Here is a 142,150-nt window from a genome sequence, read left to right on the forward strand (position 1 = left end):
TTCCAGGCGTTTATAGCTAGAGCAAGAAACAGAGTCTTGGATGTACAACACACAACATGATCAGAACCAGCTGTGTTATAACATGGTCTACCGTCTATCTATCTATCTATCTATCTATCTATCTATCTATCATGTGTGTGAAAGGGGAAAGGAGAGGGTTGGAGAGAAATAACTGTTTAATGACAGTTAATGTTTTATAACAACAATCTGATTAACGGCTCTTAAAAAAACGGTTTCGTAACTGTAGTTTCGGCTTTCTCAATCGTTTTGGTTCAGTTCTTTAATTCACATTATTTCTTTTTAAATTCAAATCTCTAAACAGTGAGTTTTGATTTGAGCATATTGCATGTTTTGGTGAACGTGTGTGAAAGAGTAATTACAACTGTGTTTAATTTGCATAGTGGCCTGCTGATTAAAACGGATGAGTTGATTCTTAGAGAAATTTTCCTACTCTTCACAACTTCTTGGTCATTCATCATGAGAGCCATCACATGGAAAATTATCCAGTCAAATATCGAAATCTGTAAGACATGCATGTATAGTCCATCAGGGGCGTTTCTACACGGGGGCCCACAGGGGCCAGTGCCCCTGTAGAAATGTCCCTGGCCCCCCCTGTGGCCCCCTGACCTGACTGAAAAAAAACTAAAATACATTTGGTCTCAACAGATACAAATCATTTATATAGCTGCGTCTCTTCTGACCATGTTAAACCTCTTTGCGCAAATGTTTATCCAGAAATCCCTCCTCATGCATGCATAACAGGTAGCCTACACCCTGCAATGCGCCTTGTAAGGAGATGTTTTCCTCACTGCGTTGACGCATCCAGTGCAGCTGCTGATAGCATGTGGTTGGAATGACAAGAAGGAACGGAGCCATCGACCAAAACATACATCCAACATAAAAACATACATCAAACATCAAAACATACAACTTTGTGTGTATTGGATTTGAATGAGTTACATTACATTTTTTATTATTTTGGGAAACCACAAAGCCTCGAGATACCGCAAAGACTGCAGCCTGTGTTCAGAAGGGTTTTATTACTTTTATTACTTATAATATTGGGTTTATGGATTTTATGTAAAGCACTTTGAGCTGCAAATCTTGTATGAAATGTGCTATATAAATAAAGTCCATAAAATCCATACATAAAATGACGTTTTCAAATAATGAATCAGTACACAACAGCCCAACAAATACTACCAACCAATCACAGCAATACACCCTGAAATAGTTCCCCCTCTTTTATCTGTCTGAGCTATTTATTGATACAATAAGTTCAGCTTATCCCCTAAAAGAATGTCATACATTAGGCTGTATTGTTTCCCAAAATGACAGTATTTTACAACAGCCGTATAACTGCTAATCAAAAGCAGGAAAAAAGGCTCGGGATATATACAGTTTATACCTTCTTTATTTACACACAAGTAAATACAAACAACTGTAAAGAACAATGAGCTACAAGCAATGTACAAAAGCAGTCCCACCGTGAACAGGCAGTCATATGTCTGTCTCAACTTACTAATGCTGGCTGTTTCCATAACAACTTCTTGTCTCTTTTTCCAGATTTTATTTGAAGCCATTGATCTGTATCTTATTGTTACAGCATTAACAGTTATTAAACTGTTCTTTGAAGCTGTTGATAAGCTTGTTATTATTGATAACATTTGTTAAACAGTTGTTTGAAGGAGCTGATGAGCTTGTCAGCTCAATCGCTTTGTCCGTGTTTCGGTTTACACATCCATTGTTTTATATTTCATACATATTAAGCCAAAGCCAAAGAGTAAACAGAAAATCTGTCATAAACGACAGATTGATTTAAATAGAAATCCACAATGAAAAAACCTGAGGTAGTCCATGTAATTTTATGTCTTAAACATTAAAGTACCTCAGCGATGAAGAAAAACAATTTAATTATAGTAGACAATTAGGCACAAAACTGTTCAAGAGGATAAACTATTTCAATAGCTGTATGTACTTATTGGCCAATGCATAAGGATTGATGGAAAAACCATGATGGTTTGATGAAAATCATTGACTTTGTGTTAGGTTTGTGTTTTGTGACCCTGGGTTTCAGTTCGGGTCTGCATGTGCAAACTTTCATGGTGAATAAATCCCATTCTGATTCTGATTCTGATCTCCTCTAGAACAGTGTAAATATCAGTTTAAAAAATCGCTTATTAGACAAGCAGCTAACGTGAGAGTTCCCCCAGCGATACCAATAAAGTTTCTCTGAGCCCAGTTAACGGAATTCATAGTGAATGGATCCAGCAATAATAACAGACAGCCAACAGGTATTCAGGGGAATACAACATCATGGAGCAGGCAGCCATGGTATGATGGGAAGGATGAGCACATCAGGTCCACTAGAAACTAGGCCTGACTAACTGGTCAACTGTTCTGACAACTGTTCTATACAGGACTGTCACAAACACACATGATAGATTACAGCAGATACACATAACAAATGGAATACATGAACAGAGACAGTATGAGGTAATAGCTAATCAACCGATGATGAACATAAGAACATCAAAGATTTATTTTCACATATTCATTGTGATGAAGTGAATTCTGTTTGGAACAATGTGCTAAAGCAGTCGTTAAAGGCTGAAAGAGAGAGATAGTGTCCTGGTGTTTCAAACAGGGTCCAAGCTTCACAGAATCCTCTCCAACTAGGGAAGACACCTGCTGGAATCAACACTCAGAATGAGCTAGTGTCTGGTCAGAAAGAATCATGCAGTGTTCCAAGCTAAACCTTTTGCAGAGCTGAAACAATGTAGGAGAACATTCTGTCTGGATTATTTTGGTCCAAATTTAGTTATTTACTTAGACATGAACATTGTCGTTACGTTTGATGACGTTAGCAGACAATCTCATCCAAAGCAACATACAAATAGTGCATAGTGCACTGTATACCAGACTCAGTGCAGAGGAACAGTCTGTGTTTACCAGGCACAGCAACATTTTAGGTACTACGCACGAGATTAGTTGTTGTTGTGTATTCCTGCCTTCTGAGCCCGGGACATTAAAAGGAAACTGACAGTTAAGAAATAATGGCTGGCACCTCTATCCCCACAGCTGTGGCCCTGAGACAATACATAGCATTACGCTATCACACAAACTTAATTAGCTCTATTCAATGTAATTTCCTGCAGGAGACATTGTGTGGGTTTAACAGTGTGTGCATATGACTGTGTGTGTGAGAGTGCAAACCAGTGTAAGCAAGAACTTGTGTGTGGGTGAGCAGCTTTCTTGCTGAGGTTTGGACAATCTTTCCATCAGTGTAACAAAGCAGGTTTGTTTAATGAAGCGTTTGAGTTAATCTGGTGCCCAGACAAAGGTCCAGACACACAACTGATGGAACAGTGTACAGTCCCTTGGTGAGAACCACCAGGGACACACCTCCCTCCCTCACACTACCTGCTACAGCCCTCCCTCACACACTACACCTCCCTCCCTCACACTACACCTCCCTCACACTACCTGCTACACCTCCCTCCCTCACACTACCTGCTACAGCCCTCCCTCACAAACTACACCTCCCTCCCTCACACTACCTGCTACAGCCCCCTCCCTCACACACTACACCTCCCTCCCTCACACAACACCTCCCTCACACTACCTGCTACACCTCCCTCCCTCACACTACCTGCTACAGCCCCTCCCTCACACACTACACCTCCCTCCCTCACACTACCTGCTACACCCCCCTCCCTCACACACTACACCTCCCTCCCTCACACTACACCCCCTCCCTTACACTACCTGCTACAGCCCCCTCCCTCACACACTACACCTCCCTCCCTCACACTACCTGCTACAGCCCCTCCCTCACACACTACACCTCCCTCCCTCACACTACCTGCTACACCCCCCTCCCTGACACACTACACCTCCCTCCCTCACACTACACCCCCTCCCTCACACTACCTGCTACACCCCCCTCCCTCACACACTACACCTCCCTCCCTCACACTACCTGCTACAGCCCCTCCCTCACACACTACACCCCCCTCCCTCACACACTACACCTCCCTCCCTCACACTACCTGCTACATCCCCCCTCCCTCACACTACACCCCCTCCCTCACACTACCTGCTACACCCCCTCTCTCACACTACCTGCTACACCCCTCCCTCACACTACACCTCCCTCACACTACCTGCTACACCTCCCTCCCTCACACTACCTGCTACACCCCCTCCCTCACACTACCTGCTACACCCCCTCTCTCACACTACACCTCACACTACCTGCTACACCCCCCTCTCTCTCACACTACACCTCCCTCACACTACCTGCTACACCCACCTCTCTCTCACACTACACCTCCCTCTCTCACACTACCTGCTACACCCACCTCTCTCTCACACTACACCTCCCTCTCTCACACTACCTGCTACACCCCCCTCTCTCTCACACTACACCTCCTTCTCTCACACTACACCTCCTTCTCTCACACTAAACCCCCCTCTCTCGCACTACACCTCCCTCACACTACCTGCTACACCCCCCCTCCCTCACACTACCTGGTCATACATGTTTGTAATTTAGGAAGGAATGAATAATCAATGGAAGAAAAGGTAGGGGACGAAGGATCCCAGAAGGGAAGAAAGCAACAAGGACCAAGGGAAGGGAAGAAGGAATGAAGGAAGGAAGAAAGAAAGGAAGACAAAGTTAAGCAGGAAGGAAGGGCAATTACATACTCAGGGCCTCATTTACTAACAGGATTGCGCCCATTTCAGGCGTAAAATAGTGATTTCTCCCGTCTTTTAACGGTGCGCTAAAGGGTGGAGTAAGGCGCTGATTACCCAATAAGGATCTGGTTTGATAAATACCACACAAAATGCGTAAAAACACCCTGCGCTATTTGCGGCTGGGCAAAGGCGCAGATTAAGCTGCAGTCGCAATGTTTGTAAATGAGGCCCTCAGTCTCTTTAGCAACACAAGTATGTGAGGTAGTTAGGGTAATGTGGTTGTTTAAGTATGTGAGGTAGTTAGGGTAATGTGGTTGTGTAAGTATGTGAGGTAGTTAGGGTAACGTGGTTGTGTAAGTATGTGAGGTAGTTAGGGTAATGTGGTTGTGTAAGTATGTGAGGTAGTTAGGGTAATGTGGTTGTGTAAGTATGTGAATAGCTAAGGGATGTGGCTGGTGGTTTCTTCTCATAAGTGTCTTCTTAGATGTTGGGCCCGAGAGGTTATCTAAGCTGCTGTGAATTGATTTCCTGTTCTCAGTCATGATACATGGACCCTGCTGGGCATAGGACAGGGAGGGGCCATTGTGTAACTTTGTTTAGTGTCCACCCCAACACGTACCACACACTCTGACCACAAACACACACGCCAACGCACATACGCTCCCACGCAAACACACCCTCTCCCAACACACCCTGTTCATAGACACACACAAACAACGGGCCAACCAACACACGCTCGCGCGCAAACCGAAACGACCTGCCCTGTGGTCACATGATGTTGCCGCTGCCCGGAGGAGAGATGATTTCAGCCGACTGGCGTGTCACTTCCTCCTGAGGGTAGGCAATGATTGAGGCACGGTGATAAAGCATCTTTATTCAGCTGTGAGTAGATCATCCCAGACAGTGTGTTCCTGCAGACCGTCACACACCCTACCCACCACACTGCTGCCTGTGTCAGCCGTGAGAAGAGCCTTGTGGCATGACCAACCAGTACTGAGAAGAAGTGACTGTAAGTAATGTGGCTGGGATGAGAGAGAACACAGTCAATCTTCTTGATAAGAACACGGTAAATCAAGACGCTGTCAAACCATAACTCTATATTGAGAGATTCAGAAAGAAAACAAGAATGGAGGAAAGGAGGAAAGGAGAGAGAGGGAAGGAGAAAGGGATGAGGGAGGAAAGAAGCGCTATGTTACAATCTACAGGTCTCCACACTTCCAGACCTGTAGCCCTCCAGACCTCCAGACCCCCAGTTCTCCAGACCCCCAAACCTTCAGTCATCCAGACCTTCAGTCCTCCAAACCTCCAGTCCTTCAGACCTCCAGTCCTCCAAATCTCCACTCCCCAAATCCTACAGAACATCAAACTTCCTGACCTCTAGCCCTCCAGTCCTGCAAGCCTCCAGGACAGCCCTTCATGCCCCTGCTCAGATCCAGATGAAGAGGATGTAATGATGGGGTCACCACCTTTGTAGTGTTGCTCCAGCTGTGATTCCCAGTGCATGCTTCTGTTTAGCTTCACACTATGTTTATGTGATCTGTATGTTGTGTTAGGTGTGTGTTTATGTACTCTGTAGGTTAGGTTAAATCCCTTCCTGTACAGTAGCTATAGTAGCTGATCTCCATCCTGTGAAAAACAGCTTGTCAGCAGAACAGCCAGTCAACTAATGGCTGCTAAATCGAACTGGGGCAGACAGTTCTAGTCTTGCTGACTGTTGCAGGTTTGCTCACTGTTCCATTATTGCTGACTGTTGCAATCTTGCTGACTGTTCCATTATTGCTGACTGGTGCAATCTTGCTGACTATTCCAGTTTTGCTGACTGTTGAAGACTTGCAGACTGTTGACAGTGGAGGTAAGACATACGAGACTAGAGCACAGCCCTGCTCAGAGAGAACGACAGACAGACACAGACAGGCAGGCAGGCAGGCAGGCAGGCAGACAAGCAGACAGGCTGGCAGGCCCCCATCCTCTCCCTACCTTTCCTCTACCTCTCTCTGTCTCTCGATACTTTTCTCTCTACCGCTCCTCTTTCTTAGCCTGGTCTTTACCAGACTCTCGTACATTTAATTTGTACAGAGAGTCTGGCCTCGCTCCATTGACAAGCGTTGACTTCCTTGTTGGCGGGTACTCTGTTGAAGTTTAAAACTATTGGATCTGCATAGAGCCACTCTGATCTGCCATAACCAAATGCCAGCGTTCGCCTTAGTCAATTCCTTCACTACTGTTATAGAGCCAGCTGCCGTAGCTGGAAAATCCAACTGTTCCCGAACCCCGTGGGGAGGAGGGCCACAACATCATGGCCACCTACAAAACTCAGCAAAACTTGTTCTTCTCCGTCTTTAGTTTATGGATATTCGGCAGTGTTGCCACAACGGACCGAATGGCTTCACTCGCATCTTTCCCCGCCGTCATTACGGAACTACAACACAAACTAGCGCACAACATCAACGTCATCGCTCTCAGCCACTCCCTCTGTTTGCTGATTCGCCGGTAGAAAATCAACCGTAGACATTTGACTTACGTACCTCATGGCCAGACCTAGTACAGAAGCAAAATCAAAATTGAGGGGAAGTACGTAGGAGGGCAAAGCCAGGCTACCTCTTTCTACCTCTCATTTCTCTGCACCCTATCTCCTCTCTCTGCCTTTTTCACCATCATTTTCTCTCTCTCTTGCGAGGTCAGTATGTGCTTTCCCGTAGCTGGATAGAAAATAGAAAATCCTGGTCTGATTAGTCTTCTACTTCGGATTCCTGGAGAAAAAAGAAGCTACGAGCAGAAAACATCATCATCTCTCTCTCTCTATCCAGTTCTCATCTTCTCATTTAACTCTCATTCTCTCTTTCTCCCTGTTTCTCCATCTCCTTTTCTCTTTGAGCCCATGGTGGCCAAGGAGGAACAACCGTTAATAGAATATCCTGGTGACCTCGGGCGACTAGAAAGACCACACGTTCGTGTGTGTTAAAGGGCGACTAGAAAAGCTTGAGTGAAACGCTTGTGACTGTATTCTCTCTCATGTCTTTTCACGTTTTACATACAGACAGAGGAGGGCATCCCGACTTGGCTGTGTGACCTCGCACCTCGCAACCCAAGCAGATTCCGAAGCATCCAATCCAGTGTCTGTCCTGGAGGAAGCTGCCATTTGCAGTGGGGAGATTGTTGATTGGTTTCCTGACACAATCAACGAAGAGGAGTGGACAGGAGAAGGGAGAAGGGACAGGAGAAGGGAGGACAGATGAGGGGAGGAGGGCAGGCTTGAGGATAAATAGTTGATGTTGTAAGGCTGTTTTGTCAGCCACTTTGTCAATGGTCACTCAGACACTCGTCTGGGACAGTCGTTGATTTGCAGGAATGCTAAAATGACAATCACACCTTAATGACCCACCTCTGGAGAGGTGATCTCAACAGTTGAAGAGGAAGGTGGACAGAGGAAGACTCTGAAATTATCATTAAAAGTTGTGTTCTTGTAAATATCGTTCTAAACAGCTTTTAATGTCATGTTTGATATGCTTTTGTTTCTTATTTTATGTAGTACATTTTAGTAATAATTTTAACACTGTAACATGTACATGTACAGGGTTTACAGAGTTTGTGCCTGCAGCTGACTAACATGTGTTTAACATATTCCCTTGTCTTGCAAGGGCACCACTTTGTCTACTGCAGCCTTGATTAATGATCCAATTTGAATTTGTATGCGTTCGACAACTTTTCAGTCATATGACCGGTGTCCCCATTTTAGTCAGGTTGGGTGTATATAGGAAGAAGTTTTTACCAATCACTTCGAGTTCTGTTTACGATACAGCTCCGGTGCGTTAGGCGCCTACCATTGTGAATACCATGGCTCTGAAGGTATGTTTTGTATTTGACGATATTTCATTATCATTGCATTGATGATCTTACTATTTAGATAATAAACTATTAATGTATGCATTTTGAAGTTACTTGTTCTCCTTAAAACGTATCTATCAAGCGACGGCGGTGAAAACTTAGACCTGGTCTGGTTGATGCGGCTAACTGATTCTAAACATAGACTTTTAGAGAAGGTTTTAACTTAAGGCCTCTGAGTCACTTACAGTGGATCTCCACGCTCCGAAAGAATTTACCGGAGCCTCTGAGTGATCGATTACATATCCAACTAGGTCTACTACGGTTAAATCCATATTATAGTAGAGATAAACGACTGATTAGTGAACACGAATACTTTAGGGTCGGTGCTCTGATCAAGCAGACAATTTTACCTACGTCAGAGTTTCATGTCATTAGCTGTTTAGTGCTCAAGGTTACAGGTAACGCACTTGTGCACATTGTCTAAAATTGGAGTCAGATATTAACAAGTCAATTATCTCCCTGAGAATCTAACCAAAAGTGAATTGTGGTTCCCAAGCCAGGGAAAACACCAAGCGTCTCTGGCCTTTCGATTCACCGCCTACAATGTGTGGCCTTGGGAGTCTGTTTAGTCTATACAGGTTGGGAGATTCAAATGTACTAAACAAATGATCCATTAGAATTATACATGGAACATAAGATGTTTTATTTTAACACCTGCAAACCTAGAGCCAGTCAATGCCTCTTCTATCTGAAAGTGTATATCCTTTAATTGCATTTTTATAAAAATGAAGAAAAAACACAGTATAAAACTTCTTGTTTTTACAAATGGTTAAATTGGAGAAAACATAAATAGTTCAAGTTCAAGTCTTTTAATGTCCGATGCACAGAACAACACAGGGTCAGACTGGGCACTGAAATTCTTAGGGCAAGACAACACAAAGCAACATGGCATAACATAACATATAAGTACACAGAACCTACACGCAGCAACAATAAGAATAAAGTATTTTTAAAACTGAGTGGAGTAGCCTTGAGTAGAATACAATTTAACAGTAGAGCAGAGAAAAGTAGAAGACACCTAGTAAGAACAGAGTAGAGCAGATCATTCTATTCCCATTGGGAATGGATTTTATATTACCAAACTAGCAATTTAGCATGATTACTAAAGGATAAGGTGTAATGGCGGCTGGAAATGGTGCCTGTCTAGATTAGATCAAAAACGTTTTTCTATTAGTGGTGGTGGCGTTTACCTTAGATTATGTCAGTAGTGTTCTGACTATAATTTGTGATCAATCTAATAACAGTACCAATTTATCTCCTCAAGAGCAAAATCTGTACACAACTTTTGCACCCCAGTGTACATATTGTTATTCAATTGTCAGATGTTAGGTGAATTATGCAGTGTTATTCCAAAGTCTTACTTTTTAAATTGTCTAGGAGATTGCTGGTTAGGACAGTATTTAGTATAGGTTTAGATTTATTTTTATAGGTTTATACAGGCTGCTAGGAAACTCTCAAGAGGGGCAGGACCAATGAATTCCAATGTACCTGTACTTACATATGGCAAACAAAGTAGAAAACCCAGCTTTGCAGTAACTCACCACATCGAGTAGTTATTTGTTTTTGTACATTGATTCTAAGAAAGAAGGAGACAGGGAGAGAAAAATGCAACAGTGACCACTGTTCTCAAGGGAGACAGATATTTCCAGATCTTATCTGTAATCCAATTAAATATCCCAGGAACATCTTCAGAGCCACTGCTCTGAGTGTGAGACGGTTCCGGTGGTGACCAGCATGAGGGGGTGACTCACAGTATTCAGCATGCCCAAGCCAGTGCTCTCAGACAAAACAACAACATTAACCCCCCAGTAGATAAAAGTTCTTTAATTTGATGAACCAGCGCTTATTTTACTACCACTGGGCTTCCACCCAGCAGGGTGGGTAGATACAGGAGCTGCTCATCAGCTGATTAACTTGTTCGTTTCCCTCTTCTCTCCTCCCCCTTTAGTCCCCTTCTCCTCATCCGGCCCCCTCCTTCTCCTCCCAGGCCTCTCTCTCTCTCTCTCTCTCTCTGTCTCTGTAGAAGTGTTTATGGTAATGGCTGATTCAGGTGAGCCCTAGGGGATATTGATTTACAATGTGTGCTTTCAGTCCACTGCTGAGCGCCAAGACACAGCCAGATGAAAGCGGCATTGATTTAGTGTTCAGGGAGGCGTGGAGGAGACAGACAGGGAGTGTGTGCCGATCGCGTGATGCGTGTTTAGCAGCAAATCACTTACAGAACCTTGAGAGATATGCGGAGGAACCCTCGGTGAGGTCCTCATCTCACAGCAGGTGTAAGCCCTGCAATAGGTCCATGCACACAAGCCCTTCCATGCACGTGGACTCTACACACACACACACACCAGTATACGTCTCTACACACACACGTCTACGTCTATCTCTTTCTACACACCCCCACACCAGTCTACCATTATGTCTCTACACACCCACACAACTAGCAGCTCCCCTGAATTGAAGAGAGAGAGAGGATAATAGACTTGTCTGAATCAACGCTGTCGCACACTGTCGATCACTGGGCAGGATCACCGGCAGTAAACACCCTTCAGCTGGAATCTCACAGACGTCGCAGCTACAAGGGTCGTGGGGGGGGGAGGTTGAGAAGGAGGGCTACAGCTTGGTGGTAGAGCATTTGACTGCAGATCTAGAGGTCTCAGGTTCATATCTCCCCCTTTATGACACTGTAGATTAAAGTGTAAAACTGCAAAAATATGGAATTAGTTATTCTGCGGTCACCGTCTAGTGAATCCATGAAGACCTCTCTGGGTTGGTGCCAATGTCAGAAAGGACAGCGCTTGTGTGGACAAGGGAACCTTGTTCACACACACCTAACAGTTCTGGATGTACACTCAAGCGAGCACAAAACAAGTCCCCACTGCAGGTATGAAGGTGGGTCGACGTCAAAATGAGGCTCTGTCCAAACACATTTACACAACTTTTAAGTTATTTATTCATGTCCACGATTTTCCCGGACAGGAAATCTCTTATTGTTATTATTCCTGGTTTTCCCTCATTAACCAGGGTTACAGTCCCAGCTGGAACAGAGCTTTGTCCTGAATCCAGCACAGTCAAACAACAGGAAATAAACAAACAAAACACAAGTTGTTGTCAATGTTGATGCCACTGCCAGGTTAGCAGCTGGTTACTTCCCAGACATCCACACACTCGCCCCCCTCAACCACACACTAATTCCCCTCGCCCACTAACATGCACACACACCCTAACCCCACACAAACACACACACACAGAAGACTGGAGGGAGACTGCAGTCCAGAGGTCATTCTACAGCGCCGGATGCTGTGGTGAAACATCAGGACTTCGGCTCCATCTTCTCAAACACAAACACCATGTATATACCTGAGGGAGGAGGGGAGGGAGGAAAAGGACAGAAACTCCATTTAGTGACCTTTTGATGTGGCCCAAGCAGTCCCGCGCACTGGCCCAGGGCAGTGGGAGTTGAGCTGGGGTCAGGACCACACCAAAGCATCAAGCCATTTCTGATCCCCCTTATCACATACGGACTTCAGCCTCGCTGCTTGGCCCCAATGACGAGTCAAGGAGGTAGTGACTATAGGGGCTAACCTAGAAGGTAGGAACATGGGAGTTAAAAGGTAGGGGAGCTAGGAGGTTGAGGCTAGGGGGGGGCTTGGAGTTAGGGGCTAGAAGTAGGAGCTAGGGGACGAGGGGGTAGGGACGAGGAGGTAGAGAACACCCTCCAGTGTCCTTCAGCAAACGGAGGGAGGATGGTGATGGTGTGTTTGTGCCGAGTCGTGATGGCGAACTGGCAAAAAGAAGGAGAACATACTTACTTGTGGCCTCCCACTCGGACTTGCTCAGCGTCCCCTGTGGACCGAGACGCAGTGCGTTAGAGAGGACACGCACACAGACACACAGTCCTATAGAAAGGAGAATTGAGGAGTGTGCTGCGGTGTTTTGTATGACTGGGTCTGTGGCTGCTTCGTAAACCAGTCAATTGAGGTCCAGGAACATTCAGGTCTTTGTCTCGGGGCCTATTGTGAGGAGTCCTTCAGTCTGCCGCCTCCTCCTCCTCCTCCTCCTCCTCCTCCTCCTTCTTCTTTTCCTGCCTCCCTCCCTTCTTCTCCCTCCTACTTCTCCTCCTCTCTCCCTTCGCACCCTCCCCCTCCCTTCTCCCCTCTCCCTCAGGTAGGGGTACACACCAGGGGCATGCGAACTCCCGGGGTTTCAGAGTGAGTCCTGGCGTGTTCGTACTGCTCAGGGCTGTCTGGACACGAGGACTTGGTCCTGCTGTCTGCGGGGTACGGCTGGGGAGGACACACACACACACACACACAATTGTACATCACAGCTGGAGATGCCTGAGGACCTGTGCTCCTGGTGTGGGCAAGACTATCCCGTGACTATGACAACGCGCGGCAGCGGCCATCTGCAAAAACTGGAACATCTCGTAAACCGTGCAATGAACCTCACACACAACAGTAGCAACGCAACAGGGAGCGAGACAGCATTTCATGTCTATGTGGTGTAAATCCTGAGGGATGAGTAGCGGTGGCTTTAGTTAAGTATTATGATTTATTATGTGAGATAATACCAGCAAGGCACTACCGTTTATATTAGTTTAGCCCACTAATATTGCGCATCTAACACATTTAGAAACACACACAAGCCCTCACCCTAAACACACGTCGAATAAGACTAAAACGGTTCAAACTACGACTGACAAGCACAGTACTCAAGCAGGTAGTGCAGAGCCTGTCGTAATTCGTTCAGGGTGGTGATGGCGGAGGGAAATGAAAGAGTCGGTGGAGCGATTTGCTCCAGAACAGGGCACATCCATCTGACGGCCGCAGCTGACGGCCGCAGATTGGTGGAAGAGCTGCCTAGTTACTGACAGGGTGTGCAGCTCAGAGAGGAGGGGGGGCTTTACTGCTGACCTGATGAACTAGAGGAGATGGTACACAAGTTCTTATTGAAATGATATAATCCCACGGAAGGGCTCTCTTTCCTCCTCTCCACCTCCACCTCTCACCCTGGTGTGCCATGCCTGCTGCCGTGGGAAGAGGCCTCACCTCATTACACCTCATTGGACCAGGGTTGCAAATGATAGTTCATGTAATGATTCATATAGGCTAATCGGAAGGTGTTAGAGGTGTGTGTCATACCACTATGCTGCACCAGTGTGTGCGTGTGTTAGTGTGTGTGTGTAAGGCATTACAACGTCACCAGAATGACTCATTCCAGAGGCTGGGGGAAAAAAAAAAACATACCGATGTTCAGACTAACAAGATGAATAACTACCGTTTCTGATGTTGAGACCCATTGACCCCCATTATAAACTTGACAGATTAGTAACCTGTTACATAAACCGACATTATCCCCCGACAGACTCATGTTAACCTTCATTATAACCCCTGACAGACTATGAATTTAAACCATTATAATATGACATGAACAAAATCATATTTATTAACCTGACACATTATTGACAGTTTACATTTTTAGTACTATAGCACAGCCGAGTCGGTAATACCTTCAGTACCTGCCTCCTCTGAATCAGGATTAGTATTCAGTATAGTATTAGTCAGTTTCATATTTGTTCAGGATTAGTATACTTTCTGTATAAGTATAGTAGCCTAGAAATAGTAGTATAGTATTTATACAAGTACAGCAGACCCTACCTCCAGGGCCTGCATGCACTGCATCAGGTTAAGCATACAGTACTCCAGTACAGTACTAGTCAGTAGAGCCTACCTCCAGGGCCTGCATGCACTGCATCAGGTTAAGCATACAGTACTCCAGTACAGTACTAGTCAGTAGAGCCTACCTCCTGGGCCTGCATGCGCTGCATCAGGTTAAGCATACAGTACTCCAGTACAATACTAGTCAGTAGAGCCTACCTCCAGGGCCTGCATGCGTTGCATCAGGTTAAGCATACAGTACTCCAGTACAGTACTAGTCAGTAGAGCCTACCTCCAGGGCCTGCATGCGCTGCATGAGGCTGCGGTGCTGCTCATCGCTGACGTGCTCCTGGAAGAACTGGGAGAAGGTCTTCTTGTACACCAGACGCATGTTGTACCGCTTCGCCATCCTGCCAACACCACGACACACACAAGCCGCCAGACAAATAATCCAGTCAATCACTCGACCAGGGATTCGCAGTGATTGCATCTGTAACTACCAAGTCAATGTCACGGGAATTTAGACACACAAATCAGAAAATGTATCAATTGTATCATGCATGAACATGTCAGTTGCCATAGCCCTCCTCGTTTTAGAATTGTCTGCAAAGTGAAAAAAAGGGAACATGTATCTATGTTAGCTGCATGTCGGATCTACTCCAGCCCTTGATCGCCATCTAGTAGTGAAGACTGGAACTGCACGGGGGAAACATTTCCACAGCACAAGGACCAGGGGCCTTCACCACAAAGCAGGATTTGGGGGTTACCGAGGGGACTTCGGGTTTAAACCTGACGTGGGGTTCCCTTTTCACCATGGTAACTTAAACTGCACATCTAACATGCTCTGGAGCAGGATACGTTTGAGAAAACAGATCGACACGTATGAAAGCACCGCCTACTGGCCAATCAGTTTGCTTGGAAAATGGCATCATCGTTCCTAGAAGATCATGTGACCCCAGTGAACGAATGGGCGGCTCTCTTAGGAAGACGAGAGTAGTGAAGAGACTCTTTTCCTGAAGAGTATCTATCTGAGACCGGATTCTCAGGCGGTGGGAAGGGCTTCCTGATCCGTACGTTGCTAGCGTGACACGTGAACAATGGGTCGAGAAATTCTGTACGCCGCTCAGACTCACTCCTCGAGCAGGGGGAAGTAGACCAGGAACTCGGGGACGTTGACCACGCCCTCCAGGTTGAAGTCGTACTTGCAGCCGAACAGCGGGTAGTCTCCCTTGTTCTGGAACGTCACGCTGAACACCTCGTTACCAAACGAGCAGGAGGAGGACGCCTCCACACGCTTCCTGGAGGGAGGGAGGGAGGGATTGAGTAGGTGAGGTTTCAATGCTCCAGCGGAAGCTGACCCAATTCTCTTTCATAGTCTCTCTCTCTCTCTCTCGAACTTAAAAAGCATGCCCCCATACACACACACACACAGAGAGACAGACGCCCGTACACCAGCTCGTATGCGTCCGGCGTTGTGCCGATGAAGAAGCCGCCGGGCCGGAGCCTCTCGCAGGCGTTCCTCAGCATCATGTCCGCCTGCCGCTGCGTCTCAAACGAGTAGTGGTACACAAACTGACAGCTGCACACGTCGAAGCTCATGTCTGGGTCCTGCAGCTTGTCTGACAGCAGCTCCTGGAGGGGGGAAGGAGGGGGGGGGGTTAAGCGAGGAGGAATTCTGGGAGAGGAGAAAGGACGGTAGAGCAAAGGAGGGTAGAGGAGGAGAGGAGAAGGATGGAGGAGAAGTGGAGGACGGAGAAAGCGAGGGTACCTTGGTACAGTCTGCTGCTATGAACTCAGCAGAGAAGATGCGGTCGTGGGGGTTCCCCCTTTTCTTCATGTCGTCATAGCGACTCCGACACTGGTCCACCGACACCTCTGCTATGTCTGTTGGTCACAAACACAAGCCAGGGATGTCACACTTCTTTGACCCCAGTCCTATCGCAGTGATGTGCCTACACACCAGTAGGATGCTGGGTATTGTCGTACGGCAGTACTGTACCAATATACACCAAGTGGCTGCTGGGTATTGTAGTCTAGAAGTACTGTACCAGTATACACAAGGTTGCTGCTGGGAAACGTAGCTCAGCAGTACTGTACCAGGATACACCAGGTGGCTGCTGGGTATTGTAGTCTAGCAGAGTACTGTACCTGCACAGACCAGGTGATCGATGTGGCCCTTCCTCCACTTGAGCAGGTCTCCTCCCTTCCCACAGCCCAGGTCCAGCACAGACACCTGCCTCCTGTTCTGACGCACCTTGTCCATGATCTCACCTGGGGGAGGGGGGCAGAAGGTTTAAGGTCTCAACCCTAAGCGAGGCCACTCACAGCCAAGCCAGACCGCTCAAACAGCCGACATCCCTGCAAGGCGGTTGAGCTCGGCGGGTTGGACGACAACTGACCAATGAGGACGCTCTTCAGCCAGTTGTTGAAGTTGCGCATGAAGAAGATCCTGCTCTGGCTCCTGGCCCCCAGCCCCGTCTCCTTCAGAGCATTGTAGTGGCTCGCTACCTTGATGCTGTGCTGCTCACCCACTCCCTGGGGGGGGGGGGGGAGAGAGAGAGAGAGAGAGAGAGAGAGAACAACAAGCCCCACCATTCAACTGATCCTCCATCACAGCCAAGAAATCCTTCTGTTGGAACTAAAGAACAGGCAAACCCTCCAAGCTGTGCTCTGTCCCCTGGCTCACCTGCTTCTTGGTGGGAGAACCCTCCTCGTCCTCCTCTGCGTGGCTCCTCTTGGTGACCTGCTCAGATATCATCTGGGATGGAGTGAGAGGGAGGAGAGATGGAGAAAAGGTTATGGGAAGATGGGAGGGAGGACAGATAGAGAGGGAGGGGGATAATGAGTAGGGAGACCAAGAGAGGGAGATGAGGGAGAGATATAGGGGGGAGATGGGGAAGGCAGAGAGAGAGGACCAGAGATGCAGACAAGAAGCCCACCATTCAACCGTTCAATTACGACATGCGAATGTTTACCCGCTGTTCCAACATCCTCCCCTGCTAGCCTCATAGCCTACAAATCATATAGCCTAAAATGACCGAAAGCTCTCATCTGTCCATACCTGCTTCTTGGTGGGGGAGCCATCCTCGTCTTCCTCGTCATGCTTCCTCTTGGTGACCCGCTTTTGCCCTGGACTGTCAGCCACAGAGCTCCGAGGAAACTCTGCCTCCACCGGTCGTCCGCCTTGCTCTGTCCCGGACGGGTCCTCCGCGTGAGTTGCCTCCATCTTCAGTTAGTTAGCTACTTAGCTTCGCCAAATAGAGTTCCGTAGCAAATCTTTACGTGGATAACGGTAAGTTACTCGTCAACTTCAGGACCTCACTAGAGAAAAACAATAGAGTATGTTTAGGATCTTCTTTAAACTTTCGGTGTAAACTAACATTAGGGAAATGTGTCCTCTTATTTCACCCGGCTTGGTTAAGAAGGTAGCTACCAGTCTACTGTAGAGCTAGTCAGTAGGTACAACGGCATTGAACAGTCCGCCGTGCATTACGCTAGATGGCCACAATGAAACGCACACACTCTGCGTCTGGTTCACAAGTACAGTACATTAAAAGAAAATGTCAATGTCGTTGAATTAAACGTTAAAACGTAATCCCTACGAGAGAGACGCCATGGTACGCCATGGTACACCATGCACAAATCACACACAACTCACTTAAGTTTTCCGCCATTAGCAAACCAGCTACCCCAGTGCTTCCTTAGTCCAATTTTGCTACTAAACAAAGGGTACGCTGGTTTAGCACCCCCTGCTGGCGCGGAGTGTTAGAGGAACCTCATAAATAATTAAAATGAGCGTGCACGTTCTATGAATTCAATTTCTAGACGAGCGAAGCCCCGCTAGCACCTCCCACACACCGATGTTGACGTCCCGTCAAAAAGCACTGTGGCCACATCAGATCGACCCCGTATAGCTGCTCCGGCAGAACGACGTTCACCGACACCTGAGACTGACAAACGTCCCGCGCAATGTCAACCAGGTAAAAATCTGTGTCTAACGCAAACGCGATGGGCGACAAAAGCACGAGTCGGGGCCCGGTAACTCGTCTCAGGCGAACAACTATATCCTGTGCTGCGGCCGCGGGGGCGACTTACGCCAACGGGAGCAAGAAACACTCAAGCCCGGGAGCAAAACCTTCTCCGGTACCCGTCGGACACAGAAACGGGAAGGTGAAGGATAAAAAGACGGATGAGACATCCGTCTCGGCGCGGAAGGAGAGCAGCAAACACGAAACGGCGGTGGATGACAGACTCAGGTACGGTTAGCTCGTTGGCATCACCGCACTACAGCGGGGGTAAACCGGTGGTCAAAAACGCTCGCGTGCCCTCAAGTTTAATTGTGGGCACCCTTTATTGAAGACCTTAGACATAATGCCAACTGAATGTGTCTATATTTCTATGTATATTAAAGGCCAATGAATACTATAGAATATAAGATAGGTTAATGGGCGTTCAGAAGTTTCTTTTGGTAGCTCGTAAAAAAAAAAAGTATTAGTGTTAAGTATAGCCTAGAATTAAGAATGTGCAGGAGGATAAACTTAGGGGGACTTGAACATGTGGTCAGCTCAGGGTCTGACCCTGTGCCCTTCTAGAGTTCACCATGGAGTGTGTTTGATTCACACACACCCACATCCCACATGTGAGCTGCATCCTCCCCTGTGTGTCGTTCTGTGTCCTGTCTGTCCCGCGACACAGGATGGTGAAACCATGTGACTCTGTCCTGGGTTCCATGCCAACGGGAGCCATGAGTCACGGAGGTGCAGCTTCCTGGCCTTCTGATTTCTCTGGAGTTCTAGGACTCTCGAGGGTTCTCGGATCACTATTCATCCTGTTCTGTTGGAGTGCTAGAATACATGGTATTCTAATACAGATCTAGAACCCTGGGCTGGGGGCAGAGTCGGTCCTTCCTATAGGCGACCACGATTTGCACTTCCAGGGTGGGGGGGGGTGGTTGGTGATAAATCTTGCCGAGGGCGCCAAATGTGCTAGGACCGGTACTGCCGGGGGGTATTGGTTCTGCTGAGTTCTAGAATGCATCTAGGGGTGAATTGTTGGAGGAGAGGAGCCAGTCTGTGTTTGTGTGTTGGTGTGATACTGTGTCTCTTTAGTTCTTACAGTTATTGTGTCAGATAGTTGTGAAACCCCAGCCCCCTCCTCTGACTTTCTCAACAGTGACCTTGGCCTTGGATTGTCTCCACTGTTTCTCCACTGGCCCCTTGCTCTACAACCGTGCCATCCCACACACACACATCCACACCCTGCACCCTTCTACACACACACCCTCTATACAAGACACACACATCCACACACCCTGCACCCGTCTACACACACACCCTCTATACAAGACACACATCCACACACCCTGCATCCTTCTACACACACACCCTCTATACAAGACACACACATCCACACACCCTGCACCCTTCTACACACACACCCTCTATACAAGACACACACATCCACACACCCTGCACCCGTCTACACACACACCCTCTATACAAGACACACACATCCACACACCCTGCATCCTTCTACACACACACCCTCTATACAAGACACACACATCCACACACCCTGCACCCTTCTACACACACACCCTCTATACAAGACACACACATCCACACACCCTGCACCCTTCTACACACACACCCTCTATACAAGACACACTCCACACACCCTTTACCCCTTTACAGAAACACAACTTCCACACACACACACACACACACTGTAGCCCTGTACATACACAATCTCCACACAACACACACTCCACACCACACTCACATGTTTATGTTCAACCCTGTACACACCCAGATAGAGAGGAGAGGGAAAATGGAACAGGAAGGAGGAGAGAGGAACCACGCACAGAGGAGTAGACAGACACACAGACAGACAAACTGGTGGATAGACAGGCAGATGGAAAAACTATTAGAAGGACTGTCAGAGACAGGGAGGCAGGCAGGGACACAGACAGGGAGACAGACAGGGAGACAGACAGGGAGACAGACAGGGAGACAGACAGGGAGACACAGGGAGACACACAGGGAGACACACAGGGAGACACACAGGGAGACACACAGGGAGACACACAGGGAGACACAGGGAGACAGACAGGGAGACAGACAGGGAGACAGACAGGGAGACAGACAGGGAGACTCCACTTCTAGAAAAGTTGACAAGTTATACGTACTGATATATTTCCCTCTCTTCTCCCTCTCATCCCTCCTCTCTCCCCCAGTTGCCATATCACCCAGGAGTCTCTCCTGAGCTCTGCCAGTGGCTACAGCAACTACAGAGGCGTCCTCAACTGGTGTGTGGTCATGCTGGTGAGTTACACACCGGCCACATACTGCTCCTTCTGCATACATTGGTGCTGAGTAGACTATGCATATCTGCCATATTCTGTTTCTACTGGATGGACTGGTGCAGTATAGACCTGCCACATACTGCTCCTATTGGATAGACTGGTGTTGTGCAGACCTGTTATTTGAGTCCGAGAACCTGCTAGCCATAGTCACCAGTCTGGTAGCCACAGTCACCAGTCTGCTAGCCATAGTCACCAGTCTGCTAGCCACAGTCACCAGTCTGCTAGCCACAGTCACCAGTCTGCTAGCCACAGTCACCAGTCTGCTTGCCACAGTCACCAGTCTGCTTGCCACAGTCACCAGTCTGCTATCCACAGTCACCAGTCTGCTTGCCACAGTCACCAGTCTGCTAGCCACAGTCACCAGCCTGCTAGCCTGGGGGTGGAATGGGGGTGGAGTTGTTGTCCCTCATTATCAAACAGGATCAGAGGACTCTGGACCAGGAAACACAGGCATCTTGGCAGTCTCTCTCTCTCTCTCTCTCTCTCTCTCTCTCTCTCTCTCTCTCTCTCTCTCTGTGTGGATGTCAGGGCCAAAGGTAGTTGGTGTTAATAGAGCAAAGGTCTTTAGCAGACAGGCATACAGACAAACATTCAGACAGGCAGGCAGGCAGACAGATCTGTAACAACACACTAATCGGATGTATGTCTGGAAGCCAGTGGTCCACTACACATTCAGCTGTCAATCACAGTCTCTCATTAGATTAGTGACTGCTCAGTGGACAGACAGATGGGAGGGTGATAAGGAAGGAAGGAAGTCAGGCAGGCAGGCAGGCCGGAAGGAAGGAGGTAGGTAGGGAAGGAAGTAGGGATGGAAGGGTAGTAGAAATAAAAGAAGGAAGCATAATAGTATTGAAAAGCAGAGGATGCTAGGCCAGGGCTAACCTGGGGCTAGGCTAGGGCGGATCTAGGCTGGGCTGACCTGGTGCTTAGCTAAGGATGAGCTGAGCTGGGCTAAAAGGGCTGGCCTGGGCAGAACTGGGCTAAGCTATAGTAGAGCTGACTTGGGACAAGGCTAGGCTATGCTTGGACTAGCGATGGGCTAGGCTGGGATTCTGTCTATCTGGTTATCAGAGAGTAAATGGTGATGTTTTTTTCTCTGAGATCATAAACCTGCCTGGATCACTGGGAGATTAATTTACAAACTTCCACCTTCAACCTGTTGGGGGGGGGGGGGGGGTAAGAGATAGAGAGAGAGAGAATGACAGATAGAGGTATTTATAGAGAGAAAAGTAAAGCATATTATTGCACCACACTCAGCCTCCCTCTCTGCTGCAGGTGTTGAGCAACGCACGGCTCTTCCTGGAGAACTTGATCAAGTAAGTGTCTTCTCTCCTCCTCAACGCTGCTGCCAACTCTGGCACCCCTGAGATGCCTTCACCTTTGATTCAGTGGGCTCTCATCCAAACGGACATGCTGTACCACACTGCACCGTCTTGAAGGACCTGCTCGTGCTCCTCTGTGACACAGAACCCTCTCCACTCCTCCTCCTGTCCTCTGGCTCCCCCTCCATCCCTCCTCACCTCTCTTCCTCCTCACCTCTCCCCTTCTCTCCCTCTCCTCCCGCACCTCTACTCCCCCCCCCCTCTCCTCCTCCCCTCCCCTCCATCCTCTCCTACCCCTCCTCCCCTCTTCCTCCTCCCAGGTATGGTATACTGGTGGATCCTATCCAGGTCGTCTCTCTGTTCCTCAAGGACCCCTACAGGTGGCCAGCATCCTGCCTGATCATTGGTACGGATTAGACACACATACACACACACACACACACACCCTTGCAGCTCTAGGGATCATGGTGTTGTACTCTGTTCCAGCCTCCAACGTGTTCATCCTGACGGCCCTGTACACAGAGCGCAAGCTGGCAGTGGTGAGTCGCATGCTATAACAGGTGTTGTAAAGGTGTTATAACAGGTGTTGTAAAGGTGTTATAACAGGTGTTTTAAAGATGTTATAACGGATGTTCTAAAGGTGCTATGACAGGTGTGTCAAAGGTATTATGATGAGTGTGGTTGGAGCTGTTATAACAGGTGTATTAAAGGTGCAATGTTGTTGTGGACCTCAGGGCGCTATCTCAGAGAGAACAGGCAGATTCATCCACTACACCAACCTGGCAACCATGCTGTTCTTTCCCTCTGCTACTGTGCTCTCCATCTCCTCCATAACCCCCGGTGAGGACAACACACACACACACACACACACCAGATACTCTATATTGCCAAAAGTATTCGCTCGTCTGCCTTCAGACGCACATGAACGTGAGTGACATCCCATTCTTAAACCATAGGATTTAATATGATGTCCGCCCACCCTTTGCAGCTAGAACAGCTTCATCTCTTCATCTCTCTCTAGGAAGGCTTTCCACAAGGTTTAGGAGTGTGTTCATGGGAATGTTTGACCATTCTTCCAGAAGTGCATTTATGAGGTCAGACAGATGTTGGACGAGAAGGCCTGGCTGGCAGTCTCCGCTCTAATTCATCCCAAAGGTGTTCTGTCAGGTCAGGACTCTGTGCAGGCCAGTCAAGTTCTTCCACACCCAACTCGAACACTCCATGTCTTTATGGCCCTTTGGCTTTGTGCACCTGAATTCAATGATTTGGATAGCTGTGTGAATACGTTTGGCAATATAGTGTAAGTAAAAATACACACACATACATACATACACCTACATGTTTGAGACATTTTCTTTGATTGCTTTTCTTAAAGGTTGTGTCATACACACTCACAAATCGATTTAGATACACACACACATCCACACTCACCCCAAAACTATGGGTTTCTGCTGGTTTTTGTGGTGCCTGGACAACCTATGCTTATATGTATGTGTGTGTGTGTGTGTGTGTGTGTGTGTCAGTTGGAGGTGTGTTTGCTCTGGGTGTGTACTCTGTGCTCTTCTTGAAGCTCTTCTCCTACAAGGATGTGAACCGGTGGTGCAGAGAGATAAGACAGGCCAAGGCCCGCACCCTGTCCCGCTCACACTCCTGTAAGTGCACTACACACAGCATACTAAACGCAGCATACTACACTCTGCATACTACACACTAAGCCCTACACTCTACACACTGCCTACTCCAACCTACACCATAAGTACTAACCTGCACCCTACCCTGCTCCCTTCACCCTACCCTCCTCCCTTCCACCTACCCTGCTCCCTTCACCCTACCCTCTTCCCTTCACCCTACCCTCCTCCGTTCACCCTACCCTCCTCCCTTCACCCTACCCTCCTCCCTTCACCCTACCCTCCTCCCTTCACCCTACCCTGCTCCCTTCACCCTACCCTGCTCCCTTCACCCTACCCTCCTCCCTTCACCCTACCCTCCTCCCTTCACCCTACCCTCCTCCCTTCACCCTACCCTGCTCCCTTCACCCTACCCTGCTCCCTTCACCCTACCCTGCTCCCTTCACCCTACCCTCCTCCCTTCACCCTACCCTCTTCCCTTCACCCTACCCTCCTCCGTTCACCCTACCCTCCTCCCTTCACCCTACCCTCCTCCCTTCACCCTACCCTCTTCCCTTCACCCTACCCTCCTCCCTTCACCATACCCTCCTCCCTTCACCCTACCCTGCTCCCTTCACCCTACCCTCCTCCCTTCACCCTACCCTCCTCCCTTCACCCTGCCCTCCTCCCTTCACCCTACCCTGCTCCCTTCACCCTACCCTCCTCCCTTCACCCTACCCTCCTCCCTTCACCCTACCCTGCTCCCTTCACCCTACCCTCTTCCCTTCACCCTACCCTGCTCCCTTCACCCTACCCTCCTCCCTTCACCCTACCCTGCTCCCTTCACCCTACCCTGCTCCCTTCACCCTACCCTCCTCCCTTCACCCTACCCTCCTCCCTTCACCCTACCCTCCTCCCTTCACCCTACCCTCCTCCCTTCACCCTACCCTGCTCCCTTCACCCTACCCTCCTCCCTTCAACCTACCCTGCTCCCTTCACCCTACCCTCTTCCCTTCACCCTACCCTCCTCCTTTCACCCTACCCTGCTCCCTTCACCCTACCCTCCTCCCTTCACCCTACCCTCCTCCCTTCACCCTACCCTGCTCCCTTCACCCTACCCTCCTCCCTTCACCCTACCCTGCTCCCTTCACCCTACCCTGCTCCCTTCACCCTACCCTCTTCCCTTCACCCTACCCTGCTCCCTTCACCCTACCCTCCTCCCTTCACCCTACCCTGCTCCCTTCACCCTACCCTCTTCCCTTCACCCTACCCTGCTCCCTTCACCCTACCCTCTTCCCTTCACCCTACCCTCCTCCCTTCACCCTACCCTGCTCCCTTCACCCTACCCTCCTCCCTTCACCCTACCCTGCTCCCTGCATCCTACCCTCCTCCCTTCACCCTACCCTGCTCCCTTCACCCTACCCTCCTCCCTTCACCCTACCCTGCTCCCTTCACCCTACCCTGCTCCCTTCACCCTACCCTCCTCCCTTCACCCTACATGCTGCTTCTCTCCCACAGGCCCCTCGGTGGCTCAGTTAAACGGTTCTGCCGTGCATGCTCACGTGACCTACCCTGGCAACCTGCGGCACAGAGGTATGCATGACGACAGACCATAATACTCCCCGCCCAAGCTTCAGTACACAACACGTAGCCGCACTCTCTGCGAGCCCTACAGTAGATGGGACTCTGTGGGCCCTACAGTAGATGTGACTCTGTGGGCCCTACAGTAGATGTGACTCTGTGGGCCCTACAGTAGATGTGACTCTGTGGGCCCCACCGTAGATGTGACTCTGTGGGCCCTACTGTAGATGTGACTCTGTGGGCCCTACAGTAGATGTGACTCTGTGGGCCCTACAGTAGATGTGACTCTGTGGGCCCTACAGTAGATGGGACTCTGTGGGCCCTACAGTAGATGTGACTCTGTGGGCCCTACAGTAGATGTGACTCTGTGGGCCCTACAGTAGATGTGACTCTGTGGGCCCTACAGTAGATGTGACTCTGTGGGCCCTACAGTAGATGTGACTCTGTGGGCCCTACAGTAGATGTGACTCTGTGGGCCCTACAGTAGATGGGACTCTGTGGGCCCTACAGTAGATGGGACTCTGTGGGCCCTACAGTAGATGTGACTATGTTGTTTTCTTCCAGACATGTACTACTTTGTGTTCGCTCCAACTCTCTGCTACGAGCTGAACTTCCCCCGGTCGCCACGGATACGCAAGAGCTTCCTGCTGAGAAGGCTGTTTGAGATGGTGAGTCTTTATTGCTACCACACACACACACACAGTTACACTTGTATTCCCTAATCTACAAACAAACACACACACAGATGCCAGGAGACCAAAATATGTTGTTACATTTACATTCCCTTATCTACACAGTACACACACACACAGATACCGGGAGACCAAAATACAGTATGTTGTAACATTTGTCTTCCTTTATCTACACACACACACACACACACACACACACACACACACACACACACACACACACACACACACACACACACACACACACACACAAACAGATGCTGGGAGACCAAAATATGTTGTTACACTTGTATTCCCTAATCCACACACACACACACACACTCAGAGACATTGCTAACCCTTAACCCTTTGTATTCCTCTTCCAGTTGTTTCTTATTCAGTTACTGGTGGGGTTGATACAGCAGGTGAGTTATTACTTACCGAGCTGATCCGACTAATGACACCTAATCCAACACCTGTTAATACAACCTAATTTGTATTCCTAAAACACATATTCATGACCTACTATCTATACATTTAATAACACCCAATGACTACCGGCTACCTGACTACTATACCTAATAACACCTACAACGTGACTAAAACACCACAATAACTCTTATTAACAACCAAATACTGAATTCTAAGTTGTATACCAAGAACATGCCCTACTAACCTTTATTAAACACCCAAACACTGCATCCATTACTTATGTTTATTTTACTGTGACCCAACCACGAAATAATGAATACCAGGCTCCATAGCAAGAACTGCCTTAAATCGGTGTGTGTGTGTGTGTGTGTTGTTTGCAGTGGATGGTTCCCACCATACAGAACTCCATGAAGCCCTTCCGGGTCAGTATCCTTCTAGAACATGCAAATCATTAATACTCTGGGAAGGTTCTAGAGCCTGTGTGTTCTGCTGGAAGTTCCACTTCTCTCTGCTGGTGGAAGGTGACCATGTGTCCTTGTCTCTCCCCCCCATGACAGGAAATGGACTTCTCCAGAATGATGGAGCGCATGCTGAAGCTGGCTGTAAGTTCTCAGACATCCGACAGACCATAATACCCAAGGCCCGTCTCCATAGCAACCTGATGCTGCGTCACTGCCACAGCCCCCCTCTCTCCAGCATGTCCTTGTGTTCTACTAGCTTAACCCTTATTGACTAAAAGCCCAAGTCTTTCCCTTCTTACTCTCCTTCTCCCTCCATCCTTCTCCCTCTTCTCCCTTCCTCCCCTTCTCTCTCCTCCCTCCTTTCCTCCTCCCTCTTCCTTTCTTCCTCCTCCATTCTATCCCTCCCATCCCCTCCCCCCTTCCTTCATCCTCCACCCTCCGTCTCCTCACTTCCCTGCCCCCTGGCTCTTCCTCTCCCCCCCTCCTCCTCACCTCCACTGCAGGTTCCTAACCATCTAATATGGCTCCTGTTTTTCTATTGGTTCTTCCACTCCTCTCTGAACTTCGTAGCTGAGCTCATGCAGTTTGGAGACCGGGAGTTCTACAGGGACTGGTGGTGAGTAGATCAATCACAGCCCACATGTAGGGGGTTGCTCTGGTGATTAAACAGAATGTGTCCCATTGGAACCACTAAGTTTTGGAAAGTCTGAATATTGACCAATACCAGGCTGACCAGTATAAACAGGCTGACCAGTACCAGGCTGACCAGTACCAGGCTGACATTATACAGGCTGACCAGTATACAGGCTGACCAGTATAAGTAGGTTGACCAGTAGACAGTCTGACCAGTTCAGTCTCTCTCCTCTGCTACAGGAACTCTGAGACGGTCACTTACTTCTGGGCTAACTGGAACATTCCGGTCCACAAGTGGTGCCTACGGTGAGAACCAACTCTGGAAAAACAACAAAACAACCAGCAGCCTTTCTGCCTGCATAGCTCTTTCTGTGGAGAGCCTAGTATCAATACACATCGCATATTTTGTGGAAGGAAATTGGTCATGGACATTGACCTGGGCCCAGATACTAAATGTTTTACTATGCAAGATTAGCTTAATTTGGCCTCTTAAATCTACACTAGATAATATTATATATAATTTAAATATGAGAAACCGCAACCCCAATTCTTGTCTTAACTTCCTTCAGCCCAAGTTTGATTGACAGTGGTTCCACATAATAAGCCCATTTCGCCAAATCCGATTGGCTGGCCTGGAACAGGATTGCTGAAACGTAATTGGCTGGAAAGAAGCGGGCTGCTCCAAAATGAGAGATTGACATTCCACTGGCACTGAGCTGTCTGTGTTACTAAACAACTGTCAGAGGTCCTCATTAGCTTACACACAAAAACATGTTTTATATGGGACGAAACTTGTATTTTTCTTCTTTATTGTAGTCTACCTTTAAGTTGATTTACGTAAACAAACAGTAGTTGGTGATCATCATATATAATTTCACTAGATTCAAGATATTTTGATAACATATTTTACAATAACTTGTTTTCACGATCGCTCGCATGAGAAACTGAACCTAGCTTGGTGCTTGTGATGAAGATGTGTGTGTTCTGTGTCTGTAGTCATTTCTACAAGCCCATGATGAAGAGGGGGGCCAACAAGCTGTTGGCTCAGACCGCTGTGTTCCTGCTCTCGGCCTTCTTTCACGAGGTACACACACACACACACACGTATGCACACACACACACGCTTTACCCCACATGCTCTCTCACCTGTCTCTGATTGTGTGCGTGTGTTTATTTCAGTATCTGGTGAGCGTTCCCCTGAAGATGTTCAGGCCGTGGGCCTTTATGGGCATGATGGCTCAGGTGAGATCCCACACACACCACAAATACACAACACCAGGCTTAGGTCTCAATCAAGTCTCTCTCCCCTCTGAAGGACAGAGGACCATCTTTTATAGGGCACAAGAATGTAAACATAGATAGTGACAGTCAGGCAGTAATGACGTTACAACAGTCTCAGAGAAAGAGATTCACAGCTCCCAACACATGACCACTCAAACTACAGAGTTCATAGTTGGAGCTCTCCTTGTAGTCATGACAAGGACCATTTAGCCAGTACTTTCTCCTGATCTCAAACATCTATTAACCCTGACACATAGACACAATCTACTCTTATTAATAACAAGCTTACATGAGAACATACTAACTAGTATCCGATGACTAGTTCTCTTGATTAGTGAATAATGTAAGCACACAGGAAATCTACATTTCTTCCACACTGTCCACTCCACGCACTGTCCACACTTCACACACACTCTCTCCACATTACATAAATATTAGTGTGTATACTATACTGTCACAACTGTTAGTTCCAACCAAGTAATTTGATTGGACACGAGGCATTCCATAAGTGCTTATGTAGGGTGTAACAGCTGTCGGACTTTTAACTGTACATGTATCACTGTGCTTTACAGGTGTACTTATAACTGTTAACTACACTAAGCATCATTATCCACCACCAAAGCAACTGTCTACAGACAGTTTTTATCTGGCTACACAATAAATTGGAAAAGTACAGATAAACATGGGTGACACAAAGTAGCTGACCTGTGGTAAAGTTGCAGGCTCGTGTGCAGGAAAGTGTTTGTATCGCTTGGCAACAGTTCAGTCTCAGTCCAGTTGGAGAGCTATTTGTGTGGGCAGAGCCACATAAATGAAGTAAACAAATCCTAACCGGTTGTCATTTATTACTGTTAACTAAAATGGTGTGTGTAAGACTGTTGCATAAAAGCAATATTACACCCAAGGTCAAGCTGAAGATAATCCCAGCCGAACTGTATTCAGTATATATATTTATATAGACATTATATCGAACTAACCTCCTCTTCTCCTTGGTTCAGATCCCTCTGGCCGTGTTCGTGGGCAAATTCCTGCGTGGTAACTATGGCAATGCGGCGGTGTGGATGTCTCTGATCATTGGACAGCCAGTTGCCGTGCTGATGTATTTCCATGACTACTATGTCCTTCATTACGTGCCGTCCACATGAAGACAAACACTCCAGAAACAGAGGAAGGGACTATGTGTGTGTGCGTGTGTGTGTGTGTGTGTGTGTGTGAGAGAGAGTGGGACACGATACTGTGTGATATGACATGTGATGGTTCCAGGTGATATATCTGTGATATTCTGCTCGTATTTGTTGATGCACTTGAACACTGTAGAGAGCAGCTGTCTCCAATCTGCTGTCTGTCACTGCCAAAGCTACAGGACAGGGTCACCTTCTCTCTCTCTTCCTCCCACATCCCCCCCAAAACCCCCATAGAGAACTGTCTGTTCTCTCCCTCCCCCCTCCCTCTCTCCCTGTAAAGATCAATGCAAGGCCCTGTTCTGTCTATGTTAACTAGACGCAGACTGTACAGGTGTCTGATAGTTTGAAGTCTCAATCTGACCAATGATTGGTTGCCTGAGTTCTACAAATTGCAATCCGACCGATGATTGGTCATGTGACTTTTAGAATTCCCATGCTCACCGATGATTGGATAAAGAGTTCAGTCGTAGCTGAGGTCACACATTTACTACACTCCATATGTTTATGTCATATTTTGTTTGACCAAATATTGTATAATCATAGTAAATTTAATATTGAACTTGCTAATTATTTTTCACTTTAAAATGCATTGCCATTTGCCAAGCAATATATATATATATATATTTATTGTCTGCTCATTTCCAAAGTTGTGAAACGAGTTTAGTTGCCATATCAGATCAGTAAATGTACTGTGGTACCTGGCTGCAGTCAGCAGTCTGCATGCAGTATGTGTATGATTAGACACACAGCTTCTCTTCTGTAAAACCGTTTATGCCTGCATGTCTGTGCCTTGAGACTACATTACCCACAAAGCATGCCTGTGTGGATGGAGACTCCAAATGACAGTACGCAGACGGCCTCCATCTGAACCCCTCTTGCATTTAATTCCTCCAATGTTCTTGGTGTGTTCCGTTCCAATGTTCGCCGTCAGAAGAGTTCCGTGTTCTGCAGCTTTCTCCTGTGTGACCTCTGGCGATAAAGACAACCACCTCGGAAGGCTCCAGAAGCTGTTGTTCTCCTACGAGCTCAGAGACGTTTACGAGCCGCCATCTTGACTTTTGATAAAGATGTTTCTACAAGTCACCAGCTCCAGATCTATTTTTCCAGAAGCTGTGAGGGTCAGTGTGCAGCTGGACCTGAAGGGGGCGCTGTCTGTGTTGCTCCCTGTTGCACTGATCTCAGAGAACTTTGTGTGTTTGACAGGGACCCAGTGTCTGTCTGTCTACCTGTCTGTCTCTGTCAGCCAATCCAGCTGGCCTGGGAGTTCCTCTCCAAAGGCAGCTGGGGAACCAGCCAAATAAAGCTGCCTGTCTGTGGACGCCAACCCTTCCATCTCTCGTCTCCTGTTGTCACCTCCCTCTGCCAACAAGTGGCGCCACTCCAGCACTCAGTCCCCTGGACCAATCACTACCCTCCATTCAGTCACCTGCACCAATCACTACTCTCCACTCGGTCACCTGCACCAATCACTTATCCTTGTACCATGACACTGATCACAAGGTGTGTATAAAATGTTTTATTGAGCAGAATAAACAGAAATATAGATTTGGGAGAAAAAAAAACACATGGTTCCAAAATAACAAAGAAAAGCAACAACAACACATCCAACAAATGCATCATATTTTTTAATTGATAGAATCTGCAACACAATTTCACATCTGGAATAGAGTGGTAAGGGTCTGCATTGCTATTGCTGTGGAGAGAGAGAGAGAGAGAGAGAGAGAGGAGGGAGGGAGGGAGGGAGGGAGGGAGGGAGGGAGGGAGGGAGGGAGGGAGGGAGGGAGGGAGGGAGGGAGGGAGGGAGGGAGGGAGGGAGGGAGGGAGGGAGGGAGGGAGGGAGGGAGGGAGGGAGGGAGGGAGGGAGGGAGGGAGGGAGGGAGGGAGGGAGGGAGGGAGAATGAGATTACCAACGAGGCTGTAGCTCTTAGTGTTGTCTTGGTTTGGTGAGAGGTGTGTGTACGTCTCGGAGGTGTGTGCGCAGGGGAGGTGTGTGTGTGGGTGTGTGTGTGTGCGGCTCACCTTGGCCTTGTTCTGAACAGGCAGGTACAGCTTGAACTCTGCAGGCAGCTCATCCTCCGAGTACAGTCTGTCCGAGAAATACACCCTCCTGATGCGGCAGTTAGCATGGATCTGAGGAAAGGAGACAGACACGAACCACTCCTATCTTCCCATCTGGTGTGTGGCAGTGTGCGTGAGAGGGTGAAGGGGTGTGCGTGTGTGCGTATAAGAGAGAGGCCGAGTGCGTGAGCGGTAGAGAGAGTGTGTGCGCGAGAGAGGGAGTGAGTGTGGGGTGTGAGAAGGAGAGAGACTGCGTGGAAGTGTCACAGAGAGACAGTGTGCGTGTGTGTGAGAGAGAGAGAGAGAGAGAGAGAGAGAGAGAGTGTGTGGTTAAGCCTGTCTGTCTGACCTGCACACGGAGGGTCTCTATGTAGTTGGTTCCGTAGGCGCGGCGGGTGAAGTCAGACAGGTTGAACTGGATCTGGTTCCAGCCGTCATCCAGCCTCATGGGCATGGTGCAGATGAAGGGCTTGACCCGGGTGGTGCTCTGGTAGTTGCTGGCTCGGAAGCGCCGCCGCACGTTCTTATCATCCAGGACCTGGGGAGAAGGAACCGGAGAATGTTCATCCGGGAGGGAACCGGTTCCGGACAGCCGGATGAGCATTATTGTATGGCTGCAAGCTCAGAGATCCATGTTATTGGCTGGTGTCTCAAAACAGTGTCACTCGCGTGTGATAAAGAGCTTGAATGCTGACAGGAAGGTTTGGATCTGTTTGAGGAGGTTTCCAGGCCTGTCGGGTGGAGTGTCCAGGGGAGGGGCGGGGGGACACATACCTGGACCTCGAAGGTGAAGTACTTCTTCAGGTTCTTGATGATCATGACTAAGAACGGCAGCTTGATGCCCAGGGTCTTCTTGGGGTCGGCTGGACAGGTGATGTAGGTGGTGCTGAGAGAGGAGAAGGGAGGGGAAAAGGGGAGAGGGGTGGAGAAGAGGAGGGGTGGAGGAGAGAAGGGGAGGCGTGGAGGAGATAGGGGTGGAGGAGAGAAGGGGAGATGGGTGGAGGGGAGAAGGGTGGAGGAGAGAAGGGGAGAGGGGTGGAGGAGAGAAGGGGAGAAGGGTGGAGGAGAGAAGGGGAGAGGGGTGGAGGACGGAGGGGTGGAGGACGGAGGAGAGGTGGCATGGTTAGATGATGTGAGGGGGGACTAGCCTGAAATCGCTAGTTGTAGTCGACTAGCCTTGAAATCGCTAGTTATAGTCAAGTTCATTTCAAATGATACTCCACCATGTCATTATACACAAGATCAAATGCCATCAAAGTATCAGTCAAAACGCCCTGGAATCCAGAAGGATCTGCAGGTCAACACCAGCTCGAGACGAGCAGCCTACCTCACATTGGTTCCCTCCACTTCCAGCACAAGCGACTGGATGTCGTTGTCTGTGATGCGTTTGATGTGGCCGTTTCTGACCTGTTGAAATGTAACATAATACACTGTTTGCCAGCTGGCTAGCTAACCAAAGGCTTTGCATTAAGCTAGTCAAACCGATTTGTATGTTAGCTAAAGTTAGCTAACGCTAGCTATCCTGTGTGGGGGTGTCAGTAACACATACATGTTCGCAATGTATGAGGAGCACATACTATACTATTTTCAACATCGTAGCAAACCTAAGCTGATTCGTACTAGCTACAGTACTAGCTAACAAGCTCGTGTTGAATCCAGCAGATTACTGTGTAACATTGCTAAAGATGTAGCGTTATCTTACCTTTTTATCCCATATCTGAAGAGGTTTGCTTCCAATGCTATATAATATGGATAAAAACCCACTTTGAAACGTGTTTTTAAACATAGTCTGCGCGTCTGTAAGACAGACTAATGCACATGTGTTATTGTCTTCCTGTTGCTAACGTTACGCTTGTTTGGATATAGATTTTGCTCTTGGGTCTCACAAATTCCGTGTGATACAAAATGAAAGATCTTTTCGTTCCGACACTAAAAGCAGGCACGATGAGTGACATCCGCTATTAGCACGCAAAGCAATTTCAGTGAAAACAAAAATGCCAGCTGAGTTGCTGTGTGATCCCTCTGACTGTCAACTAAAAAAGAATCACTTGGTTGAAGTTGCTATGAAACACAATGCAGACCTGCCTTCATCACCTCGGACTTCATTGTTGACACAAATCAGTTTCCATAGAAACAGAAAGCTAACTCGTTGAAGGATGCTGTCGAGTCAAATACCTTCTCTTCTTCAAACATTTTCCTAATTTGGTTAAGTATTAATTATGTTATCTTTGTATTAAATTATATTATACTAAATAAATTGCCATCATGGTGAATACGTGCGTTTGATTTTGGTATATTTTACTCCCAAAAATGCACTGATGCACAAACATTAGCCTATCAAACTGGTAAAAAATATGAAGACAGGAAATTAACTGAATACTGTATGCCCAACTACGCATTGGAATAATGGTCCGTGGAAAGAATTTGCGTTTCTAAAATGCTAAAATCTAGTTTACAACTTCCATGTCAGGAGGACAGGGTATAGGTAAATAAGCCTATCAATAAAATGCATTATTATTGTCATGTGTAAAAACATGTTGATGATGTTGATGAGGAGGAAATGTTTATCTCACACATCAAAAATGTAGCTATCAACAAACTGGCACACTAATTTCCTCGATCGTCATGAACAACATGCACCAGCAGTTGGTTACAGAGTCTAATGACATTTTGGAGAATAGAGGACTCCAACGCATCAAGACCACAAAGGCGGAGTTAGAAAAGTTTAACTAGCGTGGTGGGCGAGCGCAGTTAACGGTGCGCTTTCCTTACTGTTCTAAACCCTAAAGTTTAAGATATATCGTAACGCTTGCAATGCTGCTTGCGCAATTCCACCTGCCACGGGGATAGGGTTTCGTCTTTTCACGGACTTTGAGAAAACGATCATGATTTATCCTCATCAAACATGGGCAATCTGTAAATAAAGTGTACGGAGCTTTTTGAGGGGTTGGATAAGATGCTGCTGCAGCTGTGCATGCGGGGAGAGTGGCTCGCTCTGGAGCAGAGCATCAAAGGTCTGGACCGTGGAGACCCGGAGCTGAGCGCCGTAGATGAGGTAGGGTACGGTGGGACACATCAGGCGGAGGGGAATGAAATACATGCAGTATGAAATGTTTTGTAAATATATTAGCACTCTGCGATATCAAAGACCCACTTGAGTTGTGGAAATCATTAATAAATACATGGACAGACTCAACAATCATTTTGTATAAAACATTATAGGCAATGGTTGGTTGGTGGGTGGGTGGTGGTTAAGAACCCTGAGGGCCATGTGTGGGTGGAGGGTTGGGGCTAGGGCTCCTCCGAGCAGGCGTGAGGGTGTTGTCTCTGCATCAGGAGTCAGGGCTGACGGTGCTCATGGTGGCGGTGAGAGAGAACCGTCTGGCGGTGGTGGAGAAACTGCTGGAGCTGGGAGTCAACCCTGCAGACAGGAGCAAGGTGAGGAGATAAGGAGGTAGGAGATAAGACTGGAAGGTAAACCAGTAAACCAGCCTGCCAGTGATTTCTCAGTGTTGGGAGATTCTCTGTCCAGGTTGCTCAAACCCAAACCAATGTTAATGACCTGTCAGGAAACTATGATTCACACACCTCACGCTCCCTCACCCAGCCACTGTATCAGAACCCTCCGTGTGTGTGTGTGTGTCTGCGTGTGTATGTGTGTCTGCGTGTGTACGTGGACCGTTTTTTCTGTCGGTGTGCCAGTGGTTGTCCAAATTTCGGTGTGTATTTTGGAGTGTGTGAGTGTGTGTGTGTGCGATATGAGCTCATGCTTCCCTCTCGGTTTGGGTGTGTGTCTCCCTGTGCTGAATCTGCAGTCTATTGTTGTCTCTCTTTGTGTATGTGTGTGTGTGCATGTGTGTGTGTCTTTCATCATCTCACTCTGACGTTTCATGGAAACCCATGGCGTGACTTACAGTTAGTTCTCCTTGCGGTTCGGGTGTGTGTGTGTTGAGGTCTCTTGTCGCTCACCACACAGCATCCCCAGACCGTGTAGGGTTGCATCTGCTGGGTCAGAGCCTGTGGGGCTGATTCATGTGTCCAGATGAGGACACCACACACACACACTCACTCTCTCTCTCTCTCTCTCTCTCTCTCTCTCTCTCTCTCTCTCTCTCTCTCTCTCTCTCTCTCTCTCTCTCTCTCTCTCTCTCTCTCTCTCTCTCTCTCTCTCTCTCTCTCTCTCTCTCTCTCTCTCTCTCTCTCTCTCTCTCTCTCTCTCTCTCTCTCTCTCTCTCTCTCTCTCTCTCTCTCACACACACACCACACAAACAGGAGCCCCATGCCAGAAACTCCAGCTTTCAGTCGATCTATAACCCAACAGGTCAGTCAGCCAGACATATAAGACAGGTGTTCAGTCAGTCAACCAACTACATGTCAAGGAGCTAGACAGACATCTTGTCAACAAGCCAACAACCAGTCAGTAAGTCAGACAGACAGACAGTCAGACAGCCAGTCAACAAGCAAGACAGTCAGCAATTCAGTCAGCCAGTCAACAAGCCAACAAGCCAGCAAGTCAACCTGTCAGCCAGCCAGGGAGTCAGCTTGTCTAGGTTCAGTGCAGACCATTCTCTCGCCAGGGAGAGCTGCTCAAGTTTCCCCCAAAGAGCTGCCCCTGATCTTGAGGATGGCTGGGAGCAGCCAGGGAATGTGGTTCCAGTCTGGGCTGAGAGCTCCACCCCCCACCCACCTCCATCCATCACCCCTCACCTCCACCTCCCAGCCCTCTCCTCCACCCTGAGCCCTCACCTCCACCCCAAGCCTTCACTTCCACCCCTCACCCCTCACTTCCACCCTCGAGCTCTCACCTCCGCCCCCCTCCCCTCACCTCCACCCTGAGCCCTCACCTCCACCCCAAGCCCTCACTTCCACCCCTCACCCCTCACTTCCACCCCTCACCCCTCACTTCCACCCCTGAGCCCTCACCTCCACCCCCCAGGACTCACCTCTCACCTCCACCTCCGTGACAGCCTGCTTTTCTGGGATCTGCACAGCTCAGGCCCAGCAGAACTTAGCCTCTTGTTGTAATAACTTCTGACTGCACTGGTCAGATGGCTGAGTGGTTAGGGAGTCGGACTACTATCAGAGGGGTGAGGGGTGGTTGCTGGTTCAATTCCCGGCCGTGCTAAATGACGTTGTGTCACTCTGGATAAGAGCGTCTGCTAAATTACTAAATGTAAATGTAATAAATATACCACTGAGAGGTGGTATTTCCAGTAGTGTGTGTGCATGCCTGTGTGTGTCTGTATGAGATATCAATATCCTGTTCTAACTCTTTCCAGATGTGATAGTTTAGCCCAGTAAGACAAAGACCGTGCCACTGTATACCAAACCTATCACTCTCTCTTTCCATTTCTGTCCCTTTCTTCCTCTGCTCTCCTTTTCTTTCTCTCTCTCTCAAAAGAGAAGAGAGAGGAAGAGAGGGGAAGACAAGGGAAGAGAAGGGAGGAGAAAGTTGGAGGGTAAGAGCTCCTTCTAATGGAGGTTTGATGGCTTGGGTTACCCTTGGTGACACAGCAAGAATGTGGCATTGTCTGTGTGTCTGCGGTGTGTGTATCTGCTTGTGTGTGTGTATGTGTGTGTGCTCTCTTAGGGATTTGTCCTTGTTGGATTCTTGGCTCTGACACAATCAGTTTCTGTCCAATAGGATGGCAGGACAGCCCTTCATGTTGCCGCCGCCCACGCCAAGGATGACATCATCAAACTTCTGGTCAGGAAGTCAGATCCCAACACACCTGGAGGGGTAATACCTCTCTGTCTCGCCCTCCCTCTCTCCCCCTATTTCTCTCTCGCTTACTGTCTCTCGCTCTCACTGTCTCTCCATCTCACCTAACTCTCTCTCCCTCTCTCTATCACTCTCTCTTTCTTCCTCCCTTTCTCTTTCTCCCTCCTTCTCTGTCTCTCTCATCCTGTCTTTCTCTCTTTCTGAGTGTGAGTTTTTCTTGTGAAGAAGAGAGACCCCCCTGCCTGCTGTTTGATTGGAAGTTACCACCAGAGGGGCGGGGCTTGGCTAGCCTGTCACCAAGAGCTGTGAGATCTCCCACGGCAACCAGTGGCGGGAAAACTGGCGCCAGAGTGCCATAAGAATACCGTCCAACATTAGCCTTGGAAAAGTATCCATCATTATCCCCCCTCTTTTTTCTCTCCATCTCCCTCACACGCTCTCTCTTTCTTGATCGCATTCCCTCTCTCATCCCCTTCACCCCCCCTCTTTTCCTTCTCTCTCTGTATGTCCCTTGCCCTCTCTCTCTTTTCTATTCCCTTCTCTCTTTACATCTCCTTCACTCCCCACCCCCATCTCTCTCTTTCTCCCCCCTCCTCTCTCCCTCTCTCCCTTCCTCTCTCTCTCTCTCTCTCTCTCTCTCTCTCTCTCTCTCTCTCTCTCTCTCTCTCTCTCTCTCTCCCAGCCCGGGCATCAGCTCCCTCTCCACTACGCTGCATCCAGGTGCCCCCCCTCCAGACCCCCCCTCCAGACCCTCCTCCGAGCCTCCAACAGAGACGCACGTCTGACCCCTGACAAGGTACACTCTCCTCCTCCGCTCCCCTTCTCCTCCTTCACCCCTCTGCTCCTCCCTCCTCTCCTGCTCTCCCCCTCTCCTCCTTCACCCCTCTGCTCCTCCCTCCTCTCCTGCTCTCCCCCTCTCCTCCTTCACCCCTCTGCTCCTCCCTCCTCTCCTGCTCTCCCCCTCTCCTCCTTCACCCCTCTGCTCCTCCCTCCTCTCCTCCTCTCCCCGTCTCCTCCTTCACCCCTCTGCTCCTCCCTCCTCTCCTGCTCTCCCCGTCTCCTCCTTCACCCCTCTGCTCCTCCCTCCTCTCCTCCACCTCCACTCTCCTCCTTCACCCCTCTCCTCTACTCCTCTCCTCTTTCACCTCTCTGTGTGTGTATATATGTGTATGTTTATATGTGTCTCTGTGTGTATGTGTGTGCATGTGTGTGTATACGTATTCATGTGTATGTGTGTTGGTGTGTGTGTGTTCGTGTGTGTGTGTGTGTGTCTGATTCCAGGATGGCAGCATTGCTCTCCTCCTAGCGGTGGAGGCAGGGAATGTGGGAGGAGTCAAGGAGCTGCTTGGAACCCTGCCAGAGGCCCAGCTTGGATCTCAGACACGGGTAAGATACACACACACAAACATACATACGTACACATAATACATACAGCTTCAGAAAAATTAAAAGAACACCCCACCAAAACGTTGAGAAGGAAAATTGAGAGTGAGGAACAGAAGGGTTCAATTTAAGAGGCCAGTGCAAGTTGAACCCATTTGTTCCTCACTCAAAACTTTCCTTATCTAATTATTTGTAAAGGAAAGAAAAAGGTGCAGTGGTCTCTCAACCTTTTCTGGAGCTGTATACACACACACACACACACACACACAGACACACACACACACACACAGGCACAGTTAACTACAGACTTGACATCACTTCATGAGTGGGTGTGATTCTATGCCTGAAGGAAGCCATCTCAATATACATGCATCCCATGATGCCCTTGTGTATATCCCATCAAATATCCCATATAATGCCTCCCTCTATGTACCCTAATGCATCAGGGTATATCCAATAATGCCTCAATAATGCCCATCATGCATCAGTGTATACAGATGTGTGTATATGATGTGTGTGTGTGTGTGGTGTGTATGTGTCTATGCTGTGTGTGTGTGTGTGTGTGCAGGTCGGTGGAGATTCTGCTCTTCATGTGTGTATTAGGAGAAAGGACTTAGAGATGGCCAAGGTTCTACTGGACCATGGAGCGCAAGTCAACACACAGAACGTAAGAGCATGTGTGTGTGTGTACTGACCTCTCCCTCTCCCCCAGATGTGTGTGTGCAGATCTTACCCTCTTAATCTGACTGCCGTGTTGAAACAGATTAATAATAATAAGAAGACTTTATTTATATAGCACATTTCATACAAGAATTGCAGCTCAAGGTGCTTTACATAAAATCAATTAAAACAATAATACAAGTGATAAAAGTAATAATTAAAATAGCAAATCTATAAAAACAACAATATAACTAATAAAAGTAGTAAAACCCTTCTGAGATAAAATTAGTTAAATGCTTTGGTAAAAAGGTAGGTTTTAAGCTGTCTTTTAAAAATGTCTAGAGGGTTTGCTTCCCTAATATTTATGGGTAATTTGTTCCATAGTTTTGGGGCGTAAATGACAAAGGCTGCATCACCAATCTTCTTATGACTGCTTCTGGTGACCTCTAATAGGCCTGCATTTGATGATCGCAGTGTTCTAGCTGGTGTGTAGTTTATAAGAGAGTTAGCAATGTAGCTAGGTCCTTGTCCGTGTAGAGCTTTGTATGTGAGGAATAGGACCTTAAAGTCAATTCTGAAGGTAACAGGGAGCCAGTGTAAAGTACCTAGGACAGGACTAATGTGTTCTCTCCTTTTAGTTTTGGTTAATAATCTAGTAGTAATCTAATGCAACATTTTGAATGAGCTGTAGTCTTTCAGTGGTTTAGATTATATTGCTTTTTTCCCTACTCATTTTGTAGTTAGGTGTCATTTGTTTACAGGATCAGTATTTATTTTTACACAAAAGCCGAATATCTGGCGACAGGACAGTACAAACCTCCTGAATAGTTTTGCTTATTGCAGGTCACATAACGTACTGACACATTTCTAACGCGAATCAAATGGTTCCATCTAACATTATTCAATCATGTCAACTTGAATATTACCATTACAAATGGCTCAGCTAAATCAAAGTCCAAATAATCCGAATCATAAAAAGAGTGGACATTGAACACCAATCCGATTGTCATAGTAAACCAAACCATAGATCATTTCTGTTGTTCGCAGTCTTCAAAACGTCCGCATTCTAAGCATTCTACCTCCCCCAATGTTAGCTCGGCTAACATTTGTAGCAACACCATCACGCATTGCAGGACAGCCAAGTTCAGTGTGTAACATGTGTGTGTACGTGTTTGTGTATGTGTACGTCTATGTGTGTGTGGGGCAGGGTGAAGGTCAGACTCCTCTCCATATCGCTGCGTTTGAGGGTGATGAGATACTGCTGAAGCTTCTGTACCACCACAAGGCCAACCCCAATATCACTGACCAGGTACACACATACACATATGAACGCACACTCTCCCACACAAACCTATACACACAGCCTACACGCATATACACACAGAGGCAGTACACTCGCAAACACTCGCACTCTCCGCAGACACCTTCCCTTGGAACTAGGGTCTAAATTGAGTTCAGGGGGGGTAAAACGCAGGAACCATTGTAAGTCCCTTCTCCGTGGGCGGGCCTCTCTGGAACTTTTCACAATACACCCCCTGGAATAGCTTTCTGGGGAAGCTTCTTGGGTTGGAAACACGGAAATGCTGCTATACACATACATTCATTCACACACACTTACCACCCTCCCACACACACATTCCATACTCACATATCTCCATTCAATACACCTACACACCTGAGCCCCCCTTCCCCCCCCCCCCCCCAGATGGAGCGCTCCCCTCTGCACATTGCCGTAGAGAGAGGACACGCCCACGTGGTGGAGATCCTCACGGAGAAGTTCAAGTCCAACGTACTGGCCAGGACCAAGGTACCACACACACATTCATCCACATCCACACACACATCCACATAAACACACACACACACTGCCTGAAGCTCTCCCTCTCTTCTCCTCCTGGTTCAGGATGGCAGCACGCTCCTCCACATCGCCTCCCAGTGGGGTCACCCTGACACTGCACTAGCCCTGCTCAGGAAGGGGGTGCCACTGCACATGCCCAACAAGGTACTGCTGTCGCTACTGCACATGCTCAGTAAGGTACTGCTGTTGCTACTGCACATGCTCAGTATGTCCCTACTCCCTCTGAAGATCATCAAAACAAGTTTAAGCAGTCTGCTTCTCATTGGTCAGTGTAGTTGTCACTGGCATGGGTCTTTCTTTCTTTCTCTCTGTCTCCCCACCCTCTCTTTCCCTATCCCTCCCTCCCTCTTTTCTCTTTATCTCCCTTTTTGTCTCTTCTTTCCCTTTCTCCCTTTCCCTGTCCCTCTCCCCTTCTCTCCCCCCTCATTCCAAACCCCCTGGCCCCTCCAGTCAGGGGAAGTGTGTCTCCATGCGGCCTCCCGGCGTGGCCACGCGGCTGTGGTGCGTGCTCTCCTCCAGAAGGGGGCGATGTTGGACAGCCGTACTCGTCGGGGCCTCTCGGCGCTGCACTTGGCTGTGCAGAGCTGCAGGCCCCAGGTGGTGCAAGTGCTGCTGGGACACGGAGCCTGCGTCCAGCTGCATGGAGGACAGGTCAGAGGCCGTACTGGGATCTGTACTCGGGTCTGTACCGTGGTGGGGTTTGTACTAGGGTCTGTTCTGGTGATCTGTCTTTTTACTTCTGTGCTCTACTTGGTTGTCACCCCCCCCACCCCCACACACACCAGTCTGGGGAGAGTCCTCTCCACATGGCGGCGCGGGTGAGAGAGGGCGAGAGGGTGGCAGAGATGCTGCTGAAGAGCGGGGCAGAGGTCAACGCTGAGCAGCAGGTCAGGACACACTCACACACACACACACACACACATTCACTCTTAAACACACACATGCACAATATGAATCCCACTCACATGCCCCCCTTCTCCAGGACGGAGAGACAGCGGTGCATGTGGCAGCTCGACACGGAGGTGTGAAGATGCTGAGAGCCCTGCTAGAGGAGGGGGGAGACCCCACCTGGAGGTCAAAGGTAACAGCCTGACAGAGGAGGGGGGAGGAGGGAACAGCACAGCACGGCGGAAGGAAGATAATGACGCTTTATCATTTACGGTGTGTGTGTGTGTGTGTGCAGGCAGGGGAGAGTCCTCTCCATGTGGCGGTGCGTCACCGGCACGCCCACGTGGTGGAGGAGCTGCTCCTCCATCTGACCAATCAGAGGAGCCGAGAGGAGGCGTGTCGCTGCGTTCGCCAGGAGAACACGGTGGGCAGGAAACACTGATGCATGATGGAATATACACTGATGCATGATGGCATTACTGAGGCATTTTTGGATATACCCTGATGCATTATGGTATATATAGTGAGGCATCATATGAGATGTATAATAATAGGGATATACACAAAGGCATCATGGGATACACGTATAATGAGATGGCTTCCTTCAGGCATACAATCACACCCACTCTGGAAGTGGTGTCGAGTACGTAGTTAGTTGTTAAAGTGACTCTGTGTGTGTATGTATACGTGTGCGAGTGTGTCGTGTGTGTGAATGTGTGAGTGTGTGAGTATGTGTGTAAGGTTTTCTCCTCATGGATAATCACTATTTAACAGAAAGAGAAGAACGGTCTGATCAGGACATTATTATTTCTGTGCTCTGTTTGTCCCTCCTGTCTCCCTGTCCTGCCAGAGAGGAGAGGCATGTCTGCACCTGGCTGTGGCTTCGGGGCTCAGGGATCAGGCAGGAGAGGAGGAGGAGGGAGAGGAGGAAAGGCAGGATGTACGCATCATCAGAACCCTGATGGAGTATGAGGCTGACATCACGGCTGTCACTACAGAGGTGAGTGTACATGGGAGGCATGTATGGGTGTGTGTGTTTCTGTATGTTTGTATGCGTGTGCTGTGTCCCCTGAACCAAGGAGTGTGTGTGTGTGTGTGTCTCAGACCGAGGAGACTCCGCTCCACTACTGTGCTCGACAGGGCGACACCGCCACCCTGCTGGTGATGCTGAGCCTTGTCCCACCCTCCCTCCAGCAGGGGGCCGTCAACAAACACTACAAGGTACGCAGGACCTTTATCCATCTATTTACACCTTTATTCAACCAGAGAAGTCCATTTAGTAGTCTATTTAATTCTCATTTACAATGTCCTGGCCAAGGGACAGCGATAGGATCAAGTCCACACGAGACATTAAAACAAAGATACAGTTAGTGCAAGAAAACAATATTAGACTCAAGTAAAATCACAATATATACAGGTTATACAACTCTCAACTGTGTGTGTGTCCAGAAGGGCTGGTCTCCCCTGCTATTGGCTGCAGAACAAGGTCACCTGACGGTGGTGAAGACCCTGCTGCAACACCAGGCCAGAGTGGACGTCTTCGACCAGGTCCTGACAAACCCCTGCTGCTCTCTCACTGGACCGTGTTAGGATGTGTGTCAGTTATTGAATGTGTGACACAATGTGTATACGATTAGGTGATGATTAGCTGGCGTTGTGTGTATGTGCTTGTGTGTGTGGTGTGTATGTGTGTGTAGGAGGGGAGGTCTGCATTGCACTTGGCGTCTCAGCGAGGTCATGTGGACATCGTAGACGTCCTGCTATCCCACAATGCATTTGTGAACGCCAAGACCAAGCTGGGCCTCACCCCCCTTCACCTGGGCGCTCAGAGCGGCTCCGCCCACCTTGTCTCCCTATTGGTCACAAAGCACCAGGCCAGCATCGACGCGCTGTCATTGGTCAGTGTAGTTGTCACTGGCATGGGTCTTTCTCTCTCCCTCCCTCCCTCTCTCTTTTCCACCCTCTCTCTTTCTCCCCCCTCTCTGATGTCTCCCTCCCTATTCCAGAGCAAGCAGACCCCCCTTCACCTAGCAGCAGTGTGTGGTCATCTGGAAGTGTGTTCCAGGCTGCTGCAGCTGGGAGCGGACATCACAGCCTCGGACATAGTGAGTCTCCTCCGTTAAGCTGTGTGTGTGTGTTCTCATCCGACATAGTGAGTCTCTGACATCATGAGGCCGTGAGTCTCCCGCGTTTGGTTGTGTGTGTATGTTCATCCACCTGTGTATATGTTTTTGGCGGTCGTGTGTGTTCATGTGCCTGTGTGCGATCATGCGTGCGTGTGTGCAGCTAGGTCAGACCCCCCTCCACCTGGCAGCCGAGAGTGACCACTCAGAGGTGGTGCAGCTGTTCCTACGGCAACGGCCCGAGCTAGCGACGCTGGCTAACTTGGAGGGCGCCACCTGCACGCACATCGCCGCGGCCAAGGGCAGCCTGGCCGTCACCAGGGAGCTGCTCAGCTTCAGCCTGGGAGGAGCGGCACTCTGCAGCAAGGTCAGGGGTCAACCTGGGAGGTCAGCTGTTACCCTGGGAAGTCATGGGGTCAGTCTGGAAGGTCAGGGGGTCAGACTGGGAGGTCAGGGGCCAGACGCGAAGGTCAGGGGTCGATCTGTGCTTCAGTTACTGTAGCTAGTCATTAACCTGATCCAGTTAAAGTATCACTTAAAGAACAGACTATATTTTCATATCACGACCCTTATCACAGATAGGAAGATTGTAATATAAAATGTCCTGTAATCATACATACTTATTATTATTAGTGTGTTTAATATATGCAAAAAGAGATTTTGAAACCATTGACACCGCATCAATGATGATTATCTCTGTGTTTGAGTGTTGCCCTCACTTCATCTCAGCAATTTCCAAGTCCCTGGTACGGAGGCTTTAGAGATCTCGGTAGTGTGAGGATAGAATGCAGAGTTTTGCCTGAAATGTTGAAGGCTGCGGTGCCAGTAAAAGCAGCCAACAGAACATGTCACTCTCCAACAGAACATGTCACTGCCCCTCACAGACTCGGGGGATGTTTGCAGAGTATCTTTGACGTGTCTGTGTGGATGCACTTGATAAGGTGTGATTTGCCGCCAGTTACAAAGTAGAAAAACTGATCGGGACTTTAGCCACAAACGTGTTTTGTGCACCTGTCTCGGACTGTATAGAATACACAGGCTTGTGTCTGGTTCAGGCTTTGGTACATCTTTCTAATTTGTGCTGGGCCTATTTTGGGAGCTTCCATTGCAGCTGTAATACCTCCTCAATCTGTGGCGTTGGTGCTACATTCAGGAACATCATGTTGTTCGTTATGTTCATCAGGGTGTACTTCCTCCCGTTCTGCAATGCTTTCCAAACAACTCTTTTTCTGGAGCCAGCAGCCATTTTGTTCAAACTCCTCAATGGCCTTGTCTATTGCCATCTGGGCCTTTCATACTCAACCCTGTTTTTGTTGACTAAGACAAACAGACTGTAGAAGAGGAGAGTAGAGAGAGGGGAGATCGGTGGAGAAGACATGAGAAAGAGAAGATGGGGAGGGGGGGTTGACCTTTCAGCATCGTGTCCCACATTGTCCCATACTATCATACTCTTTGTCCCACATGTATTTTTTTGAGATCTCTATAATTAGCATTTCTTTATTTGTTTAAACATTCTATAAAATTATAGTTTAAATAAATTGGATATGGAAGACAAACTCAATTCAGATTCTATTGTGCAGCCACATTTGGCTTGTTCAGTGTCAACTTTTGCCAGTGTCCAGGGATCAGGCCGACCAACACCACAGGGGCCCCATTATCGTCCACTCTCGAGATGAGAACATTTTCACCGTATATTTTCTGAAGACGGTTTGCTGCAGCAACAAAAGTAAGTAACTCTCCAATATTGATACATCTTATATCGCCTCTATACCAAATTAGATCCTCCTATGTGAACATATTCATATTTAAATACACCCTTAAAGAGATATGCAGATAGCTAAGCTTGTTTTGGGACAATAGAGCTGGACGAAGGTCGAAAGAGATTTGTCTAGCTAGTCTAGCGGGTAATCAAACTGTCAGTTGTCAACCTCGAGCTAATTTTATCTGCTGGGTATCTGACAACTTCCCACTTCAATATGAGAACCAGATTTGCCATTTATATGACTATCTTGCTCTAGTGAATATGGACAAACGTTCTGCTCTCATGTAATCACAAGGGACAGTTCCAAGCGTCAACAAATGCAAAACTGAACTTTTGTTCACTGAGCATTTTTTAGTTTTAGTTTTAGAAAGCAACTACTATTGAAGCTGATCATAGATATTCATATTATACTGTTATGAACTCCATTAGCAAAGGAACGGGGGGGGGGGGGGGGTGATGCTGCATGTGTCCCACCCGAAAATGTGCCTATTTGTAGTTTTCATGTGATGTCACGTTCGAAGGGGCAAGCCCCCTTGGAGGGCAAAAAAAACATTTTTCATACATCATACATTTTCTTTGAGTTTGTTGTTTTTGTGTTGCCAAAATGCTGATAGTTGTTGTTGTATTGGATGCAGTAATCAAAGAGGACACAAGCTTGGGCTGTATTTCTTTAGAATTTCGTCTGATAAAGAAAACCCAGAGAAGAGGAGATTGTGGATTTGTGCCTGTTGTCACAACAAATCAAAGACCTAACTGATCGGAGCTAGAAAGCTGACAAAAGTATAAGAATTTTTATATGAAAGATCTGAAATATTTGTGTGTGGAATTTCATAAAACTGAAATATTTTGCTGTTGAATATATAATATCTGAATTATTTGTATGCCAGATTTAATAAAACTGAATTATTTTGATCCAAAAATACAAATTTTTACAATTCAGATTGCAGGAATTCAGATTCTTTAAATTCAGATTGCTGAAATTCATATCGCGGAAATTAAGATTTTGTCTGAACTAGGCCAAAGATGAAACAGCTTGCTTTCACAGGGAAAAGTAGACGATTTCAGAACGACCGAAGCTAGACATGTGACAATCTAGTGCTTAAAAACTTGTAAAAACTTGTGTCTTCTCCTCTGCCAAAATCTGTAACCAAGTGAGTTGAGACAGAGTTGGAGGGCGGCGGAGACCGATGGAAGACGTGGAACAACTGGCAAAGCCTATATATCTATGTTCCGTTGTTTTCTTTTCTGTGTTGGAGTTCTTTTAAGAGCTTGATGGCATCAACATCCAGCCTGATATAAAATCATGAACTTCAATTGTGTCTCTTAATTATAATACCCACACAGAAAATCCAGGTTGAATCAAGTCACGCAAGCTAGCTACTGTATTGCTAATAGCCAATTTTGGATGGTCAAGCATAAGCAATTCGGCATACAAATAATTCAGATATTATATATTCAACAGCAAAATATTTCAGTTTTATAAAATTCGACACACAAATATTCCAGATCTTTCATATTCAAATACTTTTGTCAGCTTTCTAGCTCCATATAACTGTCCCATCAACAGCTTTACATAACTCTAATTAAAGGCTTGAAACTGTCTTGCTTCTTGTAGTTCAATACTATTACTAGCACAATATTTACTGCTGGTGATTTGTACATGCAAGTCTGCATGTGTACATCATCATCACCTCTGCTGACCAGTGCCCTCTCAGAAGCTTCCCTGTCCCTCTCAGTCAAATCTGCTGGCCACAAACCTGGGTGAACATCCTTTTTATGACTTATGACTTCTTCCACCATGCATCTCTCCTCCTCGTCATAACTGTAACTTTCTTTCCCTTCTTCCTGTGCTTCCACACTTCCTCCTTCTACCCGAGACGGCCCTGGCTCTGTAGGATGTACACAATGGATGTGATATATACGTATATACTGTGATATATACAGTATATATAAAAATATGCCATATACCAATAAATAACACGAACACTACAGAACATTGACCCAAATTACATACAGTTCTGTATCACCACCAATTGATAACATACATTAAATCCAATAGATTTGTTGGTGTGTGTGTAAGTTTCTCTTCAGGGGTGAACTTTGTCTCCTCTCTTCCTTCATACAGGCATCTTCGAGTAGTTGTTCGCCGTCTCTGTTTAGGGAGTGTCATCTCAACTTTTAATTCCTCTGCCATCTCCCTGGCATCTATCTGCGCTGGTTTCTCTGTACTCTTGCAGACTTTCTCCGAGTCCATCTGTTTCTCTTTTCAGGGTCTCTATTGACATTTTTGGACTCTGAAAGAGTTTGCTGATGTGATTTATTTGGTACAGAACGTTATACCAAACAACAACACTTAAAAGAAAACTCCAGGTCTGCATGTCTTTCAAAAGTGCTTCACACTTGGACACAGTCTCAGAATCTGTAGGTCTTTTGGCCACGGCATGGTCAACGAGTGCCTCCAAGGCTTCCACATCTGAGGCATTTGGTACCGGAGAGCTTTCACACTGTCCACTCTGCACTCCCATCTGGTTGACAGTCATCATCTGTACATGTTCCGGCATAATCTTCCACCGTCGCACAGAGGAGCTGAACAAGTTGTACAATCTCTGGAGGACACAAAAAAAAGTTCACAGACTATTTAGATGACTGTGCCGCATCACAAATAACCAAATTTAAACTGCGACTCCCACATGGCACATACAGGGCCTTCTTGTTTGTGTCTAGCACTCTCCTCTGTACACCCTGGTGCTTACCCTGCATGTTGCTCTCATTGTCGTATGCCTGCCCACGACAGTCAGAGATGTTAAGATCCGAAATCCACTGTCAGTTTGTCTGCTGGTCTATTGCAGCGCTCCCACATTAACAATATTGTATTGATGTCAGCAAATTGTGATTGCTGATGAAGGTGGCACTGAAAATCTACAACCTTCCAAAATATGCAGACAATGCATTCCTAGTGTGGTGACTCTGGTTTGCCTGATTTTGATTCTCTAGCTCAGTGTCTTCATCTTCTTCATCATCTGCAACATATCCAGGTTCTTCATCTCCCTCAAGTTCTACATTGAATTGTTTGCTGTGGATTTCACAAACAAAAATGTGTAGAACACAACATGCAGAGATAATGTAGGGGACCAGAGAAATGTGTGCGTCACATCTTTAAGAAGACATCTCCATCTGCCTTTTAAGCACCGTCATTCTTGCTTGACTAAGCCGAAAGTTTGTCTGCTCAGGTGTTATGCCTCTGCCCTCGGGAAATGGCTTCATAAGCCACGGCAGTAGTGGGTAAGCAGCATCACCAAGAATGACCAGAGGCACATCCACTTCTTCAAAAATCTCAGTCCATCCCGGTAACAATGTGCCATTTTGTCCTTGTTGATACAGAGAGGAGTTGGCCAAAACTCGGGCATCATGGACTTCGCCTGGCCAGCCCACATTGATGTCCCAAAAATTTCACCTTGTGGTCCACTTCACCTTGCAGGATAACTGAATAGAAACCTTTCCGGTTATAGTAGTCAGCAGGATCATCAGCTGGAGCCAGGGTGCCAATGTGTGTCCCATCTATTGCCCCGGCCACCTGCGGGAACCCCCATCTATCGCGGTATCCCTGCACTATTATCCTAAACTCCGCAGCAGATGGTGTTTTGATGTATTGTGGTTTCATTACTTTATTTATGGCTGTCACAACCTCTTGTGTAATGATGCAGGCAGTGGATAGGCTGACACGAAACAAGTGAGAGAGGGATCTGAATTCCAAGGTAGTTGCCAACCTCCAGAGACATATAGCTACTCTTAGCTCCACGGGGACAGGGTGTCTGTATCGGGTGTTCTGGTGAGTTAGGCTGGGCCGCAGGATGTGACACAGGTGCAAGAAGGTGCCTCTTTTCATTCATAAATTGACTAACCAATCTCTGTCAGTCCAGGTGTCGCTAATGTGTTGCCACCAACTACAGGGACGGGGATAGATCCACATGCTTCTGTAGAGACGCATTTTCATAAAATATTTGATTAATAAATTAAATGATTAATAATTGATTAATAAAATAAGTGGCTAGTAGGGATGGGTATCATTAGGAGTTTATTGATACTATGACTCTTATGAGAGTGTATCTGTTCATTGCTAAACAATTATTTTTTTAAATATTTTTTTTATTTATTATGAATTATTTACTCATCCTGTAGCCTACATCTACTGCTGATGTGCTGCTAGTAGAGAAACGGGACGGAGTGTGTGTAGGCCTATGTAAACATGTGTGTCTGTGTGTTGAGGAGCTCTGCCCCAAACAGAACGTCAGTCATATTCCACTACTGTAATATCCATCCCTACCGGCTCATTTACTTTTTTGCAGTTAAATACACGAAATGTTGAATAAAAATACCTTACTTGTCTTCTGTGTAATAAGTACACCGAGAACGTTTCGTAGGCGTCCACAAGCCCCGCCTTCTCCTCCGGGACTCTCTTGGATTTCTCCAAATTTTGAGAAGGTATCGTCTTGAGATGCACTCATGTTCGTACTCCGTTCTTATTAGGTTGCAACACCATATCAAAATAATTGACGATACTATCAGAGTCGTAATACGGTGCTGATGCTCCATTGTCCGTGACAATATGATTAGGAAGTGAATTTCCCTCTGACATTTTCTGTCCAATAGATTACCAACCTGTACGACCTCGTGTCGTCGTTTTTTACAAACGTCATTGGTTTTTTTTCTAACGTTGGTTCGCTTCAAAAAGGACCATGTAAACACTAACCGGACTCAAAATGCAAGAAAGTAGAAACTCATCCACTGACTTGGACCAAGCAAACGGACTAAAAGGTGTGAAAGCGCCCTTAGAGGACTTCAAACATGAGGTTCATCAAACCAAGCAGCTTCTTGATAGGAGAGAGTGATGAAGAAAGTGTTTTTCCGTCTCTTCATAAACGGAGTGACTAAGTTCAGTTGAGTTCTGGATTTTAATAAGTATTTATCAATCTGCAGATTGGGAGAGAAAAAAAGACCTCTGACAATAAATGACAACAAAACACCAGGCTTAGGTCTCAATCAAGTCTCTCTCCGCTCTGAAGGACAGAGGACCATCTTTTATAGGGCACAAGAATGTAAACATAGATAGTGACAGTCAGGCAGAAATGACGTCTCAGAGAAAGAGATTCACAGCTCCCAACACATAGTTGGAGCTCTCCTTGTAGTCATGACAAGGACCATTTAGCCAGTACTTTCTCCTGATCTCAAACATCTATTAACCCTGACACATAGACACAATCTACTCTTATTAATAGCAAGCTTACATGAGAACATACTAACTAGTATCCAATGACTAGTTCTCTTGATTAGTGAATAATGTAAGCACACAGGAAATCAAAATTTCTTTCACAAGAGAAACGTGGCAGGGACAGACCGTCTACTCTCCTTGAGTTCATTGTGTTTTTAGAACCGTATAAAGAGGTCTTCCATGAGCTGTTTCGACTTTTCTGTAAGATTTCTGTTGTTACACCAGTCAGCAGTACTTCCTGCAAAAGAAGCTTCTCAGCTTTAAAACTGATTAAAACCCACCTTAGGACAACAATGGCTGATGACAGGTTAGGTCACCTTGGAATTCTCAATGTTGAGTCAAAGAGTACACGTTCCATCAACATGGATGTGTTTGTGAAACATTTTGCCAGTTCTCACCAGAACCCCCCCCCCCCCCCCAAAAAAAAATGTTTAAGCATGATATAACAAGCCCGCAGTGAAAGAACTATGGCAATTAAAATAAAAACGATTTCCTATGTGGTGGTGTAGCCTGACGTTGTCATACTCATAATTCTCGTCAGAATATGAGTCTGAGAACTCTCCGTTGGGCTTTGACTACGGGGCATGTTTCAAACGAGCCTGGAAAACAAATGCCTCTTCGCTCAATTGGATAGACCTACAACCAATCAGAGCAACGTAATATGTTGTTTGTTCAAAACAAATTCAACTTAAGCGCTCTTTTGTGACGTGGGTGATTACGTTACTGTTGATCATCTGTCCATCATCGTATAAAGCCTGCCCTGGCAATTTCATTGGTACGCCCAGATTCTGGTTTTCTGTAGTTGTTTCCCAATACGAGACCCTCCAGACCCAACTTCCCGACCACATTTTTTTGTGGGCTGGGAGAAGTTGGGCTGGCAGCCAGGCTAGTGGTGGTGAGGTTATAGTATAGAAAACAGAGGAAGGAAAATGTTGCTTGCAAGATTTGTTCACCACCTGTTATCCTTGCTGACTGTTGGGCTACCATTAGACCAGTGATTCTCACTCCAAATGTTATTAGACCAAATTATATTTTCAGATGAGAAACCACTGGCTTAATTAGCCTCAGACCAAGAGGATGTACAGTATTTGATGCCTCCATATCTTCCCTGCCACTGACTTTCTTCATGGCCCCTGTTTGACCCAAACATGATCCCAGTCACCCTGGCTGGGAAGACGACTATGGAGGCTTTGACACTGCTCAGACGACACATAGCTTAATATCATCTATAGAACCCACATTATTTGCATCTTTACTTATATGTATGCCATGGCAGTACAATAAAAACCAAGATGGTCAGGATTGAAAGGATTTTACAATTTGGATATGTTAAATCCCCAAAAGAGGGCGACTGTTTGGTTGTTGTTGTGTCTTGCTGTCTGAGCCTGAGAAGATGTCCTCCCAGAGTTAGGACTCCAGAGAGAATCTATCCCTGGTAGATACCTGGAACACCCCAGATTTCAATAGGACCAGGCACTATACTGAACTTCTGCAGATATTTCAGACATCTCTGTCATGAAGACTTTTCTCATTCTGTAATGACCACTACATGTACACACACACAGTAACTAGTGGAGGTAAGTGGTTGGTCTATTGGTATGTTTGGCTTAGCAATTAGGAGACCGAAGTTCAATCCCCAACATGTTGCACTGATACTGAGGCATTCTTCTCTTTACAGACCCTGGAGGAGGTCGTGCTGAAAATCAGCATTGTCATGGACAATCGGACCCAGCTGTGGTGGTAGAGACGTCTCCTCTGTGACATCCTGACCCCCCGAGCAAGAGAATATGGAGCAGGCCAATCACCAGAGGTTGATCCTACTGTTCCTGGATGAAACTGAATGTATTCATGTGTCTTCAGGGTTTGGTAGCTGTTTCTACAATCAAACAGGAGGTCACAGGAGTGCAGCTCAGTCAAGCAATGTTCACAAGCTAAGATAAACACAACTTCAGTGAAACTCAGTTTTACCCTCATAATGAGCTGGTTTGTCCTCCCTGGTTACATGGTGGAAGACAGATGAGCCATGTCACGTCCAACTGTGTCAACACAAGGAAAAAGAACAAACAACAAAAAACGGTTTCACTGTAGCCTGATTGAGCTAGTACCCTAAGGACTCTTGGTAAGTTGAAGAACATTAGCTATATCAGTGGTTCCCAGACTTTCTGTGCTGGGGCCCCCTTTGGTACATAAGAACATTTTCGTGCCCGGATGGCCTTCAAAGCCAATTAAACGGATGGTCCGAGGAGAATGAGTGGAGAGTTGGTGAAGTGTCTTGGCGAGGTGCTATCATTTAGCATCACAGCAACAAGCGCTGGAGCATGTCTATGAACAGCAGTGCACATATACAAAACATTTTTACTGTCAGTGAATAGCACCAATTAAAAGTCAACATTTTCTTTATATCTATTGACAGTGATCATTCAGTGCCTGACATTAACTTTTTGAGGCACTTATCCTTTGAACAAGTGGCCTACTTAACGTTTCACTTTTCCACTCACTAAAATCACATCCGGGTAAAGACTGTGCCTTTGACCAATGAAGATGTGTTGTAATATTATACAAATGATAACAATTGAGTTGTTATAAAAAATGTTATTTGTTACATAAAACATTTACACAATTTCAGTTTTGTACTGTATTGCATCTTCATCCCAAGATCTCTAAAGACAGTGCAGCTAATTTAATGCTCAACACTTTAACACGGGGCTTCCTACTTGAAAGAGGAATTAATTACTGCGTTGTCTCAGTTACACCATCAGGGCTTGGAAATACTTTGACTTGCTTAAGTAGGCAAATGGATAGTAGAACATAACATTTCATAATAATTTCAGTCAATCAAACAGCTCCAAGACCCAGTGAAATTTTATATACAGGTAGCAAACTAACGTTAGGTAGCAGTGCTAACGACATTGGTAGTAACTCAACTTTGGTAGGCTATCCTCAGTATTTGCAAGCTGGCCCGTTCAAGTAACATGACTTTTTATTTAGTTTGAGTTTTAAATTGTCCAGTGGGGCAAGTAGATTTCTCTTCCACTTGCCGTTCAAAAAAAACTTGAGTTAAAATAAGTAGACTAGTACTACCGGTTAACTTATCTAGATCTAGAAATGGAAGACATTATGCTATTGCTACCTATGGGGGCTAGCTATGGGCTAACTTGCCAGTCCCACTTGTAAGATCCCCCCAAGATCATCCCTAATTAGATATTTTCCCCGATGTTGTAAACACATTTCCTGGATCTCCCACGTTTTAGTGGTACTAGTAGAGCCTGTATAAGACATTCTCTGGTACTAGCCAAGTGTTTAATTCTCATCGATTTTAAGGGTCTCAAAGTGGCTTAGGTCTGTCGTCTCCCCAACGTAACGTCATGCAATGAATTGTGGGGGAAAGAAGAATCATTGCAAACAAAATTGCTACTTTATCGTATTATATACCGTTTTGTGACACCCAACAACATAAAATACAATGGATAACAGTTTACATTTTTATTACCAACAAACAAATTGCGCAAATTTGTTGGAAAAATAAACCTTCAATATGGCCTTTAAGAAAGACAACACACAAGAAACAAAATCTGCGGATTGTTTTTCAAATTTTCTGCAGTTATTCAGACTGAAAATTTGCGGAATTCCGTTAGCCTTCCTGTTTTTGTTGGAGCGACCAAAGATGTTCCACAATAGTTTGGTCGATTGAACGTTGATAGACTTTTGCAAAATGTATTGATCCATCCTCAGAAAGTTAGACTGAAAAATCCCTGACCCTGTCTATTGCGGTAATGTTGGAAGATAAATGTTTCCTTGTCAGTTCTTCAGGGCTGAATCTCTGCATTTTTGGCTAACGTTTAAATATTGGCTACAGTAGCTAGTCAAATGTGAACTTTACTGTATCAGTTTCATGGTTGACAGACTTCCTTTGATTGCTATCACAGACCAACCTACGCTGGTAGCTATTGGCTGTTTATAGGTCAAATATTTCGAAAGAATAGAGACATAATATGAGGTTACAAGTTTATTTAAATGTTGCGTCAAGCTAATACATTGAATTATTTGAATTCTTCACTTGCAAATTAATTTTGGGCCTGCTAATTACCCACTGTTTAAGGCTACAGTTAAAGTCAAAAAAAATATTTTCTAAGGAAATTGCTTTGGAAGCACATTTGGCGATTCTTCATCCTCTGCTTTGTCTTAACATAACATTTACATTTAGTCATTCAGCACACGCTTCCGAGCAACCTACAGTAAGTACAGGGACATTCCCCAGAGGCAAGTAGGGTGAAGTGCCTTGCCCAAGGACACAACGTCATTTGGCACGGACGGGAATCGGTACGGCAACCTTCTGATGACTAGCCCGATTCCCTAACCGCTCAGCCACCTGCCTCCCATTTACATGGGAACCCTGTCAAAAACTTGTCCACATTGAGGTTAAGTGGAACCCTTGCAATAACTTTGAACCTACGAACAGTAGGTACAATCACTTATGTACTCTTTCTAAACATTATATTCATCTCAGCCACAAAGTGTAGGGTCACCCTCGGGGCTCGACAAATTATTTCGACCTGTCGCTATCGCAACCTTGGTGCTTCTGGAACAGCGGAGTCTTTTTTGAACCAAACATTAACCTAATGGGAACAGTGTTACCAACTTAGCAACTTTTTCGGTAGATCTGGCGACTTTTGTCAAAAGCAACTTGCGACAAATTAAGCAACTTTTTGCGGTGTTGTTGGAGACTTGTTGTTTTGGAGACTGCACACATCGTATTTACTCTCTCTTTGCACCTCAGCTTCCCTCAAGCAATAAAAAATGTAGTGGTCATTCAACATTACATCACATATCTAAGAGCAATTCAAATTTGACCAGAAAACATTTAACAAATTAATGTTACCATCACGAAAAACTATCTAAAGATAACAGTGCCACCTAGAGCAGGGGTTCTCAAACCTTTCGGCCCATGACAGGGCCGGAGTGGGGCCACTTTTTAGCTCGGGAGTGTCAGGCTCAAGACTGGCCCACATTTTTTGCATACTAAACAGGGCCAGATGCAGCTTGCTTTAACTGGGGGTGCAGTGAATTTTTCTGGGGGGTATCATGATTACAGAAAGGGATCGTATATATACTTTTATATTGATACAATTTTTGAGACTGCTAAAAATCTGAGTGTTAATCAGGCTCAGAGCCAAACTTAGTAAACATTCTGGCCTCAGCCTAAACCTAGGATGTATGGGTTGCAAGATAGGGACTTCCACTCTTAATGCGAGCGCTCAAAGTGAGCATTACGCTAAATAGTTTAATTGCGTTTAATTGACTCTAAGTGGTAAAACCTTGTCTCGTGATGCCATCACCCCAGCCCTGCTCCCATCCGTCCTCGCTGACGCGCATAGTTACGGTAGGGCCCCCCCGCCCACCTATCGGTAGCCGCCTTTCTGAGAAAACTTTTTGGAAAAGACAAGGATGTAGTATTTTCTCCATCCACTACTTCCTCATATGGTACAACCCATGCAGAGGTTGAGGTGTCAGAATCCGGAACATGTGTGGCGTACTTATAGAGAAGATAATAGAAGAAGAAATGGCGCACACTCACGGCTAGCGTAACTCGCTATCTTGCCAAAGAGATTAAGCCATAAAACACGGTAAAAAAAACAGCATTTACAAATATTCTGCAAACTTTGGACAAACACAAGGCTGCCAACTCGGTCGCATTGGCCGTGAGACACACGCATTCCAACCATTTCACACGCTCTCACGCCACACCTTGTATATCTCAAGCTGAAAAGGTAACACCAACCAAGTAGCCCTGTAAACTTTGAAAACAATAAGGGATGATGGAGTGAAGGGACATAGACACGCAAATAGCCGTGGAAACTCGCTTGGGGGGTCATTATGTAATCAGTGGCATAAATTGGACTGAAAGTTACAATTGACGTGTGTGCGATAATTTCGTTTATTGCAATTAATTCATGTGCAATATAAATCGTTCAAGAAAAAGTAGTTATCGTGACAGCCCTAGTGACAAATGTTAACTAAAAATACTCAAACCGGCTCAAAAGTGAAGCGGCCCACTGGGAACTCTCCCGATTCTCCCGCCACGACCCCTAAAATAATGGTGCCAGTGACTCGCGCATCCACAGAGGTGGTTTACGTATACATGGGAGTAAAAATATACCCTGAATCAGCCCCGGTCTACGCCACCACAGCTGCCCTGCTAATGCATACACATTCTGAGTTAGATGTGATGCTAATTTGGAAGATCAATAGTCCATGCGAGCACGTGCAATCCAATTCTTTTAGACTTTATTTGAGCGCAAAATATTTTTAGAGCTTTGTGTAAAATAAACTAAGCCGTTTTTCAATTGGTAAAACTTTGTGCGTACCAACCCACCTTTTTACTTCAAGTTTCAATGACATTCCGTTACGTTAAATGACTGGACTACTTGCGGAATGACATGAAAGATGTGACAAAACTCGTTGCCAGCAGTCATAAACCTTTCACAGCGATGAATATCAAGAAATTACAGACCTGCGAACGCAGACATTTAACATTACAAACCCATACAAATCAACAGAACTGTTTGGAACATTCTGAAGAGCCGTATAATAACTTAAAATACAATTTTTGAATGGATGCTAATCTTTAAAAATCTTACGTACCCCCTGGACTGCCTTCACGTATCCCCAGGTGTGGTTGAGAACCACTGTGCTAAGCCACTGTTGTTCCCGCCTAGGCTTACAGAGGAAAATGAATACTGTACATAAGTATAAATGTAAACGTTTTTTCACTGTCACACTGAAATAAATCAAAACATTTAGCCTCACACAGCCTCGGTCACTTATTTACCTCATGGTGAAACCCTTACTAGCCAGCTATGTCGTCGAAGTCAAAACTATATTCGCTAAAATGCAGAAAAGAGTGGGAATCAAACTAAGAGTTTAAAGGCTGGTTGAAAACGTTTTTTGGTGATGATACACGGGCATATTGTCTGTTTTGTAAGGGTGAGTTAAAAGTCAAACTTTAAGACATTTACAAAGCACTTGTCAACTATTTTAAATATATCCATATCTGAATAATCAAATTCCCCAGAGTTTTCCTTGTTTCTTGCCTCTCAAACCATTCAAATAGCCAATCTTGTTGCAATTTGTATTAGTGTTTGGAAAAGTGATTTTTTATTCGGTGTCAAAAGTTCCTACAAGAAAAGTATTCAGTTTTATAATGTATCCTGGTAGGTGACACTTCCAAGCAACGGTTAAGAGTGTCGACCGTGACGTCATTTCTGTCGGCGATCTTTTCACATATGTATGTAAGTATAAATTGGAATGCTATAGTAACAGAAAGTCGCTAGATTTGTCGTTACCCGGCTAGCATCTGACCTACGGGCTATAATCTAGCTGCTGGTCTTTCAAAGAGGGGAAACCTAATTTTCGGCCTACATTATAAAATGTTTCTATTTATTTGGCTAGTTCACTAGCTAGTTCACCCCTACATCTCTAGCATAGCCTACTGTATGAATGAATGAACAAACAATCTAACAAAACTATTAATCTTGAAAGAGGAAATGTAGGAATTAGGTTAAACTGAAACAAGGAATGTGGTGAATGAAATGTATGATGAAAATTGGCTAGCACTTTTGCCAAGCAAATAGCAAGAAATAGTATTTTTATAGTACAAAATCATGTGGAAGCCCAGCGTCCAGGCCAGCCCACTCCTCGATTCACCCCCAGAGACGGCAAGCGTCCAGGGCGGGACATAATAGCAGCATTTATCCAATGACCGTAAAGTTTCGAAGCACTGAAAAAAACTGTTCAAAGCAACCCCATTTAAAGTCCATGGTAGCTGAGCTTCAACAGGGAAATGACTGTGGCACTTCAGGAATGAATGAGAAGGAAATCAGTCAATTGAGCTGCTAATATATATATATTTCTGTATATATAAATCTATGTAATCTTTATAAATAATAAGTAGGCTATGCATTTTTATATAAAATATACAGAAATCAGTTGTAAAAATGTCATTAAAAAACGGACCCCGACGCAAGCAAGCACACCCTACAATTTCCCCAGAAATTGTACCCTCTCTAGTTCTTCTATACTCTTTGGTTTAAGAAATCCAAGTTTATTATTAAGATGTGCAACACATCTCTGATTAATTTATAAACCAGTTTAAACCTAGATTTACTAACCCTAGTTAATTTATAGGGTTAATTTAATCCATGTTGGTGCAACCCAGCCTAAAAAAGGCAAAAGTGTTGTCATACTCAAATCAGTGAAAGGTTTATCAAAGTGGAGATTTCCATAGTAACAGAAAGTCGCAAGATTTGTCGCTACCCAGTTATCATCAGACAAACAGGCCTTAATCTGATTTACAAATTTATTTTGAAACAACACTTTTTTCTTCAGCACCCATAACTACCTCTTTTTTTGCTACACATGTTAAATTTTAGGGCAAAGTACCCATATTTGTCTACTACAAATGGCAACAATTTAAATTTCGTAACTATATCGCAGACTTATGACAAATACAAGGTGGTCCTTTCTTACAACCAACCCCACTACTGGGGTAGGTTGTAACACATACTGGGATAAGTTGTAACAGGTAGACAAAATGCACAAAAACCAAGTGATATGCCACAACAATTTATTTTAAATGAATAGGTGCTACAATAAAATATGTGTGAATATGGGGAGTGTATGTGCATATTGTGTGTGCATGTCTGTACGTGCACAAATATGTGGGTGTGTGTGTTAGTGTATGTGTGTGCGTGTAAGGGCAAATAAACAAAGATTTACCCCCATTCCACAAAACAAACAAATGAAATTCATTTGCACAGTAGTAGGAAAATATACTGTATCTCTGCCATTTGGGAGAGCTCCCATCTTTATTGTTGTCATCCGCTGTCTGGCTGGTCCTGTCCTCCTGGGCTTCTGACCTCTCCTAAACTCTTTAAGTCTTTATGAAGAAGAATCATTACATAAACGCTAAAATCAAATGAGCGAATCTGAGAATAAAGACCGTGTCCATTTTTCACGTGGTACCAGACAGATGATTATCATGCAACGTCCTGCTTGGTATATTGGAAGACAAGCAACCATTGTCCATGCACTAAACTGCCTTTCGCAATCCTATGTTAGCCACTTCCACAACACCAGATACAATTGAATGTGTAATTTGGCCTGTGCTTAGCTTCATAACGACCCATTAATTTCAACCAAGGAGCAAACTGTGTGAGTGGAATAACAGTTGTCAGAATTTTGACATTTTTCCATCTACCTATTACTCTTTCAATGTGTATTCTCACATTTGACAAACGCTTTGATATGTCCACTTATTGAGCAGAGAGCTGCTTTTTACCTTTGGTAAAGTGAGGGATCCTAAGGGTGGCACCACACGTGGCAAGCTCATCTCTGATGGTAAAACCATGATCTGCTAGTATCTCATCATTATGCTCTAGATTTGGTCATACAATCCAGACTCAGCTGTAATTTGAATGTCTCCAGGGTGATGAGATTTGCCCTGGTCATGTTGCATTTAACATCGGCCATCTTTCTGGCTGATTGGGCCGCCCAGATTTCAGCTCTGAGGCCAGAGAGCTTCGTCTGGAACTCTCCCCCAAGCTAAGCTAGTTTGGGGGCTGTGTTTCCTGCCTCCAGCAGCTTGGCTGTGGCCAAAGTGAGGTCCTGCTCGAACAACTTCAAGGCTGATCTCAGCTCCTGCCTCTCCTTCTCCCAGGCTCTGAGGTGAGGGGTCAAACCATCCTCCAGATCCTGTTGTGATTACACGATTACAATCCTGATTACAATTTTTAACAGGTAATCTGTAATTGTATCGGATTACATTTTAAAAGTAATCCTCCCAACCCTGCATAAGTATGGATCATGAAATTGACAGATATTCCTTAGATGTGATAGAGAGGGAACTAATACACAACCATGGTAAAATCAAACATCTTTATTTTATGTTGATGCCAACATGCTTTTACTATTCAGTCAAAAGTATGTCATTGTGTAACATATTATTTGCTTCATTAAAGTCAGGTAATAAACGTAATGGCACAAGTTATTGGTGTCCACCAGTGCAGGCGGATGGTATCAGGGCTGGGTCGTAGGGCGGGGCAGGAAGCACAGTGTTATCTAGCAGCAGGGTGGTCAGGTCTAGATATCTTGTCTTGTTCTCTGGGTCCAGAGAGGCTAACTTGTCCTGCTCATTGGTGCTGTGCTCCAGTTCAAATATGTTTCCTTGTTGCATGAAAAAAGGGTGGGGATGGAGGGTGAGAGGAGATGGAACGGTCCCGGCTGGACCTATTCTAGCATGAACCTACGTTGATAGAAGGCACCGGCCGGCCCAGGCTGGATGTCTGGGCTTTCTTCGCCTTCTTCCGCTTCTTAGCCTTGACCAGGGACACGTTTCCCTTGGCAATGGCAGGAAATAGGCAGGGAGGTGCTGGTTCAGGGACAGGAACCACCTTGGGCTTGTTCATCTCAGCCCTCCTGGCCAGCAGGGGGACTCGGTGCACTAAGGGATTGGGGTTCTTGGGACCGGGTTTCACCTCTCTGGCAGGCGCTCCAGCCAGGTCCAGCTCCTTCTGAACCAGGTGAGGTTTGCTGGGCTGGCACCCAGGCTGAAAGGGCCACACAGCACTGCTTTCTGGCTGAGAGATGCCAACTGGGTGGCAAGGTCTTGGTCGAACAGGACATGCTGGGTTGCTAGGTCGATCTTTAGAAGTAGGCCACAAAGGGCTGTTTAGCGGCATAACCGGCTTAGAAGTAGGCACTGGGTTGCCAGGTCTTGGAGGTATATTTCCAGGGTTGTTGGGATGAGAATCAGACAGGAGAGTAGGACGTCTAGTCTGGATCGGGGCCAGGAGGTGCCGCATAGGCTTTGCTTGACGGGTTGCCATGATGATCTTGTCTGTGTCAACATCAGAAAGTGGGGTAGCCCGGGGGACAACTGTCAGCTTTGGGAGGGCAGAGTGCCTTGAGAAGAAGACTGGAGCACCACCGTCTTCTTCGCTCTCTTGGGGCAGTCTTCCAGAGCGCCGTGGAGCACAGTTGGACATTGGATCAGCCCTTTTCAGGCCGAGTTGTCTCATGATCTTCAGTTAGGCACGGACGATGTTGGTTTCATGCACTTATCTGTGAAAAAAATGTCGTCCAGTTGAAATGAAAGTTTTAGAAGTCTGTTGAAGAATGAGACAATTGCACTTATGGCTTCAACTAATCATCCATACCTTTTGTATCTTATCCTTTTTGATTCAAGAAAATGATATTTTATTTAATTGAGCCAAGAACCGGGTTTACAATTTTTAGAAAGTAGCTATTTTTCTTACATTTTAAAACGCTGAATGTTAAATCGCAAATGATATGATTTCTCTGATGACATCTATGTATTGGAGTGTTGTACATTGTGACGCAACAACACACCAATCCCGTTTGATGTCGGCAGAGTTCACGAAAGCCCCACAACAACCACCAGATAGCAGTTTTAAGGAATTGACACATAGGCCCTTTGTAATTAAATACATTTGTGTTTGTATTTTTTGTTATTGTAACTTTATTTACAAAGACCTTGCTATCACCCATGTTACCCGCATTTTGTGGGTAATTTATTATTCCATGTTTATTAGTGATTCTCCTTTGACTTTGCTTTCAAGCTGAGAAGCTGGCAGGGGTGCTTGGGTAATTTTTTAAATTCTGTGTAGATATTTAAAGTCGGCATATAAATTGTGTACCACAACAATGCTTCTTACGGGAAACTTGCTTACTTCAATAATTTTCCGGTTTTATATTTTATTGATTCTCAACAATCAAAATCAAATGTACAAAATGTTGTACATTCATATTTTGATAATATTTTTTATAAATAAGTAATGTCTTCTCCTTTGCAACTGTGATAATAAATGTATACGCAATAACAATGGATTGTGTGCCCAGCGGCGTAACAATGACTTGGCGGGCCCGAGTGCAGATCTCACCAACAGGCCCCTTAACCGACCTATCCTCAGGCGAAAGTATTGAGTGTTGAGCTTAGCGATGCGCATGGAAATGTACTTATTATCAGTGTTGCGTCTGAACACGTTCATAATTTTGGTGAACTGAACGTAGCCTACTGTATTACTGCCTGATGAACGATACTGTGCAGTAGACGCATTCACTCTGGTGTCTGTGAATGGCACGTTCACTCTTTTTTATTTCGTTTAATAAGGTGCCAGATTTCTACATTTACATTTAGTCATTTAGCAAACGCTCTTATCCAGAGCGACTTACAGTAAGTACAGGGACATTCCCCTGAGGCAAGTAGGGTGAAGTGCCTTGCCCAAGGACACAACGTCATTTGGCTCGGCCGGGATTCGAACTGGCGACCTTCAGATTACGCAACTGTGAGGTGCGCGAATGGACAGAGTGGCCACTGAACTGTCACTGTCAGATTACTAGCCCGATTCCCTAACCGCTCAGCCACCTGACTCCCCATTTCTAGAGACTTCCAGGCTAAAAACACACCGTTAACAGTCTTGTGTCCAGGGTTGCCCAAACTGTCAATCGCTGTGTGTGGTTTCTTTCTTTCTTCTACTGTCTATGCCTGGCAAGTGTGAGAACGCCGAATTGCATAGAGGCAGAGAGCGTTATTGCAGACGGCAGCCACCTATTGAAAAAATGAACTGAACTAACCTAGTTCATTATTTGGAGCTTTGAACTAAGGGTTTTTCCTGGGTCAAAATGGGTCTTCGGTGCCCAAAATATATATATATATACACCTTTTTTCTCCCCCAACCCCGCATATTTTTGTCCTATTTCCGCAAAGCAATAAAGTTAGACTACTTAAAGACACCTTACACTCATAAAGCATGTTCTAAATGGTATAAATGCTGCCAATTAATAATTGACTTAACAACTTATTGTAAATGGTCAGTAGCCTAGCCTATCGATTAAGGTTGGCCACTCTGAAGCATGTACACTGCCTGCTTCATTTGATCTTGATAGGCTTAGCATTCTGCAGCAAACATAAAAAAATAAACCCACTTTTTATTCATTAAAACTACTTCAGCATAATAATGCACCTTAAATACAAACCTGAGGAAGGGCAGAAATCGCTACCGAATCAACAGACATGTGCAATTTAGCTAGCAGGGGAAGAATACATACAACGAAAATCACCAGTTAACTTGATTTAAACTTGCAAGAACTATAGAGTTATACAATAACAGGCTCACATAAACTGACAACATAAGTTATACTTACAGTTTTTTTACAGTTTTACTTACAGTTCTTAAAGACGCACACACGCAATCCCAATTGCGGTGTGAAGCGCGTTTCCTTGCAATTCTCCCGACATGCACACTAACTATCACTCCTGATAAAACGGGCAAAAATGTTGGACAGCATGATTTCTGATACCGTGGCGGTAGAAATGTTGCCATAGAGGAAATTAACACTGCACTATATATTATCATTCCAGGTTAAGCATACCAATGGAGGCTGCGTTTGAAATCATAAATCAAACTTTTGTCAGCATTTTGAGTGGAAATTCTATTTGCATTTCTACAGGTGTGTTTGTGCACGTCGGGCTGGCCCTCGCAGCGGAATGACAGTTCAGTGGCCACTCTGTCCATTCGCGCACCTCACAGTTGTGTATTGTTCAGAAGAAGACACGCTTCAACTCGATATTGATCAAAACAGAACGAGGGTTCGGTTGTAGCCTGCTTGAAACACACTGTTGAGAACATATTCGCAGACATGCATTGCAGGCGTTTTTTTTCTTTTCATTGCAGACTTTGTTTGCCTTTGGCGCTCGGGATTTGTCATTGGCGCTCAGGAAAACGGCTTTGGCGCTTGCCAAAATGTTCTCTATGCAGGAAAAACCCTGGAACTTAGTTTAAAATTTTGAATTATGAACTATGAACTGAACTAGTTCATGTAGAAAGTGAACTTTCCCAACACTGCTTATTACAATACACATTATGAATTGATTGGTTAATGTTTGATTTTATTTTTGTTAGCTAGATATGCTAGCTTAATCTTTAGCCTATATCTAGCTTTAGCTATTTTCCAACAACATCCTGCACATTGTTTTCAATATCTAGCGTTAACCTTGTTGCTGCCTTATGCCTATACGTGCATTTAATTATGTTTAATAGCCATGTCTAAATGCATTCAATAGGCTATACCAGACAGTAAACGTTAGCCTACCCTGGTGGCTGAGTTTCACTCATTGCTGTTGGGCTGGGGGTCAGACGTAGCGTCCTCTTGAACACCTCGCCACAAATCCAAATGAATAATTTTTTTCCAGCTTTGCCACCATTTCATCCTGCTCTTTGCTTTCGTGTCGCTTCCTGCAGCCACTTTTGTGTTTTTGAATGAAGGGTATGGGGTACCCTACTTACCGCAATTACTCAACACGCAATACAATACAACCATGATGGCAAACGATCACAACGTGTGGGTGGGCTACAGAATCTTTGACAACATATTACCCAGACAATATTACTTAATAAAAAGAGATTTGTTTCATTCAGCAAAAGGCAAATGAATTATTTGCTGTTATTAAGACTGACTATTGTTAAAATGTTTTTGGGCAGGTGAGAATAACTGACACCATAATTGAGAAATGTTTGCGAATTGATCGGACTGGATCATATGTTAACCTTTCTGTGATTTACGCGGAGCGAGGGGCCCGGTCAGTTCTTCAGGTAGAGTTCTCACTTGAGATCGAGGACGGGCCCCCTTTCGCCACGGGCCCTAGTGCAGCTGCACTCCCTACACTCCCTAAAGTTACGCCACTGATGACTGGACAGTTCAGAAATGGTCAAATGTATGTTCAAACCTGTAGTCTTTTTCACAGATCACATCCTTAGGATGTAAGCTTTCAGAAAATACATGGTTTAGGTGGTTGAATCCGTTTCCCTAAATGGCACAGCCCAAAAAAGTATCAGCCATATACTCCATTTACCAATACCGAATTATTATGATGAATTTATTATGCATGGGCAGCATACTAATATGGAAAGAAGGACGTGTCTTTTGTATCATTCGATAACATCCTGAGGCTATAAGCTTTCGGAGAATATATGGTTTTAATGGTTGAATCAGTTTTGCATTGATGTTACAAATAAACATGTAGCAATGAAATTCTGCAAATTGCCAAAATACTAAAAGTTGAGCTTGAATTTGGAAGAAAAAACAAAATCGGTTGTTATGGCAAGAAAAATGAACACCCCAACAATTTCTTTTGTAGCTACTTGGAAAAAACATCCCTGTCATCTCTTTCTGCCAGAAACAAACACCTAGGTCTGAACACGGCTGCATGCATGCAACATATTTCAGACCCAGATTAAGAAATCAACAAATGCTGTTCCACTTGTAATGGGTAAATAAAGTATGGTATTGCCCAGTGCTACATGTAAGTAAAAAGTTTGCTTATCTAGCTAGCTATAATTATAATGTTTGCAGAAGGATCTTTATGACTTAACAAATAGTTTTATAGTCAGATGCCTCATAAGGGTGCTTTGGCCACTGAAGGGAAAACTTGGGCAACTCTAACTTACTTTACTCTTCCAAGAAAAGAACCTCCTTATGTTCATCTTGTCTGTGGAACAGTCGATGTCTGAAGTGCTAGCTGCTAGCGTGATGCGTCGATCATGAGTATGGGAACATGGTTTGGCAACAGCACTGCCCAGGACAGGAAGACACTACAAAGAGTGGTCAAATCTGCACAGCGTATTACAAGGACTGCATTGCCATCCATTCAGGACCTTTACAGCCAGGACTGCAGGAGGAAGGCCAAGCCGATCATTTCTGACCCTAGTCATCCCTGCCACAGTCTTTTCTCCCTCCTGCCTTCTGGAAGGCGATACAAGAATATAAGATCCCGTACCAGCAGATACAGGGATAGTTTTTATCCACATGCCATCAGGATGCTGAACTGTCCTTAAAAAATCTGTTTTGCGCTACAATTCTTTTCTCTTACCCTTTTTCTCCATTCTCCAGTATTTAATTTACATTACATTTTACATTACATTTAGTCTTATCCAGAGCGACTTACAGCAAGTACAGGGACATTCCCCCTGAGGCAAGTAGGGTGAAGTGCCTTGCCCAAGGACACAACGTCATGTGGCACAGCCGGAATCGAACTGGCCACCTTCTGATAACTAGCCCGACTCCCTCACCGTTCAGCCACCTGACTCCCAATTTATTTGTTCTTTAAATTGAACGGACATTGAGCACAAAGAATTTCATTAATGATAAACGCTGTTTATGAGTAAATGATAATAAACTTGAACTTGGGAGTTGAATCTGTGTGCGTGATGCTGTTTGTCTAGCACGCGGGGTGGAATTCTATTGCTATGGGTATTCACTCCACAGATAAGTGGAACGGATTTGATTGTGAAGCAATGGAAAGATCGCTGGACTGGTAGACCAGTCATGCACTAATATTTTGATCGCAAATGTGGGGGGGGGGGGGTCCAAGCGACTTTTCTTTTTAAGTGAGGGAGACGTGACATGCATATGTAAATAGATAGACAGATAGATAGAAAGATAAATAGATCGATAGATACTTTATTAGTCCCGTGACGAACATGCTAGCACAAGGAAGGAACGGAAGAGACTTTATGCAGACCTCGTAATTAAGAACGGGGAGTTCGAGATTCGGTCGCAGTACTTTGTGCTTTAACTGGACTGATGCGTATGAGTTGATTGGAGTGAAGGAGGAGTCTTGGTGCACTATCTTCCTCCCGAACTTCAGTTAATCTAACTCCATTTAGTCTCACTCCTCACTAAAATCCTCTGAAGAAAAAGTACATTAAGATGACTACACTCAAATAAGGTGTTTCATTGCCTAACAAAGATCCAGTGCTGTCAGGTTTATACCTGGGCACTGTACTGGAATAAACAGAAATAGTTTTCTGCATCAGTAGATTTAGGATGAATCTTGTTTTGAATTTCCATAGTCTTTCAAACCTTTTCATAAGGGCTTTTCATAAATGGTGTGTCCCCAGACCAGTGGCTCTGGGCCCCTCCACCTAGCCTCCTCTGGGGGCCATGCAGAGGTGGTGAAGGTCCTGCTGGAGGCTGGGGCCCCCCCACTCCTGGAGGATGCTGTGAGTCATACACACACATTGAATTAAACACACATACACCATGCACACACAGACATTTACCAGCACGTTCCCGTGTTTGCAGGAGGGGATGACTGCAGTTCATCTGGCAGCCAGAAGGGGGCACACTCACCTCCTGGAGGTCCTTAAACACAGCCTCTCTCTCAGCATCAGCAGCACCAAGGTACAGACCCCCGTCTCACCGACAACCTGTGTGTGTCTGCGTGCTCACAGACTACCACCGCTATGTCACATCTCTGTAAGTGTAAGCAGTGTGCGTGTGGTGTTGGTGTGTGTGCGCAGACAGGGCTGAGTGCGCTGCATGTGGCAGCGTGTCACGGGCAGGTGGAGGTGGTGAGGGAGCTGCTGACCCAGGTTCCTGCCACCGTGCGCAGTGATGCCCCTGGGGCAGGCCCCAGGGGTGGCCCCCCGGCGGAGGTAAGCACAGGGGGTTGGGACGGGTATACCTCAGCGATTGGGCATCTGACTGCATATCATCAGATTGCGGGTTTGAATCCCCCCTGCGTGCATGGTGTTCAAAGCATCTGTCAATATGTGTGAGTGTGAGTAAGTAAGAGGGAAGAAAAGCTAACAGGTTGCTTTGATGTGTGTAGTCAGGATACACTCCCCTCCACCTGGCCGCCCAGTCAGGTCACGAGGGAGTGGTCAGACTGCTGCTCAACTCTCCAGGTGTTAAGGCTGACGCACAGACAGATGTCCAGGTACCCCCCGCGCCCGTGTGTGTGTATTAGTGCATGCTCTTGCCTACGCGTCCAAGTGGGTGCTCTCGCTGACCCCTCCCCTTCCCCCCAGGGCTCCTCCCCCCTGCACCTGGCAGCCCAGCGTGGTCATGTGACCGTGGTGGGCCTGCTGCTGAGCCGCTCCGCCCCTCTGCTGCACCTGAGGGATGAGGCGGGGCGCACCTGTCTTCACCTGGCCGCCGCCAGCGGACACGTCGCCATGGTGAGGCAGCTGCTGGGCCAGGGGGCCGACATCAACATCACTGACCAGGTGAGACATAGACAGGTGTGACAGACAGGTGTGACATAGACAGGTGTGACATAGACAGGTGTGACATAGACAGGTGAGTCCAGGAAGACAGACAGGTAGACATACAGCTCCAAGATAATATGATTATCCAACTTTCTAATCTAGCTAACCCAGTTAATCAAGTTCGTTGCTCTTAAGTAACTGAGCTAACCCAGTTAATCAAGTTCATAGCTCTTAACTAACCTAGCTAACCCAGTTAATCAAGTTCATAGCTCTTAACTAACTTAGCTAACCCATGTCCTAGCTAACCTAGCACTTAGTTAACCAAGATCTTAGCTAACCAAGATCTGAGCTAACCTATCCCTTCTCCTGTGCAGGCTGGCTGGACGGCGCAGCACTGTGCTGCCCAGGCCGGCTGTCTGGACGTGGTGCGCCACCTGGTGGAGAGTGGCGGAAACACGGGCGTGGAGTGCCAGGCGGGCAAGACGCCACTCCAGTACGCCGCCATGGAAACACACCTGCACACCCTCAGCTTCCTGCTGAGGCGAGCAGACAACAACACACTCCGACTGCTGGAGGACAGGAAGGTCTGGACACACACACATACAAACACACACACACATCCATACCGAACAAACAAATCTATATATATGCGTGTGTGTGTGTGTGTGGATCTGCTCCCCAGTTTGTGTTTGACCTGATGGTGTGTGGCCGTTTGAACTCTGACCTCTCCCTGGACGAGTTCATCCTGTCGTCCCCCGCCCCCCTGGACACCGCCGTCCGCCTCTCCCGGGCGCTGGGATTGGCCGCCCTGCGCGAGAAGGAACGCTCCGCCGACCTATGCGCCGCGGCCGGCCACTGCGAGGGCGTGGCCTCAGACCTGCTCAGTATGGCGTCCGTGGGCGTGGCCGGGCCAGGACCGGGGTCAGTGCCAGGGTCAGGACTGGGCACCGGGGCGGTGCTGTGCTCGGTGGACCACAGGGGGCTGAGCCAGCTGGACCTGCTGCTGGAGGCTGGCCTGCAGGGGGTGGTGGCCCAGCCAGCCGTCCAGGCCTACCTGTCTGAGCTGTGGCTGGGCTGCCTGGCTCACTGGGACCCCTGGAGACTCCTGCTGCTCTTCATGGCCATGCTGCTCTGCCCCCCGCTCTGGGTGGCGCTCTCCCTCCCGCTCACACACAGGTCGAGTGAGACACACACACTCCCACAGTGTATCAAGTATCAAGTGTATTCCTCATCTATCAGCTGACACTGTGTCGTCGTCCCCCCCCCCCCCTCCCCTCACCCCTCCCAGGTACAACGCTGTGCCCATCGTGAAGTTCATGTCCCACCTGGTGTCCCACCTCTTCCTCCTGCTCCTCCTCATCCTCACCACGGTGTACCCCCCCCTCAGCCCCCCCCACCTCGGCCGGCTCACGCCCAGCTGGTCTGACTGGCTGCTGTTGTCCTGGATGGCTGGGATGCTGGTGTGTGTGTGTGTGGGGGGGGGGGATATCCTCCTCCAAATACAACAAACAAACTTCTCTTTACTTCTCACAACACAGAGACGTATGTGGCTGTAACGGTGTCTTCTGTGTGTGCCCAGGTGTCAGAGCTGAGCCAACCGGGAGAGAGGGCGGGGCTAGCGTGGGTCCGCGTCCTCGTCCTGCTCTTCGCCGGCTCCGCCCTCCTGTGTCACATCCTGGCCGTGGTCCTGCAGGGCTTCAGCCCCGCCCACCTCCACTGCCTGTTCGCCCGGAACGCACTGCTGGCGGTCGCCATGGCGCTGGGCTTTGTGCAGCTTCTGGACTTCCTGTCGTTCCACCACCTGTTCGGGCCCTGGGCCGTCATCATCCGAGACCTCCTGAGGGACCTGGGGCGGTTCGCTGTGATCCTGGCTCTGTTCCACACCGCCTTCACCCTCAGCCTGACCGCGCTCTGCCAGCCTGTGTACCCCTACAGACACCCTGACCCCGCCGTCACCCCCAGCCCTGGCCGTGAGTACACGCACCCTGACCCTTAGCCCTAACCCTGAACCCAACATGACCTTTACCCCTAGATCTCGCCGTCTCCCCCATCCCTGGCTCTGAGTACGCAAACCTTAGACCCTGCCTTGACCCCCGTGACCCCCAACCCCCAAAAGGATTTCCTGTCTCTTTCAGACTTCCTTGACAACGCCACGGTCCCAACATCGCCGGGGGACGAGCCAAGCGTCTGGGAGGAGGAGCCAGAGCCAAGCCACACCCCCCTGGAGCTGTCCGTCCTGCTGTTCTTCGCTCTCTTTGGTCTGACCGACCCGGAAGCCCTGCCCCCTCTCCGCCAGTCTCCGCCCACCGCCGCCCTATTGGCCCGCCTGGCGTTCGGCAGCTACCTGGTTGTCACGGTGATCGTGCTGATCAACCTGCTCATCGCCATGATGAGTAACACCTACCAGAGGATCCAGGCGCGCTCCGACACAGAGTGGAAGTTCGGCCGGGCCGTCCTCATCAGAGACATGAGCCGCAAGTCAGGAACTCCCTCTCCCCTCAACCTCGTCACGCACCTGTATCACTACGCCAAGGTGCTCTGCAAGCACGCAGGTGAGCCGGGACTAGCTTCAATTGGTTTCCTCTCTGAGGGTTTAGGTTGGTTCTAGGTGCTGATCTGAGGGTGGAGGGTGGTTATCTTTGAATATCTCTGTGACATCTCGTAAGAAGGACTATACACATTCAATTATCTGGTACGGAACAGGTTTTACTGGAACATAAATGTTTACCTGTAGAGTAAATCCTAAACTGTGTGCATGTGGACTTGTGTATACGTGTGCGTGTTTGTGTGTGTGTGTGTGTGTGTACATATGTGAGTGTCTGGGTGTGTGCACGTGTCTGTGTGTACATGCTTGTGTGTGTGTGTGTGTGTGTGTGTGTCCCAGGTAAGGTGTGTCCTGGGGACGGGGGAGAGCTGAAGTCTGAAGAGGAGGATCCAGAGGGGGGGGGCGACCGGGGGCCCCGGGGGTCTCTGGACCTGCTGACTCGCAACAGAACCAACAAGAGAACCCAGATCCAGCCTGAGGGTGAGCACACACAGGTTCCATCTAAGTTGATACGTTGTTCTTGTTACTATGGTTGCACTCCATGGTTTTCCTACCCCTCCATGGTTCTCTCGACAGTGCTGTGGTTCTAAGGTTCCTCTGGGTTCTCAGGTGGGGTTCCTGGTTGCTGGAGGCAGGCGGGCCAGGTGAGGGTGGAGCAGGTGTCAGACTGGAGCCTGGTGGTGCAGCGCTACCAGGCCCTGAGGGGGCAGAGCCCTGGGGGGGGTCACCTGGGGGTCACGCCTTGACAGAAGGAGGACTCTCCTTCCACGATACACTGCCTTGCTGACACACACACACTCACACTGCAGTGTGGAAGAAGCATCGGGTGACCAGATTCCGGAGGGTGACTCTGGAACTGTGAGAAAACGTATACAATCGACGACTAAAACACTTGGTATTACATCCTTCTGACTTAGGTGTGTTAACTGTACATCTGCATGTCTGGTGTGATTACAAGAACTATATAACGTGTTCACATAGAATGTGTGTTTATCCAAAGGGAGTGCAGAGGGGGGATTTGAACCTGCAAGCATGTGATCTGCAGTTAGATGCTCTAACCACCGAGCTACAACCTCCCAGGATGTATGATGAGTGAGACCCTGTGTTATATGAGCTGAATCCCTCCTGTATCTGTGTGTGAGCCTGTAAATGATGAGCTGTATAATCCCTGGAGCAGGAGTGGGACGCGACATCGTAATAACACTGAATAAACTAACTGTATGGAAATAAACATCCTTCTGTACTAACAGGTGTGATGTCATTTATCTCTGTTCAGATCCCCCTTTTTTTCCTCCCTCTTCCCCTTTCCCCCTCGCTCTCCCCTCCCACACTCTGGGAGCTCTCTGTCAGGAAGTGTCTGGGGGAGGGGGGGGGCAGATAAGGAGGACAGTTGGTGGGAGAGGGAGGGCAGATGAGGAGGGTTGGGGGGGGGGGGGGGGTCAAATGAGGAGAAGGGGTTGGGGTTGGAGGGGTCGGATGAGGAGGGTGGGGGGAGGGTCGGTCGGATGAGGAGGGTGGGGGGGAGGGGGGGGTCAGATGAGGAGGAGGGTTGAGAGGAGGGGGGGGGGTCAGATGAGCAGGAGGGTTGGGGGGAGGGGGGGGGTCAGATGGGGAGGACAGTGGGGGGGCGGCAGGCATAGTGCCCTGGTCACTGTCACCGACACACGCATGAAGAGATGGACTCACAGACACACACGTTGGAGCCACTTTGTGGACAGAAAGGCTGGTGAGTGTCACAGTGACATATGTTTAACTTCCCCTGAGCTCTCCCAACCCCACACGCACACCCTTATATCCCCTTACGCACATGCTTCTACCCCGCCACGCACACCCAGGCCTCTATATATCCTCCCCGGCTGAGAGAGGGCGAGACCTTGAAGAGATTTAGAGAGGTGAGGAGGCCCGGACAGAGACTAAGTCAAGAGAGAGAGAGGGAGAGAGAGAGAGACAGAGAGAGAGAGAGAGTCCCCAGACTTCTGCTGAGGAGAGAAGAGGGGAGGAGAGCCTGTGAGGAAGAAAAGAGAAGTGATGATGAGGAGTGGCTGTGTGGAGGAGGAGGGGAGGGGCCGTGTGGAGGAGGAGGGGAGGGGCCGTGTGGAGCGCTGCCGGAATGAAAGGAACCACTACGTTTTCTACATCCCAAGAGATACACGGAAGAAAGTGGTCTCCTGATCTCCTGTGACCCGTCTCACCCTCTACAGATCTCCTCCAACACCAAGCGGACTGGTGAGTTGAGAGAGAAGTATTGAAGTATCGATCATGTTTTGATCAAGTATTGTTGATGACCAAGGTTTTGATCTTCAGAAAACAGTTTTCTCACACAGGAGTCACAGTGTTCCTGCAGAGATTTTGTCATTGTCTCTCTGACTCCAAACCTCAAACCATCTTTTAAGTGGCTCTTGTCATTTTGGCCAGCTGGTAAAAGTTTCTATATTCGCTAGTTTAAAGACCACACCAACAACTGGTTATGTTTGGTGATGGGAAAGGCTATTGTTTTTATAGCAGGCTACCGATGAGCCTGTTGGAATAAATGATTAGTATCAGGTGTGTCATTGACTTGTTGATCAGGTGAGTAGACAGTGTGGCGGATGGGAGTTGTAGTCTTCTCCCCCTGATCCTCGGTTTGACTGCATTTAGAGTAGTGCCTCCGTCTGTCTTCGTGAGGTCTTCAACCAAGCGGGGAGAGAGGCTGGACCATCATGACGCCTCACTTTATATATATATATATATATATATATATATTTAATACACCGTAAGAAGGATTGATGCTGTTGTTTGTGTGGGTGTGGAAGTGGATAATTCCATCCCTGATGATTCCATCACCAGATGATGAAGTTTGCACAGACAAGTAATTGACTTAGGCAGGAAGGTGCATACATTCAACATATAGAGATCATACATCTGGAATAGTGGTGTACGAGTCTAATGGTACTAACGGTACAAAGTCAAACTACTTCTAAGGGGCTGTAAGAATTTAGAATCAAATAACAATAGACTCAGAACAGACCGGCTTGGAACCAGCTTTGTGTGCGGGTGTGAGGCGGGGGGAGGGGGGATGTTAAAGTTGTGATAGTAGCAGCCGGAGGCTTGGAAGTCAGTGTTTGGTGTGAAGCGCTGCCCGCTGTTGACCACTCATCACGGTGGCGTCCATTAGTAGCGCTGTTTTGTTACTTGTTTCCAGTCATCATTGTCAGGCTTCCTGGTTTAGAAAGCTGTAAATGTTTACATGACGGAGGATGACTTTGTGTGCGTGTATCAAATCACACGTAATCCAAATGTATTGACTATTTGTATAACCTTGTATAGCACCCTTACTTCACCCTCCTCCTCTTCACACTTAACTAAGACCCTTCGCCCTTCCTCCCCCTACCCCATTTGTTTCGGAATTGACTTGTTCCAGATCTTTCCTCGCAGTCACACTTTTTTCCCCGTTTCAGGAGCTGAAGAAACACACAAGACGACATCCGTCAGCGTTTCTTCATCATGGACGCCTCCTCCATCTCCACCCCCCCCTCCTCCATCTCTAGCAGCAACACTCCCCCCCCAGACCTACATTGGGCACCAGACCTGCACAGACTCGCCCACCTGGACCAAGCCCTGTACCGGGACTTCCATTCCCTGTGGGTCTCTCTCATGGTCCTAAACTCCCTCATGTTTGTGGCAGGCGTGGCCCTCAACAGCCTGGCGCTCCTGGTGTTCTGCCGCCACCCGCCCCCAAGCTCCGCCCCCGTGGTGTACACCATCAACCTGGCGGTGGCCGACCTGCTGGTGGCGCTGTCGCTCCCGGCGCGCGTGGCGCTCTACCACAGCGAGGGCTCCTGCTGGCTCTGCTCCTACCTCCACTCCTTCAGCTATTTCGTCAATATGTATTGCAGCATCCTCTTCCTCACCAGCATCTGCGTGGACCGCTACCTGGCCGTCGCCATGCCGATGCGGTCGTCGCGGCGATGGCGGAGCCCCGCCGTGGCCCGGGCGGTGAGCGGCGGGGTATGGGTGCTGGCCGTGGTGGTGACGTATTCCCTCCAGAGCCCCGCGCTGGGGCCCACTTCCTGGTCCGTCCCCGCGCTCTTCTCCCTGGCCGTGCTGGAGTTCCTGCTCCCCCTGGTGGTGATGCTGGGGTGCACGCTCCGCGCAGCCTGGGTCCTGCTCAGCCACCCCCCAGGGATGGTGCAGGGCCGGGGGAGGCGGGGCCGGGCGGTGAGGCTCCTGGTGGTGGTTCTGGTGGTGTTCACCGTGTGTTTTGGCCCCTTCCACGTACGCCAGACGCTGGTCTACTTCAGGGTGTTGGGGGAGGGACCTGGGCAGGTGCTGGCCTATCACGCGACGGTGACCCTGAGCAGCCTGAACAGCTGCCTGGACCCAGTGGTCTACTGCTTTGTCACGGACCGCTTCCGGGTAGCCGTGCACCGCGCGTGCGGGCGGGAGAGGGGGGAGGCCAGCGAGGGAGTGAGAGGAGGGGGGAGGGGTGGGGAAGAAAGGAGCTTTAGGGAGTCTGAGAAAGCTGTGGCTATCGCTCAGAGTGTCGTCACTCTCAACCCCCTGTCTAAGATGGACTAGCCCATTTACAGACCAAACCCCCGCACCCTGGCTAACATGTACCAGTCCATTTATAGACCCGACACCCCCACACCATGACTAACATGGACCAGTCCATGTGAAGATGAGACAGTAGACTAGAAGGCAGATACGATGTTTTGCGTGCACTCCACACACACACGCACACACACACACACATACACTTCACACGCACACTCCACGCACACACACACATACACTTCACACGCACACTCCACGCACACACTCACTCTACGGGTGTACTGAGAGCATGCTGTCTTGACAGTGCTTGCTGTTTTTAGTCTCTCTGACACTGAACTTGATATTCTGTATTCAACACTAAACCATTAGGTAGCTTTCTATACAATGACATCATTGGGTCACGAGTTTTACAATGGATGGTTAAGTGTTCTTTCAAAGTAGACACATACACACATGTACACACAGACCACACACACCCCTGTGGCCTAGCCAGCATGGACCAGTCTATTATCGACCACACACACACACAAGTGCACTAATGGCCGTTAACTAATGTGTTTGGGTGAGGATGTCTGGATGGAGGAAAGCACTCGGTTTTACCATACTCTGTTTTTAGGGTTAGTCACGTTCTGTTTTAGTCCTGTTGTTTTAAGCATGTTTGTGTCATGTTCTGTCGTAGACACGTTCATCTTTGTGTCATGTTCTGCTGTAGACACGTTCATCTTTGTGTCATGTTCTGTCGTAGACACGTTCATCTTTGTGTCATGTTCTGCTGTAGACACGTTCATCTTTGTGTCATGTTCTGTCGTAGACACGTTCATCTTTGTGTCATGTTCTGCTGTAGACACGTTCATCTTTGTGTCATGTTCTGTCGTAGACACGTTCATCTTTTTGTCATGTTCTGCTGTAGACACGTTCATCTTTGTGTCATGTTCTGTCGTAGACACGTTCATCTTTGTGTCATGTTCTGTCGTAGACACGTTCATCTTTGTGTCATGTTCTGCTGTAGACACGTTCATCTTTGTGTCATGTTCTGTCGTAGACACGTTCATCTTTGTGTCATGTTCTGTCGTAGACACGTTCATCTTTGTGTCATGTTCTGCTGTAGACACGTTCATCTTTGTGTCATGTTCTGCTGTAGACACGTTCATCTTTGTGTCATGTTCTGTCGTAGACGTGTTCTGTTTGGGTCTGTACAGAGGATTCACGTTAGAAGGTGCCAGATAAGTGCAGGGACTGTGTAGGCTGAGGTCTTAAGGCAGCGGCTGTTTGCCTGACTGAGGAGGCCGAAATGTCAGCCGCTTAAAAGGGGTTCATTTGTCTAACAATGTTCACCGTTGTCATGACAATACATTTCATCATATGTTAAGTATTGTTTAGTATTTAACAGATTCAACTAAATGTGGGTTGTCTCTGGTTTCCATCTTGATGTGATAATTTAGGACCGGCTCTCTGGTACTACATACTCATGACCACCAGGGGGAGTATGACACCAATATGACTCATTGGGATCTCTGTTTTTCGGTCTTTCTCTGATTGTCTATCTCTCAATCCCTCCATCTCTCCTTTTCCCCCCCCCCCCACATCTACCTCTCTATCTCCGTCTTTCTCTCTCGCACACTCTCTTTCTTGAGTCAAATCAGGTCAGTTTAAATGCTTGATGCAGAGATCTGTCGTAAGGTGAGGTCCAGGCTTTCCACACAGCTTGATGGGGTAAAGGTCAAGGTCAAGGTCAAAGCGATATTCTTCTACAGTTGACCCGTGTCATTATAGCCCACACACTTACAACAAGTTAGCAAACACAAGAAAGGAAACAGAGACAGTATTTTGGTTAAGTAGTTTAAAAGTGCATTCTGTACTTTCATGGTTCTAGATAGGAAAGCTCAAGCATATATTCACAATATATGTATGTATATATATATATATATATATATATACAATCCTTATAGAAAAAACATTTACTAATGAAAATAATCAGCTTTTTTATAGCAGCGATAAAGAAACAAAAATAAATATTTACATATTTTTTTTTCAATGACAAGGCATATGATGCACTGCAAATGTCTCGGCCCTCTCGCTCTCTTTTGAAAGTTGCGTCTGTGACGCCTGATCCGTGACTGGTAACAAAGAACAAGGATTATAATGTTTAAATCAAAGGGAAACAGAGAACACGCAAATAATCTATGTTATGAGAATATTTAGTAGTATTACGCAGTTTGACTTATGAGATCTTGACAAGGAACCAGGTGATTTTGGAGAGGAAAGAACAGGTAAATAATGAGGTGAAATTGCAACACGTGCCCGAACGCGTGCACACATACACACACGTGCCCCGCACACACACATTCCAGTCCTGTCCCACAGTAACACCCTCTCTCTTTCGTGCTTCCTGTAAATATATCTCTTTGTATCTACATATTCTTTAAATAAAGCGAAAGTATCTTTTTAACGAGAAAGAGCTCCAAAAAATAAATATCCACAGTTTCGATTTTTCTTTTTCTGTTTTCAAGATGATTCTGCTTTCAACTTTGTATGTGCAAGTTCTGTGCCACCTCAGACCTCCTCTTCAAACAATAACAACAACAACAGCTTTACATTCACCACTTAACTTGGTCACCTGATGGAATCAAAGGAACTGCATCTCCCAGCATGCCGAGCGGAGGCCACTCTGGCTCAACATTCCGAAGTCGACGACAAGAGTTTTGGGACAAACCACCCAGATGCTTCTTCGCATCTTGAGAAACACTTCAAGTCACACTTCAAGTATTCAAGGCCTGGTTCTTGACTCAAACCAAACCAATGCTTTTGCTTGAGCTACAAGTACATGGTTTTCAGAAACATGGATACTCACATATCCAGCCATGCTTTGGAAAAGCCCTCCCACCCTCAACACCGCCCACCCCCAACCCCCCAACCTCCTGCCCCCAATCCCCCACCCCCCATAGCTGAGCCATAAACCCTGCCCAATCCGCCTTTACGCACCCCACACCCCCAACTGAGGCAGAACAGTATAATTATTGCAGCGTCTTGATTTGACAAAAATCTTTCATTTTGCATTCACTTTGTAGTTTGGTTAAACTCCTTCAGATGTTCTGGAAAGATCTCAGATTATTGTTGAAGATTTGATACACACTCAAATCTCTCTCATGGCATAGACCCACACAGCTGGAACAATGATAGTGACAACAGCTTTGACCAGCTCTAACCACCCATAAGCAGTCATAACTAGACCCTGGCCTGGCACTGCAGGTCAACAAGTAAAAGCACCCTCCTCAACATATATTTAATGTAACAGACTGGCTGGCTGCCACCCCTTACCCAGCAAACACTCCACCCTTAGACTAACCCAGGCACACAGCTAGGCTAACCCAGGCACACAGCTAGGCTAACCCAGGCACACAGCTAGGCTAACCCAGGCACACAGCTAGGCTAACCCAGGCACACAGCTAGGCTAACCCAGCACATAGCTATTTAGACAATGCAACAGGTGTATAGTGTGTAAACTGACAACCTGTGAAATGATCTTTCTACATAATAATCATACTCTCATTCAGTTAGAAAAATAGAATAGAGATTCTATGTGGGTGGAAAATAAAACCACGTATTCCTGCACAGCTTCAAGTTCTGCCTAAGTGCTGTAGGTATGTGGAGGGCCGTGTGTGGATGCCCCTCCCCCCCCTCCCCTCCCCCCACACACACACACACACAACACCTCCCTGGCCCTCCTATACCTCCCCTCTCTCCCTTCTTCCCTCCCCTCCTCTTGAAAATCAGGTATAACCAACAGTCATCTCCAACCTTAACGTTCTAATCTTCACTGGCATCCTCATCACCATGAACTCACATTGTGCAGCAACATAAGAGGAGAACATTTTTAAAGACAACACAAGAAAAGAAAGGAGAAGCTTTAAAGTCCATGTCCGGCTTCCTCCATCTCCCCCCTTTGTTTGGTTAGCCATCCTCCTCCTGCAGCATTGAGATTATTGTTGTAACATCAAGATAAAGTGTCTGCACCAGTAGTAATGCCCTCTCCAAACACCTGGTATACTTTACAGTGTCAACTTTGCACCCGTCGTGTATACGTTACTGTGTAGACTTTACACATATACTATTTGTTTTACAAAGTAAACTTTACACATGCACCGTATCGTTTACAGTGTAAACTGTGCACATGCCCCATATACTTGTATGATGTAAACTTTACACCAATACTTTTCGCCGGTTCTGTGTTTACATCCTATCTGTACTACGCAATATAGCAAAACCCATCAACTCAGTAGGCTTATAGCTACAGAAGCAATGGACAAGTGTATGTCAGTCTGCAAAGGAACAACCATATATAAATTATACTTTTGGTGATTACAATGTTTCCTGCCGAAACATTTAAGTCGACATAGAGAAAACTAAACATCATCGTTCAAAAGGAAGAGCTGAATTTTTCAATATTTTGAAATGATTGTAACTTTTTAGAAGTAAAAAATAAACTATTTATATATTTGATTTGTGTATTCCTTTATCTTGACCCAGGTTTGGAAGTCAGAAAAGTATGCGCAGGTGTGTTTGTGTACATGCGTGCGTTTGTATGTGCACTTGTGAGAGTTTGTGAGAGTATGCGCGTGTGTGTGCATAAGAGTGTGTGAGTGTATATTGATATAGAAGTGTGTGTGTGTAGAGTGTGTTCGCCCCTGAAGTGTCCTGTCCAGGCAAGTGGCCATCTGGCACCCCCTGGTGGCCCTGAGAGAGAGACAGCTTTCATCCTGAGACCCAATCTAGTCCAGGTTAAAACTGACCCAGGATCAATTCCTATATTAAAATTGACCCAGGATTAACTCACCTGGGTTAACAACTAACCCAAGTTTAAAGTGGCCCAGGATAAAATCCCGGGTTAAAACTGACCTAGGATAAACTCACCTGGGTTAACGTCTAACCCAGGTTGATAACTGACCCAATTTGACAAACTGACCTAGATGTACAAACTGACCCTGGGTTATTGAAGGTCCAAGGACACATCTTTGCAAACCAGATTCGGTTAAAAAAAGACAGAAATCCCGGTCCTTTCAAGTCTCTGAGAGAACTACAACTCCCATTATGCATTGTCTTGTGGTAGCTGGAGGTCAGTTATCCCCATTGTTGTGGGAACGTGTCTGGCGGTTGCCCTGCTAATCAACAGCAGATCCATCCGGCCTCATTGTATCGTCCAATCAGAGCGTGGACTCACACTCCAATCGGCAAGTGGTGGTTTTAGCCACGCCCTTCTTCGTGAGCTTTAGAACGCTCGGCTTCTCCGTCACGCCGTTACCGGAACCCCCGTTGCCGAGGGGCGCGGTCAGGGCCTTTTGCTCCGCCTTGGACGCCTCCCCCTCACCGCCCTGCCCGGGGTAGATGACCAGGAAGCAGGAAGTGAGGAAGCCCAGGAAGGAGCCCCCGGAGGCCACCATGGGGATGACGCGCACGCTGCCCACGGCCTCCACCATGGCGCCCAGCGCAGACGCCACCAGGATCTGGGAGATGTACACCTGGCAGGAAAGGATGGCACAGTCGATGCCGAAGCCCCGCCGGGAGTTACCCGGGCTGTGGTGGATGTACTGGGGGAGGAGAGGAGGAGGTTAGGATGTGTGGAGCGTCTACCCCCGTCTTGTGGTACTGGCCCGGCAAGGCCTAGGGGCGGTAGGAGCTGGATTTGTGTGCGTGCGTGTCGAGTGGGTGTGTGTGCTCACCTCCTTGATCTCGTGGTACTGGCCCAGCAGGGCGTAAGGGCAGTAGGAGTTAGACATGGAGATGATGCCCATGCTGCTGATCATCACCATGGCGACGTACACGTTGGGGAACATCGCCATGACGGCGGTTCCTATGGAGAAGCCGAGCGTGCCCAGGATGTAAATGATCTTTATGCTGAGGTCAAAGTTGTCCAGGTACTTCTGGAGCATGGCTGTAGGAAGAGAAGGGGAGGTTTCATTCACGGCACGCGCTTTCCTCCCAAAGTCACATGCAGTTCCCAGTTAGCGAGGTAGCTAGTTAGCTTTGATAATAACTACTGTGTGTGCATGTGTGTGTAGACCATATCCTTTTTAGAGTAAATGTTAGTACATCAATTATTTAACCTGGATGTGGGTGCGTAGATGTGTTTGTAACTGGGTGTGTGTGCGTGTGTGTAAGTGTACCTGTGTGTACCAGAGTGTGTAGGTGTGTGTGAGTCGGTAGGTGTGCGTCTATAGCTTTGTGTTTGTGTACCAGAGCAGGCAGCAGCAGTCATAGCGTAGATGACCAGTCCCCAGCAGCCCATCTGGACCCCTATGTTGTAGTTCTGCAGGTCTGTGGAGTTAGCAGGAGCCTGGTGGGGGGGTGACATGGTTATGATGGTTTATATTTATCCTTGTAACACAAACCACGTGCGCGCGTGTACAGAGTTTGCGTGTGCTCAGAGGGCGTGTGTGTTCGGAGCGTGCGCGTGTGTATGTTCAGAGCGTGCGCGTGCGCGCGCGTGTTCACAGTGCCTCTCCCCTACCGTGGGGTCCCCGTGGTAGATGACCTGCCCCATGAAGTCGGTGTAGAACACGGCCTCGGCGATGATGGCGAACCAGGTGAGCAGGTGGCACACGCACAGCCGCCACAGCTCCGGCGGCATCTTCAGCATGGACATCCACAGCAGCTTCACCGTGGTCTCCACCTCCTCCTCCTCGCTCTCCGTGTCGCCGCTCGACACGGTGTTGCCGCTCTGGTGCCGCGCCCGCTGCTGCTTCCGGCGCTGGCGAGCCGGCACCTCGTACAGGTCGTTCATGCTCCGCGACGACTTGATGAGCAGGGCGGCGTTGGCGCGGCGGTAGCGGTAGCGGTGAGCGCCCACGCGGCCGTAGTAGGAGAACGTGCACGAGGGCTGGCGGTAGAAGGTGTGGCGGCGGCGCGTGGAGGCCGAGGCGGCGGCGGCGGCGTTGTGGTTGGGGTGGTGGTGGGCGGCGGCGGCGCGCGAGGCCTTGAGGCGCGCGCCGGCGGCGGCGGCATTGCCGTTGGCGACGGTGCGCCCGTGCGGCGCCAGCGTCTCGTTGAGCTGGTTGTTGAGCAGCGTCTCCTCGCCGTCGCGCTCCAGCTCCTGCAGGAAGGCCGACAGGCGCGACACCTTGGAGCGCAGGTGGTCCTCGCTGCCGGCGCTGCTGCGGCGGCGCGGCGGCGAGCCGTGATAGGACGACAGGCGCTCGGAGAAGATGGACGGCTCGATGTGGTGCAGGAACAGCTCCTGCTGCTCAAGGGAAGCGTCGGCCATGGCCAGCACGGAGTCGCTCCGGCTACGCACCAGCTCCACGTCCAGGAAGTCCATGGCGAGGTTGCGCTCCGAGCCGCAGTCGTCCTTGTCCACCGTGAAGCGGCCCAGGGGGTCGTAGGGGTCCCCGTCGACACTCTGCCGGGGAGAGGGGCCTGCCAGCAGCCCGTTGGCTTCCAGGGAGGGGTGGGCGGGCTCGGCGGATTCCTCGTCCAATCGGTCGTTCTGGGGGCTGTACTGCTGCTCCTCGATGCTCACCAGATGCAACGCCACGGAGACGGAGAAGAGGATGGCGGCGAAGAAGAAGAGGATTTGTTCCTGGGATTTGAAGGCGGAGCCTAGGAAGGTGTGCGTCCAATCCAGACCGCCCAGTGCATAACCCACTGCTCCACCCAGACCTGGATACACACACGTGCACATCCACAAAGTCAGTTTGAAAGTTTGTAGCCAAGCGCATAATGGGTTGTAATGGATTCACGATGTTGATGTTGCTGAACTAAAAGCATGTGACTGTGAGTGTGTGTTTGTTTGAGTGTGTATGAAGGTGTGTGTAGGTGTGTGTGTGTGTTTGTAAGTGTATGTAAGTGTGTGTGTGTGTGTGTACCAGAGGAGAAGGCGTGGATGTTCAGAGCCATGTCCTGTTCCTCTGTGTCAGCCACGTCTAGAAGGTAGGCTCTGATTGGTCCCTCCGTGGCGTCGGCACAGAAGTCCAGCACCACCACGCCCAGAACTGTTAACACGATGCCGATTGGCTGGTTGTTTGGCACGTCTCCAATGGCCAGCCCTGGTGCATTGTGGGAGAGAAAGTCCAGGTTAGAGCAATGATGTAATTTAGCAGTGGACATAGACACACACGCACACACACTCTCTCAGAGAACAGCAGTACAGATATTGATTGTTGGGAGTCAATAGACCCTGATCAATACCTGATTAGTGACTCACCCTTCTGGGACACATGCAAGCATGCACACAAGAGTACACACACACACGCAACCACTACATGGCCTAGGTCAATGCTTATGTCCCACAATGCATGGCGAGTAACCTTGGGCAATGTCTGAGCTTTGACTTTCGTCTGAACTGGTTCGACACACGCAATTTGACCCTGTAGCTGTTTTAGTTAGACCTAAACTAGGCCAGCCAGCTGAGAAACTCTGACACATAAAATCCTTTCCTCTCCCACCCCACTCAACCCTCTCTCTTTCCCTCTCCTTCCCCCTCTCCTCTCACTTCCCTCTCTCGCTGTCCACCCCACCTCTTTCTCCCCTTCCCAACTGCCCCTTCCCATTCTCTCCTTACCCTCTCCTACGCTCCCTGTCCTCCCCCTCTTTCTCTCCCCCATCTCCCCTTCTCTCCCCCTCCCCTTCCCTCCCTCCTCTCCTCGTCTCTTTGCTAACCTCTGCCCACCACCCCCTCTCCTCCCTCTCCTTCCCTTCCTCCTCCTCTCTCTCTCTCTCTCTCTCTCTCTCTCTCTCTCTCTCTCTCTCTCTCTCTCTCTCTCTCTCTCTCTCTCTCTCTCTCTCTCTCTCTCTCTCTCTCTCTCTCTCTTTTCTGTTTGCTCGCCCCTCACCACCAAATACAGGTCATTATTCACCAGTATTTTTCTCATGCAGGAAACAACACATACTAGCCAATCAACAACGGAGGGGCACAAAGTGAGAAGCTGACTAAACAGTGGAGTCAGCGGGCATGAACCTGTGCGTGTGTGTGTGCACGCGTGTGCGCGCGTCGTAAGCCTTTCTTCCTGACAATAGAGACGCCACAGTGCTAGCTCGCGTCGGAGACAGGAAGTGGATTGTGATAGGCTGAGAAAGGTGCCACAGCGGGCACAACAGGAAGCTGTTCCCTGTGAACGAACTGCTGGTGCTTTCCCATGTGGTCCCTGGACTGGCAGGGCTCTCACACACACTCACACACACACACACACACACACACACACCCATACTGGACCAACCTCAGCACACACACTCACCATTCCCAGAAATACTACTTTTACATTCACACACAGGCCATGCCCCTTGTCCAGCAGCTGATTGTTATTGATGACTCCCTCTCCCTCACTCTCTCTCTCTCTTTTGCTCTTCCCTCACTCTTTCTCCCTCCCTCTCTCTCCCTCTCTCTCCCTCTCTCTCCCTCTCTCTCACTCTCTCTTCCCTCACTCTCTATCTCTCTCTACCTCTCTCTCCCTCCCTCCCTCTCTCTCACTCACTCTCTCTCTCTTTTGCTCTTCCCTCACTCTTTCTCCTTCCCTCTCTCTCTCTCTCTCCCTCTCTCTCACTCTCTCTCTCTCTTTTGCTCTTCCCTCACTCTTTCTCCCTCCTTCCCTCTCTCTCTCTCTCTTTTCTATAGAGAAGCATGCTGCCAGTCTACAGTGGACAGTAATTAATGGAGCCATTGCAATGAACAGACATGTGGATCATACAGTGAAGGAAGGAATGTCTGTTCTGTAACCAGGATAAGACTGCCAGGAATCGTTTAGTCCAAGGTTACAAAGCCTTTTTCAGGTGCTGCAGGCATGGTGTGTGTGTGTGTGTGTATTGGCCTGAGATCCTGCATCCATGTGATAAGTAGGTTTTCTCATGTGCAGGGTGGTGTAACTGGTGGGTACCCAATGGCTCCCTACACCTGTGTCTTGTTAAGTGTCTGCGTCAGCTTTTCAGGTTGCTTGTGTGCTAGAGTTAGGGTTAGAGTTTCAAGCGATTTCAAGCAATTTCAAATGTAACGGTTTTACTGTCTTTTCTTTCAGTTTTACAACCCATAATCCACGCTTGCCTGCTCAAAACTATCTGGTGAAGCAGAGATTCCTGTGCCTAGCTTAAGTGTCAGGTCTTCTTTGGTACTTTCACAGGAATAGACCACTGACAGTTGATTTGTGACCTAATTGTCTACATTGTTGTATTTCTGTTTCCTGACAGAAAACTGTGTTGGATAAAGATGGAAGCGGTTCAGGTCATTAGGGATTCCTAAACCCCAGATTAGCCATCTGCATTCTCGCCCTACAGGTCAAGCCAGTCACACACAACCACACATACACTATAACAGACATACACACACTAACACCAATCGGAGACCACCAGGAGACAACCGTCTACCAATCGCAAAGCCCTAATATTCATACTATCCTATCAGAGGTCACTGGTACTCGGACGCACCAATCAAAGACCAGTCCAGAGGATGCAGAGCTTGGTTTCTGGGGATATACTGACCAATGAGAGAGCCGTTGAGGAAGAGGGCGACGCCCAGCAGCACGCCCACGCAGAGCGCCAGGATGAAGGGTCGTCTGCGCCCCCAACGTAGCGTGCAGCGGTCGCTGGCCGAGCCAATCAGAGGCGTGAAGATCAGCCCCAGGATGGGACTCAGGAACCACGTCAGGCTGTAGTACTGCTCTGGAAGACCTGCACACACACACACACGTACAGAGAGACACATCCATTGAGAAGGCTGATACTGTAAACATAATGCTCTGGGCTGGCATGTTTGACCAACATAACAAAGAGTTCTTAATGTGTGTCTGTTTGTATGTGTGTGTATGTGTGGTTAGACGTGTTTGTGTGTGTGTGTGGTGGTGGGGGGGGGGGGTGTATGGTCATGTGTGTGGCTCTGTGTGTGTGTGTGTGTGTGTGTGTGGGTCCATGTGACATGGCCCAGTGGTAGACAGTCTAATCTAATCCCAGACCAGCTCAGAGCAGATTGGGACACAGTCCAGAGTTACACACTGTTCAGGAAACCTCCTCACCTAAACGACTTCCCTCTACCTCCTTTACTCCACATCTCTCTCTCTCTCTCTCTCTCTCTCTCTCTCTCTCTCTCTCTCTCTCTCTCTCTCTCTCTCTCTCTCTCTCTCTCTCTCTCTCTCTCTCTCTCTCTCTCTCTCTCTCTCTCTCTCTCTCTCTCTCTCTCTCTCCCCTTCATTCTCCCTCCCTCCCCTTCTCTCTCCATCCCTCTCAATCTGGCTCCCCCCCTCTCTCAGTCAGGCCAGACCCAAGTCTATTAGTACTACAACAACTCTCATTGTTCAGGAACATGGAGAGAGTCACTGAAACAGTCACTACAAAATGTGTGTGCCAGTGTACGCAACAGCGTGTGTGTGTTGTGTGTGTGTGTGTGTGTGTGTGTGTGTGAAACCTGGATCATAGAAGTTGAGGTAAAATGGGGATAAGAATAAGCTCAAGCTTTCATCCCTCAAACACACACACACACAAAACAATTCCATCATACACACACTCAGGCAAACAATGTTTCCTAACACTCTGTGCTCAATCACATCCTCAGCAGCCCAAACAGCCCTAACCTGCATTCTAAAACAACAACCACTACGCACACACGCACACATATTGTACAATCGGGTAAGAACATCATGATAAGAATGTGTGTTTGTACATGTGATGCATCTGTGTGTGTGTGTGTGTGTGTGTGTGTGTGTGTGTGTGTGTGTGTGTGTGTGAAAGCCACGTTTCCACTGCTGGAACCAGAGTCTAAATTGAGTTCTGGGAACCAAAAAGCAGGAACCATTAAGTTTGCTAGGGGGGTGGTACTTTCCAAAATACAGGAAAGTTGGGGCTTGCAGAATTGATCATTTCTGATTGGTCAAGTCCTTGCAGCAACAGAAAAATAGTTTTCGACTGATATGTCAACAAATTGCGTCCCGTATAACCTTTCACCTGTATCCTATCTCTGGCTAGTTCCTTTGGTGGAAACGCTGCTGACAGTGGTCTGCAGGAACCTTCTGGTTCCTTGAAAAATATTTCTGGGGAGAACAATTTCAGGGGACTTTCAGTGGAAACAAAGTGGTCTCCCAGCATGCGCAACCCGCCCTCTTCAGAGGATTCAGAACGCAGCGGCCGGCCTGGTCTACAATCTACCCAGACGCTCCCACGTTACCCCGCTCCTCATCTCCCTCCACTGGCTACCCATCAACGCCCGTATCAGATTCAAGACTCTGGTACTGACCTTCCGAGCAGTGAACGGGACTGCACCCGACTACATCAAGTCTCTCCTGCAGCCTTACACCCCCACCCGCCACCTACGGTCTTCTTCAGACAACCGCCTGGTGGTCCCACCGCTCAAGAACGCCCGGTCCCAACACAAGCTCTTCTCCTGCCTGGCCCCCCAGTGGTGGAATCAACTTCCCACCTCCATCAGAGACACTGACTGTCTCTCCACCTTCAAGAGAAGGCTCAAGACGCACTTGTTCCGGGAGTACAATGGTACTTCGGAATGGTCTGCTGAACCCAATGCTAGTTTCCTCAAGGATCACAATGACTCTTGCTTGGAGACTGTTGCTCTTGTTGGTTAGTGGTAGCTGATTTAAACTGTTGTATTCTATTTTAGTTCATCTTATTTTTATCTTACTGTTGCTTGCACTTAGAGATTCATGTTGTTTAATTGTAACTTGCTTAACTACATGCTCTTATGGTTTTTCCCTTTGGCACTTTTTGGTCGTTCACAATGTGTGCTTTTTGTTTTGGCTACCCGCAATGCTTTGGGGCTATCGTTGTTATTATCAGTGACTTATGCACTTTGTAATGCTCTCTCTTGGAAGTGGCTTTGGATAAAAGTGTCTGCTAAATGCATAAATGTAATGTAAATGTAACAAAGCTCATGTGTGTGTGTGTTGGGGGTGAGTGTGTGTGTGTGTGTGTCGGGGGTGAGTGTGTGTGTGTGTCGGGGGTGAGTGAGTGTGAAAAAGACACGACAAGGCTCAGGGTCATACGTTTCCATACAGACCTGTAGAGGTTACGGTGACACACACACACACACTCACAGTCTCTCACACACACACACACACACACCTGAGTAAATCTTTAAGCTTCACCGTTGACAAACAAGGATTACCCTCCCACAACAGCATCCCTGTTGGCACCAGGGTCGGCATGCAAAGGTTGAAACGACACTGTGACCTCGTCACGGTAGTTCACCAGCAGTGACCCGACCCTCTGTTCTACCCTCAACTCCTTCTCAACATGATGACCACCAACCCTGTCGACGTACGTTCACTTGGAAGCTCTACCTTCATGCATTCAGTTAGCCAAAGCTGGGCCCATGAGCTTTCAAAAGTATGCAAAGGCTCGTGGGTAATCAGTCGATCTGTCAGATCCTTCAGATCTTGATCCTAGTTGTTGGTCCTGGGAGGTGACTGGGCCAGTCTGATAATGCACATGGTGACTTGTGAAAGACTTGATTTATGCACTCATTTGACCTACTTGGCGTTAGTCCGTTCTGTCACAGCAGAGGACGTGTGTGACATCACGGCAGGGGCAGTGTCACTCCATCTCTCTCTCTCCTCACTACTCCTTACTCGTTCTCTCTCCCGCTCTATCTCTCTCTCTTTCTCTCCATCTGTCTCAAGCTAACTCTCCGTCTGTCAATCCTTCTCCATCCCCCGCATCTCTCCCTTCTCCATGTAAGATTCAGGTCACGGTCTGGTCAGCATCGTGACCTGAGGTCTTGGGAATCCAGCTGCCACCAAGCTTCCAACAACGACACAACGTCCTGTCTCCTACTACAACTTCCTGTCTCCTACTACAACTTCCTGTCTCCTATCACAGTCACATGACCTGCCCCAGGGTCTGTTATCACTCACATACACACACACACACACAGACGCACACAGAGAAGGAAAACACAAACAAATAGCTGAATGTGAATGTGTTTGTGAGGAGGTAAACAAGCCAACAGGAAGTGAGGTTCTGGTACAGGAAGTCAGGTTCTGGTAAAGACTGTTCTGGTCCGTTCCCAGCGGGTTCCTGAGAGTGAACAATACTGAGAGTTGTTCTACCAGGAAGCTACAACAGACTAGCGCTCTGTGATACAGACACACACACCAGACTTCTCTCTCACACTCACACACATACATATCCAGACACATACACACACATACAATACTCATCCTCATGCATTCACACACTAACGCTCTCACACATACATACATACATACATACATACATACATACATACATGCATGCATACATACATACATACATACATACATACATACATACATACATACATACATACATACATACATACATACATACATATGCTCACATACACATTGGCACACAGTTTCACATTCAGGATGAGGGACAGGGAGTGAAAGAGAGCGGGAGAGAGGGGGGGGAAGACAAAACTAGAAGACAGTAGGTGAACGAGTTCCAATCCAAAAGGTCGGGCTCCATCTACACACACTCTCACACACTCAAACACCACACTCCAGAGGTCAGGCAGGACACCTGTGAGCTCACGCTCCACAATAGTATGAATCATCTGCCGCCTGACTCACTTCTCCTGACTCTCTGTTCCTCCATCCTCCTTCCCTCCTTCTCCCCCCTCCCTCCTCTTCCTTCCATCCTCCTCTTCCCTCCATCCTCCTCCTCCGTCCATCTTCCCTCTTTCAATCCCTCCTCCTCATCCCTCCATCTAGCCCTCCCTCCTCCTCCCTCCCTCCATCCCTCATTCTCCCTCCGTCCACCCTTCCCTCTCTCATTCTCCCATCTCTCTCTCCCTCCCTCCGTCCCTCCCTTTTTCCCCTTCCACCCTTCCTCCGTCCCTCCTTCCGCCCTCCCTGGTGGAGGCCCTCCACATGACTAAATGACAATCTGCCAAGAAAGGGTGTGAAAAGTGAGAGTGTCACCCGGGGGAGGGCGGAGGGGATGGAGGGATGGAGGGAGGGAGAGATAGAGAATTTGAGCGGGACAGAAGAGAGGGGGGAGAGGGAGGGAGGGAGGGAGGGAGGGAGGGAGGGAGGGAGGGAGGGAGGGAGGGAGGGAGGGAGGGAGGGAGGGAGGGAGGGAGGGAGGGAGGGAGGGAGGGAGGGAGGGAGGGAGAATGTGTACGGGAAGGTGACCAGATGAAACAAGGTGATGGATGTGTCGTACAGGAGAGTGAAAGAAAGAGGGGGGAGGGGGGTCAGAATGAATCACAGCCTTTCCAGCAGTAAAAGGTTACACACACACTCACACACACTCACACACACAGTTGCATAAATGCAAGGTGGTCATTTGTAAAGTGGCTAATTGGATTAAAATCAAGAAAATTGAAAGAAAGAGAGAGAGGGGGCTTTAGAAGGTGGGAGAGAGAGAGGTAGAGAGAGAGAGAGAGAGTGAGAGAGGGAGGGAGGGAGGCTGAGTGTAAGAGGTGGTCTCTGATTGGTTCCCAGTGTTAGGGGAGATTTTTTTATGCGGCAACCAGCCGGCTTTACATCCTACCCCTGCAGGACACTATTAAAACTGCATGAATCCCAAACACACATACACGCACACACACGCACGTGCATACAGACACGCGCGTACACCACTCCAATACATATGAATGCACACACAGACACACTTTCTCCAACCTCTCCTTGTAGTTCCCTCCACTCTCTCCTCCTTCTCCTCGCTTCATCTCTCCTCCTCCTCCTCCTCCTCCTCTCTTCATCTCTCCTCCTCCTCCTCCTCCTCTCTTCATCTCTCCTCCTCCTCCTCCTCTCTTCATCTCTCCTCCTTCTCCTCTCTTCATCTCTCCTCCTCCTCCTCCTCCTCTCTTCATCTCTCCTCCTTCTCCTCTCTTCATCTCTCCTCCTCCTCCTCCTCCTCTCTTCATCTCTCCTTCTCCTCTCTTCATCTCTCCTTCTCCTCACTTCATCTCTCCTTCTCCTCACTTCATCTCTCCTTCTCCTCTCTTCATCTCTCCTCCTTCTCTTCTCTTCATCTCTCCTCCTCCTCCTCTCTTCATCTCTCCTCTTCTCCTCATGCTCCTCCCTTCCTCTCCTCTCATCCCTCCCCATCCCAGAACAACACGAGCTAGCTGGTGACTACTGCAGTGTTACGCAACACTGCCGACGAGCACGTGGGGAATTGTAGGAGAGTGTGTGTGTAGGCGTGTAGGTGTGTATGTGTGCATTTGTAGGTGGGCGTGTGTGTCTACGTGTGAGTTTGCGTGTGCTTTGTGTGTGTGCACGCGTGAATGTGCATGCATGTCTATATGTGTGTGTGTCTATGCGCGTGCATGTGTGTAAATATTGATGTGTGTGCGTGTGTGTGTCCCCACCATCTGCTCTGTGGTTTCTCTCGGAGACACACTGCTGTGAGTGACAGCAGCAGGCCAGGCTTCCAGGAGTGACTGACCTATCAGCGTTCCTCCTGCAGGGCCACTTCCTGCCCCGTGGGAGGGAGCTTCCTGTCAGCGGGCAGATCGATGACGGTCCTGTGTGACCTGTTTACCCTCATAGACTCACTAATAGCTGGCCAGGGGGTATGTATGTATGTGTGTTTGTGCGTTGCTGTTTGTCTGTGAGTGTGAGTGTGTGTGTGTCTTCTATAGCAGTATAGATTTGACTTCTGTAAGGTGGGCTGCAGCAGCCAATCAGCACGCTTCGCTCCAAAGCCATATGGAAAAGCTGACCTCTAGGAATGACGTAACCATGGAGATGACACCAGATGTCCCTTCTGACAGACAGATAGACTTATGGACAGACAGGAAGGCAGGAAGGTAGGCAGACAGACAGATGGACAACTGTACAGATAGGATGTCAAAAAAACACTGATATTTGTCTATGTAATAGAACGACATTATGATTCACAAATAGCCTTCACACACCCACACACACACACACACACACACACACACTCACACTAACATTGTTGGAACCTGTCCATGTTTACTCTAATCACACCCTGATCTCATGATCAGCCGTGTGTGTGTTGATGTCATCCCCCAAACATTTTCCCAGATTAACAGAGCTATGTGCTGACTCATTCATTCTCCTGTGGCATTCCTGCCATACCTGCACCTACCCTTTATCTAACACACACACACACACATTTTGTGCTATTGTTCCATCCTAGCATCTCCTTGTCATGACCTCATCATGTTGCAGAAGCACACAGAGACTATACAGCTGTGTGTGTGTGTGTGTGTGTGTGTGTGTGTGTATGACTTATTTTGCACACAGTGTGTACTTGGCAAGTTACAGGAGTGTGGTACAGGGTGTTCCGTTGTTGTTGAGTGATGTGTGTGTGCATGTGTGTGTGTGTGTGGGGTGGTTTTATGTGGGTGGATGTGTGCATGTGGGTGTGTGTGTGTGTATGTGTATTTGAAACATGAGGACGTTGATGATAGCATTAATAAATAACCATGATCCTGCTGCAGCTATTACGCAATCGTCGGACTACAAATAGATACACACACAGACATACACACACAGACAATCATCACAAGAAATTCCTGCTGACTTTCCATACACCATACTGTGTAACCTGGAGGGAAGGAGAGGAGAGGAGAGGAGAGTAAAAAGAAAGGAGAGGAGAAGGGAGGGGAGAGGAGGAGAGGAGGAGAGGAAAGGAGAGGAGAAGAGAGATGAGAGGAGAGATGAGAGGAGAGGAGAGATGAGAGGGAGACCTCATCCAGATTAGCAGGGGTAACCTTGACCACTGGTTTACGTAATCAAAGGGATTAGCACTCTGGGATTACAACATCACTTCCTGAGACTCACTGATGCACTCCAGAGGTGAATGTGAGTGTGTCAGACACCAACACTACCAGCCAGCCAGTCACCCAGCCAGTCAACCACCCAGCCAGTTACCAAGCCCAGTCATCCAGATAGAGTCCGAGGCTGAAATAAAACGCTGGGAGCTATTTGTCCCCCTACAGTCAAACCACAGAGTCCATCTGCTCTCAACACCACAACACAAGTAAACAATATCACAGTTGTATACAGCAGTATTTCTGTCGAACTGTGTTGAATACAACACTGATGATCAGTACGCATAACTTCTCTGAGCAGAAGGAAAGAGAGAGGGGAGAGAGAGAGAGAGACAGAGAGAGAGAGAGAGAGACATAGAGAGACAGAGAAAGAAGGAGAGAGAGGGATAACAGGGAGAGAAATGATCCTAGATTTGTAAACAAGGTTATAGCTGAATCAAAGTTGTCTTTCTCTTCCTCCCTCTCCCCCCTCTTCTCTCTCCTCTCGCTCCTCCACCCGCACTCCCTCCTCTCCACCCCTCCTCTCTCATTTCTGCACTCTCCTCTGTCAAGCGGTTGTACAGGCCTGACAGTACAAAACATGTGTGTGTACGTGCATGTGTGTGCATGTGTGTGTGTCTCACCTATTTGCAGCAGGACAGGTGTCACCAAGGCGGTCTCCATGGCGTAGCAGAACTCTCTCCCGAACATCACGGCTCCGTGCATGACCCACTGTCTGAGTGGGATGCGGTCTATGGAGCCCTCGCTCACGCACTCCTCCGCCGTCTCTCCCGCCTCCGCCCTGCCTCCCCCCTTCCCCCCCGCCGGGCCGTGCCCTCCCCCCAGCCCCCCCGGCACCACCATGCTCTCAGTCTCCGTGTTCTGGGGCGCCATTGCGGCCGGCATGCACCCGGGTGGGACGACACGCCAACGACACGCCAACGACACGCCAGCGACACGCCAGCGACACGCGTCTCCTCCCAGCTGGTTCCCACGGCGACGAGCAAGGTCACCAGGTCACAAAAAATAAATATCAAATATGGAACTGTGTTGCTGTCGACACGACGATCCGAGCCTTCTGGATCCTTCCGGAAACAAAGGCGGCCTCTCAGAGGCTACGGGTACATTCCAGGTGCGTGTGGGAGTGTGAGAAAGAGTGTGTCTGTGTGTGTGGGAGTGATGAGAGTGTGTGAAAAGAGTCGGTGTGTGTGGGAGTGTGTGGTGTGTCTCCACCCAACAGGGGCAGGTTGATTTGGTACAACACAGGTGTGTGCGTGTGTTGTCATGTGATTTACAGTCTAGATGAGGTAAAAATCCATATTAATGGCCATTCAGTCAGCCACAGTTTCATGTTGGGGGAGGGCAGGGGGGAGGGCAGAGGGGAGGGCAGGGGGTGGAGGGGAGGGGGGACACGGGCCACGCAGGAAGGAGCTCCTCGGAGAATCCCCATTGATTGGCTGATCAGTCTGAACACGTCAACCATTTGGCCAGTGCAGAAGAGACGGAGCGACGTCATTGGTCAGAGCAGAAGAGACGGAACAACGCCATTGGTCAGCACAGGAAAGACGGGCGATGCCATTGGTCAGAGAAGTAGAACATAGGGAAACAAAAAGACAGATTGTTAGCAACCTCCAGGCCACACACAGTCCTACACACACACACAAACCACACACAGCTCCAGTTCTCTGTTCCATCGTGATCCCTGAACGTGAATGTACTTTTTAGAAGCTTCCTTGCAAGCTGACTGGCTTTCATGATCCTAAAAGAATGTGTGTGTGTGTGTGTGTTTCTGTGTGTCTGTGTTTATTTGTTTGGTCTGGTTCACAGAGATATTACAACCGACAAGTTCACATACCAAACCCCAGTTTAGAACCCCTATCACCCTGACACACACTAAGATCCAACAAGTGAGCACACACACACACACACACTTACACAAACCTACACAACTCCACCTTCATACACAGACACACCTCCACGTACACACACACTTCTAGCTACAAACAAATACACGCGTACACCCACATTTACACTCACACAGAGAAGGGCAGTTCCTAACCACAATATAACCTATTTACAGCACACAGATGAAGACAAGGAGAGAGAAAGGAGGAGAGAGAGAGGAGGAGAGCCGCTACAGTTACCTTCAAAATGAAGCGAGGAGGGAGGAGGAAGGGAAGGAAGGGGAGATGAAGGAGAGAAGAGGGAGGAGGAAGGAAAGGGAGTAGGAAGGGAGGATGCAGGACGGAGTAGGAGAATAAGGGAAGGCAGAAAGGGTGAGGAGAAGACAGATGCCTTAAAGTTCAAGGTTAGAAACAAATTAAGATGTGTTGGTCCTCTGAATGTATTTGTAGCCCTTGTAATACAAACACACACAGTGCACGCACACACACATACAAACACACAGTGCAGACACACACACATACACACACAAATGATGCATGTTAATGCTATACATCGGTCAGTGGAAACAGCCTAAACTAGAACCAAACCTGATATTGCAGAATGAGGCCACATAAACCCCTGTGTTCAGGAACAGACAGACAGGCAGACAGACAGACAGACAGACAGGCAGGCAGGCAGGCAGGCAGGCAGGCAGGCAGGCAGGCAGGCAGGCAGGCAGGCAGGCAGGCAGGCAGGCAGGCAGGCAGGCAGGCAGGCAGGCAGGCAGACAGGCGGGCAAACTGGCAGACAGACGATAGTATCTCCTATAGGATATCCTATGCAGCTGTAGAACCGGTCACACAGAGTTCATCAGACTGTAACAGTGCATTATTTTAGCAGATGCTTTTACACAAAAACAACATACATGGGGAATTTGTACCTGCAACCTCTTGATCTGCAATCAAATGCTCTGAGCTACACCCATCCCTCATAGTATCTTCTAGTATTTGTATGTGGCAGGTCTATACTGCACCAGTCTATCCAGTAGGATTATGAAGGTAAATATTAGGGGTGGGGGAAAAAGTCGATTCACATTCAAATCGCGATTCAGTCTTCTAGCGATTCACATTGATTCACAACTTTCAAAAATCGGATGAAAAATCTTTTTATACGTTTTAGTATATTATCTTGGAAAAATCGTGAATTGATTTTTAATCAATTTGTGACCCCAAGAATGGAATCAAATAGTGAGGTACCAAAAGAATCCTACCCTTGGTAAATATGTAGCAGAATGCAAGAGCTTGAAGACTTCTTGAAGGGAGAACACTAAAAAGTGTGAATTGAAATTCTCACACAGGGAGCATGTGTGCATTTGCGCCTCATTGTGAGTGTATGTGTGTGACTCTGTGTGTGTGTGAGTGTATACGTGTGAGAGTGTGTGTGTATGTCAGTGTGTGTGTGTGTGTGTGCGCGTGCGTGCGTGCGTGCTGACCCATATAGAGTAGATATGGATTACAGGGCAGGGGGGCTTCGGGATGACAGAGCTAACTTTGGACTGGGCGGGGGGAGGGAGGGCAGGAGGCAGTGTGGTACCAGGTTACAGTCGTTGTTATTATATCACAACTACATTTCTGGGGACATTGTGAGGTGCGCTTGCTGGATGTGCACTGAGATCAGCTGCCAAACTGAGGTCGACGCTGCTGCTGTAGCTCGCAAAACTCCTACAACTGGAACACACACAGCTAGCTAACGTAGCTCCATCTCGCAGCTCTGGAACCCGCTCTCTACAGACTCCAGACGGGGCGTGGGCCCTCCTGACGTCTCAGACTTTGCCCATCTAGTCCGAGTTCCACGGCGACAACACTGCTGTGTCCAGTGTGGCTGTGGAGACGCTTGGTGACACACAGCAGGGAGACGTTAAAGAACACCGGCGCTAACACACACCCCTGCCTCACCCCAGTGCGTACAAGGAAGGAGTCCCGATTCCTGTCCGCCCCTGGCCAACCGAGCAGTCAGCCCATCGTGGAACTGGCGGAGGACGTTAACGAACTCAATCGGAACAGCCAAAGCCGAGGAAGACATCCAATAGAGTGCTCTTTGCACAGTGTCAAACGCACTGGAGAGGTCGACCAAGACCATTACCAGGGGATGGTGCTCCTGGCACTTTAGCGGAAGTTGCCGGGTTGTGAAGATCATCCATCATGCTCCTGTTCTTCCTAAATCCACACTGCAATTCAGGCAGCACTAAACCAGTGATGTTGCTCACTAGCCTCTGAAGGACAACCACAGCCAGACCCTGAACAGCAACAGAGAGAAGTGATATGCCCCTGCCACCTTTGTTCTTATAATTGACAACGATGTCTGTATCTCTTTCGGTGCTGTGGGATGTTGTCATTGGTCCAGACCATGGTGGCTGGTAGAGTGCTATTGGTGGAAATATTCATGTTGAGCAGATGTCATTCGAGACAATTCTGTGGTTCAAATTTTGCGGCCGGAGTTTGGGGAAGGCCCTTTTCTGTTTCAGCTTGATAACGCTCCCTAGGCACAAAGTAAAGTACAAACAAAAAAGAAAAACGATTTGACTGGCCTGCACAGCTCCCTGAACTAGTTTAAACACCATCAAACACATTTGGGATCAATTCTACCAGGACTAATCTGCCAACATCATTGCCCAACCTCCCTAATGCTCTTGTGGCTAAATGGAAGCAAATCTCACATCAATGTTTTGATGTCTATTAGAAATGGAATAGAAAGCCTTTATTGTTGGGAAGTTATAAAAACAAAGTAGGAACCAACTCTTATTTGAATGCCCATCATTTTGGAAGGAGTGGTTCAACAAGCTGGTGTCTGTGTACTGAGCTGTGCCTTTATACTATTAGCCATCTAGTGTGTACGCACGTGTACAGTACCAGTCAAATGTTTGGGAAAATGCGTCCAAACTTTTGACTGGTACTGTACGTGTGTGGGTAAGTGATTGTGTGCTTGTGTGTGTGTGTTTTAGTGTGTGACCTGTTCCTTGTTGCTGTGGCGAGGTGACAGCCAGCTTACAGGACTATTATGGGCTATCATCCCATGTCTTATATTTAGCACATGTTTGGTTGTCCTAATTCCATGATGTTAACTTCTCTAGTCAGGACATCTAAACTGTCAACACTGCACTTCTGACACACACACAAACAATATACACACACCGGTGAACACACAAATACACAAACATACACGGACACACACACGCAAATATACACACACAGGGATGCATACATTCACAGAAAAGCACAAACATACAGAATTCATGGTTTAACTATCTCTTAAAACATCCTAGCAAAGTAACCTAAGGTGACCTTTTGCACGTTGAGGGAGAGGGGGGAGGAGGGGGGGGGCAGGAGGGGGGGCAGGATGAAGGGGGCTGCGATGGCCCAGTGCTTGTGGGAGGGGTCAAGTTACAAATGTATGGGGGGGGGGGGTACCTGAAGTTCCGCATATAACAGACCTCCTTCACAAAAGACAGAAACAGGGAAAGAGTGAAAGAGAGAGGGCGACAGGGAGAGAGAGATAGAAAGAAATAGAGAACGCTAGAAAGAGAGAGCGAGAGAGACTGCAGGGACTGTAAAATGAAACTATACATATGAATTCAATTCATATCACGTCTGCAGGTGAGCTGGAGAGATTGTTGCGTCTACACACGGGATCTATATGATGGTTCTGTGGAGTGTAACCATACATGACCATGTATAACCATAAATCACCATTTATGAAATTGGTAGCTCAAAACAAGCAATCTGGTTCATATGGTGGCTGACTATCTTTACACTATTCAGTATCACTCCATGTCTGTTAGCCTAACAACCTACGATAGTTAACTAGCTAACAAAATTCCAAATCATTAAATCAGCATAGCGCTAGCCTGTGATTAAAAAAATAATATACCTGTTGCTAGTGTGTATGTGCAGCCAGCCAGGAGGGCCTAGTTTATTAGTAACATTATTATTTATGAATAAAAACGATTTAAACTGTGTGTATTCATTTAATATAGACTAACCTGGTAACTGTTTTATATAGGGCCTGTCATGAGCTACTGAGCTGTGTTTAACCACATACAACCTTATATAACCATAACCTTGACTTCAATTCAGGATTAATACATGCACACACATGACGTGCCTGACTATGTGCCACCACTGTTCTGTTTTGCAATGCAAACCTGTGGCCTCTGCACTGACTAGGAGCACAACAATACAGACAGCAATGCACAAACACACACACACGCACACACACACACACAGCTCAATAGTAGAGCATGGGGGTGGGTATAGCTCAGAGTTCTTTTTTTTTTTACTGCATACCAAGAGGTTCCAGGTTCAAATCCCCCTCTGTGGGTTGCTTTGGTCGAATGTGTGCTATTCATTCGATTTGTGTTTACCAATACTATAGAAGAAAAACATGCAGGAGAGGAGAGGAATGTCTGTTCATGTGTCATGTGCTGAGCAAAGCATAGCCGCAGTCACGACCATTCCAGAGAAACAAGATACTAGAATAAACACAATATCACAACGCTGTACAACACCCCATGATACCACAACACTGCACAACACCTGACACCAGAGCACAACACAGCAGCCCATAATGCCTCCCAGACCGTTGCTAGGCAGTGGTATTGTCTGCTGACCTCCCCTGCAGGAGCCTGGTCAGGTTCTCTGAGCTCTTCAACAGCCCTGTCACCTGACACCCCCCCCCCACACACACACACACATATACACACATATATACACACTACACACATCCATACACCACACAGACAGACTGACACACAGACACATGCACACACATGCCACACACACATACCGCACCCACACACTCAATCACACTCACACACATTCACACAGCTACACACATTCATACAACTACACACACACACACTCACACAGGGTCACACAGACTTATCTGTGTGTGTGTATCCTATCTAGACCTATGTGTGTGTAGATCTGTCTGTGTGTGTGTGTGTGTGTGTGTGTGTGTGTGTGTGTGTGCGCGTGCGTGTGTGTGTGTGTATGTGTGTGTGTGTGTTGTCCTCAGAAGAGTTTTCTTGGTGAGAAGGAGCTGAGATAAGGACTTCTATTGACTAAAGTTGCTGAGGATACAAATAGACTTGGGGAGGCAAAGCCACACATTTCTGTACACACACACCTACACACAGACACACAGACACAGTAAGCATGTGAGAACTAGATGTCCATGGCCTGTCCGAAGAAAGAACAACCTGTTTCCAGGATACAGGTTCCCCTCAGGTCAAAGGGTTATATGAAGTGTGTGTGTGTGTGTGTGTGTGTGTCCAGCTGAGCCCTTGTAAGGCTTGATTGCAGTCTGGTCATCTGGGTGCAGCCAGACATAACACTGTAAACATGAGTATGTTTGTGTATGTGTGGGTGTGAGTGTGTGTATGTGTGTAAGTGTGTGTGTGGATTTGAGTGTGTAAGTGTGTGCATGTGTGCAAGTGTATGTAAGTGTAAAAGTGTGTGTATGTGTGTGTGTGTAAGTGTATGTGTGCAAGTGTAAAAGTGTGCGTGTGTAAGTGTATTACGTGTATGTAAGTGTGTGTGTGCGTGTGCGTGTGTTTGTTTGTTTGTGTGTATGCTGACTCAGCTGCAGAATGATCTCCACATCAATACTTCTGATGGGAAGTTGCTGGTTTCACTTCAGCACAGATCCAGACCACAACCTCTCCTCCACCACCATCTAGTCAGCAGGGGTCTGTGTGAGTGTGTGTGTGTGTGTGTGTGTGTGTGTGTGTGTGTCAGGTTGGGTTTGTCTGTGTGAATTTGTACCTGTTTGTCTAGGAGTATGTGTGTGCGTGTAGATGTCTGTGTGTGTGTTTGTGTGTAGGTGTGTGTAGATCTGTGTGTGTAGATGTGTGTGTGTAGGTATATGAGGGTGTAGGTTTGTGTGGGTGTGTGTGTGTATAATTACCAAAAGGCCTTGAAAGCTTCATAAATGTCCTGAGACTCTGTTTGACAGCCGTTGTCGTGACAACACTGAACTCCTGTTCCCGCGGAAACACTGCAGCTGTCTAGCAGGCACCTGAGAAGGACAGACAAACAGAGCCGAGGTCAACACACACACGTATACACACACATATATGCACACACAAACATACATACACGTAAACACACACATATACACACACAAACATATATAGCCTACATACACAAATACACGCACCCCTACACACACCTACATAACAAACACACACACTGAAGCCTGTGTAGTATGGTAGGCCCTACTGTGAAGTAGATGTAAAACTGTATTTTAGACTTATTGATGTACAACACAATTCAAGAGTAGTGATGTACCACAGAGTTCTGGACTTATGTGGTGTACGCTACAACAGGGTTTTAGACCTTTTGATCTTGTCCGGTACAACACTGTGACAACAGGGAATAGGGCGAAAATACCGACACGGCGCCAGAGCGGCAGCTACGCGTTCTAACACACTGGTTTGTTAGCCTGTCAGTCACCGGGCACTGCCTAAAATACGGCTTACATAAAGAACCAGGACAGCCAAATTAATGGAGAAATACGAATAATTGTGCCCCGGCACTCTGTCCTGTAGGACCAGATCCTGTCTTGTGGGCCGATTCACGTGGCCGAACGCCACATCAAGAACATAACATTTGAACATTAACATATGACGTATTTATTTCGGTGGATGAGCCGCCTAAATAAATTGTTGAATATAATTGATTGGCCTATGTTTCACTCGAATAAGATGTTAAACTCGCTGTTAAAGTTCGAGGAGTCTGTCTCACTGGCACTGCCCATTCTAGCGGGAATTTGGATGGAAAATAACCAACAACACGGCTTAGCATTATGAATGGCTAATATCAGGATTATTGAATATATGAATTCAAAGAGCTTCCGCTCAGACCAATGCACGTGCCAGTCGGATATTTCGTCTAATTATGCAACCTGCCCTTTTGGCTGTAACATCAGTGCGAGCGTCAGCGACATTCACTGGCAAAAAACGGCTCGTGGACCACCGGAGCGCAGAGCTGAAATAGATAGCCTACGCTAGAAAAGGCATGGTGACATACCGACTGAGAAATACAGTATTTCTAGGATACAATCATTGTACGATCGCGGAGATGAGCGGCACCGCTGAATCTCTCTTTAACCGTAGTTCTTTCTCAACAAAAAAATAGCACCAAGTCACTGGAACAACAGATGCAATCCTGCATAATCCTGCAATCTGCATATTTAAAAAATACAATAAAATAATAGGTTTACTCGATGCTTGGTAGTGACACATGCTTTTTTATAACTTTATCCAGCTGATGAAGTATGAGAAAAACCTGGAAACACTAAATAAACCTAAGTCGGCTCTACCGTAGTCATTTAGAATTAATGACTACGGTACTTTTAAATTTGACATTTCCGATAAAGCTTGGTACCTTGTTGTTTTTTTTCTACCCAAACAGTGAAATCCCCTCACGGCAGACTCAACAAGCACCTGTGAGAACTTTGCCTACAGAACATTTGTTGCTTTTTTTTAACACATTCCTTTACTCCGATAAACAGCGTTTTTCCCTCTGAAACTTGACGTGCAAGACAACCTGTCTCACTCGTCCTGTGCACCACAGCCGTGTACAGAACACTGGTGACAGACACTACGGTGTTGTTGACCATCTCGCTTGTCGCACAAACGCGAGAGTCAAGCAAGAGGAAAATACATACGCCTTCGTAACGGAATGCTTCCCTACGCATTACTCATGAATCTTTATACTGAGCGCAGTATCGAGGGGAGACATTCAATAATAGCCGCATCACCCTTAGTAGAGCAGCAGCGGCAGAGTGCGTTCTGAGATGCGCCGTTTCTCCACAGACGTCGAAAAAAAAAGAAAAAAACATACGGTGGAAAGATAGAGTAACTGTAATTACGATGACATCGTTTAAAACACGCACCTTACTTACCCATCTGTTGTTGCCTCTACGAAGGAAGACTACCATTTGTAGGGGATTGTTATTATTGCAATATCTATTTACCGTCCCCTCTCTCGGTACCGCGCTCGATATTTTTTGTTTTGGTGCATAGACTGGTTCCACCGGGACGTCTTGCAGAACGGCCAGTGCTTTAATACCCCTTTAAAGGAATATCTGTCGGAAATAAGCCTTCCACTCGCTTCCGCTGACGGGTGTGTGTGATTTGCATAAACGGGCGGGGTTTAGTGGTTTTAAAGGGGAAAAGCCTGGTGGGCGTCCCTCACGTTGCTTTGCATATGCAATACCTTATGGCAGCTCACGGGGAGATAGGAGGGGGCGGAGCAGGCTTGAGGCCAGTTGTTTTTCTCCAGGTCTCTAACGATGTGAAGTTCTGAACTAGGTCAATATGCACTGGGTGTTTCCTGGGTTGATAATAAGGTGCCAGGATACAGTAGTCATTAGAAAATTACAGTGGGTCATAAAGACTCAGTAATAACAGTAGGTCACAGGAAGACATTATCCATGGAGCCAGTCTGTCTGCTTGTGTGTCGGTCGGTCTGTCTGTCTGTCTGTCTCTCTGCCTGTCTGTTTGTCTGTTTGTCTGTCTGTGATGACTCAGGGTCTGGGAGGCTAGAGGGTTAGAGTTAGTGACTAAGAGAGACTGCAATACCAGCAATACCTGAGGGCTAACTGGACCGTGATAGGTTCATCCAGCTGTCAGTCAGACTGTCCTCTGCAGCATCATCCTCCGTGACACCTGACAGGAGCCAGCCTCGCTCCCAGAGCACACAGGCAGCTGACTGCTCACATTCTTCTCTGTTCTCTCCTCCGTGTCTGTCATCCCTATCTCTTTCTCACCCACCCACCCACCCCCTCTCTCTCTCTCTGTGTCTTTTTCTGTTGCTCTCTCTTTTTCTCTCTCGGTCTCGTTCTCTTTTTCCCTGTCATCTTTCCACTTTCTTGTTCAGTCTCTTCTTTATCTACCCCTTGCCTCTCTCGCTCTCTTCCGTCCACCCCTCTCTCTCCTCCACCTCTCCCACTTGTCTCTCTCTCTCCCCCCACCTCTATGTCTCTACTCTGTATTGGTTCTAGACAGATGAGTGCAGTGATAAGAATCTTACATAAGGTTTGGCATTCAGTTTGTTAAGACAATGGCTTTAGAGAGAGAGAGAGAGACAGACAGAGAGAGAGCGAGCGTGTGGAGGAATGAGGGGGAAGAGAGAAGAAAAGAGTAGAGAAAAAAAAGATAAAGAAATAGAGAAGAAGGAAGCAAGGAAGCGATAACAAGAGAGAGAAAGTACGAGAGGGAGAAAGAGTAAAAGAGAGAAGGAGAGAGAAAATGATAATGAAAGAGAAAAAGGAGAGAGAAGACTGTCTCTCTGGTGTCTCTGGTGTCTCTGGTTTTTCTAGTTGCTGGTCTTTCTGATTGTCAAAATCGTTGAAATCCAATGGTAACGTTATCACACGATTCCTTATGATTTCTTTTAACAATGTGAAATTCTACATAATGACAGGAAACCATGTCTATATAAATCCACGTCATGATTTTTCGCCAATCGTGACATCTGCCTTAACAGATTCCTTTACTCAGACCTGAACCCTTGTTTCTGTCCTTAAGCAAAGTGCTCCTACAAAATCTCCTTCACATTGACCCCAGGCTCTCTCCAGAAACGGGTGGGGAGGCAGAGATCCTGGAGAGTGACCTTTGACCTCAGAGCCCAGTCCCCAGACTCAGTAACCTGCCCACAGACCAGCTGCCTGATGACACAGCAGCGCACAGGACGGCTCAGCTGCAACTCATCAAATCATTATAACTCCAACGTTACTGTGAAAACTTTAACTTCGACATTAATGAACAAACGTTAACTCCAACATCAAATGTAAGAGCTTTAACTCCAACATCGCTGTAAGAACTTTAACTCCAACAGTAATTTAAAAAACTGTAACTCCAACAATAATGGAAAAAACGGTAACTCCAAGATTAAAGAACAAACTTTAACTCCAACATTAATGAAAACATTTGAACTCCAACGTGAATGAACAAACTTTAACTCCAACATTAATGAACAAACTTTAACTCCAACACTAATGAAATAACTCCTTCTGTTCTAATCCCACAGCACTGCCTGGGGTGACACTAAGTCACTTTAATATAAATGCCACTTCATTAAATGTGTGTGTGTTTTGTGCGAAAAGGCACAAAGAGCTGAACAAAGGAGTAAAAATCGACTTCAAACAACGAAGGCATGAGGGGGGTTGGGGTTAGCACACTGCAGATTACAGGCTACTTATGTGTTTATGTAACCCTGGTCACAGACACACACCAATACACACACACACATACACATCAACACACAAATACCAACACACGCTCACAACCAAGGTTGTGGGAAATGATTTCGAGGGAGACGAGTCATAGAATACGCATTGAAAAAAGTATTCTAGCAAACTAAAGGTTCTTCCAAACAGTTGGATGTGACAGTCAGGTACATCAGCAGTATAGGTAGTGAATGTGTGATCTGAGGTGTAGGGGGCTGCATGGTAACCAAACAAAGGGTTAGGGTGTGGCCACTGAAGCATAATCAACATGTGCTCGCGGTGAGAGACCTACTCCGGTACTGGAGAGGTCTAGCCTATAAAGGCCAGGTCACAGGTCTCAGGTCATAGGTCACGGGTGTGCCCCATCACGAATCACGGCTCCTCTCCCTGCCTGCCATCCTGCATCTGAAACACACACACACAGGAACAGCAGGCAGGTAGAGGAGGCTGTGCTGTACACACACGCACATATACACACCAACACACACAACAACACACACAACAACACAGACGCTCCTCTACTGCCGTCCCACTGGGCAACTGTGTTTACCAAGCAGACATGAGATGGTTGTCAACAGCATAGTTTGTGTGAGAGAGGGGGAGAGGAAGAGAGAGGGTGAAAGGATGAGTTCATATTGTTTGTGTGCGTCTGTAAATGTGTGGGTTGTGCATGCTCCTTTTGTGTGCAACTTTCCAAAGTCACCCTCGCCTCCTGATGATTAAATTAGAGCTTAGCAGTAACCCTGGGGCTCTCCTCCCTCTCTCACTCCCTCTATCACTCACTCCTTCTCTCTTTGCTCCCTCTCTCTCAAAAAGCTTTATTGGCAATACAAATAATAGTTGAACTACAAACATTAAGAAAAAGTACTGCTATTTCAAATAATGTACACTTATATATGTATTGTAGATTGCACAGTGAACTACATGTATAATATATATGAAGAAATCCAATAGAAAGTATACATATGCATGCAGTCCCCTCGTAGCCTCCCATTTCCTATGTTCACAGCCAGGCATCGACAGAGCTGTACTAGTTGGATGTGGGTTTTATCACGATTGTTTCTATTGGGGTATGAGGACAAATGGAGCCTGACAGGTCCTGGTAGTGACCTGCTTTTAGTTTGCCCACTTTGTGTTTGGGGAAAGAGTCTATTGTCGATGTTTTTCCCACTGAAATCGATGAGAAGGCTTGGGCCAGAGTTCAGTCGGTCTGGAAGGACTTGATTGGTCAGTTCCATGTTGTGGAGGTTGTGATCAAGGCTAGGGCCTGTCTGTCCAGTGGGAGTGGTCAACTTCTTCTCCAGGGCGTGTATCGACCCCCCCCGACCTGTTGTTTTGACCTCATTTGGGGGGGTCCAAGTCTTAATTAGGGGGTTCAGCCTCCGGCCTCGTGGCTACGGCCAAACACCACCCGTGGTATATTCCTCAACAACCCCACTCGCACTCGTACTATATTGCTTTATTCTTTTATAGTTTGTTCAAAGTTCGTTTTGTAAACGTTCTATTATCTTGATTGCTAATATGCTCGCTAGTTAATCAACTGCGTTTTTTGTTTCACTTTCTCTGTTGACAGTTGTTTCTGGGCTGTGGTCAGTTGGTTACTTGAGTTTTTCTTGCTGTTTCAGCACTGGACAGTTCCGTTACTTTGTTGCTCCGGTGGTCAATATGTTCATTTAATGTTTGTGAATCTGTCAACACATGCGTTTTCTCCGGGAGCCTCCCGTATTTCACACCCATCTATACCATAATAGGCTACGTATTGTACAATTGTCAACCCATTTGTGACCTCAACCTGGCAACCTACAACCCAGTTGCGCTGTTGATATCTGCGCAGGTAGACGGGAGAATTTGAATAGTAGACGGGGGAATTTGAATCAAGAATCAGTGGTAGAAATTACTTCTCAGGTGTCTCAGGTGGTGTTACGGCAAAAAATAAATAAATAAAAAATAGGCCTAAATAGGCTATGGCTGCAAATGTAACAATATATTGACGGAGGAATTTAATTTCTTATCTCCAAGCAAGCCGCATCGACAATTCCCATGCTTTTTGCAAAGTGTGTCACACAGATTTTAGTATCGGTGGAACGGTGGGAAAAAATGATGTAACTCACCACAATAAATCACAACGGCACATTCGCGCTGCGGAGGCATACAAGGGCACACCGATTTCGAGCTTTATTTCCATTATTCGAGATCTGTCTCTAACCCATCCCCCCCATCCCCCACCCCCGTTCTGAAGTGTCCTGAATTGTAATACTCAGTTGACAGGTAGGCTAACTGTCGTTTCGTAAGTAGCCTATACCAACCTTCACAAATTCGCGATTTTTCTGTCACTTCAGCTAGACTGTCCACATTTCTCTCTCTCTCTCTCTCTCTCTCTCTCTCTCTCTCTCTCTCTCTCTCTCTGTCTCTATCTATGCAGGTGTTGAGACATTATAGAAAATACGCAGACACACACACACACACACTATTCTTGACAGAACTTCCTCAGAGACCCGCTGAGTCGCTGGTTTCAGCGACGCCGCTGAGCAGCATGATCCGAGATGCTGACTACGGCCACCACGGTGACGGAATCTCACACGGAACACGCGTGACCGAGGGAGAGGGGTGGGGGTGCACGGGGTTAACATAGAGCGCTAACTTTCCTGCCTCCTCCAGTGCATGTTCAAGTTTATTTTCCAATAATGGATAGCAATGATGCTCGATTTAAGGCTTCCTTAGAGCAGACTAAAATATATGTATAAAACCATTTAACCTAAATAAATGTGAAAAGGGTACAGTATTTAGCTAAAACGAAATAAACTAATATCAAATACAATTTAAAATAGAACAGAACTGAATAATATTGTTGAATACAACGCACATAATAATCTTCAGGAGGTCTCAGGAGGAGATGTTTGTGTGTGTGTGTGTGTGTGTGAGGGGGGGGGGGGGGGGTGTAAGTGAATGTTTGTAAGGAGCCAGTGATTATCGTGTGTGTCTGGGCCATGTGAGTGTTATGGCGTGGCAGGCTCTGCGCTGTGGCAGTAGCATCTCCATGTGAACGACGTCGAACCTTGTTCACATCCTGTCGTAGAATCTCACACACACTCCTGCTGGCACACACTCACACTGACACACCCCCTGTCTCTCTCTCTCTCTCTCTCTCTCTCTCTCACACACACACACACACACACACACACACACACACACACACACACACATACACACACACACACACATACTTACACACGTACATTTACACATGCTGACACATCTCCCCTCTCACGCACACATAATTCACACACACACTGACGCAGACATACACACATACTGACACACACACACACGCGTGCAGAGCTGCAGAAGGCCAGTGTTCGGGGCCAGAGAGGGGTCAGTTGCAACAGGCGGAGATTGTAACACACCAACTGAAATCTCATCAGTCAGACTGGCTGACAATTTGTCTGGAAGGATAGCAGCAAGGCCGGAATCTCCTCTTACAACACGGATCACTGCATCAAACATTTACACTGACCTGATTTGACTGAGAGAGAGAGAAAGAGAGGGAGAGGCGGGGGACAGAGAGAGGAAGAGGGTGAATAAGAGACAGATCGGGAGAGAGAAAGAAAGAGAGATAAAGAAAGAGAGGGCGGGGGTGACGGAGAAAGAGAGAGGGCGGGAGAAATAGAGAGAAAAAGAGAGAAAGAGATTTCGATAGATGGATACTTCAACATGAGACCAAAGATCACCCTCTCCGCCCTGACTGGAGAGCATATAGATTCCCGAGTCACCCTTGTGTAAGAGCTCCGCCTAGTCGTAATAAATGGGTAGTACAGAGAGACTGACTTAATAAAATCAACAAATTGTTGATTTGGGGCGAGTTATGGTTTGTTACAGACCTGAAAAAACTAAAACAAATTTAAATTACCGCCACAACCCTAACTCCATCGACTTACAGCACTGAAATGGGTGTGATAGCTATAAGCTAATAAACCTTTTTTGTGAAACGACGGAAATGTTGTCAATCATTTGGAAGGATTCTGAATGGAAATGCTTCTGCAAACTGCAAGTTGGTTCCATAAAGAACCAACAAATTGCGCCTGCGGTGACCGAAATCTAGATGGCAGTAGGCTATCATTGAACGTATAGGCTAAGTGAATTTAGAACCAAAACCAACACACATTCACAAGTTTGCGATTCTGATAGTAAGTGGGGTAAAGCGCAGAACGCACATCTCCAAACCTAAAAGTGCCTTATTTTACCATAATAGTTCATTGTTTGGTGTTTGTTTTACGATGCAAATGAATCACAACATAATTGGTTGGATTTTGAAACACCACAGCAACCCACCAGAACAGGAAGTACGGGAACGAGCGCCCGTATTACAGCAACAGTCAGTCCGCTCTTCGGTCTCATGGTTCAGTCTCGTCCTCGTCGCTCGCAGCTGCCAACGCGGTGCATAACGTTTACTGAGCTCGCTAAACCACATTTAGACGGTGCTCGTTCAGTTTGTTGTTGAATGTAAATCGGATTTGACACCGTCACTAATCCAAGACCGTGGTTGATGGAAACCTAATAGCCTAACTTCAGGTTGGTGAATTCACATTTCTATTAAATTGCTTAATGTAACACACTATCATTGATCGCATTGTTTAAATAAAATAGGGGCTATTGGTTATTTAAAATATCGTAGGCAAATATAACAGACCCACTTTCTAAATAACTCTTAGCCATCATTATTTGATCTCAACCCTCACTTAAAGTTTAGGTGTTATTTAGAATAGTTTTATGACGGAGACGCCGTACAGTATGTGTCTGGTTTAAACAGTCACCGAGTTATAGCCTACACTGTGTAGCCTACCTGTCGACTTGTCAAACTATAAATAGTTCATAATCAGTCTTTTTCCAGCATATCACAGAACAGGACGGGCCGGAGTTTCTGCGATCCTATCATACCGCATACAACGTTGCTTTTCTCCGTGTCAAATCTGTGTCATGCGTACAGATTTACCGAAATGCACATATTTAGTCTTGTATTATGCGATGTCTCTTTACACTGGGCTTCCATTTGTCATGCAAATATGAACCGGCTGTGTGTGTGTGTGGTTACAGTGTGTGATATCCATCACTTTTCTCACATTCTGCCAGGGGTTATTTTACAGAACCGCTCAATTTTTCCTTCAGGGAATGAATGAAGTGAGTGTGTTTTCCATGGGGTCTAGGCTAGGCTAGGCAGTGGAGGCTTAAAGCCATGGGGCCAGTCTGTCAGACATGGTTGTGTGTGTCAGGTATGGTTGTGTGTTTCAGGCATGGTTGTGTGTGTTCAGGTTTATCTGGTGTAAAAGTACAGTACGCTGGGATGCTTGGTCCTACCTCCGCTCAGTAGTGTGTGTTTTACGTGTAGATGTGATATGGTGTGTGTGCGGTGTGTGTGTGTGTGTTTGAATAAATGATGTGGATGTGACGTGTACACATGATTTGTGTGTGTTTGTGTGTGGGTGTCAAACTGTGTGCCCCCCTATGTTTCTGGGAGATGGTGCTCGTCTTCTCTGAGGGTTTGGTTCGGTTATAGGTGCTGATCTGACGGCATTTTGCGTTTACAAATAAAGTTTGAGATTCAATGGTCTATCCCTGTGTTCTGGAGCATGTCTCCTGTTGTGTCATCTACAGGGGAACGAGGAGCAGATGCCCTCTGCCCCTGGAACGGCTGGCTCAAACCTGCTGACACAGAGGATGTGATTCATGGGGAGAAACGTTGGAAACATGTGGAGATGGTTAGATGATTAGAGGGTGTGACTGGACAGTTGGAGAGGGGGAGAGAGAGAGTTCCAGTGTTGGAGTGAAGTGTTTAGAGCGTTTCATATACTGTGTGGGCGTGTGTTCCGAAAACAGTGTTGTGTGTAAGATTTCATGTGTGTATGAGTTACATATATCGCGTGTGTTACTTTTGTTTGTGTTTGTGTAGAGTGCTGGTTTGCGAATGACTTACTAGACTGAGTCATAAGCTAAAATTGTAAAAATTCAGTACAGGGCTTTGTTATTGTCTTTCTTGCACATCTGTTATTTGTAAGTCCCTACCTCCTTTTGTATTTTGTGCCTTGTATTTTTGTGTAACCAAATGTTGCCATGCACATTTGCGCTTTGTCTTGGCCAGGTCGCCGTTGCAAATGAGAATATGTTCTCAATCGGCTCCCCGGGTTAAAGGTTTTATTATTATTATTATAATGTGTGTGTGTGTGGTCCTACTGGCCCCTTGCAGGTCATGGTCCAGCAAACTGTGCTGCTGAGGAGAGGAGGAAGAAAAGGAGGAAGAGGAGAGCAGTGAGTGTGTGTGTGTGTGTGTGTGTGTGTGTGTGTGATGGCAGCCATGGCAGAGTTACCATCAGGTCTACTGGAGGCTTGTGTGGTGGTCGGAGCTTCCAGCGACAAACTGCAAGAACTTTACCAGGTACGACACCTCACACAAACACACACACACACTTGAACAACCTAGTTTGTTTAGTCACATCCTGTTCAAACAGTCATATGACCCAGGGGCAAACTTAACAAATCAAATGGGAGAAACTTGAACTCTAGAACTCAGAAGGTTTGTAGTTCATGAAACTGCGTGCGTGTATGTATGGTGTTTTTGTGTATTGTGTGTGTGTGTGTGGGTCCTCAGTTATACAAGCAGGGCAAGGTAAAAGAGCTCCCCCTGCTGGAGGCAGAGGTCCTGCAGGTCCACGCCCCGCCCTTTGTTACCAAGGAAACCGGTGGCGAGGCAGGAGACCACGCCTTCAGCCGGGTCCAGAGGAGGCGGAGCTTCATCAAGAAGAAGAGGGAGCGGCCAGCCCAGCCCAATGGACAACCGGCCAATCACGGGGGGGCCACGGAGGATATCAGCGTTCCGAAAGACATCGACCTCATCGCTCTGCCACAGCTCTGTTTCCCTGGTAACAGCCTTCCCCTCACGCCTTACTCCAACACCCCTTATCCCTACACCCCTAACTCCTACACCCCTCAACCCAACACTCCTGACCCCCACGTCTTTATCCCCAAGTGTTTTATGACGTTAGGGATGTGTGTTTTTTGTTATTGTACTCTATAAGGACTTGAACAACCAATCTGAATCCCTACTCGACCAAAAAGACCCCCTCGCCCCCCAAAGTTAGACGATAAATAGAGTTCAGGTGCACTTGATTTAACTTTTGGTGCGCCACCAAAGGCTGCCCTGCAGTAATAACCCCTTGCTCCCTGGAGCCCGTAAGGGGAACATTTTGCTGCAGCTTTAGCCTATCACAGCTGTCAAATGAGTCACGATCCGATCATTTGACGTCGTCCGTGCCACCCAAGGCATGTTGGCGTGGATTCTGCAAAGCGTGCCATGGAGGTGGGTGTTGAAAGGGTTAGGGCCTGCCAGGAGGTGAGGCCTGGGGGAAGACAGACGGTGCTCCTCCTAACGTGGTGCTTTTCAGAGATTGGAATCTATTTCCAAAACCACAATTCGAATACAGCCCAGTGTTTCCCACAGATTAGAAAGCAATTTGTGGGGGTCGGTCGGCCCCTGTCTGTGTGTGTGAGAGAGAGAGAGAGAGACGCGTCAGTGACAGAGAGACGAAGGGAGATCAGGGAAAGGAAATGCAGCTGAACGAAGACGCTGCGCGTTTTAGATAGCATTAAAAAAACATTTAGACAAAAAAGCAATATGTGGTGGCTGTTGTTGATTCTGTGGCGCACCACCACAAATTAGTCTATGTGTGGGAAACACTGCAGGCCATCCATCAGTCCACCAAAGTACATTTATTTATAGAGCTATATACAGTGTGTATCGCAAGGGCTTCCGTTACATAAAAGTTCAGGTTGTTTGAAACACAAGAGTTTAGCGCACTCATGTGTACTGTGTTACCTTGACTCAACACACGATTGTTTTATCTTAGGAAATCCGTCACTAACCACAGTGAAGGCCTGGACAGGTCGCTGATGGGAAACTGTGACTGTTCCCTAAAGACCTGTCTCATCACGCCATACTGTACACAACCCACATCTTGGAGTCAGTCTCACCGACTTCCAGATTATTTGCGAGAGCAAGATACAAAATGATTGTAATTTTGCGAGTGTTGCTCCAGTGTCATAGCTTGTACCCTAGAGTGTTACTCCAGTGCAGTAGCTTGTACCCTAGAGTGTCAGCTGGTACAGCTGTGCCTTTGCGGTTCCTTGCTCGCGCTCTAAGTGTTTCATTGTGAGGATTCTCTTTCCCTATTGGCCAGGCGGTCTTCAGATAACCAATGAGCAGAAAGAAGATTCGTACCACTTCCTGGTCTTCACGGACGTGTTGGGCAGCAGAACTCATGGAGTGGTGGTCCAGTACTACAGACCTATACAGGTACAACTTCTCCTTATGGTTCAGATCTACACACCTGCACAAGTACAAAAGCCATCTCCCCCCTTTACTGACAGTTTGTGATGGGTCAGTTAAGCTGCTTTCCCATTGGCTGTTTGGTGTCAGGAGAGCGGGATACAGAACGGCCAACGTTCGTCCTCCAAGTCCCGCCTGTACGCTTCGTACGCAGTGTGTGTCATCTCTAAGTATCCCTACTACAACGCTCTGAGGGACTGCCTCTCCTGGTGAGCACACACACTCACAGAGACACACACGCAGACAAACACACAATCACACACCCCCTTCTCTCTCACTCACTCACACACTCACAAGCTGACTGACTGACCGGGTGGCTGTCTGAGTGACTGACTGGTGTACTGTCTGGCTGGCTGGGTGGGTGACTGGCTGAATGACTAGATGCTTGACAAAGTTGACAGTGCTTCTCACTTCTTTGGAGTCAGACGGTCTCTGTGAGGCTGGTTCGTGTGTGTCTGTGTGTGTGTGTGAGAGAGAGAGGGGGAGGGGGAGGGGGAGGGGGAGGGGGAGGGGGAGGGGGAGGGGAGGAGGAGGAGGAGGAGGGAAGGAAGGAGAGGGAGAGGGAGAGAGTCTCACAGCGGTCTGCCCGTCTCTGTGCAGCTTGCTGGGCCAGCTGAAGCCAGGCTGGACGTGTGACTGTGAGGAGAAGGTGAAGGAGTTCTCAGCCACACTGACCCTGGTCCCCATCCCTCCCCCTGGACATCTGCATGTGGTCAGTAACACACGCACACACGCCTTGTCTTAGGTTTGGGTAACATAAGCCCATCAGAAGAGTTGCTTCCTTAATAACAATAGCAATGTTCGTAGCAACAAATATGTTTTCAAATAGCTCTTCAGGGCAAGATGATTTATTATTAAAAAGTGAAGTAGACAAGTCAAATTAGTGCACAATGACCAAACGTGTTCTGGTCCAAAACAAAAGTCCCACAAAGGAGTACTGCTCCCCTCCTGTTCCAAATGAACCTCCCCTTTACACTCCTCTCAACCCCTCACACGTTCTGACAGCTTCCTGTGGAGTTACACACTCTGGGTGCCAAACAGCACAGGAAGGGACACTGCCCTTCGTCCCCTTGTTATTACTGGAGAAGACTGGACACGGCAGGGGAACACGTCATGTTGTTGACGTGGAAAACACTATGTCATGGGGGAAAAACTGTGATTTTGTAACTGGAGTTTTTCAGGGGGAAAAATCTTTGCGGTCATACAGTGACCAGTTAACTCCCTGCAGTTCTCACACACACACACACACACACACACACACACACACACACACACACACACACACACACACACACACACACACACACACACACACACACACACACACACACTACCCAGGCTCCAAGGCAAGGCAGTGACAAGATATGGGGCCCACACGCCAAGTAACAAAGCAATTCATTAAAAAGGCTAAAAAAGTGAGTGTATGAGTGAGTCGTCAATGTGTAGAGCGTTGCCTGGTGTAGGCAACAGACCCAACAGCCACAAGAAGGTCTTCACAGGATGGATGAGTAGAAACATTCATGCTGTCGGTCGCAAGTTGTCGATTGGAGGATGAGTAGCAGCATTCCTGTTGCTGATTAGCTGATGAGAGGGTGAGACAGGGGAAGTCCTTCCAGTAAGGCCCTGTCTGTCACGGAGAGAGAGAGACGGATCGGAGAAGACGTTAATGTGTTCTCACTGGTGGCTGTGCAGGTGTTCAACATGAAGCCACTCCAGGTGGTGCTGCCCTCCAGGGAGGACCAAGAGCGACCTGCTGTGGACCTGGACCTGCACCTGGCCTTCCTCTGCTTCAGACCCGAACAGCTGCTACAGGTGAGTACAGCCTGGCCCGGAGGAGCGTAGCTTAGCCTAGCCTAGAGTGGCACAGAATAGCATAGCTTATTTTAGTGTAGCCTGAAGTAGTACAGAGGGGCATCACAGCCTAACCATGAGTGGCATAGCTTAGCCTAGCCTAGAGTAGCATAGAGGGGTCTAGAGCATTGCCTAGCTTAAAATAGCATAGACTAGCATAGCATAGATCAGCATATTTTAGCCTAGCCTAGAGTAGCCTGGAGTAGCATCTTAGCTTAGTATAATTTAGCATAGCATAGTTTAGTGTGACATAGCCCAGCCTAACCTAGCCTGTGCATTGCTCCAGGTGCTGGCCAGCCTGCTGACGGAGCAGAGGGTGGTGTTGTTCTCCAGCGACTGGTCCCGGCTGACCCTGGTGTCGGAGGCCCTGCTGCTCTTCCTGCACCCTCTGTCCTGGCAGCACCCCTATGTGCCCGTCCTCTCCTGCCAGATGCTGGACTTTGTCATGGCGCCCACCGCCTACCTGATGGGCTGCCACCTGCAGCACTATGAAGAGGTGGCAGCGGTGAGACTCTGCTGGACTGGGCTCTGATCCAATGCTGCCTGCTGCTACTCTTTAGGACTCTAGTGTAGTCTACTGTAGTGTACTCTGTTCTTACTGTACTGTGCTTCTATCTCTCTATTCTGCTGAGACGGTGAGAGGGCTTTCAGCAGCCAGCTGGATGAGAGGATGACATCAGTGATGACTGTGTGCTGTGTCCTCTCTGTGCGTGTGCTCAGAGAGGAGAGGGAATGTCTGGAGTGGTGATGGCTAAGCTGAATCTGGAGGCTGACTCATCACTCACTCACTCACACTCACACACACACTAAGGGATGTATGTGCTTTGTCTAAGTTTATCTGAGCTCACTGGACCTCCTGGTCTATTGTTTCCCACGGTGATAGTGACAGGGTCATTATGGGATGAGGGGGGGTATTGTTTCTATTCAACCCCTGGGCTTGACATGTGTTATCTGGTGAGGGGTGTGTGGCTAATGTTTGTGTGTGTGTGTATATATATGTGTGTGTGTGTGTGTGTGTGAGACAGGAGACTGAGGACCTGGTCCTAGTGAACATAGACGAGGGGATGGTGGCGTGCAGCTGCTCAGCGACACTGGACCTGCCTGCTGTGCCTGAAGCAGCCAGGGACTGCTTCATCTCCCGGTACACACACACACACCACACACACATATCTATATAAACAGACACACACAAAAAGTGTATGTGTGGACAATATCATATATATATATATATATATATATGTATATGTGTGTGCATATCTATGCTTGTGTGTTTATGTGTGTGTGTGTGTGTGTGTGTGCAGGGTGGGCACCCTCCAGATGCACTACGACCTGGAGCGCTGCCACCAGGGCGCCAGCACGGACGTCAACGAGCAGCGCTCCCGGTGCAGAGCCTGGCAGAGGAGGCTCAACGGCCAGATCCTGAACATCACCCTGGAGCTCATCGTCAACATCTTCAGGTGCGCACTGCTCATTCCCTCCATACAGGAAGTCCAACTGGCCCCACAGGAGCCCTACACAAAGACTCACCATACAGGAAGTCTAGCTTACGCGACAGCAAGTCTGAATGAACCCTACAGGAAGTTGAACTAACTTGACAGGAAGTCGAGCCAATCCTACAGGAAGTGTAACTACCCGTACGGGTGGTGTAACTGACCCTACGGGAAGTGATGTTGTAACGATGTGCCCTCAGGCAAGTCCAAGAGCATCTGAACTACGAACATCGCGTGTTTAACAGTGAGGAGTTCCTCAGGAGCAGAGAGCCTGCTGAACAGCCCTTCTACCGCAAGGTGCCCACGCACACACACACACACACACACGTCGACCACACACACGCCCACATGCCAACACTAAGCATGCACATGTGTTTCTGTGTGTGTGTGTGTGTATAGGTGCTGGACACGCACATCTTCCACTCCTTCCTGCGGGATCGTCTGAACAGAAAGATGGACGCCTTCACTCGACTGGAGCTCAGCTCACGGACAGAGGCTTACAGGTACACACACACAGCCTCATCCACACACACACACACACACACACACACCATTCTACTGTATATATACACACAAACACACACCCACATCCACACATACACACCCATACCCAAACACACACCCTTGGACACAAATCACACACACAAACATCCTGATATGTGCACCCTCACGGCCCCCTGTCGCCCCCCCAGACTGCGTGTGATGACGGAGTCGCCCCGCAGGCCCACCATGCAGGAGGTGGCCCGCTCCTACACCAGCCCCGACACGCGGCTCAGCAGCAAGCTGGGCCACAGCATGCCCAACCTGGCAGGGGCCAGCCCTCCCACCCTGCCCTTCAGACACACCTCCCTCAAGAAGGTCAAGCCTGACAGCGGTGAGGCCCGGGGGGGCAAGGCCTCACTTCCTGTTTCTCCTCGGTGGGGTCTCTGGTTTCTCCTCCTCTCCTCTCCTCTTCTTTCCTCTCCTCTTCTTTCCTCTTCTTTCCTCTTCTCTTCTTTCCTCTCCTCTTCTCTTCTTTCCTCTCCTCTCCTATTCTTTCCTCTCCTCTCCTCTTCTTTCCTCTTCTCTTCTCTTCTTTCCTCTCCTCTCCTATTCTTTCCTCTCCTCTCCTCTTCTTTCCTCTCCTCTCCTCTTCTCTTCTTTCCTCTCCTCTTCTTTTCTTTCCTCCCCTCTCCTCTTCTTTCCTCTCCTCTTCTTTCCTCTCCTCTTCTTTCCTCTCCCCTCTCCTCTTCTTTCCTCTCCTCTTCTTTCCTCACCTCTCCTCTTTCCTCTCCTCTCCTCTCTCAGGACTGAAGAGTCTCCAGAAACCCGTCAAGACATTCCGTCTCCCAGAGTTCCCTCCCCCGCTGGCGTACCACTACGTTCAGAACTACTACTCCGAGATGATCTCCCTGCTGGGGCGGGCCATCAACGCCGCCCCGCCCGAGGACTCCGCCCTTCTGGCCAGGTGGGTGTGGGTGTGCGGGGGGGGTTCCGACGTGTGTGTGTGTGTGGTGTTGGGGGGGGGGGGGGGGTGGTCTCTGCCCACCTCGCCGTTCTAGGCCTCAGGAACGCAGGCAGAACGAAACATCCGTAGCTCCCGCGGTACCCCAGCTACGCGTCGAGCCACAACCTAAATCCCTCGGGGTAGAGAAAGCGTTGCGTGACGCCACAAATCTCCCCCCTCCGCCGCCCTCCCCCCCTCCCCCCAGGTATCACTACCTCAGGGGCCTGGTGTGCTCCGTGGCCGGGCGGCGCCTGGACGCCCTGGACGACTTCCAGACGCTCTACAGGACGGACACGGACATCTTCCCCGCCGCGCTGGTCACGGCGCTGGTGGAGGCGCTGCCGGAGGCGGAGCGGGCCCAGACGGAGCGCCGGCCGGAGCTGCAGCGCCTCATCAGCCGCGTCAAGAGGGACACGGAGCAGGAGCGCGCCCTCCACGGCGACCAGGGCGCCGTCAAGCGCTTCCAGCTGCCGAAAAAGCACATGCACCTGGAGCAGTTTGTGAGGCACGTGCAGGAGTCTGGCATCGTCAAGGACCAGGGCACCATCCTCAGGCTGTTTGATGCCCTCACTGTAGGTAAGGATGGACTCACTACTGGCACCGGGCCCATAGAGTAGACCCTCATACTTAGAGTTACTGTTACAGTAGACACTCATACATATAGAGTTACTGTTACAGTAGACACTCATACTTAGAGTTACTGTTACAGTAGACCCTCATACATTTAGAGTTACTGTTACAGTAGACACTCATACATATATAGTTACTGTTACAGTAGACATTCATACTTATAGAGGTACTGTTAGAGTAGACACATAGATATAGAGTTACTGGTAGAGTAGACACATAGATATAGAGTTACTGGTAGAGTAGACACATAGATATAGAGTTACTGGTAGAGTAGACACATAGATATAGAGTTACTGGTAGAGTAGACACATAGATATAGAGTTACTGGTAGAGTAGACACATAGATATAGAGTTACTGGTAGAGAAGACACATAGATATAGAGTTACTGGTAGAGTAGACACATAGATATAGAGTTACTGGTAGAGTAGACACATAGATATAGAGTTACTGGTAGAGTAGACACATAGATATAGAGTTACTGGTAGAGTAGACACATAGATATAGAGTTACTGGTAGAGTAGACACATAGATATAGAGTTACTGGTAGAGTAGACACATAGATATAGAGTTACTGGTAGAGTAGACACATAGATATAGAGTTACTGGTAGAGTAGATACTCATAGATATAGAGTTACTGGTAGAGTAGACACATAGATATAGAGTTACTGGTAGAGTAGACACATAGATATAGAGTTACTGGTAGAGTAGATACTCATAGATATAGAGTTACTGGTAGAGTAGACACATAGATATAGAGTTACTGGTAGAGTAGACACATAGATATAGAGTTACTGGTAGAGTAGACACATAGATATAGAGTTACTGGTAGAGTAGACACATAGATATAGAGTTACTGGTAGAGTAGACACATAGATATAGAGTTACTGGTAGAGTAGACACATAGATATAGAGTTACTGGTAGAGTAGACACATAGATATAGAGTTACTGGTAGAGTAGACACATAGATATAGAGTTACTGGTAGAGTAGACACATAGATATAGAGTTACTGGTAGAGTAGATACTCATAGATATAGAGTTACTGGTAGAGTAGACACATAGATATAGAGTTACTGGTAGAGTAGACACATAGATATAGAGTTACTGGTAGAGTAGACACATAGATATAGAGTTACTGGTAGAGTAGACACATAGATATAGAGTTACTGGTAGAGTAGACACATAGATATAGAGTTACTGGTAGAGTAGACACATAGATATAGAGTTACTGGTAGAGTAGACACATAGATATAGAGTTACTGGTAGAGTAGACACATAGATATAGAGTTACTGGTAGAGTAGACACATAGATATAGAGTTACTGGTAGAGTAGACACATAGATATAGAGTTACTGGTAGAGTAGACACATAGATATAGAGTTACTGGTAGAGTAGACACATAGATATAGAGTTACTGGTAGAGTAGACACATAGATATAGAGTTACTGGTAGAGTAGACACATAGATATAGAGTTACTGGTAGAGTAGACACATAGATATAGAGTTACTGGTAGAGTAGACACATAGATATAGAGTTACTGGTAGAGTAGATACTCATAGATATAGAGTTACTGGTAGAGTAGACACATAGATATAGAGTTACTGGTAGAGTAGACACATAGATATAGAGTTACTGGTAGAGTAGATACTCATAGATATAGAGTTACTGGTAGAGTAGACACATAGATATAGAGTTACTGGTAGAGTAGACACATAGATATAGAGTTACTGGTAGAGTAGACACATAGATATAGAGTTACTGGTAGAGTAGACACATAGATATAGAGTTACTGGTAGAGTAGACACATAGATATAGAGTTACTGGTAGAGTAGACACATAGATATAGAGTTACTGGTAGAGTAGACACATAGATATAGAGTTACTGGTAGAGTAGACACATAGATATAGAGTTACTGGTAGAGTAGACACATAGATATAGAGTTACTGGTAGAGTAGACACATAGATATAGAGTTACTGGTAGAGTAGACACATAGATATAGAGTTACTGGTAGAGTAGACACATAGATATAGAGTTACTGGTAGAGTAGACACATAGATATAGAGTTACTGGTAGAGTAGACACATAGATATAGAGTTACTGGTAGAGTAGACACATAGATATAGAGTTACTGGTAGAGTAGACACATAGATATAGAGTTACTGGTAGAGTAGACACATAGATATAGAGTTACTGGTAGAGTAGACACATAGATATAGAGTTACTGGTAGAGTAGACACATAGATATAGAGTTACTGGTAGAGTAGACACATAGATATAGAGTTACTGGTAGAGTAGATACTCATAGATATAGAGTTACTGGTAGAGTAGACACATAGATATAGAGTTACTGGTAGAGTAGACACATAGATATAGAGTTACTGGTAGAGTAGACACATAGATATAGAGTTACTGGTAGAGTAGACACATAGATATAGAGTTACTGGTAGAGTAGACACATAGATATAGAGTTACTGGTAGAGTAGACACATAGATATAGAGTTACTGGTAGAGTAGACACATAGATATAGAGTTACTGGTAGAGTAGACACATAGATATAGAGTTACTGGTAGAGTAGACACATAGATATAGAGTTACTGGTAGAGTAGACACATAGATATAGAGTTACTGGTAGAGTAGACACATAGATATAGAGTTACTGGTAGAGTAGACACATAGATATAGAGTTACTGGTAGAGTAGATACTCATAGATGTATGTAAACTATCCACTGGTTATTGTGCCTGTGAAGGTTGGGTCACACAATCTGGACTCTTCTCATGCTTCGAAAACTGCAAAGTATCAAACACAATATTACTGACTTGACAATAAGAGTAATGTCAGGTTTTTGGACCCAACAGAGAGAGGAGGAATTCATGGGATTGTGGTCAGCAAACCATGTTTATGTGATTGTTCCTCCAAAGGTTACTCTGATCGGAACATGAAGATCAAGTCACTTCAACAATAATCACCAGCCATGGTTCTTGAAGTCTCTTGTGTTCCTGTCACCTCAGTTGACAGGCTGCTTATCTCAACCAACCAGTCTGACAACTTGACTGTCAGATTTTTGCCAGTTGATTTGGGAATCTTGGAAGTCAGGTCAACATTCCATCTCAGACGAGACGATTCCAGGTCCAATCAGACTGTGTGTGTGTGACCTCAGCTGGAGTTTACTGTAGTGTACAACAGCAGTGTTGCATAGTCTGGGAATAACCCCACTGATTTCTCTGAGTCATTCTCCTCCTCTCCTACCCCCCTCCCCCACGCCTCCCAGATGATGTGGAGGGGGCTGGCTCCCAGTCTGTCTTTTATCTTGACTCCAACCTGGAGGGTAAGATCTTTTCATTCCCCCCCACGTAGTGTGTGCTGTGGTGTTTGGTCCTTACCGCACGGTGGGTGTGTGTGTGTGTGTGTGATGGCGTTTGTGTGTGCGTGTTCACCCCACTATCCACCATTCCAAGGAGTTTCTGTATGCGTGTGTTCTGTATTTACACGGGTTCTCTGTCTGTTGAGACTTGGTAACAAAGACAGAACATGAACACAGCTCCAGAGAAGACACACACACCCAGCTACACACATATACGGACGCCCAGCTACACATCCGGCGACAATCAAAGCTCAACTCTCCACCCAGGAATGTAAAGACAGCTTCTAGTCGTTTCTGTTAGAACAGAGAGTTCTCTGGTTAATCATTCCCTCACTGCTGCCAGAGTCTCTCCTTGGAGAGGGTTGGGGAGGAAGAGAGGGGAGGGGAGGGAAAGGATGGGGGAGGGAGTGAGGGACAGAGAGAGGGAGGGAGGGAGAGAGGGGAGGGGAGGGAAAGGATGGGGGAGGGAGTGAGGGACAGAGAGAGGGAGGGAGGGAGAGAGGGGAGGGGAGGGAAAGGATGGGGGAGGGAGTGAGGGACAGAGAGAGGGAGGGAGGGAGAGAGGGGAGGGGAGGGAAAGGATGGGGGAGGGAGGGACAGAGAGAGAGAGGGAGGGAGGGAGATGGTAGTTTTATCATCAGCATGTGTGTGCAACAATCCTCACGCCTTCCACACACTGTTTACGTTCGACACACTGTGGGTGTGACCGAGTGTATGAGTGTGTAGGAAAAGAATTGTTCCGCCTTTGCGAAAGTGTATATGTGTGTGTGAATTATTGTTGCGTCAATATTTCCAGTGATTGACAACGTGCTGTAGAAGGATGTTGTTGTAGAGTCGGTTGTTCCTTCCTGTCCAAGGGCTGGCTGACCAATAGGGTGCCAGTCAACTGTGGTAGACCCATAAGCCTCAGTAATGAGGTATGTGTGTAAAGATTGGTTTGTGTTTCTACGTGCGTACTTGTGTGTATTCACGGGCATGTGGGTGTATTTGTGCATTTGTGAATGTCATGTGTGTGTGTGTGTGTGTGTGTGTCCAGGCCAGCAGAAACAGGTGGACCCGGAGCTGTTCCGCGTGTTCTACACCTTCTGGAAGGAGACGGAAGCGGAGGCCCAGGAAGTGGCGCTCCCTGCCGGCGTGGTGGAGCAGCTGGAGGCTAGCGAGTGCGTGTTCAAGCTCTCCTCCTCCGTCAAGACGTCCCGCGGCGTGGGCCAGATCGCCATGACGCAGCGCAGGCTCTTCCTGCTGACCGGAGGACGGCCCGGCTTCCTGGAGATCACCAAGTTCAGGGATATCGAGGTGAGAGGGCCCGGCCGGGACTACTTCCTGTATGGTGTGCTTGTGTGAAGGTTTGTGTGTGTGTGCGTGTGTTTCACAAGCAGTGTGTTCCTGGGTGTGAAGATGCGTCTGAGGTGTGAAAGCATGTGTGTTCCTGTGAGTGTGAAGGTGTGTGTGTGTGAAGGTGTGTGTGTGAAGGTGTGTGTTCCTGTGTTTTGAAACCGCGTGTGTGTGTGTGTGTGCGCGCGCGTGTCAGGAGGTGAAGATCTCTTCGGCTGCGTTCCTGCTGCTGCGGATCCCCACCCTGAGGATCCGCTCTCTGGGCAGGAAGGTGGTGTTCGAGGCCAACCTGAAGGGCGAGTCCGAGCTGTGGAACCTCATGGTGAAGGAGATGTGGGGCGGACGCAAGATGGCCGACGAGCACAAGGTCCGTGTGTGTGTGTGCGCGTGGGGTGTGTATCTACTTGTGTTTGTGTGTGGGGGGGGGGGGGGGGGGAGGGGTGTGTGTGTGTTTGTATGTGTGTGGATTGGTGGGAGTGGAGGGAGGGGTGTCTAAGTGGATAGGGGGGTAAACACGCGCGCACACACAAAGGGGTGTGTAATGACTGTTATTGAGAGACTTGTTGCTCTTGTCGGTTAGTTGTAACTGATTTAAAATTCCTGTACTCGCTGTAAACATTTTTACTGTTGATTGCTTTTCTATGGGTACACTCTTGCAGTTTTTTGAGGTTCATGTTGTTTAATTGTAACTAGTTTAACTACATGCACTTATGGATCTTCCCTTTGGCACTTATTTGTTTTTTTCACAATGTGTGCTTCATGTTTTGGCTACCCGCAATGTTTGGAGCTATCTCATTGTTATGATCAGTGACCTATGCACTCTTGTAAAGCTCTCTCTTGGAAGTCGCTTTGGGAAAAAGCGTCCGCTAGATGAACACATGTAAATGTCATGTAAATGTACGCAGGACTTTTATAGAGGAAGCTGTTTGGACCGGGTCCTGCATGAACAACAGAAAACACCCCATTGAAACGCCCGCAGCTCGTGGCATGTCGCACACACGCACCACTGTTCCGTGGTCTATGAAGCGTGTGGAATGTGGGCCCTCATCTACATGCATGTCCACATGAATAACCAAGTATTACCTCTGTTTCCCTACACCCCCCCCTCTCTCTCTCTCCCCACCCCCACCCAGGACCCCCAGTTCATGCAGCAGGCCCTGACTAACTCTCTGCTCATGGATGCAGTGGTGGGCTGTCTGCAAAGCACTCGGGCCGTCTACGCTGCCTCCAAACTAGCCTACTTTGACAAGATGAAGACAGAGGGTACACACACGCCCACATACGCACGCACACACACACACACACACACACACGCCCACACACATACGCACGCACACACGCTTTTTTGACACTGAACCAAACCAAGCCGGCATAAGGCCACTCCCTGTGTGATTGTAGATGGCATGCCCGCGTTCCAGAATCAGTTTGGTTATTCGTGTGTAGTCCCAACATGCTGGTTGTTCCTTTTACACAGACGTGATTCGGCACTGCCGGATTCCCGCTTGTACAGCAATGACCCCCCCGCCGTTCTGTGTTTGTAACTTTTACACCGAACTGTGAGGCGGCATAGAGGCACAATGGCCTCGAAGAGGCTGTGTAAGAGGAGCTTCACTGCCGTTCTCATTGTCAGTCTGGGTGTAATGTTCTTACAGCAGGGAACGGCCTTCAATCTGACCTTAAAGTGTCTTGCTATGTTGGCGTCTGCGTTGTTTAGAGACACACACAGGAATACATTTCATGCTAATCTGGACCGACCTGTCCTTTATGTGTGTGTGTGTGTGTGTGTGTGACGTGTGTCTGCGTGTGCGTGCGTGTAGTACCAATGATGGTTCCCAAAACCACGTCAGAGACTCTGAAGCACAAGATCAACCCCTCCCTGGATCTGACCTCCGCACAGGCTGTGGATGTTCTGCTCTACACGCCAGGTACACACTTACACACACACACACATACACAAACACACGCATAAACACACACACATGGACACACTTACGCACGCACAAAAGCTAGGAGGAGAGGAGGGGACTCTCTGTACAGTATGGGTCTGTGTCACGTGCACGCATACATACACAGACACATACTGTACAGAGTCCCCTCCTCCGCATTGGGGAACTGGGCTAGTAATCAGAAGGTTGCTGGTTCGATTCCCGGCTGTGCCAAAATGATGTTGTGTCCCTGGGCAAGGCACTTCACCCTACTTGCCTCAGGGGTAATGTCCTTGTACTTGCTGTAAGTGGCTCTGGATAAGAGTGTCTGCTAAATGACTAAATGTAATTGTGTTTCACCACCTGCATTCCACTTCCTCTTTACAGGCCAGTTACCCAACCTCTCCTTCACACGATCCTCCTTCTTCCTCTGGCCCCTTCTCGGTTTCATCCTCTTTCATCTACTCCTATTATTTATCCTCCTTTCTTTTCTTTTCTTCTCCGCCTCCTCTTCCTCTCCTCCACCTCTTCCTCTCCTTGGCCTCTCCTTCTATAAGTTTAAGAGGTGGTAGTTACTGGAAGGTTGTTTATTAGAAAGATGTTGAGGCGTCTATCTAGCTCCAGGGGTTGGCTTGAACTAGTCATGCTAGTTAGCTTCTAGCATTTGTGGATTTGTAGTGAGAGAAGCAACCATGCTAGATAGCTGCTAGCTAGCTGTGGTTCTGTAGGGAAAGTTGGAACAGTCCTGTTGGTAGTTTTCCAGAACAACTGAGAGTAGACAGGAACACAGAGAGACATTCAAGTCCCACGTCTGAATGTAGGTCACACACAAGTTTCTGGATGCCTTCCAGGTCTCTCCCACTCCTCTCTTCTCTCTCTCCTTTCTTCCATCTCCTCTCTTAATTCATCACAGTCCCTCATTCACTCCTTTTGACCAGACCAGCCCCACTCCTCGTGCAACACCTCCACCCCCCCCCCCTCTCTCTCTCTCTCTCTCTCTGTCTCTCTCTCTCTCTCTCTCTGTCTCTCTCTCTCTCTCTCTGTCTCTGTCTCTGTCTCTGTCTCTCTCTCTCTCTCTCTCTCTGTCTCTGTCTCTCTCTCTCTCTCTCTCTCTCTCTCTCTCTCTCTCTCAATTTCACTCCCTTCTTGTGTGTGTAACTACTTCACTGTGTGTGTGTGTCCGTGTGTGTCCTCAGGCCAGCTGGGGGGGGGCGACTCGGAGGGAGACGGGAACCCCAAGCTGTGGGTTGCCCTTAGCAATGGGAAGGTGGTGGTTTTTGACGCGGCCAGCTGGTCCATGCTGCAGACCTGCGTCCAAGCAGGCTCCGCCCCCCTGGTGAGAACACCCTCTGGAGGGAGAGGGGAGGGGTGATGGAAGACAGATGTGTGGACAGGGGAAAAGAGGGAGAGACGGGGAGAGAGAGACAGAGACGGGGAAAGAGAGAGAGACGGGGAGGGGAGGTTTGTTTTTGATACAGATAGGGGTGGAGAGTGAGAGGGAAGGGGGGAGAGAGAGACAGTTGGAGAGAGATTAAAAAAAAAAGGAACTGAAATTAGATTTAAGAGTGACGTTTCCTGAGAGTGGCAGCTGCAAGAAAACACACAACTCAGATCATCTGAAACTGCTGAGTGATTTAGGGATTCCGACTTGAGAGAGCAGATCAAGAGTTCTCAAGAGCTCTATATACTTGGGTCATTTAGCAGAAGCTTCTAGTGAAAAAGAGACATATGGAGGGGGGATTATAACGTGTGGCCTTTTGATCTGTAGTCAACTGCTCTACCACTGAGCTATACCCATCCCCACGCTTAACCACTGAGCTACCCATCCCCATGTTCTACCACTGACCTATAAACATCTCCTAAAGAGAGAGCAGGGGAAGAGGTTTCCAAAGAGGAGACTTCCCTCGCTGTGGTCAGTTAACATCTCTGTGTTGAGTCACATGAACCATAATGAGTAGCAGAGGGGTGTAGAATTCCAGACATCTCAGGAGACGACTCGGAGGGCTGCCTCAGCTAAACTATACTATACCACTGTTAAACATGTCTGAAGCCTGAATACTATCATTTTAGTCCTTTTATAATTTGAGCCAGTAAATCAAGTTTAAAATATCAAGTAGAAGTTTATTACATATGAGCATTGTTTATGGTATCATTGTTAGAGTCAAAACACATACTAGTATTCAATCCACTGTATGAATACTGAGATAGCGAGGATCAAACTGACTGCTGTTGTCCCTGCAGAACTGCATGCTGGGAGTGGACAGTGAGCAGGTGTGGGTGGGCTCCCAGGACTCTGTCATCTACATCATCAGCACGAGGAGCATGTCATGTAACAAGCAACTGACCGACCACCGGGCCGAGGTCACGGGCTTGGCCCTGGGGGAACGCTCCGAGAGATACAGGTACACGCCACATGACACATCTTACTCATGGAACAAGACAAACGGTGTATTCAGAAAGCACAGTGGGAAACCAAGGATCAGAAGTGTGTAGTTCTAGCAGTATTTCGGGGGTCAACACTCAAGGAACGATATGTATTTATCAGGTAAGAATGGAGCCAATAACACGTACAACCCAATACAGGGCAACAATAACATCCCAATAACAACGACAGTATTACTTAGTACAACGCAGCAAGGACAATGCGGCAAGGTAAAAACAAGGTGGTTGCATAAGTAGATTACATCAAATCTGGGATGCGTGGGTGCCCTTGATTTGTGCCACCCAGCACCACCGCATTGAAACAGATTAGAGGCTCAATCCCATTAGGGCTGTATATTTCTATATATATACATGTGTGTGTATTCATATCTTTCCATTCTCCATATCCCCTCTCCCCTTCCCCTGTGGTTCTGGCGGGCAGCCCCAAGGTGGCGTACTCGTGTGGGGCGGACGGCATGGTGATTGCGTGGGACGTGGCATCCCTGCAGATCAGGAAGCAGTTCCATCTCTCCTGTGACCGTCTGCAATCCCTGCAGCTCTGCAGGGGGGCGCTCTGGTGCTGTGAGTACCGGGACTCAACTACCTCGACACGACTTCCACACAACCCCTATACGACCTCCACACGACCCCTACACGACCCCTACACGACCTCCACACGACCCCTACACGACCTCTTCACAACCGCTAAGCACCTATGTATTGATCACTTAGGTTATTTTAAGGTTGCATTGTTTTTATTTATGTCCTGTATTTCTTGTAAGTCTACATCTATGCTCTGTTGGGGAAGCCTGGAGATCAAGCATTTCCTAGTCAATAAATGAGCATGTGACCCTAAAGTTGGGCCGGTGTGCAGGTGCCAGGGACTGTGTGATGGAGGTTTTGAAGACGGGCAGTGTGAACCGCAGGACGGCTCTGCCAGAGCAGACCAGAGGCTCCACATCAGCCTTCAGCTGGCTGCTCATGCTGCCTGAGGTACACCAGCTGGAGGCATGGGGATGTTCAGACAAGAATTGAGGGGCACAAATTTAAATGTATTTTTGTAAGGTCAACTTTTGCAGTTTCAAGTCAAAGTTGTGTGTGTGTGTTTGTGTGCGTAGCTGGAGCAGCTGTGGACGGCGTGTGTGGACTCGGGGGAGGTGTGTGTGTGGCTACTCACCGAGCTCTCCAAGCCCTTCCATAGAATCCTACTCCCAGAATGCACTGGGGTCACCTGCATGATCAGGGTCAAAAACCAGGTAACCTTCCCTCTGCTCACTTCTGCTCACTTGAGTCACTTCACCTTCTGGCTCACATCAGGCTAACTGGCAGGCCAACATTGGGCTAATATCAAGCTAACTAGCAGGCCAACATAAGGCTAACTGACAGGCTAACATCAAGTTAACTAGCAGGTGAACATCAGGCTAACTAACAGGCTAGCTACAGATGAATTAAACATTGTTAAAGCCACAGAGGAGGTGTTCTGGTTTTGAACTCTGTGTCCTCCCCGCTGGTGCAGGTCTGGGTGGGGGGCCGTGGCAGAAGCGGGGGGAAGACCCGGGGGAAGACCTTCGTGCTGGACCCAGAGCGCCACCTGGTGGAGAAGGAGCTGGTTGCCCACAACGACACGGTGCAGACGTTGTGCTCCGCGGAAGACCGCTATGTTCTGAGCGGCGCCGCCCGCGAGGATGGCAAGATCGCCATCTGGAAGGTGGAGTAAAGTAGCACAGTAACGTACGAGTGGCTCAAGGACAGAAACACACTGCTACTGCCCCCTGGTGGTAGGACTACCACAGCCTAGAGGCAATGCCAGCAGCAGGGAGACTTAGTACTTGCTGCACTCTTGCTGCTCTTTAAGTGTTTATTCACCTGATGTAGGCCTTATAAGATGTAGGAATGTTTAGATATTGTGTCCAGTGCAACAAAACTACAGACTGTATTTATATGTGACTTGTCACTGGACATGGACCCTTTTTATATATTCAAACACTCTTATTAAAACAAAATCTGTTGTAGATGTAGTAATTACATTTTTGTTCTATGTATTTTCTAACCATGTTAAAATGAAGGACAATAAAGAATGTTTAATATATTTATTATAGTTTATATATAATTAAGTGTATAGAAAATTCAGCTGTGGGTATTAAGGTGACCTTTGACCAGTGGTCACTGGTCACCATGAGGAAAACTGACATGACAGATGTTTGTATTTACCGGCTCATTAATAAACAAAGCACGGGAAAAAATCTAAGTGTAACCGAGCTGAATTGGTAAAACTCTCTCCTCAGTATAAATACCACCCCACCTGCGCCAATCGAAGAGCTAGCTTTTCGGTGGCCTAGCTGGTTAAAGCGGTGTTTGTGAAGTTGGTGCGTTGACAAGTCAGAGGACCTGAGTCTGACCAACACGGATAAAGATCTGGCGGAAGCGACACTGACGAGCATCGTTATATAAACTACTCACATTATATGTACAGCCCTTGTTGTCTGAACTCTGAACAAGATGGCAGAAACCTTTGGAAGAACTATTCTGTGAGGGGTATCCTCCACCCCTTTTCTCCTCTCCACCCTCCTCTCGACCCCCTCTCTCCTCTCCATCCTCCTCTCCACCCTCCCCTCTCCTCTCTCTTCCAGAGAGTTGGTTAAAAGTGTTACTTCAGTCTAACCTGCACATCTGATGTTGACCAGCAGGGGGCATTTACCTGCATCCCCCATAGTCATGTAGTCATTTACCTGCTCTATGTATCATTCATGTGACTGATGCTTTTATCCAAAGCAACGTACAAAAAGGTGCTTGAAGAAATGACATCAGGAAATCAAGGATCAGGGTACAGTTCTAACAGTATTGTTGTAGTCAAGGAACAATCTGTTTTCACCAGGTACAGTGCAGAGGAACCACAAGTCAGTTACCAGACATGGTGAGCAATAGTTTCTCAACTATGGTGCAACAACGGAGGGCACTAAATCATGAGTCACGGTGAGATTCCTTTAACCCAGTGACAATGGTCTGTTTCATCATTTTAAACATCTCTAATGTCTCACCACGGTCTCGTTATTATTAGATTTCAGATGTTTATTTTTAGCCAACATGACCAGCTACTGTACAGCCCTGAGTTGAAAGCCAGGTTTAATCTCCGCTGGATTCATATCCTGACGCAGTTGGACGCACTCTTGTTTTGAAATCATGATTCGTCAGGCCCTTGGTTTATAATCTGGTCGGTGTTTCCACTCTGGACGGAGTTCCTCTCCTTAATGACACCAACAGATGCCAGAATCCTTGGATGATTCGCCTAAAGATGAGTTTTCACATGAATATGATTGTGACGCTCTGGTGTGCTGGATTATAACCTCTGGGGAGAGGGGGATGGGAGAGGAGAGAAATAGACAGGGAGAGGGGGATGAGAAAGGGGTAGAGAGAAAAGCTAGAGGGGGGGGGGGGTTGAGAAAGGGAAAGAGAGGAGAGGGAGGAGGAAGAGGTGAGGGAGAGAAGAGAGGGAGAGAGTGGAAAGGAAGAGGAGGGGTATTAGTATTGTTATGGACGAATACATGAGCTGGATTTGAACCCGGGTCCCTGGCTGTCCCGCATAGTCGTAAGCCCAAACAACAGCTCAGCGAGTTACCACAAGTCTTCAGGTCTCACTGTTACTCGAACCGCCTCTGTCACATAAGACAAATGTCTGCATCGTCTCCTTCCATAGTCTCCTGTCGTGGGGTGATCCTTCAAATAATAGACGTTATCTCCATGGAGACGGGGGGGGGGGGTAGATGGAGGGAGGGGGGCGAGGTACAGTGAGGGAGGGAGAGAGAGGGGGAAAAGCGAGGTAAAGGGGGAAGAGAGGGAGAAAGTGTGTTTATGGGGTGTGGGGGGGGGGGGGGGTAAGAGAGAGGGAGAGGGGAGAGAAAGAGAGTCAGGTTACTGAACTGAACAGAGAACAGAACAGGTGCTGTTTCAACCCAGAGGGTGGTGGTGAATATGTGACACAGAAAGGGGGAAATATGCGGATGGGAGTGAGGAGGGCAGGGTGTGAGAGAGATGAGGGTCAGCAAGAGGTTACAGTAACGCTGTATCCACACAACTGGGATTCCCAGGCAGCGGGGAGTTCGTACGCGTCAGCGTGTAACCGGATACTACCGACCAAACACGCAGCAAACCCTTCTACTGAGAGATCTGTCACCTGGGCCTGTGACCGCGTTCACATTGTCATTTACGCCCTACGTGTTATATTACAGTTTAGTGGGATCCGAATACGTATGAGTCTACTTTGAGTCCAAAACGCTTGGAATATTAAACGCCAATACTAATTTGAAAACGCTTAAGATATTGGGAAACTTCGTTTTCACAGCCACTGGTGCAAACAACAGTGATTTTTTTTTTTTACATCGGGCAAGTGGAACTTTTTAATAGTTTCAAGAAAGCACTGACTACCGGCCGCTAGGCTGTGTGCTGGGAGTTTGAGTCTCAATGAGCAAGCCTTCAGTATTCCCCGTTTGGAGTGTGCGTGCCTCCTACTTTTCCTGTGAGAGAGATGTTGTAGACTCGGCCGAGGGCCGGTCGCTGCTCCGCCGCCGCCATATTGGAATTCTGAGCTGGGGATGGGACATGGGAATGAGCGAGATAGTCTGGAGTGGTGGACAGAGGCACGGGAAGCACACGCCAACCGCAGTTCAACTTTTCTAATAACGGATTTATAGGCGCGCGTTAACGAGGACTGACACCGGGAAACGGACACAAAACGTCAGACGCGCCTCTAGGACTCAAGTGTTGGAAGTAAGTCACGCTTCTTTCGCTTGGGATTTTAATGTGTTGAATTGGTGATAAGGCGTGAGTTATTTGTTGGTGGTCTTGCCCAGGTAGGCTATAGCCTATAGGATTTGCTGGCGTTTCTTTTTAATCTGTACCAGTTCGTTGCTGTTAATGCCGATTGTAGTTGATTTATTTTCTCATGATCTCATTCGTCCGCGATGCAGCCTATCACGTATAAGATCTACAATGCGGTGTGTAGTTAATTACACGCGGGTTGTCATTGATTACTCAGGAAAGTACCCTTCTCTGCTCCACCGGGTTCTTGACATGAGTCAGAATGACCACAAACACACCTTAGTGTTCTCAGCCAAATAGCCTATTCATCACGCGCATATGCAAGTCTGTGTGTGTTTTAAATGAGAACATTTAATGATAGCTTTTACATTTCGATTGATCAACGTGTTTTGGTAATCATGTTTAAGGGGGAAAGGGCTGTTTTGATTTCCTAATTCATATTTGATCGTGTTTCACCTCGGCGCTGTCGGTGGTGTGGATATCGGCGTGGCAGGAATATTCAAACTTCTGCTGATCTCGAAGCCTCGGGCGCTGGAAATTACAGTGCAGCCGCCAAGGCCTGTATTTTTAGAAACAGTTGACTCTTTTTGTATTGCCTTTAATACGGCAACAACTACTAGTCACAAGCTGCTTTGATTCGCTCTTCTTTTCCCGGACGGAAAAGTAGATTAAACATCGCATTCCATTCTTTGATCACCTGCAATCAAATGTAGGCTATCTGTTCTCAAGAGTTCATCCTGGATCAGAGAAAGTGGTTACAGTGCTGTAAGCGTACTCCACGTCTGTAGACACATCATTCATGCAGCTGTTATATTATTATTGATTTGATATTCGTCTTCACGGTGTGTCCAGACCTCGTGGCCGGAAGTGTTTAGGGCAGCCAGACACGACAGTATTGTTTTTATTGTAGCTGTGTTTTTGTGTGAGACAGCAGGAGAGTGGTCTTTAGATAAGTGTGTGGTAGTGAGAGACTGTCTCCGTTTCTGATCCTAGTCTTACTTATCTTTTAAGGATTGTCTGTGAGAGCCAGGAGACCAGCTGTAGACACACACACACACACACATCTCAGATACACACAATCACATACAAATACAGTCAGGAGAAGATGGCTTTGATTTGGATCATAAATCACACAGTGATTTTGCTCACTACCAGATGAACTCATGGATAATCTCACGAGACGTCATCTGTGAGTGTCTCCCTTTGTCAGGGTGTGTGTGTGTGTGTCCCTTGACAGGAAGACTGCATGAAGGCTGCATACTTGTTGTGCACTCTGCATCTAATGGCTACCTCCAGGATGTAGCTAACACACACGTACACACACTCGCTGTCCCTCAGGATTCAGGAGGAAAACGCCTTTTTCCTCTCAGTGCCCAGCAGTTTAGACACGTTGTTTGTCTGTGAAGTCTCTCTATCTGTCTATCTCTCTTTCTCTCGCGCTTTCTCCTACCTCCTTCTCTCTGCCTCTCTCTTCTCTCACACACTCGCACGCTCCCCCCCTGGGGGCATCCTAAACCATCATTAGTAAAGAGAGGTGGACTGAGCACACACACTCCCACAGCCACACACACACACACACACACACTCACACATAGTCACACTCACATGGACACACACACAGACTGTACATAGGTCTACACACTGTACACAGACATCTTAACAGTCAGACCTGTCGGAGATATTACAGGTCACTATGTTAAGTGTTACCAAAGCGATGAAGCAGTGGTTGATGTAGCAACTTTAATCACAGCTATCCTAGCCAGCCCAGTGGGTCACATGACCTATGATGTCATCACTGCAACATGCTGATCCCTGTGACCTCCTGATTGATAGTAGTGGTGCTTTCATCCCCCCCCCCCCCCCCTCTCTCTCTCTCTCTCTCTCTCTCTCTCTCTCTCTTTCTCTTCCCCTTTCTCTCATTTCACTCTCTCTCTCTCCCTCTCTTTTTCCCTATCATCTCCCCATCCAGATATCTCTATCTTCCCTTTTTCCCTCTCCATCTCTGTTCCTTTCTTTTTCATCCCTGTATCACTTCCTCCTTTTCTAGTTCTCTTTCACCTTTGCGTTGTCTATGTCTCTCTTCTCTCTCTCCATTTGTCCCTCTTACTTAAATGTCTCTTGTGATATGCTGTGACAGTAGACTGCAAACTCCCCAGACCGTTAATAACCTTTCACTTCCATGGCTGTACAACGTACACACACACACTAACACACGCACACTAACACACACTCATACATACACACACTCACTCACACATCTGCCCACCTGTCTATTCAGACTGGAAGTAGGAAGGCAGGAAGTGATCCAGGAAGTGATCCACTGAAGTTCGCCATGAGCAGGAGACCTCACACTTGGATCTATACAGGTTCAGCACAGAGGCGGAGCCAGAAACATATTTTTGGGTAGGCCTAGAAAAATACGGATAGGCATCTTTTCAGGGTTTTTTTTCACTTATTGACTTTGCGATGTGCACCCGGTGCATATTTCTTCGGAGATGCTTTCGTTTTTGGGTAGACCTTAGAACAAATTGGGTAGGCCTGTGCCTACCCAGGCCTAGCCGTGGCTATGCCCCTGGTTCAGCATCTTAGCTGGGATCTGGACTGTCACCCACACACACATATTTACATTTATGCATTTAGCAGACACTTTTATCCACACTCACACACACACACACACACACACACACAGGAAATACAGGAAATACACACACTCTTACACACATGCACAAATAAATGTACGCAAACACACACACACACACACACCCTGCAGTGGCCAGTGTGAACCATGTTCCAGAAGGCCTCAGGACATAGTCCTCATCTATGAGGTCATTTCCTACCATTGTGCTGCTCTTATTCTAAGCTGTGGGGGTGTGTGTGTGTGTACGTATGTGTGTACATATGTGTGTGTGTGTGAATCACTCAGGCCGCTATGCTGCTCATGAACAAGCCTAATAGCCAGTCCTACAGAGCCAGCAGGCTCCCAGTCTCTCGCAGTTCCATTGAGAAGCAGAAAACCAGGCGTCCATCTTGGATCCATCTGGCGTAGAGCACCAGGGTGCTCTTGGCCTTGGCCTGGTTCTGGTGACCAGACTGACACTCTGCAGGTTCTGGCCCCAGCTGAACTTAACCCTCACCCTGACTCGGCATGTGTGAGGGTGTGTGTGGTGTCTTTGCATGTGTGTAGGGGGTGTTCTTAACTGTGTGTGTGATGCCATTTTAAGTGTGTGTAGCGAGTGGGTGGTGATGACGCTGCAGTGAGAGTTCCAGAGACGGTGGAGCTCTCTAACAGTGGGTGACAGAGCTCTAACACTCACTGTTCCCAGACAGACACTCATCCTGATTCAGAGAGAGAGAGGGGGGGGGGGGGCGGTGATTTGGAAAGAAGGAGAAGGAGTAGGAGAGGGAGTGAGTGAGAGAGAAAGGGAGAGAGTGAATGTCGAGTGCATGACAGATAACACAAAGCAACACGAGGCAAAGAGACGGATCACGGGCGAGGAGGTGTGGATCCGAGGAGCAATCATGAGTGTGTGTCTGAGTGTGTGTTTTGGTCAGGGTGTCTGTGAGAGTGTGTGTGTGTGTGTAAGTAGGTGTGTAGGTGTGTACACAGCCAGACCAGGGATTGGGTTTTGTAAATTCTCCACCCTGCCAGCGCTGAAACAATGTCTGCCATTGGTGCCTGCTAAACCAATCAGATGATGTCAGACGTGGACACTAGCTAACTGGAAGAAACCCCTGGATTCTAAGAACTCCTGGAGGAGGGAGAGAGAGATGGTGAAAGGGGGCTGTGGGCGAGGAAGAGAGACTGTACTGTATTTTGTGAAACATTTAGCCAGTCTCAGGTCCAGGTCCCAGCACAGAGCATGGTCTGTATGTGTGTGTGTGTGCGCGTCTCTCTGTGTGTGCGTCTCTGTGTGTGTGTGTGTGCCTCTCTGTGTGTGTGTATGGTTGCATGCGAGTGGACTGTTAGTCACAGCTTTTGTGAGGATCCCTATCTATCTCTCTGTCTTTCTCTATCTCTCTGTCTTTCCCTCCCCAGCTCTGAGACTAGCTAGCAGATCCTGTTCTGAGACTAGCTAGCAGATCCTGTTCTGAGACTAGCTAGCAGGTCCAGCTCTCAGTATAGCTAGCAGGTCCAGTTCTGAGACTAGCTAGCAGATCCTGTTCTGAGACTAGCTAGCAGGTCCAGCTCTCAGTATAGCTAGCAGGTCCAGTTCTGAGACTAGCTAGCAGATCCTGTTCTGAGACTAGCTAGCAGGTCCAGCTCTCAGTATAGCTAGCAGGTCCAGTTCTGAGACTAGCTAGCAGATCCTGTTCTGAGACTAGCTAGCAGGTCCAGCTCTCAGTATAGCTAGCAGGTCCAGTTCTGAGACTAGCTAGCAGATCCTGTTCTGAGACTAGCTAGCAGGTCCAGCTCTCAGTATAGCTAGCAGGTCCAGTTCTGAGACTAGCTAGCAGGTCCACTAGAGGGTGCTGTGGTCACACTAGATGGAAGCTGAGCACCTTGAGCATCAGATCCAGGGAGAAGGGATGACAGCACCTGATTTGGTCTGGAAGTCTCTCTCTCTCTCTCTCTCTCTCTCTCTCTCTCTCTCTCTCTCTCTCTGGTCAGTAGATCTCTCTCCCTCCCTTTCTCTCTGGTTAGCAGATCTCTCTTTCTCTCTGGGCAGAAGATCTTTCTCTCACTGTAGGCATCTCTCCTGTCAGGAAGTCTACCCTCTCTCCTCAAGCTACACACACACACACACACACACACACATCTAAAATGTTTTTTTGTTTTTTTTGAAAGCGCGCACACACAGAGGCAAGCAGGGAGAGAGAGGCACGGTGGTGAGTGTTAACAGAGCAAAGGGAGAGCTAATCCAGCAGGATCCTGCCAGACGTCAGATTAGAGAGGATCCCTGCCTCTGTGTGATTACCCTGGTGACAGGAGAGGGGACAGGAGGGGAAGGGAGGGGAGAGAGAGAGTAGAAGAGTGTGATAGTGTCCTCTACAATAAACTGTGTCCAGCGTGTCAACTGTGAAGGGAAGAGTGTGTCTGTGAGGAGAGGACTGTGTGTGTGTGTGTGGAGAGGAGAGGTGTGTGTGTGTGTGTGTGTGGAGAGGAGAGGTGTGTGTGTGTGTGTGTGTGTGGAGAGGAGAGGTGTGTGTGTGTGTGTGTGTGTGTGTGGAGAGGAGAGGTGTGTGTGTGTGTGTGTGTGTGTGGAGAGGAGAGGTGTGTGTGTGTGGAGAGGAAAGGTGTGTGTGTGTGTGTGTGTGGAGAGGAGAGGTGTGTGTGTGTGTGTGTGTGTGTGTGTGTGGAGAGGAGAGGTGTGTGTGTCTGTGTGTGTGGGGGGAGAGGAGTGTGTGGAGCCTCCGGCTGTAAGAAGAGAGAAACAGCTTCCTGTGGTTTTCTTTGATGTATACACATCCCCACACACTCACACACACATCAAGCAGGGCCTTGGAAGTCTTTCCAGCATGTGTTTGGAACATGTTTAACTAATATCATCCATTTCCTGTCCAGAAAACACATGCACGACACACACATATACTCACACGTACACACACTCACACATGCTCGCTCACACGCCCCATTCATACACACACACGCACACGCACACACACACACACACACACACACACACACACACACACACACACACACACACACACACACACACACACTCACACACACACACACACACACACTCACACACTCACACTGCCATTCAGTCTTCTCCTCTGAGCAGAGGAGGGAGAAAGGCAAGGAGGGAAAGAAGGATGGATGGCTATTGGAGCTGATTTGTGTATATTCGCTCTCTCCTTCTCCCTCTCTCCCGCTTTTTCGCTCTCTCTCTGTCTACTCTGATCTCTCCCCCCTCTCCCTCCGAGACAAAGCCCCCCCCCCTCCCTCCGCCTCAGAGACAAAGCCCCCCCCCCATCTCCCTCCTCTCCTCCTCCGCCCGCCCTCTCTTCCTCTCCCCTCCTCCTTCTGTTCTGTCCTCTCTTGTCATTGGACAGACAGCTCGCCACACGCCCAGCGCTCTCTCTCTCTCTCTCTCTCTCTCTCTCTCTCTCTCTCTCTCTCTCTCTCTCTCTCTCTCTGTGTGTGTGTGGATTGCCTGGGCATACGGGACGGAGGCAGCAGGAGTAGGACCCCCTCTCTTTTCTCTCTCCCTTCGTTGTGCTCCCTCGCTCCTGGCTCGGCGTCGCTCGCCCTCTCGGCCGGAGGTTCCGCTCCTCCACCCCGCTCCCTTTCTCCCTCCCTCCTTCTCTTCTCGTCCTCCTCTCGGTCGCTCCCCTCTTCTTCGATGGAGGGACCGTACCACGGTAAGGGGCTGCCGTGTTGTGGTGACGGACGCACGCATACACACAGGCAAAAAGAGACAAAAACACACACATATGCTCACACAGGCTCGCGCGCGCACACACACACACACACTCACAGAGGAAAACACAAACGCTCAGGCACACGTGTGCACACACACACACACACAATGCTGCTGCTTGCCATCCTGCTGTGGTTTAGATTTCTGACTGGAGTTGAACTCTGCTGTCCTTGTGTGTGTGCGTGTATGTGTGTGTGTGTGAGAGGAGAGAGGTGAGAGAGAGAGAGAGAGAGAGAGCGCTACTGCATGCTGTCTCTCAGCTCTAGATTAGACTGATCTCACGGTGGTATCACACACACACACACACACACACACGTAGTCTCTCTGTAGTGTGTATCTGCAGTCTCGGTTGTCCTGGTGTCTTTAACCACACCAAGCTCCCTCTTCCCCCCCACTCCCTGGGCCATACATGCATACCGCATTAGATGACAGGACACATGGGGAGGGGATGAGTGGGAGGGTGTGCCTGCTCCATTGGATTCAGTTAGCAGATGCTTGATGCCACCTACAGTGTGTATTGCAAGCACAGTAGAAGATCAAGGTTCAGAAGTGCCTCGTTTTAACAGTGTTTTCTGTTTCACTATAGTAGTGTGTGTGTGCATGTCTGTGTTAGTAGGCGTGTGTGTATGAGAGTGTATGCGCGAGTGAGTGAGTGAGTGTGTGTGTGCATGTCAGTGTAGGTAGGTGTGTGTGTGTATGTGCGTGTGTGTGCGTGCGAGAGTGTATGTGCAAGTGAGAGTGTGCGTGTGCATGTCTGTGTTGGTTGGTGTGTGTGTGTGTGTGTAGGTAGGTATGTGTGTGTGTGTGTGTGAGGGAGAGAGTTTGTGCGAGTGAGCGTGTGTGTGCGTACATGTCTGTGTAGGTTGGTGTGTGTGTGTGTGTGTTAGTCTTAACCTGTTTTCTGTCTGAGTGTCAGACTCCAGCTGTACAGGTCCATCTGTCCCTTGAATGATGGACTACTCTGTTCACCACTGTGTGTGTGTGTGTGGGAGGGGTGTGTGTGCGGTGAGGGGTCGGGTGGGGGGGTTGCTGAATGAGTGTGTGTGAATGGGGATGTGTGTGTGTGTGTGTGAGAGAGAGAGAGGCGTGCGTTGTTGTCTCTCAAAAGGCATCTTTTCTAGGTTATATCTGCTTCCTGCATATTTTAACAGTTTTATTATTTCTCTGCTTTTGAAATATTGAAGAGAAATTTAAACCAGGACCTCTGAAAGGCCTGTGTGTGTCTTTCTGCACGCAAGGCCTGGCCTGGCCTGGCCTGGTCTGGTCTGGCCGGTCTGGTCTGGTCTGGTTTAATTAGTCCTGGTCTGGCCTGGTTTATCTATGCTGGTCTGGTCTAGCCTGGTTTAACTAACCCTGGTCTGGTCTTGCCTGGTTTAACTAGTACTGGTCTTGCCTGGTTTAGAGGTTGCAAGTTAAAATATCCACTGCACGATGCTTTGGTCAAAACACCTGCTACATAAATACAATACATTGTTTGTCACCCAAACCCTAGTTACCACAATAACTCTAGTTACGAGAGCATCTCTAGCTACCACAAGCCTAGCTAGTACAGTAACCCTAG

General features: G+C 47.7%; 8 protein-coding genes and 1 long non-coding RNA gene across 15 annotated transcripts in view; 5 read left to right on the forward strand and 4 right to left on the reverse strand.

The window, feature by feature from the left end:
• Positions 1-11,512: 11,512 nt before the first annotated feature.
• rnmt (RNA (guanine-7-) methyltransferase) lies at positions 11,513-18,018 on the reverse strand. 4 transcript variants are annotated; one of them, XM_084695737.1, is made up of 12 exons: positions 17,902-18,014; positions 17,305-17,564; positions 16,930-17,001; positions 16,643-16,778; positions 16,392-16,514; positions 16,012-16,127; positions 15,694-15,875; positions 15,377-15,541; positions 14,536-14,653; positions 12,765-12,869; positions 12,396-12,429; positions 11,513-11,943 (listed from the first exon to the last, which is right to left on the reverse strand). In XM_084695737.1, the coding sequence occupies exons 2-12, from the start codon at positions 17,467-17,469 to the stop codon at positions 11,897-11,899; spliced, it is 1,263 nt and encodes a 420-aa protein (XP_084551863.1). In that variant the 5' UTR covers positions 17,470-17,564; positions 17,902-18,014; the 3' UTR covers positions 11,513-11,896. The 4 variants fall into 4 exon arrangements, with proteins under 4 accessions (XP_084551863.1, XP_084551864.1, XP_084551865.1 ...); XM_084695738.1 differs by lacking the exon at positions 17,902-18,014 and adding an exon at positions 17,677-17,889; XM_084695739.1 differs by lacking the exon at positions 12,765-12,869 and having other exon boundaries at positions 17,902-18,018.
• An 86-nt stretch (positions 18,019-18,104) lies between these two features.
• dgat1a (diacylglycerol O-acyltransferase 1a) lies at positions 18,105-31,103 on the forward strand. Of its 2 annotated transcripts, XM_084695734.1 has the most exons (17): positions 18,105-18,499; positions 20,479-20,566; positions 21,883-21,923; positions 22,250-22,335; positions 22,416-22,468; positions 22,664-22,769; positions 23,453-23,581; positions 25,055-25,129; positions 25,682-25,785; positions 26,175-26,213; positions 26,601-26,642; positions 26,778-26,822; positions 27,185-27,297; positions 27,555-27,620; positions 28,311-28,398; positions 28,494-28,556; positions 29,594-31,103. In XM_084695734.1, exons 1-17 carry the CDS (start codon positions 18,252-18,254, stop codon positions 29,738-29,740), a joined length of 1,533 nt encoding a protein of 510 aa, XP_084551860.1. In that variant the 5' UTR covers positions 18,105-18,251; the 3' UTR covers positions 29,741-31,103. The 2 variants fall into 2 exon arrangements, with proteins under 2 accessions (XP_084551860.1, XP_084551861.1); XM_084695735.1 differs by lacking the exon at positions 25,055-25,129.
• Positions 31,104-31,279: 176 nt separating this feature from the next.
• On the reverse strand, positions 31,280-33,868 carry cfap20 (cilia and flagella associated protein 20). The gene is made up of 6 exons (XM_084695742.1): positions 33,540-33,868; positions 33,165-33,244; positions 32,612-32,723; positions 32,187-32,375; positions 31,799-31,909; positions 31,280-31,472 (listed from the first exon to the last, which is right to left on the reverse strand). Exons 1-6 carry the CDS (start codon positions 33,621-33,623, stop codon positions 31,467-31,469), a joined length of 582 nt encoding a protein of 193 aa, XP_084551868.1. The 5' UTR covers positions 33,624-33,868; the 3' UTR covers positions 31,280-31,466.
• Positions 33,869-34,093: 225 nt separating this feature from the next.
• trpn1 (transient receptor potential cation channel, subfamily N, member 1) lies at positions 34,094-73,343 on the forward strand. Its single transcript, XM_084695733.1, has 31 exons — positions 34,094-34,892; positions 35,174-35,275; positions 37,482-37,577; positions 38,242-38,355; positions 38,841-38,945; positions 39,511-39,609; positions 40,810-40,911; positions 41,308-41,409; positions 41,506-41,604; positions 41,911-42,111; positions 42,246-42,347; positions 42,443-42,541; positions 42,644-42,772; positions 43,199-43,348; positions 43,453-43,569; positions 43,798-43,896; positions 44,046-44,246; positions 44,355-44,453; positions 44,635-44,838; positions 68,479-68,580; positions 68,663-68,761; positions 68,881-69,015; positions 69,192-69,299; positions 69,391-69,588; positions 69,945-70,154; positions 70,253-70,746; positions 70,859-71,030; positions 71,150-71,540; positions 71,706-72,122; positions 72,455-72,595; positions 72,725-73,343. Exons 1-31 carry the CDS (start codon positions 34,794-34,796, stop codon positions 72,859-72,861), a joined length of 4,923 nt encoding a protein of 1,640 aa, XP_084551859.1. The 5' UTR covers positions 34,094-34,793; the 3' UTR covers positions 72,862-73,343.
• On the reverse strand, positions 51,263-58,785 carry LOC146295064 (uncharacterized). The gene is made up of 2 exons (XR_014753257.1): positions 58,145-58,785; positions 51,263-53,538 (listed from the first exon to the last, which is right to left on the reverse strand). It is a non-coding gene; the product is annotated as an uncharacterized LOC146295064 (long non-coding RNA).
• A 2,255-nt stretch (positions 73,344-75,598) lies between the features above and the next one.
• LOC146295065 (G-protein coupled receptor 20) lies at positions 75,599-76,672 on the forward strand. The gene has a single exon (XM_084695946.1). It carries the CDS (start codon positions 75,599-75,601, stop codon positions 76,670-76,672), a length of 1,074 nt encoding a protein of 357 aa, XP_084552072.1.
• Positions 76,673-80,408: 3,736 nt separating this feature from the next.
• Positions 80,409-95,710, reverse strand: slc45a4a (solute carrier family 45 member 4a). Its single transcript, XM_084697184.1, has 7 exons — positions 94,994-95,710; positions 87,113-87,301; positions 84,511-84,690; positions 83,157-84,304; positions 82,883-82,982; positions 82,369-82,580; positions 80,409-82,236 (listed from the first exon to the last, which is right to left on the reverse strand). Exons 1-7 carry the CDS (start codon positions 95,253-95,255, stop codon positions 81,853-81,855), a joined length of 2,475 nt encoding a protein of 824 aa, XP_084553310.1. The 5' UTR covers positions 95,256-95,710; the 3' UTR covers positions 80,409-81,852.
• Positions 95,711-110,922: 15,212 nt separating this feature from the next.
• dennd3a (DENN/MADD domain containing 3a) lies at positions 110,923-131,679 on the forward strand. 3 transcript variants are annotated; one of them, XM_084695888.1, is made up of 26 exons: positions 110,923-111,095; positions 112,765-112,953; positions 113,167-113,437; positions 114,752-114,867; positions 114,991-115,109; positions 115,501-115,612; positions 116,593-116,712; positions 117,038-117,256; positions 117,777-117,892; positions 118,053-118,208; positions 118,442-118,538; positions 118,641-118,744; positions 118,934-119,115; positions 119,529-119,688; positions 119,933-120,303; positions 123,633-123,689; positions 124,762-125,021; positions 125,257-125,427; positions 126,194-126,323; positions 126,878-126,985; positions 128,182-128,321; positions 129,227-129,387; positions 129,849-129,988; positions 130,281-130,399; positions 130,525-130,662; positions 130,923-131,679. In XM_084695888.1, exons 2-26 carry the CDS (start codon positions 112,864-112,866, stop codon positions 131,121-131,123), a joined length of 3,858 nt encoding a protein of 1,285 aa, XP_084552014.1. In that variant the 5' UTR covers positions 110,923-111,095; positions 112,765-112,863; the 3' UTR covers positions 131,124-131,679. The 3 variants fall into 3 exon arrangements, with proteins under 3 accessions (XP_084552014.1, XP_084552012.1, XP_084552013.1); XM_084695886.1 differs by lacking the exon at positions 123,633-123,689 and having other exon boundaries at positions 110,924-111,095; XM_084695887.1 differs by lacking the exons at positions 110,923-111,095; positions 112,765-112,953; positions 123,633-123,689 and having other exon boundaries at positions 113,197-113,437; positions 114,763-114,867.
• Positions 131,680-133,467: 1,788 nt separating this feature from the next.
• Positions 133,468-142,150, forward strand: part of ptk2aa (protein tyrosine kinase 2aa) — a 38,124-nt gene continuing 29,441 nt past the window's right edge. The window contains exon 1 of the mRNA XM_084695748.1: positions 133,468-134,170. The gene's annotated coding sequence lies outside the window, so the exon portion shown is untranslated. The remainder of the gene's footprint in view (positions 134,171-142,150) is intronic.

Source organism: Hypomesus nipponensis, chromosome 4 (genome assembly GCF_054491055.1).
Source record: "Hypomesus nipponensis isolate SF chromosome 4, ASM5449105v1, whole genome shotgun sequence".
Lineage (NCBI taxonomy): Eukaryota > Metazoa > Chordata > Actinopteri > Osmeriformes > Osmeridae > Hypomesus > Hypomesus nipponensis.

Bases quoted from the DNA above. Each gene is read 5' to 3' on its own strand.
- dennd3a (XM_084695888.1), top strand. From the start codon at position 112,864: ATGGCAGCCATGGCAGAGTTACCATCAGGTCTACTGGAGGCTTGTGTG. The intron at 119,689-119,932 runs GTGGGTGTGGGT...CCCTCCCCCCAG, and splicing joins GACTCCGCCCTTCTGGCCAG to GTATCACTACCTCAGGGGCC. The intron at 128,322-129,226 runs GTGAGAACACCC...TTGTCCCTGCAG, and splicing joins AAGCAGGCTCCGCCCCCCTG to AACTGCATGCTGGGAGTGGA.
- trpn1 (XM_084695733.1), top strand. From the start codon at position 34,794: ATGCTGCTGCAGCTGTGCATGCGGGGAGAGTGGCTCGCTCTGGAGCAG. The intron at 41,605-41,910 runs GTACTGCTGTCG...TGGCCCCTCCAG, and splicing joins CACTGCACATGCCCAACAAG to TCAGGGGAAGTGTGTCTCCA. The intron at 71,031-71,149 runs GTGTGTGTGTGT...GTGTGTGCCCAG, and splicing joins CCTGGATGGCTGGGATGCTG to GTGTCAGAGCTGAGCCAACC.
- slc45a4a (XM_084697184.1), bottom strand. From the start codon at position 95,255: ATGCCGGCCGCAATGGCGCCCCAGAACACGGAGACTGAGAGCATGGTG. The intron at 84,691-87,112 runs GTCAGTATATCC...ACAATGCACCAG, and splicing joins CCTCAACGGCTCTCTCATTG to GGCTGGCCATTGGAGACGTG. The intron at 82,983-83,156 runs GTAGGGGAGAGG...CCCCCCCACCAG, and splicing joins TCTACCACGGGGACCCCACG to GCTCCTGCTAACTCCACAGA.
- dgat1a (XM_084695734.1), top strand. From the start codon at position 18,252: ATGGGCGACAAAAGCACGAGTCGGGGCCCGGTAACTCGTCTCAGGCGA. The intron at 25,786-26,174 runs GTGAGTCTTTAT...TTCCTCTTCCAG, and splicing joins TGAGAAGGCTGTTTGAGATG to TTGTTTCTTATTCAGTTACT. The intron at 26,214-26,600 runs GTGAGTTATTAC...TGTTGTTTGCAG, and splicing joins TGGTGGGGTTGATACAGCAG to TGGATGGTTCCCACCATACA.
- cfap20 (XM_084695742.1), bottom strand. From the start codon at position 33,623: ATGTTTAAAAACACGTTTCAAAGTGGGTTTTTATCCATATTATATAGC. The intron at 33,245-33,539 runs GTAAGATAACGC...ACATTTCAACAG, and splicing joins TTCAGATATGGGATAAAAAG to GTCAGAAACGGCCACATCAA. The intron at 31,910-32,186 runs GTCAGACAGACA...TCCTTTCCTCAG, and splicing joins TAGAGACCCTCCGTGTGCAG to ATCCATGCTAACTGCCGCAT.
- rnmt (XM_084695737.1), bottom strand. From the start codon at position 17,469: ATGGAGGCAACTCACGCGGAGGACCCGTCCGGGACAGAGCAAGGCGGA. The intron at 17,002-17,304 runs GTATGGACAGAT...ACTCCATCCCAG, and splicing joins GCTCCCCCACCAAGAAGCAG to ATGATATCTGAGCAGGTCAC. The intron at 15,542-15,693 runs GTACGGGCGTCT...CCCTCCCTCCAG, and splicing joins CCGGACGCATACGAGCTGGT to GAAGCGTGTGGAGGCGTCCT.
- LOC146295065 (XM_084695946.1), top strand. From the start codon at position 75,599: ATGGACGCCTCCTCCATCTCCACCCCCCCCTCCTCCATCTCTAGCAGC.